This window comes from Muscardinus avellanarius, assembly GCF_963383645.1.
Source record: "Muscardinus avellanarius genome assembly, chromosome: 16".
NCBI lineage: Eukaryota > Metazoa > Chordata > Mammalia > Rodentia > Gliridae > Muscardinus > Muscardinus avellanarius.
In genome coordinates this window covers 4,651,906-4,792,405 of record NC_137802.1, presented here as the reverse complement: position 1 = coordinate 4,792,405, position 140,500 = coordinate 4,651,906, and the positions used below count along the sequence as shown (strand labels likewise).

At 50.9% G+C, this 140,500-nt stretch overlaps 5 protein-coding genes across 7 annotated transcripts in view; 1 reads left to right on the top strand and 4 right to left on the bottom strand.

Moving 5' to 3' along the window:
* LOC308275563 (aldehyde dehydrogenase, dimeric NADP-preferring-like) overlaps positions 1-12,810 on the top strand; it is a gene marked incomplete at both ends in the record, with an annotated part of 20,606 nt that extends 7,796 nt beyond the window's left edge. The window contains 12 exons of the mRNA XM_080713927.1: positions 711-877; positions 1,040-1,139; positions 1,574-1,754; positions 1,955-2,034; positions 2,212-2,331; positions 3,996-4,012; positions 5,879-5,996; positions 6,236-6,327; positions 7,685-7,838; positions 10,783-10,945; positions 12,383-12,576; positions 12,698-12,810. Coding sequence (XP_080570053.1) covers positions 711-877; positions 1,040-1,139; positions 1,574-1,754; positions 1,955-2,034; positions 2,212-2,331; positions 3,996-4,012; positions 5,879-5,996; positions 6,236-6,327; positions 7,685-7,838; positions 10,783-10,945; positions 12,383-12,576; positions 12,698-12,810 — 1,499 coding nt within the window. The remainder of the gene's footprint in view (positions 1-710; positions 878-1,039; positions 1,140-1,573; positions 1,755-1,954; positions 2,035-2,211; positions 2,332-3,995; positions 4,013-5,878; positions 5,997-6,235; positions 6,328-7,684; positions 7,839-10,782; positions 10,946-12,382; positions 12,577-12,697) is intronic.
* A 6,582-nt stretch (positions 12,811-19,392) lies between these two features.
* Positions 19,393-41,642, bottom strand: ALDH3A2 (aldehyde dehydrogenase 3 family member A2; the record flags this gene model as incomplete). 2 transcript variants are annotated; one of them, XM_080712183.1, is made up of 10 exons in its annotated part: positions 19,393-19,420; positions 23,185-23,420; positions 26,402-26,501; positions 28,778-28,944; positions 31,481-31,622; positions 32,954-33,071; positions 35,537-35,745; positions 38,303-38,388; positions 39,767-39,998; positions 41,490-41,642. In XM_080712183.1, the coding sequence occupies 10 exons, from the start codon at positions 41,640-41,642 to the stop codon at positions 19,406-19,408; spliced, it is 1,458 nt and encodes a 485-aa protein (XP_080568309.1). The 2 variants fall into 2 exon arrangements, with proteins under 2 accessions (XP_080568309.1, XP_080568308.1); XM_080712182.1 differs by lacking the exon at positions 19,393-19,420 and adding an exon at positions 22,414-22,494.
* A 7,410-nt stretch (positions 41,643-49,052) lies between these two features.
* On the bottom strand, positions 49,053-77,829 carry LOC308275562 (multidrug and toxin extrusion protein 2-like; the record flags this gene model as incomplete). The annotated part of the gene is made up of 17 exons (XM_080713926.1): positions 49,053-49,291; positions 49,954-50,008; positions 50,384-50,478; positions 51,823-51,955; positions 53,547-53,616; positions 55,720-55,795; positions 56,620-56,728; positions 58,026-58,093; positions 59,563-59,676; positions 60,659-60,756; positions 62,342-62,439; positions 65,212-65,256; positions 66,874-66,916; positions 68,227-68,375; positions 69,760-69,828; positions 77,234-77,335; positions 77,410-77,829. 17 exons carry the CDS (start codon positions 77,827-77,829, stop codon positions 49,053-49,055), a joined length of 1,983 nt encoding a protein of 660 aa, XP_080570052.1.
* A 3,853-nt stretch (positions 77,830-81,682) lies between these two features.
* On the bottom strand, positions 81,683-128,193 carry LOC308275561 (multidrug and toxin extrusion protein 1-like; the record flags this gene model as incomplete). The annotated part of the gene is made up of 21 exons (XM_080713925.1): positions 81,683-81,909; positions 83,393-83,471; positions 85,059-85,153; positions 89,300-89,432; positions 90,340-90,409; positions 92,267-92,342; positions 92,453-92,561; positions 94,621-94,688; positions 94,769-94,882; positions 94,984-95,081; positions 95,754-95,851; positions 97,561-97,605; positions 99,749-99,791; positions 100,804-100,952; positions 102,153-102,221; positions 103,014-103,115; positions 107,742-107,982; positions 116,639-116,957; positions 117,382-117,440; positions 127,843-127,929; positions 128,075-128,193. 21 exons carry the CDS (start codon positions 128,191-128,193, stop codon positions 81,683-81,685), a joined length of 2,400 nt encoding a protein of 799 aa, XP_080570051.1.
* Positions 128,194-130,826: 2,633 nt separating this feature from the next.
* On the bottom strand, positions 130,827-136,360 carry RNF112 (ring finger protein 112; the record flags this gene model as incomplete). Of its 2 annotated transcripts, XM_080714197.1 has the most annotated exons (15): positions 130,827-131,297; positions 131,383-131,457; positions 131,626-131,679; positions 131,752-131,921; positions 132,009-132,120; positions 132,223-132,297; positions 132,378-132,434; positions 132,546-132,596; positions 132,903-133,007; positions 133,981-134,097; positions 134,215-134,421; positions 134,595-134,880; positions 135,742-135,782; positions 135,964-136,074; positions 136,209-136,360. In XM_080714197.1, the coding sequence occupies 14 exons, from the start codon at positions 136,015-136,017 to the stop codon at positions 130,827-130,829; spliced, it is 1,875 nt and encodes a 624-aa protein (XP_080570323.1). The 2 variants fall into 2 exon arrangements, with proteins under 2 accessions (XP_080570323.1, XP_080570322.1); XM_080714196.1 differs by lacking the exon at positions 136,209-136,360 and having other exon boundaries at positions 132,012-132,120; positions 135,964-136,017.
* Between the last annotated feature and the right edge of the window lie 4,140 nt (positions 136,361-140,500).

Below are 140,500 nucleotides of genomic sequence, written 5' to 3'. Positions count from 1 at the left end.
AGACAGAAGAGCCCCGGGAGGTGGCGCAGGTGGCCTGCAGTTGCCAGGCCATTCTCTTCCATGTTTAAACCTTGCTTTTGCTGGGCGTGGGGGTGCACGCTTGTCATCCCAGCATTCGGGAGGCTGAGACCGGAGGATCACGGTTCGCGGCCAGCCTCAGCTACTCAGTGAGGCCCTCTGCAACTCAGTGAGACCCGGTTTCAGAATAAAAGCCGGGCGTGGTGGCGCAAGCTTGTCATCCCCGCACTTGGGAGGCAGAGACAGGAGGATCGCGCAGGTTCGAAGCCAGCCGTGCGCGCTGGCTTAAGAGACCCTGTCTCCAAATAAAATATAAAATAGGTCTGGGAGTATAGCCCAGAGGTAGAAGGGCCCCTGGGTTCTATCCCCAGTACCACCAAAAAAAAAAATAAAAAAAGAATAAAAATAGGGCAGGGGGTGTAGCTCGGAGGTCGAATGCCCCTGGGTTCCATCCCCAAACCTGCAAAAAAAAAAAAAAAAAAAAAAAAAAAAAAACCCTTGCTTCTTTCTGAGTACGTTAATCCAGAGTGGTCCCCGACTCCTGCCACCACGGAGCTGGGGTCGGGGATGGGCGCCCTGGGAAGAGGCCTTTCCCCCCACCTTTCCCCACTAGCCCTTCTCTGAGCATACGCAGCTTCCTCTGCAGAGGCGCAGGCCTCGGCGCCGGCTGACCCTGGCTCTTCCCGCCTCAGCCCCCACGGTCCTCACGGACGTGGACCCGCAGTCCCAGGTGATGCAGGAGGAGATCTTTGGGCCCGTGATGCCCATCATATGCGTGCGCAGCCTGGACGAGGCCATCCGCTTCATCAACCAGCGTGAGAAGCCCCTGGCTCTCTATGTATTCTCCAACAACGACAAGGTCAGCCCGGGAGCCCCCTTGCAAGGGTCCTGGGGCTCCTGGGCCTGGTGCTCACGAGATGGTGTCTGTGTCTCTTCCCAGGGCCTGGTGGCCCCGGGACATGCTCAGACAGGGCAGGGAGGGAGGCAGCGGTGTCAGACCAGCAGCTCCATCTCCCTGCAGGTGATCAAGAAAATGATAGCCGAGACTTCGAGCGGTGGGGTGACGGCCAACGACGTCATCGTCCATGTCACCGTGTACACTCTGCCCTTCGGCGGTGTGGGTGAGTCCAAGGCTGAGCTTGCTGCCTCCCCTGCCTCCTTCCAGGGGGTCTCCCCAGGGTCTGGCAAACCCACCTGGAATACCCAGGAGCTCCTGGAGCAGCCAGGGGCCTCAGACTCCCACTAACCTCTTCCATCTGGGCTTCCAGCCTCTGCCCAGGAGCCTGTGGGGGTCCCAAGGGTTGCCCAGCATCCTGGCTTGACCCAGGAAGGCCCGAGCCAGGCATCAGGCAGATGTTTGGTGGGCTCAGACTCTTCTAAGACACTCTCTCTGTCGTCCCCAGTGCGGACGATCTGGTGGACGGCCTAGGGATTAGAGACATCCGGCAGGAAATTAAAAAATGGGGGATTTTTTTGGTTCTCCTGGGGGGGCCAAGAGACTTGTAGGCATCACTTGGGGGGTGAGCAACCGGCCCTGAGCAGCCTCCCCCTGCAGGGAACAGCGGCATGGGGGCCTACCACGGCAGGAAGAGCTTCGACACCTTCTCCCACCGCCGCTCTTGCCTGGTGAGGTCTCTGCTTCATGATGACCTCCAGAAGGCCAGGTACCCGCCGAGCCCGGCCAAGGTGAGAGCCGGGGGCAGGGACGTGGGCAGGAGCAGCTGCGTGGGACAAGGGTGAGGCTGGAGCCTCACTGCCCTCCCCCCATCCGTCCTTCCACACAGATGCCCCGGCACTAGGAGGACCGCGCTGCCCGGCCCTGTGCGCCGCGCGTGGGACACCCTCGCTGGCTCTCTCCTCCCTTGGAGAATTGCTCCTGGAGCTCCGGCCCAAGCCTCTGGCTCTGCCGCTGCCCCGCACATGCTCCAATTCCCAGGCAGACTCCCCCGGCTTCACATCCCCACCCCTTGCTGAAGGCAGAGGGATCAATAAAGGTTTTGAATGAAGAGCCCCCGAGTGAGGAGTTTCTTTCTCACCCTGCACCCGCTGGCCCGTCCAGCTGACCCCACTGCCCCTCCAGGGCTGGTCACTGCACCGACCCCGACCTAGCAGCAGGAAGCCACTGTCCTGGCGCCATGTGTAGCTTCCCTTGAGACTTTGGGGTGTCGGGGCCATTCCTGGTGTATCCAGCAGGGGAGAAACCCAGGAGACTGGGCCCGGAGGCCTCGGGGGGCTCCAAAGCCAAGACCAACGTGTCCTTCGCCAGTCGGACTTGGCGCCTAGGGCGGGGTCCCTCTGCACTGCGGCTCCGTGGTCAGTAATATGCCCCTGCGGTGGTGCCCAAGTGTGGCATATGCAGACAGCCTCAGCTGCTTAGCGAGGCCCTTTGTAATTCAGTAAGACCCTGTTTCAAAATGAAGAATAAAAAAAAAAAAAAATAAGGACGGGCGTGGTGGCGCACGCTTGTAATCCCCGCACTTGGGAAGGCAGAGACAGGATGATCACGCAGGTTCAAAGCCAGCCTGGCTGGCTTAAGAGACCCTGTTTCCAAATAAAAGTAATATAGGTCTGGGAGTGTAACCTGGAGGTAGAAGGATTTCCAGGAACCCCACCCAGTACTACCAAAAAAATAAAAAATAAAAATAAAAATAAAAATAAAAAAAAATAATAATAATAAATAGGGCTGGGGTTGTATCTCGGAGGGAACCACTCCGGGACCCAGTTTTACCACTTCTGGGCATCTTTCCAAAGGAAATGAATCAATATTATGGTGATACATGTATATTCATGTTTATACCAGCACAGTTCACAAGAGCCAAACTGCGGGGGCCACCTAGGTGTCTGTCAACAGGTGACTGGATTATAAAGCCGTGGTGCATATACACCCAGTGCAATTGGACCCACAGCTTATATTTAAATCCAGCGCCCCAAAGCCCTCGAGCTCTGCCTGGGGGCTCTTCCCTCCAGAGCACAGCACAGACAACCAGTTTTGCAAGAGAGCGCTCCTTCTCAACGCAGGCCGGTGTGCGAGACCCGCACCCCAGATCCGCTTCCCCCTAGGATGGGGCTCGGGGTACTTATAGGATAAAGAAGCAGGGTGACCTCGGCACGGGGAAAGGTCATCGGAGGTGAAGAAGTCAGTCAACCGTGCACGCGTAATCAAATTTCATGGCTCTTTGTGGGATTTGTGTTCTGGAAAATGGCAGCGTCAGTTGATCTGAGGGTGGGGTTTTTCAAAAGGTCACCCATGGGACACTTGTGCAGGCTCAACTGGAGATTCAATGAACACATAAATCTGGTACCGGGGATTGAACCCAGGGCGTTCACCCAACCCTTCCCTTTCACCCAGGGGACTATGTTCTACTTCCATGCTGTACCCTCTACTCTTGGTACTTTTTTTATATTTTTATTTTTTATTTTTGTGGTACTGGAGATGAAACCCAGGGGATTTTCTACCTCCGGGCTACACTCCCAGACTTTTTAAAAAATATTTTATTTGGAAACAGGGTCTCACTAAGTTGCTGAGAGCCTCACTCAGTAGCTGAGGCTGGCTTCGAACCTGTGCCATCCTCCTGTCTCAGCCTCTCAAGCGTGGGGATTACGAGCGTGCACCACCACGTCTGGCTTTATTTTGAAACAGGGTCTCACTGAGTGGCTGAGGGCCTTGTCAAGTTGCTGAATCTGACCTCAAAGGTGCAATCCTCCGATCTCAGCCTCCCGGGTACAGGATGCCAGGTGTGCACCACCACGCCAGGCTAGAACTCAATTCTTACCTAGTACCCTGGCCCCAAAGGAGTCCGAGAAAAGTGGGGCTCAGCTCCTTCTGCGTCTGAAAGCTATGAACAGGAAGCCGGCACAGACACCGGGGCTGCTTTCTACCTGCGCTGTGAGCATGGGGCGGAGTTCTCAGAGGCTCAGAGCCTGTGTGTTGTTCTACAGATTGGCTTTCACGGTTATGCTTACCTCCTGGGGCGCAGTAAATGGGACCATGCGGGTAAGGCCCTTGGCACAGGAACGTTAGCAAGCGTAACAAATATTAGTTATTATTTCTGCTTTTTTTTTCTTTCCTTTTGGTACTAGAGATTGAACCCAGAGGCATTCTGAACTGCATTCCAAGGCCTACTTTTTTTTGTGTGTGTGTGGTAATGGAGATGGAACCCAGGAGCATTATACCTCTGAGCAACACCCTCAGCCCTATTTTTTATTCTGTGTGTGTGTGCGTGTGTGTGTGTGTGTGTGTGTGTGTGTGTGTGTGTATATGTGTGTGTGTGTTACTAAGAATGGAACACAGGGGCATTCTATCTCCGAACTACACCCTAGCCCGATTTTTTTATTCTTTTTTATTTTATTTTTTATTTTTTATTTTTAATTTTTGTGTGTGTGTGGTAATGGAGATGGAACCCAGGGATATTCTACCCCCGAGCGACACCTCACCCTATTTTTTATTGTTTTTTTCTTTTTTGTGGTACCGGGGATGGAACCCAGGGGTATTGTTCCTCCAAACTACACCCCCAACCCTATTTTTTATTTTTAATTTTGAAACAGGGTCTCACTGAGTTGCGAAGGGCCTCGCTAAGTAGCTGAGGCTGTCCATTAACTGTGATCCTCCAGTCTCTACCTCCAGAATGCTGGGATTACAAGCGTGCGCCACCATACCCAACCTTCTTTATTTTGAAGCAGGGTCTCAAAGGGCCTCACTAAGCAGCTGAGTCTGTTCATGAACCATGATCCTCCTGTCTCAGCCTCCCAAGTACTGGGATTACAGGCTTGTACCACCACACCCTGCAAGTTATTATTATTTCTGACACCTCCTCCTGAACTCCTCCTGAGTTCTTTACTCTGAGATAAATTCCAGAGGTCAGCTGGTAGAATGTTTCCATAAGGGCAAGCCATGGTAGAAAGTCTGTGTGGTGGCACACGCCTATAATCCCAGTACTTGGGAGGCTGAGACAGGAGGATGGCAGGTTCAAGGCCAGCCTTGGCAACTTCATGAACCCCTGTCCCCCAGCAACTAAGTGAGACCCTGTTTAAAAAAAAAAAAAAACACCCAGACCACAAATAAATAGAAAATAAAAAAACAAGCTGGGCATGGTGGCACACACTTGTCATCCCAGTATTTGGGAGGCTGAGACAGGAGGATCACGGTTCGGGGACAGCCTCAGCTACTTAGTGAGGCCCTCTGCAACTTAATGGGACCCTGTTTCAAAATAAAGAATAAGGCCGAGCATGGTGGCGCATGCTTGTAATCCCCACGCTTGGGAGGCAGAGACAGGAGGATCGCACAGGTTCGAAGCCAGCCTCTCTGGCTTAGAGACTCAGTTTCCAAATAAAATATAAAATAGGTCTGTGAGTGTAGCCCGGAGGTAGAAGGGTTCTATCCCCAGTACCACCAAAAAATAAAATAAAATAAAATAAAATAAGGAAAGAATAAAAAATCGGGCTGGGGGTGTAGCTTGGAAGTAGAATGCCCCAGGTTCAATCCCCAGCACTACACACACACACACACACACACACACACACACACACACACACACACACACACACGAAAGTTTGCTCTTAAGGTTTAGAAAGTTTGCATAGGGTTTAGAAAGTTTGCATAAGGTTTAGAAAGTTTGCATAAGGCTTAGAAAGACTATCCTAGAGGAGGGCGGGCGGCTCAGTCGTGGGTTCAGGGCGAGCCAGGCCCTCCCTTGGTCAGATTCTCGCTGGCCGGGCAGCTTTCTGGGCTTCTCCCTCTGCCCGGCCACGCCAGGCAAAACAAACGCCCCTGCCAAGGACGTTATATAAGCTGCATCTTTTTGTTTACAGGAAATTTGGAAAACACCAACTGGGCTTGGCCTAAGCCGCTTATTTCCTAAAGGCAACAGAAATTGTCTGGGCACGCAAGGCCTCCACACGCAAAGCTGCTGCTCGGGGCCCGGAGCCAGCCCTCTCGGGCAGGCAGCCACGTCCGTCTACTCTCATCGAGGACCTGAACCGTACCCTCGATGCTCGGCTTCCATGCACACCCACGGCAGGCCGGGGCCTCTGCCTCAGTCTCCCCGCCTGCAACTGAAGTTCTCTCCCCTGACTCTGGGAGGCTCAGAATGCTCTGGAAGTTCCTTCTAGGCTTTTCCCCAACATGGCAGACAGGCCTCAGCCTCTTAGCAAAGCAGAAGGAGCAGGAGGCACCTCGGCTTGGGGGGCGGGAGATATCCCCTCCTCTCTGTCCCCACAGGACAATGTTGGCAAGCAGGTGCCAAGCTTCCCGAGCCTGGGAGCGCCGCCCAGGCCGGGCCCCAGGGTGCTGCAGTCAAGAACATCCTCCCTGTGAGCCGGAGCCAGCAGTGATCTCACGAGTCCTCACACGGCCTTCTGAGAAATGAATGTTTGTGCTGATAACTGTTTGGCTTCAGAAAGACAATTCGGTTTCCCAGAGCTCGGGTGCCCGATGGGAGCTTAAAGGGTCAGAAACTGGAGTAAACGTGACCCAGGCCTAGCAGAGAGATGCCCTGGCAGGAGGACAGTCGGGCCGTCCTGAGCATCCCCACGCAAAGGTCTTTGCTAGACAGAAAGAACAAATGTTTTATCTCCATTTCTGCTCCTCAGCCTGTGCTCGATACAAGGTAGGTCATCCTACACCCTGGCAGACATCACCAGGTGATGGCAGACATCGCCAGGTGATGGCAGACATCGCCAGTTGATTGCTGCACACTTTTCTGCTCATTTCTCACAATGTAGCCAGCTGAGCAGAGCCAGGAGGATGAGAGTATCTATATGCCACCCACTGTGGTTTGAATGTTTGTGCCTGAAACAGAAGGGCATGTTTTCTCTCCAAGAGTTTGTTTTTTTGTTTGTTTCTGTACTGGGGACTGAATCCAGGTGTGTTGTGCCTCCAACCTACACCACCAAACTTTTTTTTTTTTTTTTTTGCAGGTTTGAGATGGAACCCAGGGGCATTTGACCTTCAAGCTACACCCCCTGCCCTATTTTTTATTCTTTATTTTGAAACCGGGTCTCACTAAGTTGCGGAGGGCTTCACTAAGTAGCTGAGGCTGTCCACGAACCACAATCCTCCGGTCTCAGCCTCCCAAATGCTGGGATTACAAGCGTGCGCCACCACGCCCGGCACTAAGTCTTATTTATTTATTTATTTATTTATCTATCTTTTTATTTATTTTGCGGTACTGGGGATGGGACCCAGGGGCATTCTACCTGTGAGCCACACCCCCATCCCAATTTTTTATTCTTTATTTCGAAACAGGGTCTCACTGAGTTGCAAAGAGCCTCACTAAGTGGCTGAGGCTGTCCAGGAACCCCGATCCTCCTGTCTCAGCCTCCCGAGCATTGGGATTACAGGTGTGGGCCACTGTGCCTGGCTCCTAAGCTTATTCCTAAGGTACTTTATTTTTCTTTGTTCCTTCTTTTGAGTGCTGGGAGGAGGATAGTAGAGATTGAGCCCAGGGGCATTCCCCCACTGAGCTCCATCCCCTGCCCTTTTTATTTTGAGATAAGGTCTCACTAAGTTACCATATACTGGCCTCAAATGTGAGATCCTCTTGCCTCGGCCTCCCAAGTAACTGGGATGACAGGTGTCGGCCTTTCTTCCCTGTGAGGAGAGTCCTAGGCAGGCCTGAGTCCCCTCACCCTGACTTTAGGAGTCCCTGTCGGCTCTGTCCTTGTTCAGGGCCACAGTGGGAGGAAGAGGAAGGAGAGGAGACAAGAAGAAAGAGGGAGAGTGAAGGGAATGTGCGGTGGACCGCAGAGTCGGCAGATTCTCAAGCGCTCCTCCCAGGGAGAAGCGGGGGCTGCCCTTGCTCTGTCAAACCCGGGGGAGCTAAGTGACTAGCACAGGGCGTGGGTGACTTCCAGCTCCCGTTGGTACCCTTCAATGTCCTATCTCTCTTTTTTTTTTTTTTTTTGTGGTACTGGGGTTCCTGGAAGCCCTTCTACCTCCGGGCTACACTCCCAGACCTATTTTATACTTTTTATTTGGAAACAGGGTCTCTTAAGCCAGCGCGGCTGGCTTCGAACCTGCGCGATCCTCCTGTCTCCGCCTCCCAAGCGCGGGGATGACAAGCGTGCGCCACCACGCCCGGCTTTTTAAACATTTTTTATGGTGCTGGGGATTGAACCCAGGGGCATTCTACCTCCAAGCTGCACCCCCAGCCCGATTTTTTATTCTTCATTTGGAAACAGGGTCTCACTGAGTTGCAGAGGGCCTAAGTAGCTGAGGCTGGCTGCGAACCACGATCCTCCTGGCTCAGCCTCCCAAGAACTGGGATGACAAGTGTGCGCCTCCACTCCTGGCTTATTTTTTTATTTTGAAACAGAGCCTCGCTCAGTTGTGAAGGGCCTAAGTTGCTAAGGCTGGCCTCGAACTTGTGATCTCCTGTCTCAGCCTCCCAAGTCCTGGGATCACAAGTGTGTGCCACCATGTCCAGCTTCACAAGCTAGTTTCTACCATTTCCATCAAAGAGCTGTAATGGACGCAGAAACTGCCAGCGGGGAGGGAATCAAAGGCCGCGAGTCCTGAGGGAAACGACGGGGCTGGGGAAGGGACAGGTTGCAGGAGTCACAGGAGCTAGCTTTCATATTCTAAGAGACATGAGCCCACGTTAGTAAGAGGTGAGTGATCAGACCCCAGCATGTGGAATCTGAGACCACAGCACGGGGCCTGTGGGATGGCGTGGTTGCCCCCGTATCACTGGGCAGCGTGGAGACAAGGCAGAGGCTGGAATGTCAATGCTCTTACCCAGTCACAGAAGAAGGGTCTGTCTTCAAACCTGCCCAAAGAACCCATTTCATGAGCCGGGCGTGGTGGCGCACGCTTGTAATCCCAGCATTTGGGAGGCGGAGACAGGAGAATTGTGGTTTGTGGACAGCCTCAGCTACTTAGCGAGGCCCTTTGCAACTCAGTGAGACCCTGTTTCAAAATAAAGAATTAAAAATAGAGCTGGGGGTGTAGCTCGGAGGTAGAATGTCTCTGGGTTCCATTCCCTATACAGCAAAATAAATAAATAAATAAATAAATAAATAAATAAATAAATAAATAAGGCTGGGGGTATAGCTTAGAGGTAGAATGCCCCTGGGTTCCATCCCCAGTAAAATACACACACACACACACACACACACACACACACACACACACACACACACACACACCAGACTCTGAGCCCAACATGGTGGGACATGCCTGTTAATCCCAGTACTTAGGAGTTTGAGACAGGGAATGGTGGGTTCCTGGCCAGACTCAGGGATTTAACAAGGCCCTCTGCAGCTTAATGAGAAACTGTTTTGAAATAAATAAAATAAACTGAGCGTGGTGGCGCACGCTTGTAATCCCCGCACTTGGGAAGCTGAGACAGGAGAATCGCACAGGTTCAAAACCAACCTCAACTACTTAGTGAGGCTCTCAGCAACTTAATGAGACCCTGTTTCTAAATAAAATATAAAATAGGTCTGGCTGGGCGTGGTGGCACACGCTTGTAATCCCAGAATTTGGGAGGCTGAGACCGGAGGATCGCGGTTCGCGGACAGCCTCAGCTACTTAGTGAGGCCCTCTGCAACTCAGTGAGACCCTGTTTCAAAAATAAAGCATAAGCCGGGCGTGGTGGCGCACACCTGTAATCCCAGCCCTTGGGAGGCTGAGATAGGAGGATCGCGCAGGTTCGAAGCCAGCCTCAGCTGGTTTAAGAGACCCTGTTTCCAAATAAAATATAAAAATAGGTCTGGGAGTATAGCCCGGAGGTAGAAGGCCCCTGGGTTCCATTCCCAGTACCACCAAAAAAAAAAAGCATAAAAAATTGGGCAGGGGGTGTAGCTCAGAGGTCAAATGCCTCTGGGTTCCATCCCCAAACCCGCAAAAAATATAAAAATAAAAAATAAATAATAATAATAAAAAGGTCTGGGAGTATAGCCCAGAGGTAGAAAAGCCCCTGGGTTCCATATATATATATATATATATATATATATATATATATATATATATATACATATATATATATATATATATATATGGATATGTAAGTAAAATGAAGTAAATAAAACAATAAAGTAAAATAAAATAGGACTGGGGGTGTAGCTCAGAGACAGAATGCCCTTGGGTTCAATCCCCTGTGCACAAAATAATAAGAATTAGTGCTGTGCTGATGATTCTACCTCCGAGCTACACCCCCAGCCCGATACGTTATCTTTCACTTTGAAACAGGGTCTAAGTTGCGGAAGGCCTCACCAAGTAACTGAGGCTGACCGTGAACCTGGATCCTCCTCTCTCCGCCTCCCACGTACCGGGATTACAAGCGTGTGCCACCATGTCCGGCTCCCAAAATTAATTAATTAACTAGAGGAAGGAAGGAAGGAAAGAAGGAAGGAAGAAAAGTGAAGATAATAGCCAATAGGGCTTGGCTGGCCCAGAACTAGTTGATCAGGAAGTAGCTTTCTAGGGAGGGTCCACTTTCCTGGGTGGAGGCGCTTACTGACCCCCATGGGGCCCAGCGTCCGGGGACAGCTTGAGCCCGACCGGGTGGTCCCAGTCAGAAGCGTGCAGGGAGCGGTCCTGCAGGGGCACGCTCCATTGCCCTGCTTTTCTGGCTGGGCCCTCTTCCTCCTACCCCGCACATCCTGTGGCTTTCCAGGGAAGACCCGGCCATGGCCACATGCGTGTGCTCCTGCTGGGGAGCCCTGGCTCAGCCAAGACCCAGAAGGTCCTGGGACTCCCAGGCAGGGAACGGAAACCCTGTAGAAGCCCACCCTTGACCCTGTGCCTCTGCCCTGACCACACAGCAGCAGCACCTGTTTGCGGTCGGGATGGTCCAGCAGAGCGTGCTGTTCCGGCTCTGACCAGCAGGGGGCAGACACAGCCCGCCTTCACTGAGGAGGAAAGGCAAGAAGTCCTGCAGGACTTGAAATCCATTTGCATCAGTGTCTGGGCAGAGTCGGGACTTTTGTAGGTGCTTTCGAAACCAAGTGTGCCTACCCCATTATTCCAAAAAAAGCAGAAAGGCGACTGAGACATTTTCTTTTCTTTTTTTGCGGGTTTAAAGATAGAACCCAGGGGCATTTGACCTCCGAGCCACACCCTCTACCCTATTTTTTATTCTTTTATTTTGAAACCGGCTCTCACTGAGTTGCAGAGGGCCTCACTAAGTAGCTGAGGCTGTCTGTGAACTGTGATCCTCCTGTCTCAGCTGCGCGAATGCTGGGATTGCAAATGTGCGCCACCACACTCAGCTCATCCATTCCTTATAATGTCTCTCTTTGATAATTTTTTTTTTTCTTTCGGATCTGGGGGTGGAACCCAGGGGCATTCAACCTGAGCTACAACCCCTGCCCTATATATTTTTTTCTTTATTTTGAAACCAGGTCTCACTGAGTTGCAGAGGGCCTCACTAAGTAGCCGAGGCTGTCCGCGAACTGCGATCCTCCAGTCTCAGCCTCCCGAATGCTGGGATGACGAGCGTGTGCCACCACGCTTGGCTGTCTTTGATAAATTTAAAAAGACTTAATCCAGCCGGGCGTGGTGGGGCACGCTTGTAATCCCCTCACTTGGGAGGCTGAGACAGGAGGATCGCAGGTTCGAAGCCAGCCTCAGCTACTGAGTGAGGCTCTCAGCAACTTAGTGAGACCCTGTTTCCAAATAAAGTATAAAATAGGTCTGGGAGTATAGCCCGGAGGTAGAAAGCCTCTGGGTTCCAACCCCAGTACCACAAATAAACAAACAAATAAAAAGACTTAATCCAGCCAGGCAGAGTGGTACATGCCTTTAATCCCAGTTCTTAGGAGGTTGAGATAGAAGGCGGCCTCCGCAACTTAGCAAGTCCCAGTTTCAAAATAAAAGGGGCTGTAGGTGTACATCAGAATTAGAATGCCCCTGGGTTCTCCTTAGTACTAAAAAAAACCCCAAACAAATGATATCATACTGTTTTGTAAGCATTTTTGCAATATTAACATTACAATATAAATGTAAAATACCAGGTATCAGGTATACACACTCACAATATTACTCCCGGTATATAAGGAATATATTATTTCCAGTATTATTATGATTCTCCCAGGATATAAGGAATATGTGATTGCCAGTATTATGACTGTCCTAGTATATAAAGAATATAATATTTCCAGTATTATATTATTATGATTTTCCCAGGATATAAGGAATATATTATTCCTAGTATTATTATGATTTTCCCAGGATATAAAGAATCTATGATTCCCAGTATATAAGGAAACCAAAGTTCAGAGACACTGAGTCATTTGCTCAGGGTCACACAGCTTCTGAGAGAGAATCCGGGTTTGAAGAGGAGACAACAGCCGTGGAAAGAAACAAAACAGGAAGGCGCTGACCTGGCCAGACTTCTATTGACAGCTATGCTCACCTGGCCAGACTTCTATTGACACCTACGCTCAGGCACAAAGACCCCTTCCAGAGGACCTGCCACCGCCACCGCGGGGTCCGGAACCCACTGGGCAGCGGCTGCGCGTGGCCAGCACTGCTCAGCACCCGCCTGTCCTCAGTACAGTCACTCCCTCCGGTCCTGGGCTCTGCAGCCAGTGCCGGGCCCGGGGATTTGGACTCTGGTGGGCCTTCTGAGAACCGGCCCCTGGTCACCTTCCCAATCTGACAAAGCAAAGGCCCAGGCTGGGAGCCTGGAGTCCTGCCGGCGCCTGCCCGCGTGCCAAAATGTGTGCTGTTTCTCAGAAGACGAGCACATCTCCCTTGTGACCAAGAGTGGGCCCAGGCAGGCCAGCACGTTCCCCGGGGGCCTGCATAGGCCTCAGCCCTACTGTGGGGTCCTGGACAGGCTTCAGTGAAGTAACAGCCCCAAACCCAGGTACCTAAGTCCAAGGAAGAAATATCTGTTAAAATGTGGTGGGAAACCGGGTATGGGGGCCCACACTTGTCATCCCAGCATTCGGGAGGCTGAGACAGGAGGATCGCTGTTTGCGGACATCCTCGGCTACTTAGTGAGGCCCTATTCAACTTAGTGAGACCCTGTTTCAAAATAAAGAATAAAAAAATAGGGCAGAGGGTGTAGCTCAGAGGTCGAATCCCCCTGGGTTCCATCCCCAGACCCGCAAAAATAAATAAATAAATAAATAAATAAAATAAAAATTAAGCAGGGGGTGTAGCTTGGAGATCGAATGCCTCTGGGTTCCATCCCCAGACCCCCCCCCCACAAAAAATATATAATATATATAATATATATAATATATATAAATATAATATATATAATATATATATATATATACCTATTACATATATATATAGGTCTGAGGCTGTAGACCAAAGGTAGAAGGTCCCTGGGTTCCATCCCCAGTACAAAAAAAAAAAAAAAGGGAAGGAAGGAAGGAAAAGAAAGGTCCCCTCAGGCCCCCCCTTTCCCTTTCACCTCCCATACCCCAAAGGCCTGGAGTCCCTCCTCCAGCCTGTCCCGCAGAGCCCTCCGGGGACCGGGAGCTACGGGACGCTCAGAGGCGCTCGAGACTGCGGTTTGCCCGACGCACAGGTAAATGCTGGGTGTCAGCAGTGGGTGGGGTGTCCTACATCCCTGACCTCAGAACGTGACAACCCTTTATTATCTTCATTTTGCAATGAGATTGAGATAGATCGCAGGTCATTTGCTCCAACACCCGGCCTGGCCCTGACCCCGGCGGGAGGGCTGCCCCTGCCTGGCATTTCAGGGACAGCTCTGCAGGCCCCTAGGGTCTCAGAGGGGCCCCTCTGAGGCCTGGGGGGTCGTGCCCCCGCTCCCAAGTGAGGCTGGACCTACCTGTTCTGGGGATCCTTTGGGCGTCCTTGATCTGGTCCAAAGGAAGAAATAACTCGGAAGAGGGCAGGGGGTTGCCCAAGGTCCCAGGGTTCATCCATTTTGTTTTTTTGTGGTACTGGGGTTTGAACCCAGGGATATTCTACCTCTGAGCTACACCCCCAGCTTTTCTGATTTATTTTGAAATAGGGTCTTGCTAAGTAGCTGGGGCTGGACTCCAACCTGCATATCTGTAATCCTAGTACTTGGGAGGCTGAGACAGGAGGACTGCAGGGTTGAAGCCAGCCTCAGCAACTCGAGAGTGAACCGCAGCAAAGAAGCTAGGCTCTGTTTCAGAATAAAGAAATAATAAGGGCTGGGGTGTTTCTCAAGTGGAATGCCCCTGGGTTCAATCTTCAGTACCACAAAATAATAGTAAAATAATAACAGTAACAATAACAACAATAATAAACATAGCTTAAAAATTGGGAGATTTCACATTACATTTTAATTTAGGGTTTTTTTTTTTTTCTTTTCTTGAAAAATGGGACATTCAATTTAGTGGCAGGTTCAAGGAACTGCACACCAGGTGGCCAGAGCTGGGTGGCAGCCTCCCTGCTGGGACATAAAGTTCTCTTGGGCCATAGAAAACCAGGCAGCATGCACGCGCCTGGGACTTCATGCTCTGTACCACAAAATAAACTAATTAATAAATAATTTATAAGGTGACTTAAAATTTTTTTTTTGCAGTACTAGGGATAGAACCCAGGGGCCTTCTACCTTCAAGCAACACCTCCAGCCCCAATTTTTTTTTTTTAATTCTTTATTTTGAAACAGGGTCTCACTGAGTTGCAAAGGCCCTCACCAAGTAGCTGAGGCTGGTCGCGAATCGTGATCCTCCTGTCTCAGCCTCCCGAATGCTGGGATCACAAGTGTGTGCCACCACGCCCGGCTAGGTGACTCCTTATTTTTTAACAAATAGTGCCATTGAAAAAAAAGTTTTCTTTCCCTACAGGGAGCTTTACTGGCAGAAGGCCATCTTTCCTTCATTAAGATCCGTTGACTCATCGGGTTCAGGCACCCTTTCGGTCTGTTTCCACAGCAGCCTGCTGTGGTGTCCCGGCTGGAGTGGGTGGTGGGCGGGATTGCCTGGCTCACTCGGGCGTCCTGGCCCCAGACATCACGGCCTCATTGTCAGGAACCAAGAATGCTCTTGCCAGGGTGAAGACAGCTGCCCAGCCCAGCCTGTCCCTGGCTCAGGACCGCAGCCCCTGCCAAAGGCTGGAGCCTGGCCCTACGCTGGTGTGTGTGTGTCTGTGGGGTGGGTACTGGGGATTCAACTCAAGGGTGTTCTACCTCTGATCTACCCCCTCACCCCCTCTTTATTTTGAAACAGGGTGTAAGCTGCAGAGGCCGGCCTTGAACTTTTCATGGATCCTCCTGTCTCGGCCTCCCAAGCACCAGGATCGCAGGAGTGTGCTCCCATACCCAGCCCTGGCAGCCCTCTTGCCAGGAATGTCAGTTTCCCAAAGGGCCCCGCCTTGCAGGTGTGCTCTGCTTCAGTGGGTGAGAGGTGGGGATGGCCTGGGAGCCGCTGGTTTAGCTCCCAGACTTGCTGTCCCTTCCAGCAGAGCAATCCTCTGGGCTCCACCCCCAGCCCACCTGGGTCTCTTCCCTAGGGCTGGGAGGACTCACCTGGAGACGGCTCCTGCCACTCCCCTTAGAGAAAAGCATGGCTCGCTCTTTGTGTGGTACCAGGGATTAAACCCAAGGGCATTGTCTACCTCTGGGCTATACTCCTGGCTCATTTTATTTTATTTCAAAACAGGTTCTCAACTAAGATGCGGAGGATCTCATTAAGTTCGAGGTTGGCTTCAAAGCAGTGGTCCTCCTTGGGCGTGGTGGTGCATGCTTGTAATCACAGTACTTGGGAGGCTGAGACAGGAGGATCGCGGGTTCCCGGCCAGCCCCAGCTACTTAGTGAGGCCCTCTGCAACTTAGTGAGACCCTGTTTCAGAATAAAGAATAAAAGAGTGTTGGGGGTAGAGCTCAGAGGTAGAATGCCTCTGGATTCAATCCCTAGTACTGCAAAAAAACAAAAACAAAAACAAAAAACAACCCTGTGATCCTCGGTCTTTGCCTCCCAAGTACTGAGATTACAGTACTCCCAAGCCAAGTACAGGCACCTCTGGCCTGTTTGTATGGTGCTAAGCTGCAGCTATTGCTACAAAAGGCCACAGCATCTGCTCCTGATATGTAACTGGCCAGCATAAGAGGCACACTCCAAGCCAGGGCTGTTGGACCACGCCTGTCATAAGAGACAGAGGGATCATGGGATGGAGGCCAGTTTCAGCAACTTAGCAAAACCTGTTTCGAGGGAAATTAAATAGATAAATAAAAACTTTAAAAAGGGCTGAGGTTGCCGAGTGTGGTGGAGCACACTTGTAATCCCCGCATTTGGGAGGCTGAGACAGGAGGATCCGGGTTTGCGGCCAGCCTCAGCTACTTAAGTGAGGCCGTTCGCAACTCACCAAGACCCTGTTTCGAAATAAAAAATAGGCTGGGGGCGGAGCTCGGAGATAGAATGCCCCTGGGTTCCATCCCCAGGACCGCAAAATAAATAAACAGAATAAAATGGATAAAAACTAGGGTTCTGGGTGTAGCTCTGAGGCATAATGCCCCCCGGGTTCCATCCCAGTACTGCAAAAAATAAAAATAAAATAAAAATTAAACCATAACACGGGCTGGTGTGCAGCTCAGTGCAGAACACCCTGGGTTTAATCCCTAGAACCACACGTGTACACACACCACGTGGAACCGCTGGGTACAGGGGGTGCCCGTCCACCCATAAGGCCTCCGTGAGCTCGCAGGCCACCTGTGGGGGCCCTGTGACGCCCCGGCCGGGCAGGGCCCTGTCCCCTTTCCCTCCCTGTCCACCAGCATTTTTAGATGCTCTGTTTGAGAAAAACAGAGCAGAAAAGCTGTTTTGCCACACGGCCCCAGGACCGAATCCAGTGCGGGTCCCAGCTCCTAGGTGTTCTTTGAGGCCTGGGACTGGGAAGCGTGTTTCCACGCTTGGTGACTCAGACTACCCATGGCCAGCACTCACTCACACGCACCCCATGAGGTCTGAGAACATCTTCCCAGCTTAAAAATTAATTTATCTATTAAAAAAAAATTTTTTTTTGCGGTACTGGAGATGGAACCCAGGGGCATCCTACTGCTGAGCGACACCCCCTGCCCTATTTTTTATTCTTTACTTTGAAACGGGGTTCCACTGAGTTGCAGAGGCCTCACTAAGTAGCTGAGGCTGTCCGCGAACCTGGATCCTCCTGTTTCAGGCTCCCAAATGCTGGGTGACAAGCGTGCGCCACCGCGCCCGGCCCAGTTTAAGAACTTAAAGCGTGACAAAGTTAACAAACACATCGGTTGTATTTGTTAATACAAATATAAATATAAAATATAAAAGAAAATAAATGGATTTATAGCTAGAGAAATTTTATGATCAGAAGACTGTCTCTGGCGGGGCGGAGCTGAGGTTCCACACTAAGAATGTCATTCAACTCATACCGATTTAGTGAAATATATTTATTTTGGAGCAGAATATAGAATATATTAGGAGTTAAGAAAATCATTTAGCTTAATTATAAATTATAACATACAGCTTAATATACTAAATGAAAATTCCGCGTCAAAATTTCACGTAAGCTCTCTTGAGAATGATTATTCTGTTAGAACCATGGTTTAAGGAACGCTTCCTAAATTAAACCAGTGATTCCTGACACCTGGTATTGCGATTGCAGACACACCACACTTCCGGCAGCCTTAATTATTTAACAAAGTTGATTATATATACATTCCTTTAATAATGCAAGTTACATCCTCCCGAGCGGAGGGGAGGCCGGCCGCACAGCCCTGGCGCCTCCCCACCCACCGAGGCACCTCGGCCCTGTAAGGTCTGTGAGAAGTTATTCTCAGGAGGTGTCTGGACGTCCTCCAGCCCCTTGAGTACACCCCCAAGTCCTAGTATCCAGGGCCTCGTTCTTGGTGACAGAAACTGGCTTCCTCGCTTTAAGTTCTATGGATGATTTATTCAAAAAGGAATATCACTGAAGGTTCAAAAAGCGAAACTTGCATTGTAGTACAGAAAGAGAGAAATGTAAAGATATGTCCTTGCGCGTCCGCTACCTAGCAGCACGAGGGTCCTGAGAGGGCTATTTTTGGTGGTGGTGGTCCTGCTATACTGTCCAGGCACGCCTGAACTCCTGAGCTCAAGCGATCCTCCTGCCTCTGCCTCCTGACTAGTTGGGATTACATCATATACCACCGCCCATGGCAGTTTTGGGGGTACTTTTTGGTACTGGGGATGGAACCAGGGGCATTCTACCTGAGCCACACCCCCAGCCCTATTACTTTTTTATTTTGAAACAGTCTAAGTGTCTGAGGGCCTCACTGTGTGCTGAGAGTGGCCTCAACCCTGCGGTCCTCCTGACTCAGTTTCCCAACTACTGGGATAAGAGGCACGCGCCACTCTGCCTGGCTCTGTGGCAATTTTTTTTTTTCCCCTTGCAGTACTGGGGATGAAACCCGGGGCCATTCTACCTCCAAGCTCCACCCTCAGCCCTATTTTTTATTCTATATTTTGAAACAGGGTCTCACTGAGTTGCAGAGGGCCTCACTAAGTAGCTGAGGCTGTCCGCGAACCGCGATCCTCCAGTCTCAGCCTCCCGAGTGCTGGGCTGACAGCGTGCGCCACCACGCCGGGCTCTGTGGCTGTATTTTTATACTTACTTTCATGAAAGCATTTTAGAGTTGCCGGCTAGGTTTTCTAAGCTACAGAATTTGGCAACTTCAACGTCGTTATGAATGACGGGTGATGACTTGCGTGAAATTGCCAGAGATCGTGTGATAAGCCCGCGGATTTGTAAGAGGCTTGAGTTTGTCCTGAAAGGCATTTGTGGACAGCCCGACAGGCTGCAGCAACTGCACTCGGGATAATGAACAGCAGACAGGAAAGAAACGCTGGCTGGCCGGACGCTCCTCAAGCCCCCATCCTGTTTTTTTTTTTTTTTTTTTTGGAGGTACTGGGGGTGGAACCCAGGGGCTTTTTACCTCTGGGCTATACTCCCAGACCTATTTTATATTTTATTTGGAAACAGGGTCTCACTAAGTTGCTGAGAGCCTCACTAAGTAGCTGAGGCTGGCTTTGAACCTGTGCGATCCTCCTGTCTCAGCCTCCCAAGCGCTGGGATTACAAGCGTGCGCCACCACGCCCGGCTTCCCAATCCTGTTTTACTGCCTCCGACCTCACAGGGCTGAGAGGAGCCAGCCTCTTTGGAGCACAGGGGCCGCGAGGGACACGTCCAGAGCTGCAGCGAAGTCGCTGAGACCCCCCGGGAGTCTGGATCCATCTGAACACGCCTTGCCCCTGGCACCATCGGGAGGAGACCCCGCCTAGCCCCGCCGTGGCCAGGCGCGCGATTTGGCCGGCGATTTGGCCGACGGGGCGCCTGTCGTTGAGAGCGAGTGCGCAGCGGCTTCCAGGCCTGATCACAGTGCATTTGCATGTTTTTCTGACTTTGGCAGGAATTAAGAGTTATTGATTTGTTGGGCATTTGATAGAGAATAACTCAGTAGAAGAGGGTGAACAGGATCATTCTTCAGTAGTAAACAACCTGGAGAGAAGAGAGCGGGACCCAGTTACTTGGAGAGGGGGTTATAGAAACCATCCACGGCTAGTCCGGGGACACGACTTCAGGACTGGGACCCTCCCGCTGAGTCCCTGCAAAGCTGCAGATGCGGTGGGCCCCCCCTCAACAAGACCCAGACGGGGCGGGGGGGGGGCTCTGTCCAAAATCAGCACCATCATATCAGAGACGGGGGTCGAAGGTACTCATTTATTGTCCTGGCACTGCCAGGAGGAAGCGCAAGTCTCTGCACGAAATTTGGAAGCTGACAGAGAAATCTGTTTCTGAAACTCAAGACTGGTGAAGAAGATAATTCGTTCTACGCCGGGGAAGTGCTCCCGCGACCCCAAAGTGCAAAGGTCGTGACCCCAAAGTGCAAAGGTCACGTTTAACTGTCACCGTTTTCCTGTGGTGCTCCACCTTTTAAAACCTGGACCACCTACTACGCTTTCTGTCGCTCAGGAGCTTTATTTAAACTTGACTTTGGAGACTTAATGTTCCAAGTCCATTCTAATGCTAATAAATTAGTAAAATGAGATCCAAACATCCAACAAAATAGATAAGCAAATAAGTGCAGGACAGCCACTTCAGAAAAACTAAGTTACGATAAATTATGATAAATAAAAGTCCTGGGACCGCGCACGACATCTACTGGCTGTCTGAAAAGAGCTCGCAGGGGGCTCTGTCCCAGGCGCAAGGCGGTGGTGTTTGAGGAGACAGACGGGCACCTCACCTCATCCTGACACAGTGCCACATAATGAAGGGCCACCACACCCCTCAGCGTGCTCAACTAGGTCAACTGTCCATTAAAAGTAAAAATATACTCCTTTTCACGATAGAACCCAGGGGCACTCTACCTTGAGCTACACCTTCAGCTCTTTTTTTTTTTTTTGTGGGTCTGGGGACAGAACCCAGGGGCATTTGACCTCTGATGACCTCTGAGCTCCTGCCCTATTTTTTACTCTTTATTTTGAAACCGGGTCCCATTGAGTTGCAGAGGGCCTCATTAAGTAGCTGAGGCTGTCCGTGAACCACGATCCTCTGGTCTCAGCCTCCCGAATGCTGGGATGACAAGCGTGCGCCACTATGCCTGGTTTTATTTTATTCTTTATTTTGAAACAGGGTCCCACTAAGTTGCGGAGGGCCTCACTAAAGTAGCTGAGGCTGGCCGCAAGCCGCGATCCTCCCGTCTCGGCCTCCCAAGTCCTGGGATGACAAGCGTGCGCCACCGCGCCCGGCATAAAAAATATGCTTTTTAAGAGTGAGTACACACATAGATTCGGAGTCATTTATTTAAGACCAGAGGCGATGTGATAAAAAGAGGATTAAGATCTCAGAGAAAAGGGTGGCGAGGTAACAAAGGAAAGCAAACCCCGGCTGGCCCCATTTGGAAAAAAATATGCGAACAAAGAGAGCCGGCTGGAAGGCAGCCTGGGAAAGTGCCGGGCTGGCTCCCACGCGCAGGAGCAGAGGCCAGGGAAGGCGCAGCAGAAGTCTTCACGAAGCCAATAACCCGGCCGAGAAGCCAGCCCACACGGCCTCGCAGCAGGGGCCTGTCAGTGTTGTTGATTCGCAAGACCCCGACAGAGAAAGTTCAGCCGGCTGGACCCCTCTGCATAATTCTGCACTGCGTCTGGGTGAGCCTCCCCGGACTCAGCCTCGGGCTCGTCCTCCAGGAGGCTGAGAACTTCACTCCCACCCAAGATGTGTGTCAGGCTGGAGGACCACCATCACAGGGTAAGAACAAGATAGGCAGGTAACAACCCCGAGCCTTGAGCCCGCCCGGACATCTCCAGGCTCAGGAAGACCGAGTGTGAGAACAGACAGCTCCTAAGCTGTTCACTACCTTTGCTACTATGACTCTAAAGTCAGACTTTTATTTTCAAATCGAAACAACTCAGCCATTTATAAGACTGTCAACGTAATAAAACAAAGAATTCAGTGTCTAAGTGGTGACTGTGGGTCTGAATTGGCTGGCACTTCCAGAGGAACAAGGCTCCCGTGTGGCTAGTTTTTTCTAGAGCTGATTTAGGCCTGGGAGTCACCCCTACACATTGTTTAGATTCCTACCGGCCCATCCCTTCCCTTTTAAGATTGTGGGCAAGCTGAATTTTTTTTTCCTTTTTGGAACCAGAGGCTGAACCCAGAGGCGTTCTACCTAAAAGCTATGCCCCAGCTTTATTTATTTTATTTATTTATTTAGCAGTACTGGAGATGGAACCAAGGAGTATTTACCTACCTCCAAGCTACATCCCCTGCCCTATTTTTTATTCTTTATTTTGGAACAGGGTCTCACTGAGCTGCAAAGGGCCTAAGTAGCTAAGGCTGTCTTCGAACCAGGATACTCCTGTCTCAGACACCCAAATGCTGGGATTACAAGCGTGCGCCACCACGCCCGGCTATTTTCGTTTTGAGACAGGGTCTCTCTCACATAAGTTGCTGAGGGCCTTGCTAAGTGGCTGGGGCTGGCCTCAAACCTGGGCTCCTCCGTCTCAGCCTTCCACTGACTAAGATTACAGGTGTGTGCTGGGTAAGGTGAACTTTAACACTCCAACACTGTGGGCCAAGGACTAAGTTAAACATTCTTCTTTCAACAACCCTTAAAAGCCTCCAGGTGTAGAAAAACAAACAATTAAAACAAACACACATGGCCGGGCGCACACTTATAATCCCCGCACGCTTATAATCCCCGAGCTTGGGAGGCGGAGACAGGAGGATCGCGCAGGTTCGAGCAGGTTCGAAGCCAGCCGTGCTGGCTTAAGAGACCCTGTTTCCAAATAAAAAATGTATACAGTAGGTCTGGGAGTGTAACCCGGAGGAAGAAGGGCTCCATCCCCAGGACCACCAAAAATAAAAAATAAAAAATAAATAAAACACACACACAACACGCCCGACTTGGCCTACCTTACATGCAGAAAGCAAACAAGGAGCGCCTACCTCGCTCTTAACAGACAGAGCTGGCATATGCCATGTCCTGCTCATCACTGTTTACTGGACCAACGCAGCCTGGCGACTACCAAACAAATCAACAGGGCCTGTCTCCTCAGCACAGCTCGGTGTTTCTGAGAAAACCCAAACGATTTCAAATGCGCCTGGCATCTCCGATTCCACCGAAGCCGCCGCGCTGTCAGCGAGCCGAGCCCCCCTTAGATATTAAAGCCAACTGGGCTCCTCCCATAAAGGCGGGACGCTGCCTCTCCGCGCCCCTTTGCCCCGAGGGCATCGCGGCTGTCTGGTGAGGACTCCGAGGACTTGACACCTGCGCCCCACCTTGGCTTCGGCCTCAGATTTCCCCCTCCACTCACAGAAGGCGGCTGTTGCCAAGGCCTGGCGGGAGCACGTCACTGTGCCCACCCATCACCAAAGACAATTTATCCCTCCCTCGCCATGGCAGTGCCTTCCCCCAGGGGCTGCGGACTGCACGCACACAGACCTTACAGGGAGGGTGACCCACAGGCAAGTTCAGGGGTTTCAAACTCTTGGGCCAGGGGTTTGCGGGCTTCCTGGCTAGTAAGCCTGGCTACGGGGCCACTCGGGCTGTGCCACGGCTACAGACTCTGCCTCGTAGTAACAAAACAGTCGAAGCTGGTGAGCGGGTACGGCCATGGCCCTGTGTTTGCAGAAACAGGTAGCTGGCCCGCAGGCGGGCAGGTGTTCCCCGACCCCCATCTAGGGCCCTAAAAGTTAACTGGAGGCTGGACAGAATGAATTTTTAAGTCTGGAGGGGCTGGGGCGGGACCGGAGGGCCTTACCTTGATCACCAGGGCGGTCACCAGCCCCAGGAGCGCCAGCGCCAGGAGCCCCAGCTTCCCTCTGCTGAATTGCCGCAGGAGGAAGAACTTGGCCCAGTCCACCTTGGACTGGCTGTTGGGAGGGTAGCGCAGTTTGTTGGCGCCTTCTGCCCTCAAGCTTTTCAGGAGACAGGGGCGGTGGTGAGAGAAGGTGTCGAAGCTGTGTTTCCCGTGGTAAGCGCCCATCCCGCTGGAGCCTGGATCAGAGGGGAGACAGGGCGGGCTGGGCGGGCTTCGCGGGCTGCTGCGCGGCTCAGCACGGATGGAGAAGCCGCAGCACACCTGGCGCCTCTCCCAGCCAGGTGTCTCTCTTCAGGAAATCCTTCCTTCCCAACTTTACCCCCGCATGGTCAGCCTCTTTTTTCCCTCCCACTTTTCTTTTGGTACTGAGGATTGAACCCAGGGGCATTCTACCTCTAGGCTCTACCCCCAGCCCTTTTTATCTGAAAACAGGGTCTTGCTGAGTTGCTGAGAGTCTAATTATTTATTTATTTTTGGTGGTACTGGGGTTCCTGGAAACCCTTCTACTTCCGGGCTACACTCCCAGACCTATTTTTATACTTTTTTAAAATTTGGAAACAGGGTTTCTTAAGCCAGCGCAGCGGGCTTTAAACCTGCGCAATCCTCCTGTCTCCGCCTCCCAAGCGCGGGGATTACAAGTGTGCGCCACTACGCCCAGCTCCATTTTTTATTCTTTATTTTGAAACTCACTGAGTTGGGGATGGCCTCACTAAGTAGCTGAGGCTGTCGGCAAACAGTGATCCTCCTATCTCAGCCTCCAGAATGCTGCTGGGATTACAAGCGTGCGCCACACACCCGGCTTCAACCTAGCCTTTTAACTGGGGCTGTACACTGTAATTACTCCAGCCCAAGCCCCAGGAGCCGCCCTCGCTTTCCCGAACCTCCATTTCCACTCCACCAGGAAATTCTGCTGAGCCCCAAAACACCCCGCCCTTCCGCCCTGTCCCTGCCTACTCTCCCCAGTCTGGGTCCAGCAGAACCCGCCAGCCAGGCTCCCCACCTCTGCCTCCACCGAGCGGCAGGTGCCAGGTGCTGGCGATACGCCTGCACTTCAGAAAGCACCCTGTGGCACTACTGGGCAGCAGACCAGGGCTCCTCGACCAGAGGACAAGATCTCCTTACCCAGGTACAGATGGTCCTGCCAAACTGGCCATCGCTCCCTCAGAGTCATCAATTATTTCATTTATTTATTTTTTGTACGTGTGGTACTGGGGATTGCACCCAGGGACATCCTACCTCCGAGCTACACTCCCAGCTCTATTTTATTTTTTATTTATTTATTAAAAATTTTTTTCTTGCCGGGCGAGGTGGCGCACACTTGTAATCCCCGCGCTTGGGAGGCAGAGACAGGTGGATCGCGCAGGTTCGAAGCCAGCCGCGCGTGCTGGCTTAGGAGACCCTGTTTCCAAATAAAAATGTAAAAATAGGTCTGGGAGTGTAGCCCGGAGGTAGAAGGGCTTCCAGGAACCCCAGTACCACAAAAAAAAAAATAAATAAATAAAATAAAATAAATTTTTTTTTTTATTTTGGTGGTACTGGGAGTGGAACCCAGAGGCTTTCTACCTCCGGGCTATACTCCCAGACCTATTTTCTATTTTATTTGGAAACAGGGTCTAAGTTGCTAAGAACCTCACTAAGTAGCTGAGGCTGGCTTCGAACCTGTGGGATCCTCCTGTCTCAGCCTCCCAAGCGCTGGGATTACAAGTGTGCGGCACCACGCCTGGCTTTTATTTTTTATTTTGAAACAGGGTTTCATTGAAGTTGCAGAGGGCCATTGCTAAGTTGCTGAGGCTGGCCTTCAAACTTGTGGTCCTCCGGTCTCAGTTCGCCCAACTCCTGGGACTACAGGTGTGTACCACTGCTCCCAGCTCCGAGTAATTTATTTTTGCTAATACAAATGCAGAAAATAAGGCAGGGGCTTTTTTTTTTTTTTTTTCCTTTGGTGGTATTGGGGTTCCTGGAAACCCTTCTACCTCTGGGCTACACTCCCAGACCTATTTTTTATATTTTTATTTGGAAACAGGGTCCCAAGCCAGCAAGGCTGGCTTCGAACCTGCGCGATCCTCCTGCCTCTGCCTCCCAAGCACGGGGATTACAAGCGTGCGCCACCACGCCCGGCCAGGCAGGGGCTTTTAAGAACACTGCTTCTAGACTCTGCTCGGGTGTTCTAAGAATTCTCTGTACTGGCGAGCCTGTAATATCTCCATGAGCAGAGAAGCGGACCACGTCGGCCCCAATGGAGCATTAAAAGTGCGAGTCAATCAGCTGATGGGGGGGGGTCCCATCCTGAGAGGCCGCCCCTCCCCACAGAGGGCTGAGAGCCAGTGCAGGGAGATGCTGAGGAGCACCAGACACTACTGACACTACCAGAAATCAAAGGGGCACCAGGCCCCCTAGCGGCTGTCTGTTCCCTGGCATTCTGAACCTACTTTCATTTCCTTGTTAGAGACAGACAGAGAGGAGGGCAAGCCTGCACCACGCCTTTAATCCCAGTACTTGGGAGGCTGAGACAGGAAGAGTGCAGGTTCAAAGCCAGCCTCAGCAATCAGCAAGCCCCTTAGCAACTCAATGAGACCCTGTTATGGTTAATGACTGGACCCTGCCCCCCAAAAGTTCGGGCCTTGAAAGTGTATCTGGGTGCAGCAAGGTTCAGAGGTGGGGTGTGCCTGAGGGGGTGGGCTGCTGGGGCGAGGTCCTGGGGGCTGTTTCTCCCATCCCCTCCTCCAGCTCTCTGCTTCCGGCCACCATGACTGGGAGTGGCTTTCCTCTGCCACACCCCCTATCACCACACTTTTTGTCTTGGAGCCGGCCAACTATGGACTGAACCTCCGAAACCGTGAGCCCAGAGAAGCCTTTTCTTCTTTACGTTATTCCTGTCGGATATTTGAGTCGCAGCGATGACAAGAACTGACTGAAACGCTGATGAGTTTGAGACTGGGTTCATAGCCGCCAGATCTCTTAAATCTGGGAGCACAATGAACAACTAAGACAGTGACGTGAACAAGGTCATCCGGGCTGTGTTCAGAGCCCCTGAGGACACAGTGACCCAGAGATGGCGGGTGGGCAGGGAATGAGGGGTGCCACTGGACAACTGGGTGGCTGGGAAGGGAAGAAAGGCCGGGCTCGCTGGTCTCCCAGGCTGCGGGGCTGCACTCACCCACTCCGCCGAAGGGCAGGGACGTAAGGGCGAAGTGCATGATGACGTCGTTGCCCGTGACGCCGCCGCTGGACGTCTCGGCGATCATCCGCTTGACCAGCTGAGGGACAGACCAGACGGGGGCGCCGGCTCAGTGACGCCCGCGGCTCTCCTGCCGTGGGGACACCAGGCAAGCTGGTAAACACCCTGAACCGTGTTACCTCAGTAAGCGATGGATGCCACCTTCTCAGACGCGCACGTTGTACAGGTCGCGCGTCCTCACCCGAAACGCTCCAACGCCCCAAACTTTCTAAGGGCCAACGTGGCGCAAGTAGAAAACTCCACCCGGGAGACCTTGCTTCACGCACAAAATCACTAAGAATACCGGATAAAACTGTCTTCGCCCTCTGTGTGTACGGTCTGTGTGTAATATAAGTAGATTTTATGTTCAGACTTGGGTCCCATCCCCAACGTGGCTCACTGTGTATATGCAAATATGCTAAAACCTGAAAAAAATCCCAAACACTTCTGGTTCCCAGCATGTCAACCTGTTCGAGGGAGGCGGCCCTGAACTTTCTTTGTTCACTCGACTACCGCCTAGAATTGTATGTGTTCTCCAAGACGGCAGCAGGAGTCTTTTGACAAGGGATGGTTCAGACTATATGCCAATCTTGAAAAATTATAATTCCTCAATCTCTGCTGTCAATTAAAACATGGGACTAATAGGTATTGGTCTTTGTGTAATGCAAAAAGTATTCAAGATTTTAGATTTACCATCTTTTTTTTTTTTTTTTTTTCTTTTGGTGTTGGGGACTGAACCCAGGGGCATTCTATCTCCAAGCGACACCCCCAGCCCTATATTTTTTATTTTTATTATTTTTTGGGGTGGTACTGGAGGTGGAACCCAGGGGCTTTTCTACCTCTGGGCTATATTCCCAGACCTATTTTTTATACTTTGGAAACAGGGTCTAAGTTGCTGAGAGCCTCACTAAGTAGCTGAGGCTGGCTTTGAACCTGCGCAATCCTCCTGTCTCAGCCTCCTAAGTGCGGGGATGACAAGCATGCGCCACCATGCCCGGCTATTTTTTATTCTTTATTTTGAAACAGGGTCTCGCTGAGCCGGGCGTGGTGGCGCACGCTTGTGATCCCCGCGCTTGGGAGGCAGAGACAGGAGGATCGCGCAGGTTCGAAGCCAGCCGCGCGCGCTGGCTTAGGAGACCCTGTTTCCAAATAAAAATGTAAAAATAGGTCTGGGAGTGTAGCCCAGAAGTAGAAGGGCTTCCAGGAACCCCAGTACCACCAAAAAAAAAAAAAAAAAAAAAAAAAACAGGGTCTCGCTGAGCTACAAAGGGCCTAAGTAGCTGAGGCTGCCTGCGAATCGCGATCCTCCTGTCTCCATTTCCCAAATGCTGGGATTACCAGCGTGCGCCACCACACCCGGCTTCACATTCCATTTTTGATGACGTAGATGGCTGGCTGACCTATGATACCAGAATGCACAGGACGTTAGACCTGTGAATGCCACTTCACCTGAGTGCCACCAAGCCCTTTCTCCATGGCGGACTTCGCGTGTGGACAGTAGAGGCTGCAGGCGACTCAGCGCCGGGAAGCGCCCCCAACCTGGCTGTACCTCTGCCAGTGGAGTTGGGACTCCGGAGCTCCCCCTGGAGACATCATCTGTGGCCGTTCTAACCGGCCATCCGTTGCTTAGTAACTAAGGCCATTACTGTGCACCTGTCTCACTCGCTGGCACGTGACCGCCCCTGCTTCACCATCAGAAACTCTCCCGGTACACCTGGCTTGCGAACCCCTCACACTGACTGGTCCTGTCTTTGCCCCTTTCTTCTTTTCCTGTTTCTTCAGAGGGCTCCTGAGCCTACTCGAGCACACGGAGGCCCCGTCTGGCAGCAGCTGCCCGTTACCTAGCAACGCAAACGCCGCACAGGTGCTGGACCGGGTGGCAGGCCCCAGCACCTAACAATCAGGAAGGTAATCTGAGCAACTGGGACCCAAGGCATCGCGGCCATTCAGGGGGCAGCGCCGGCCCAGCTCCTCCGAGTGGCCGTGAACGCCGTCTCATTTACAGGGCCAGGTTCGTAGGCGGCCGAGCCCCGTGGAATCATGTCTCGGCAGCGCTGGACTCTGGCACACGTCAGTCTTCCAGGTGTCTGTGAGCCGAGAGCCCGTGACACTCACCCCTGCAGATCTAACCCCGGGAAGGAGAAGAGAGGCTGCAGACAGAACCCCGGGGCCTCATGGGCCAAGCAGCAAGCTGCGGGCACAAACGCATGCAGTGGATTTTGGTGCGCAAACAAAGCATTATTTGTTTTAGGGCAAAGAAGAAATGTCACACGAGAGTTGTTCTCGCTGAGAGTGAGCTGTTCTCCACAAGCTTACCTCCTTGTTATGAGAAAATATGTAGAGCGCCAGGGGCTTTTCCCGCTCATTGATGAAGTGAATGGCTTCGTCTGCGTCCTTCACGGGCACTATGGGAAGGACGGGCCCAAAGATTTCTTCCTGCATCACCCTGGTCTTTGGGTCAACATCGGTGAGTATTGTTGGGGCTGAAAATTTTCAAATAAAATGAAAATGAGAATGAGAATGCTGAAGCTGAAGACAGAAAACGCAAAACTCTCAGATCACATTTGCTTTGGGTTCGCTGGGGGCCGCCTGCCCGCGCCTTGCCTGCGCCCGCCCAGGTCGTAGCCGCTGAAAAGATCTCCTTTTAGCATATGTTAGCCTTGGGTTCGATGCCCAGCGACACACACACACACACACACACACACACACACACACACGCACACATACACCCTGAGTGTGTGACCAGATTACACAAATATTAAGACTCTCCCCAAGGACGTAGAGCTTGCTTTGGAACAGCTCAGGGGCAAGTTCTAATTAGAAAAAGCTAATTATGACAGCCCCTTCCTCTTGCCATCCATTAGCTAGAAGTGGGCCAAGATGGAAGAAGGGGTGTGTGTGTGTGTGTGTGTGTGTGTGTGTGTGTGTTACTAGGGATAGAACCCAGAGGCATTCAACTTTGAGCTACACACCACAGTCCTATTATTTTTTACTTTTATTTATTTTTATTTATTTATTTATTTTGTGGGTCTGGGGATGGAACCCAGGGGCATTTGACCTCCAAGCCACATCCCCTGCCCTATTTTTTATTCTTTATTTCGAAACCGGGTTTCACTGAGTTGCAGAGGGCCTCACTAAGTAGCTGAGGCTGCCCGCAAACCGTGATCCTCGGGTCTCAGCCTCCCGAATGCTGGGATGACAAGCGTGCGCCACCACGCCAGGCTCCATTTTTTTATTTTGAAGCAGGGTCTCACTAAGTCGTGGAGAGCCTAAGTGGCTGAGGCTGGCCTCAAAGCTGTGATGCCCCTGCCTCGGCCTCCCAATACTACTCTTCCGGGAATGTGTCCCCAGGCCCCGCTCAGAAGGCTTTTGATGGTGGTACTGAGTCGGAGCTATTGAGCCCAGGAGCCTGGAGCTACGCATTAGAAGAGAACAAATTTCTCCTGGTATTAAAGTCTTCTAAGTTTTGCTGACTTCCCCATCTGATTAGAGGGAATAAGTAAAGCAAGCTGGTAAAGCAGTTCTTCACCTACCAAACGTGTCTGTATCTCTGCTCTCAACTTACATGTTATTTTAGAATAGTGTGTCTAAAACTCAACGGAATAAATATTCATGGCAAAACTCAAAAGACACAAAGAAGGTAAGCAAACAATCAGGTTAAGCACAATAGATGGAAATGCTATTTCTGGAAGGACCCTGCTGCTGGCAGGCCGTGGGATCCCGCTGAGGCTACAGCCTCCTCTCCGCGGCGCTCCTGTTCAAGAGCGGGAGATAATCACACCAAGTGCTATTATTCTGCCTTTCCGGGTTGGTAGGAGGAAAAACAACCCCACAGATTCTTACACAGATTTGTACATAGATCTGTGTAAAATTAAAAATGAGGGCAACAGGGCAACATAAGCGGTATTACAAAGCACATTTACAGCCGGGCGTGGTGGCGCACGCTTGTAATCCCCGCGCTTGGGAGGCTGAGACAAGAGGATCGCGCAGGTTCGAAGCCAGCCTCAGCTACTTAGTGAGGCTCTCAGCAACTTAGTGAGACCCTGTTTCCAAATAAAGTATGAAATAGGTCTGGGAGTAGCCCAGAAGTAGAAAGCCTCTGGGTTCCACCCCAGTACCACCAACAAAACAAAACAGCAAAAAAACCACTACAAAGCACATATACATACACCCATTCAAACAGTTTCTTTCTTTCTTTCTTCCTTCCTTCCTTCCTTCCTTCCTTCCTTCCTTCCTTCCTTCCTTCCTTTCTTTCTTTTTCTGTGGTACTGGGGATGGAAGCCAGGAAAATTCTACCTCCGAACTACACCCCAGCCCTATTTTTTCTTTATTTTTAAACAGGGCCTCACTGAGTTGCAAACATAGCTGAGGCTGGCCATGAACCACGATCCTCCTGTCTCACCTCCCAAGTGCTGGGATTACAAGTGTGCGCCACCACCCCAGCCCTATTTTATTTATTTATTTTGGTGGTACTGGGGTTCTTGGAAACACTTCTACTACCTCCAGGCTACACTCCCAGACCTATTTTATACTTTTTTATTTTTATTTAGAAAAGGGTCTCTTAAGCCAGCGAGGCTGGCTTCTGCGTCCCAAGTGTGGGGATTACAAGCGTGCACCACCACGCCCGGCCTTTATTTATTTATTTATTTATTTATTTATTTATTTATTTAAACGGTACTGGGGATTGAACCCAGGGGCATTCATTCTATCTCCAAGCTATACCACAAGCCCTATTTTGAAACAGGGTCTCACGGAGTTGTGGAGAGCCTAAGTAGCGGAGGCTGGCCTAGAACCTGCGATCCTCCTGTCTCAGCCTCCCAAGTACTGGGATGACAAGTGTGCGCCACCATGCCCAGCTAAACAGTTTTTAAAGAAAGCCAGTATACTAGACATGGTATTTAACGGTTTAATAACAGAACGCTATACAATTAGCAGCTTATGGAAGAGTCAATATGCAGTATCAGTAAAAACAAAATGCCAGACTGCCATCTTCCCCCGGAAAAGGGGACTTTCCGTTACCTATGTAGCGTGTGGTCTCATCGGTCTCCCCACCAAAGGCTATCTTCTGTCCTTCAAGCAGACTGCATATCCTCTTAAAATGACGAAGACTGATGATCCGTTCGTAATCAGGAGACTCCTTGATATTTTCTCCATAAAATTCCTATTGAAATCAATCGGAGTGTTTAATTACCACAAAGACCAAATCTCAACTTCTTTAGTAAGTCCAAAGCTCTACCAGTGCCCCCCAAGCCAGTGCAGTCATAGCCTCGCTGAATTCAACACCCTACCCGCAAAACGTTTAATAGCAGTGTAATGGTGGTGAGCTTGAACTTTTAGGCAGGGCAAGGGCAGAAAAATAAAGCCGGCCCCCAGACCTACCAGCTTTCACAGTTCCAGAAGGTTCTCGCGGGCCCCGTACAGTCTGTCCTGGGCTTTGCCTGGGGTGAATGTGGGAATGGGTGCCGGGGAAGTCCTGCTCTGTACTAGGGCGACCCATTCGTTCACACAAGGGTTGTAGCCCCTCTCTGTAAAAGCTGGGGAGCTGTCACGGGCATCCCCTGGTCTGCAAATCCTAAGATATTTACCATGTAGCTCTTTACAGAAAACATTTGCTGACCTTTCCTCTATTTTGCTGGCATTTTGCCTTCTCTGGACTGGTTTTTCTACTGGTCAGAGGTGACAGGGAAGCCGCTCAAGAGATCCTGACCCAGCGGGACATGACCAAGGTACAAGAATCGGGTCAGCAGGCAATCGATATGTATTAGATAAAACAGGCCCCAAGCCGCTGCAACAAAGCCTAGTGAGAGCCGGGTTTAATCTCAAAGCAAATGAGTTCTATCTGCCCATCCTCCACCAAGAGCCACCCAAGGGAGTCAGTGGATCAAGAATCACCCAAGGGAGCCGGGCGTGGTGGCGCACACTTGTCATCCCCGTACTTGGGAGGCCGAGACAGGAGGATCGCAGGTTCGTGGCCAGCCTCTGCTACTTAGGCTTTCCATAACTGAGTGAGACCCTGTTTCAAAATAAAGAATAGAAAATTGGGCCGGGGGTGCGGCTCGGAGGTAGAAATGCCCCTGGGTTCCATCCCCAGTACCACAAAAATAAATAAAATAAAAGATACACAGAGCGTGTGTATGTGTGCGCGCGCGCGCGTACATGAATGGTATTGGGGATTAAACCCACTCTGAGCTACTCCCGCAGCCTGCATATTTTGGGGTCTTGAAACAGGGTCTCGCTAGGTTGCTGAAAGCCTAAATTGCTGATGTGGTCCTCAAAGCTGCCTTCCTCCTGTCTCAGCTTCCCAAGTACTGGGATTACAGGTGTGCGCCACCGCGCCCAGCTCCCAGAGGGTTATTAACTAGACAAGAGGTTACTTCAGGCACAGATGGCTCCTGGGGTTTTTGGGGGCCGGGAGGATGGGGATACTACCTGCAAGTAATCTGACTCCTAATGTGACTGAAATGAGCAGAAACAGACGTGTGGGACACAGACCTTGACGGTCTCCTTGACCTTCCGGACGATCTGATCCTGGAGGGAGGCTTCGCAGAGCACGTAGTCGGGAGCGATGCAGGTCTGACCGCAGTTCATATACTTTCCCCAGGCTATGCGTCTGGAGGCAGAAGACGACACCCAGATTAGCGTGTAATTCATGTTTTCATCTGTTACAGACTTTTGTGTTAATCTGAATGTTTTCCAGCCAAAATGAATATATTTACTTGGTAATCTTTTTTTTTTTTTTTTTTGTGGTACTGGGGTTCCTGGAAACCCTTCTACCTTTGGGCTACACTCCCACACCTATTTTTTATATTTTTATTTGGAAACAGGGTCTCTTAAGCCAGCGCGGCTGGCTTCGAACCTGCGCGATCCTCCTGTCTCCGGCTCCCAAGTGCCGGGATGACAAGTGTGCGCCACTGCGCCCGGCATCTTTGCTTTTTTTAACCTCTGAGCTACACCCCCAGCCCTATTTTTTATTCTTTACTTTGAAACCAGGTCTCACTAAGTTGTGAGGGCCTCACTGTTTCAGCCTCCCCAGTACTGGGCTCACTCAGTAATCTTTAAGGAAATAAACTCATCTCCAAATCGGTGGGTTGGAACCCGTGAGACCACTTTCTTGGACCGAGGTAGAATATTCTAAGCCGCATGGAGGTGCTCAAGCCCGCTCATGGGAAATAGTGATAAGCTGGGAAGCCATTGCCTGTGTCAGGAAAAAAGGACAAAGAGCCTTCCGACACCCCTCCCCAGCCAGGAAGCCATCCTGGACGAAGAGCCCGGCCCGGCCTCCGCGCTGCGGCTGCAGGTAGTGCTGGCGTGATCTGCAAGGATAAAGCAGGGCACAGCCGGCATCCAAGACCACTCCCCTCGATGAGAAACCTTCCCCACACTTTGCAAACGCCTCCCTGGCCGGGCGTGGTGGCGCACACTTGTCATCCCCGCGCTTGGGAGGCGGAGACAGGAGGATCGCGCAGGTTCAAAGCCAGCCGCTCTGGCGTAAGAGACCCTGTTTCAAAAATATAAAATAGGTCTGGGAGCGTAGCCCGGAGGTAGAAGGGCTTCCAGGAACCCCAGAACCACCAAAAAAAAAAAAAGAAAGAAAGAAAGAAAAGAAAACACCTCCCTGCATGGACAAAGGCTACAACCTGCCTCAGCACTCAGGGCCGAGGGTCTCTGTTCCAGCAACTTACTTCATTATTTTTGGTTTCCACACTGTGGGTTGAACTCAGGGGCATTCTACCTTCCCAGCTACACCCGCTGCCCTTTTTATTTTTTACTTTTTGAAGCAGGGTCTTGCTAAGTTACTGAGTCTCGCTTAGTTGATGAGGCTGGCCTCGAACCTGTCGCAGCCTCCCAAGTACCGGGATGACAGGCATGCACCATCATACTTGGCTCATACTTACTTCTTTCTTCTTTCTTTCTTTCTTTCTTTTTTCTTTTTTTTTTTTTTTTTGCAGTACTAGGGATGGAACCCAGGGAGCATTCTACTTCCCAGCCCTACTTTTTAGTCTATTTATTTATTTATTTTTGGCTGGTCTGGAGATGGAACCCAGAGGCATTAGACCTCCGAGCTCCATCCCCTGCCCTATTTTTTATTCTTTACTTTGAAACCGGGTCTCGTTTTGAGTTGCAGAGGGCCTCACTAAGTAGCTGAGGTTGTCAGCGAACCTGGATCCTCTGCTCCTCAGGTCTCAGCCTCCCGGATGCTGGGATTACAAGGGTGCAGCCACCACGCCCAGTTTAGTCTTTTTATTTTTTGAAACAAAGTCTCACTGAGTTGCAAAGGGCCTCGCTAAACAGCTGAAGCTGCCTGCAAACTGCAATCCTCCTGTCTCAGCTTCCCAAATGCTGGGATTCCAAGCGTGCATCCCCCGCTCCGCTCTGTCTCTGGAGGGGAGAGGAAGCCACCTCGCCCAGGCACGCAGGCAGTTCTGTGCCTGGCACTTCCCGATCGCGAAGGCTGTGTTAGCAGAGGAGAACCCGAACCCTTTTGTTTTCTAGTTCCCAGCTGCAAGATGCTATTCAAAGTTAAAAAACACGAATAACACTGGCGGCTATCCAAAAAAGGAGCTCAGTCGAGAGATCAACGTAACACACTTTCAGCTGAGACTCTCAGCATTTCCCTAGGTACACACAATACTTTGGATTACCTACTTCCTGGCTGCTGGCCAGCAGAACATTAACATCTCTTGCCAGATTAATCTGTATCTTTTTTTTTTTTTTTTTTTTTTTTTGCGGGTCTGGGGTTGGAACCCAGAGGCATTTGACCTCCGAGCTACACCCCCTGCCCTATTTTTTATTCTTTATTTTGAAACCGGGTCTCACTGAGTTGCAGAGGGTCTCACTAAGTAGCTGAGGCTGTCCGCGAACCGCGATCCTCCGGTCTCAGCCTCCCAAATGCTGGGATTACAGTGTGTGCCACCACGCCCGGCTATTGATCTATAATCTTGAGAACAGAAAGGACAACCCTGAGATTACCAGGACCCGCCGCTCACGTGCAGAGGGTGCAGAGGGTAACGTCAACCTCCTAGGAAGAGCCTGCACTGTGCAGGGAAGGTCTCAGAACCGCAGGGCCGGCCTCACCTGCAGGCGACGTCCAGATCGCAATCTCTATCAACAAAGCACGGACTTTTCCCTCCCAGTTCAAGGGTCACGGGGGTCAGATACTTGGCAGCAGCTTCCATGACGATTTTCCCAACCGCGGTGCTTCCCGTGTAGAGAATGTGGTCAAATCGGTGCTTCAGAAGCTCCGTGGTTTCCTCGACGCCACCGTTAATCACAGCGTAGAGATCCTGGGAGAAAAAGCGACCAAAAAAAAAAAAACCAAAAAAAAAACAAACAACACTCGCGTTGCCAAATGAATCCCATTAAAAGCAGGAGGTGGAGACCAGGCCTGCGAGGACGGGAGACGGAGCTGGAGGAGCAGGTGCGTGTTACCCTTCCCCTCGGGGCAGAGTCAGCCAGGGAGAAATTTACCCCCATCCAGGGCCAGGGCCTCTCTCTATCTTCCCTTTCACCCTCCTGGACTGGACAGCCACAGCGCTGAGAACGAAACTGCTCTGTGGGCTGCCACACAGCGACCAGACGACAATGGGGAACGGGACTCTTCCAAAGTCGGGGCTGGCCCGACGCCATCAGAAACCAACGTGTCCCGGGTGGGTAGGATATCTTAGTGCCGCCTTTTGTTGAAGCAAAATAAAGGCTCCTCCTTGTAGCAACTGCGTGGGGAACCCCAAGGGCCCAAATTCATCATAGCCGTCCTCCCTTGCAAGCCACGAGAACCTCTAATTCAGTCAGAGGAGGAGGTTTCTCTCTTCCTTCCTTCCTTTCTTTCTTTCTTTCTTTCCTTCTCTTTCTTTTTCTGGTGGTACTGGGGATGGAACCCAGGGGCCTTCTACCTCCGGGCTACACTCCCAGACCTATTTTATATTTTATTTGGAAACAGGGTCTCACCAAGTTGCTGAGAGCCTCACTGCGTAGTTGAGGCTGGCTTCGAACCTGAGCGATCCTCCTGTCTCAGCCTCCCAAGCGCGGGGATTATAAGCGTGCGCCACCACGCCCGGCTTCTTTTCTTTTTTTCTTTTTTTTTTGGTGCTGGTACTAGGTATTGAGCCAACGGGCATCCCACCACTGACCTATACTTCCAGCCCTGTTCTGTTACTTATTTTGAAACAGGGTCTCAGTAACTTACCGCATACTGGCCTTGAACCTAGGATCCTCCTGTCTCAGCCTCCAAGTATAGAGATTACAGACATCACAATGCCAGGCAATAATTGTCTTTATTAATACTTTGAAAAAAAATTTTTTTTTCGGTACCAGGGACTAAACCCAGGGGCATTCTACCTCCAAGCTACACCCCCAGCCCTACTTTTATTCTTTACGTAGAAACAAGGTCTCACTGAGTTGCAGAGGACCTCATTATGTAGCTGAGGCTGTCCGTGAACCGCGATCCTTCCTGTCTCAGCTTTCCGAGTACTGAGATTATAAGTGTGCGCCACTGCACCCGGCTTAAACACTTTAACACTTTACTTTAAACACTTTAGCCCAGAGTCAGGACTACTGTCTGATTCAGGAGGCCACTTTCTTTCTGTAGTTTTCATGCAAAAAATATGTCATTTTAAAAAGAAGTACTCCTAGGCCGGGCGTGGTGGCGCACGCTTGTAATCCCCGCGCTTGGGAGGCAGAGACAGGAGGATCGCGCAGGTTCGAAGCCAGCCGCGCGCGCTGGCTTAGGAGACCCTGTTTCCAAATAAAAATGTAAAAATAGGTCTGGGAGTGTAGCCCGGAGGTAGAAGGGCTTCCAGAAACCCCAGTACCACCAAATAAATAAATAAATAAATAAAATAAAAAGAAGTACTCCTACATAATAAAACAATATTGTGCCTGGCATGGTGGGTGCATGCTTGTAATCCCAGTACTTGGGAGGCTGAGACAGGAGGATCATGGGTTTCAGACAGCCTCAGCTACTTAGTGAGGCCCTCTGCAACTCAGTGAGACCGTTTCAAAACAAAGAATGAAAAATAGGACTAAGAGTGTAGTTCAGAGGTAGAATGCCTCTAAGGTTCAATCCCCAGTACTTCAATAAATTAATAAACAAATAAATAAAACAGTATTATATCCTGTTAGAATGCAACAGATTTTCGGTGACAAAAAATACGCTAGCACCCAGCACAGTACCCTTCATTCACTAGCTCATAAAAGAAATACATCTCAAATGCTATGTGAGGAGCGGGGCGTGGCGGTGTATCTCTGTAATCCTAGTACTTGGGAGGCTGAGATGGGAGGATCGCAGGTTTAAGGACAGTCTCAGCGAATAGTGAGGCTCTCATCAACCCAGTAAGACCCTGTTTCCAAATAAAAATAAAACCAGGCTAGGGGTGAAGCTTGGAGATTGTAGAATGCCTCTAGGTTCGAACCCTAGTACCAAAAATAAAAGAAAGAAAGAAAGAAAGAAAGAAAGAAAGAAAGAAAGAAAGAAAGGTATATGTCAGTGCAAAGAAGAATTAATCCAAAATGGAAATTGGTAGAAGAATGTAGCCCGGAAGAAGGTTTCCAGGAACCCCAGTACCACCAAAATTAGAAAGAAAAAAGTATATGTCAGAGCAAAGAAGAATTAATCCCAAATGAAAATGGTTAGAAGACCTGGAAATGGCAGAGCTATTAAGAAAGCCATGGGTCCAAATGCACTGTGTAACCACCACAGCCGGGTCATTCCACTGTGGATTTTGAGGACGTGACTTTGATTAGGCCAACTGGAAGCCGAAGGAAACTTGGGACAGATCCCCAGCCCACCACGCCAGGCGCTGGCAGGAACTGAGGGGCTGAGGACACAGACGGAGGCCATCTTACCTGGTCTAGGTACTGAGGGAGCAGCTCGGCCAAGGTCTTGGCCGTGTTTTCACTCAGTTCAGAAGGCTTGACAATCACCGCGTTTCCTACAGGGAGGAAGAGCACGACAGCGTCGCCTCACACTGGGGTGACTTAATGGCGGACGGCGCGACGTTCCCGTAGGGAGCACGGACGAGGTGCTCCCGTTCTTTCTGCTCTCTCCAGCGCGTTCTCCCTGGCAGGGAACACGCGGGCCCGTCTCTCCATCCCAGCCTTTTCCGCTTCTCCTTCTTCGGCGCTGACCCCTTGGTTCCCTTTGTCCCCAGGTCTCGGACGCCAGGCCCCAACAGCCTTTCCCATCCCTCCATCTTTCTATCGCTTTCCCCCCGTCTTCTGTCTTAGGATTTTCCTCCCTGCCCCAGATTTATTAAGCAAACTGACTATGTCAACATAAAGCTGTCGATCTGGATCCTCCGAAGAAGGCAGCCAATGCCTCGGCATCTGCTATCCACCCGAGAAGAAACTGGTCAGACAGAACCCAAGGGCTTATTCAAAGCCAGAGCCAGCAACCGAAACCATAATAAGAGTATGGACGCCTGAGCCCAAGCTCTTGGGCCTACTGACACAGATGGCGTTCGCCCACAGGTTCGTTCCCCCAGGAACTTCAAAACTAGCCAGGCAAGAGCCGGGCGTGGTGGCGCACGCTTTTAATCCCAGTGCTTGTGAGGCTGAGACAGGAGGATCGCACAGGTTCGAAGCCAGCCTCAGCTATTTAGTGAGGGAGGCTGAGACCGGAGGATCACGGTTTGCGGACAGCCTCAGTTACTTAGTGAGGCCCTCTGCAAGTTAGTGAGACCTGGTTTCAAAACATAGAATAAAAAAATAGGCGGGCGGGGTGGTGCATGTTTGTCATCCCAGCATTGGGGAGGCTGAGACCAGAGGATCGCGGTTCGCGGACAGCCTCAGCTACTTAGGCCCTCCGCAACTCAGTGAGACCCGGTTTCAAAATAAAGAATTAAAAACTAGGGCAGGGGGTGTAGCTCGGAGGTCGAGTGCCCCTGGGTTCCATCCCCAGACCCGCAAAAAAAAAAAAAAACAACTAGCCAGGCAAATCAGCTCATTTAAAACTATGTAGAGCCCGGCGTGGTGGCGCGCGCTTGTAATCCCTGCGCTTCGGAGGCTGAGACAGGAGGATCACACAGGTTCGAAGCCAGCCTCAGCTACTTAGCGAGACCCTGTTTCCAAATAAAATATAAAAAAAGGTCTGGGAGTATAGCCCGGAGGTAGAAAGCCCCTGGGTTCCAACCCCAGTACCACCAAAAAACCCATAAAAATAAAACTATATATATTTTAGGAATTCTCAATACACTGCTGGTGGTGAGCCAAAGCAAAGCACCAAAAGAATTGGATCTAGTAGGATGCTAGCCTTAATTTTGAGAGACGGGTCCCCTCTAAAAAGGCTATCGAGACAAGAGGGCACCAAACCTGCGGCGATGGCGCCCACCAGCGGCTGCATGGTGAGAACGAAGGGGTAGTTCCAAGCGCCGATGATGAGAACGACCCCCAGGGGCTCCGGCTGAACGTAGGCCTCATCCAGCAGGGTGAGCAGGTTCTTTTTTACTGGCTTGGCAGAGACCCACTCCGGAAGGTTCCCCAGCGCAAGATCAAGTTCCCCGAGGACAGTGATGACTTCATGACTGTATGCATTGAATTCACTCTGGGGTAAGAGAATCACAGTTAGTCTTGTACAACAAGAATGACATGACACCCCTGGCCCAGAAGGCCAACAACCTCAGGCCACGTCCATCTGCGGGGACAACAACCGACACCATCAGGCTGATTTGCCATCCAGATTTCTTTTATACGCTAAACACCTTCAACAAGGACTTATATATTCTTATGTATTCTGAGCCTCCAAGTCCTTCCCTACTAATCCACGCCTTTTAAAATTTAGGCTTATAGCCGGGCGTGGTGGCGCGCACTTGTCATCCCCGCGCTTGGGAGGCTGAGACAGGAGGATCGCGCGGGTTCGAAGCCAGCCTCGGCTACTTAGTGAGGCTCTCGGCAACTTAGTGAGACCCTGCTTCCAAATAAATATAAAATAGGTCTGGGAGTATAGCCTGGAGCGTAGAAAAGCCCCTGGGTTCCACCCCCAGTACCACAAAAAAATAAAAACAACAAAAAAAATTCTTCCAAAAGAAGTATACTTTCAAAAGAAGTGATACTGGGGACCTCATTAGAAGAGGAATCTCAGGCCTCACCCCAGAGCAATGGAGCCATAATTTGCTATTTAACAAGATCCCCAGTGCTTGTCAGTGCGGCGTTTCAGGAGCAATTATCTAATAGTACACAAAGTCAGAAAGAAAAATTTGGGTGCAAAAAAAAAAAAAAGATAATCCCCCAAAATCCACTCAAAAAAAAAAAAACTATATATAAAGTTAGAAGTCAAGAAAAAGACCTAGAAAATTATATATGCCATATGCCAGGGTGACAAATTACTGACACCCCAAATATGGACTTCCTACCAGCTGGGTGTGGTGGCACACGCCTGTAGTCCCAGTACTTGAGAGGCTGAGACAGGAGGATCAAAGGTTCGAGATCAGCCTCAACTACTTAGTGAGGTTCTCAGCACCTTACAGAGACTCTTTCAAATTGGCTAAAAAGAATAAGATAAAAAGGAGTGGGAAGGAGAAGAGGAAGAGGAGGAGGAGGAGGACGAGGAGGTGGAGGAGGAGGACGAGGAGGACGAGGAGGAAGAGGAGGAAGAGGAGGACGATGAGGTGGAGGAGGAGGAGGTGGAGGAGGAGGACGAGGAGGAGGAGGTGGAGGAGGAGGACGAGGAGGTGGAGGAGGAGGAGGAGGAGGAGGAGGAGGAGGAGGAGGAGGAGGAAGGAGTTCCTACCAATTATAAGCAAAAGGACCATAAACGCAACCGGAAAACGGGCAAGAATATAAGAAGCGACTAGCAGCAGAGGAACTCCAGAAGCCAGGAAAGCAGGGACTTCCAAGTATCTTCAGACACCACAGGGGCTGCTGCCTAAAGGAGGCATCAGAATCAGGAAAGCCGGCCGGAATCCCGCTCCGTCTGTCCGCTGAAGGGCGTGCTCCCCGAGCGCTGGCGTAGTCGGAGAGCCGGGGGAGGAAAAAGTTAAAGCTCCGGGGCGGACCGCGGGGGCCGAGTGGGGCGGCGGGCGCCCCCCGCGCGTACCTTGCTCAGGTCGGCGGCGATGGCGGCCAGGATGTCCTTCTCGCGCTCCTGCACCATCCTCCGGAGGGCCTCCAGCTGCTGCAGCCGGAACCGCAGGGGCCGCGACCGGCCGGACCGAAAGGCTTGGCGGAGCCGCTGGACCTGCCGCTCCATGGCCTGGGCCGCGGGACAGAGGCGCGGGCGGGACGGAGGGGCTGCGGCGGGGAGCCGTGCCTCCTCTCCGATCCTCTCTCCGGGATCCGCGCACACGGGGCGGCTCCGGGCGGCCGCGACCCTACCTGCGCGGCGTCCGGGTCCAACTGCGAGACCGCCGGGCGGCGGGGCCAGGCTCACCCCCGAGCCGCGCGCCTATTGGTCCCGGGGGCGCACGTGACGCAGAGGCCACGCCCACAGAGCACGTGGGCCCGGGGTCAGGCGGCGGAGGGGCGCTGGGAGCTGGTCTGCAGCATGGCGAGCGCCCTGGGTGGCTCAGAAGAGGACCAGAGCCGTCCCCGCGCAGCGAGCCGCCGGGGAGAGCCCGGCGTCGGGCAGGAAGCGGCTTTTCCTTCCTCCTCCATCTTGCGGCCCTTGTGATGTGGCCGCGTTGGCGGATTCCGGGGTCTGCTGCCGCCGATCGCGTAGGGCATAGCCGGGCAGGGTCGGGGCCAGGGGAAGGGGCGCCCCCCGGGGCCCAGCGACTCCTCTGCCGCGGGCCACCGAGACCACGGGGGACCCTCACTCAGCGCCAGCCCTGGCTCCTCCATCCTTCGCGGATGACCTGTCTGGACTCGATGAGCCTGGGCATTACTGGAGAGATTATTCGCCTCTGAAGGCAAGATGCCAAGCCTGCGACTTCTGTAGTGCCGGCAGCGGTCATTCCCAGCAGAAGATGCAGGAGCTTTAGTGCCCATCCTTGTTTACTTGGTACTGGAGGATGGAACCCAGGGGCATTCTACCTCCGAGCTACGCCCCCAGCCTTATTTTTTATTCTTTATCTGGAAACAGGGCCTGGGTTGCAGAGCACCTCACTAAGTAAATGAGGCTGGCCGCGAACCTGCGATCCTCCTGTCTCAGTTTCCAAAGTTTTGGGATTACAAGCATGTGCCACCACGCCCGGCCTATTCTTTATTTTGAGACCGGGTCTCACTGAGTTGCAGAGGGCCTCACTAAGTAGCCAAGGCTGGCTGCGAAACTGCCATCCTCCCGTCTCAGCCTCTCAAGTACTGGGATTACAAGCGTGCACCACCACACTTGGCTTGTTTTTCCTTCTGATACTGGGGACTGAACCCAGGGGGCATTCTACCTCCAAGCTACACCCCCAGCCCTTTTTTATTTTGAAACAAGATCTCGCTGCTGAGTCTCACTACGGGCTGAGGCCGTCCTTGAACTTGTGATCCTCTTGTCTCAGCCTACCCAGTACAGGGATGACAGGTGTGCGCCACCACGCCCATGTTAACGGTTTAAAAGGTAGGGGCTCTTTTTCTTATTCAACTAAATTTTGTTGAACAGAAAAATTAAAAGTAACAGGCAGCTCGGTGCAGCTTTAATAAACCTTTATTACCAAATCAGGAGGAGATAGAGCCGTAGGAAAGAGAAGGAAAAAGCAGCGTGCTGACCCCCATGCTGGAGAGCCTGAAAATGGAACTCTGGCCCCTTTTGGGGACCCCAACCTTTAAATAGATTTTGTATTGGTATCAGCGTTACCAAGGCAATGGGCTAGTTCCTTATTCCTTAGCCAGGTGGTGCCTCTTTGTCTCCGGACAGCGCACTTACGAAGTGCAAGGGTCAAGAATCTACCTGGCCCTCGGCTCTACTGTATTGGGCAGTATTAGTTGCTCATCAACTAGGGTGCTTTGAAGCCACACACAGTTTACCTTTCCAATGTCCAGGCTGGATCCCAGAGGAGAGGAGGTAAACAGGGGCACCGGTTGCCTCTATTGTAGTTTTAGGGCTAATGGCTTCAGTTGACTCTGTGGCTTTTACTATAGGTTAATGATTAGAATGAAGGGCAAAGACAGAGAGGAACTCTGCGTTGTAATCGCGGCAGCCCTCTCCCTGCCTGAGCGCCTGCGCAGCACCTAGGCTCTGACTAGATTTTACACTTTGGAAATTAACAAAGCAATTTCCCAATACCAGAACATTAATACGTTTTGATGCCTCTTCCCAATACTGGTACAGCCCAGCTCAGCCAAGGGTATTTTTAGCAGCTTTTCATCTCTGATGTTCTTTTATTCATTCTTTTGAAATCTATTACTCTTAAAGGTCCTTCTGCATGGAATAATCATATCGATTTATGTCTCTCTCGCGCTCTCTCTCTCCCCTCTCTCTCTCTCTCTCTCTCTCTCTCTCTCTCTCTCTTGATACTGGGCATGGAGCCCAGGGGCTTTCTACCGCCAGGGTACATTCCCAGACCTAGTTTATATTTTTTAAATTTATTTATTTATTTTATTTATTTATTTATTTTTGGTGGTACTGGGGTTCCTGGAAGCCCTTCTACCTCCGGGCTACACTCTCAGACCTATTTTTACATTTTTTGGAAACAGGGTCTCCTAAGCCAGCGTGCGCGGCTGGCTTCGAACTTGTGCGATCCTCCTGTCACTGCCTCCCAAGCGCGGGGATTACAAGCGTGCGCCACCACGCCCGGCTATATTTTTTAAATTTAGAAACAGAGTCTCATTAAGTTGCTGAGAGCCTCACTAAGTAGCTGAGGCTGGCTTTGAACCTGTTTAATCCTCCTGTCTCAGCCTCCCAAGTACTGGGCTTACAAGCGTGCGCCACCACGCCTCTGTTTTGGTTTCTCTTTTATGGTGTGTTCTCCATCTTGGTGTCGCTGAAGCTTTCAGAAGGTGTCCTGGCCTTGAGAGTCCCCTGCTTGAAACTGGTGAACAGCCTCCTCTCATCAAATCCAAAGCCCGCACCATATTCCACAAAGCCCTATAAGTCCTGGTCTCTGGATACACGTATTTTTGTAGGATTTTCCTGCTCAGTGAGTTCTAGCCCAAGTTCACCGACCATTCTGAGCACATTCCCACCCGCTTGGCTTTGGCCTCCGGTTTCCTCTGCACAGAGGGTGCCCAATGTGCCGGTATTGGTATTGGGAAATACTTTCAAAATGTATTTGAAAATAGCTTTGGTATTAATGTGCCGGTATTGGGAAATGGCTTCAAAGTGTTTTTGTGTCTGTGTGTGTGTCTGTGTGTGTCTCTGTGTTTTATTGTTTTAGACTCTGATAATCAACACATTTTGGGGTTGAACAAAAGGCTTGGTGTCTGTACCAGGGACAGGGCAGGCCTACAGGAAGGAATCCCACATCAAAAGACCTGCCCCCAGAAGGGGCGGGTCTAGTTGGATCAGAAGATTATTGGTAGAGCAAGATGAAGGACGATGTATCTATAAAACTGTTCTGTATCCAACAACCTCAGTGACTTATTTTCAAGTCACTAACCCACTCCTCCCCTTTTGGAGGTTTTAATATTTGTTTCTATCTTTCCATCTTTGTAATAATAAAATCCCTTATGCTTACAGAGTTCTGGCTAATGTTTTCTACACATAGCCAAGAACAGGAATCCAGGGCTACCTCTCACTGTAACAAAGAGTATCTGTAAACATCCTCACTTGGGGCTTTCTCAACAGCCTGTAATTTGATACTTACGGAGATGCTTGGTGAAGCAAAAAAAAAAATTATTGGCAAGACCATCAAACTCTTTATCACCTCTGCTTCTCCTTTGGCCTGCTAAAACAAAACCAACCAGTCCATGTAGAGATACCATGGTTCCATGGTTAAAGTTGGGAGACTGCCCTGGGAGCAGGTAAGCAGGCTTCTTATGTTACAGAGAAAAACAGTAGCACCCGACCCGCATCCCAAGTCTTTAAATCAATTCCATAAACAAGTGAGGATGGGCCGGGCGTGGGGGCGCACGCTTGTGATCCCCGCATTCGGGAGGCTGAGACTGGAGGATTGTGATTGGCAGGCAGCCTCAGCTCCTTAGTGAGGCCCTCTGCAACTCAGTGAGACCCCGTTTCAAAATATAGAATAAAAAATAGGGCAGGGGGTGTAGCTTGGAGGTCAAATGCCTCTGGGTTCCACCCCCAGACCCGCAAAAACAAACAAACAAAAAAACAAGTGGGGATGGCCTGTGGAAAGCAAGCCAGTTAAGGCCAAACCCAGTCCTGTGGGCCAGTGTTACAGTAGCTCAAAGGTCACCATAGAGTAACTGTTGCTATCATTTTTATCTAATCTGAAAGGGAAGCCAACTGTAAATCTGAGCAAACATTGTGTAAGCATAAATTATGTACGGTAAACTGAACTATGAGCCGTGCTAGCCATTTTTTAAAACCGTAAAGAATAATTCAGTGCAAAATTAGAAGAGGAATCAGTATCACCTAAGGTAAATTCATCTCTGAGGACCAAAGAGCTGCCTCTCCTACTAAGGATAAGACACAAGGATTTCTTTCAAGAACTTGGTGGTGCTCCGCAACTTAGACCCTGTTTCAAACTGTTTCAAAATAAGGAGTGTAGCTCGGAGGTCAAATGCCCCTGGGTTCTATCCCCAGACCCAGAAAAAAAAAAAAAAATGGTGATGCATGCCTGTAATCCCAGTGCCTGAGAGGTTGAGACAGGAGGATGGAAGGTTCAAGGCCAGCCTCAGCAACTTAGAGGGACTCTCAGCAACTTAGTGAGATCCTGTCTCAAAACAAAAAAATATAAAAAGGGCTGGGGGTGTAGGCTGGAGTTAGAATATCCGAGAGTTTAATCTCCAGTACCACACACAAAAGACGTGTGGGTTTCACATAAAGAATCTATTGTGATTCTGACCCGCAATCACTGAGCATCTGGCGCTACCAGCTCTTGTGTATTTCCTATATTAGCAAAACCCAATTGATGTTGTTTATTGGGCATATTTGAAAACCTCAACCTCAGGGCCGGGTTGTAGCTCGGTGGCGAAGCGCCTGCTTTACAGGTGCGGTGCTCTGAGTTGGATCCCCGGTTCCAAAGAGACAAAAAGAAAAAGGAAAAAAAAAACCTTAAAAAAGCAACAACTCTCAACCAAATGCTTTAACAGAACAAGGTGATATACTTCTGAAACCAAAGAGAGGGCTACGAATTCTTTTACTAGACTCTCAGACCGAAACATTCTGTTTTCTAGCTTCTGAAGATGATACAGTCACTTAAGTACCTAAAAAGCCAATGAAACTACCACTTCAGGATGCCTGGGATGAGGACCACAAGCTACTTTCAGGAAAACAGTAGACTCTAGTCTTTTTTTTTTTTTTTTTTTTTTTTTTGTGGCACTGGGGGTGGAACCCAGAGGCTTTTTACCTCCGGGCTATACTCCCAGACCTATTTTATATTTTATTGGAAACAGGGTCTCACTAACTTGCTGAGAGCCTCACTAAGTAGCTGAGGCTGGCTTTGAACCTGCGCAATCCTCCTGTCTCAGCCTCCCAAGCGCACGGGGATTACAAGCGTGAGCCACCACGCCCAGCCAGACACTAGTAATTATATGCCTGTTTATGATCTCCAACCTTTTCACTTAAAAAAAAAAAAAAAAGGTTTCTTCCCTCCACCCACGGTACTGGGGATGGAACCCAGGGGCATTCGATCTCCGATCTACACCCCAGCCCTATTTTTTATTCTGTATTTTGAAACAGGGTCTCACTGAGTTGCAAAGGGCCTCACTAAGTAACCTAGGCTGTTCGAGAACCATGATCTTCCTGTCTTGGCCTCTCAAGTGCTGGGATTACAAGCATGGGCCACCATGCTCGACTTTCTCTATAGCTATGTGCCAGGCAAGGCTTCTTGTGATCCTAGGGCTTTTAAGTGTGTGTGTGTGTGTGTGTGTGTGTGTGTGTGTGTGTGTATTCTTACTATGGGTTAAAAATAAGGCAAGGAGAGCCAGGCGTGGTGGTGCACACTTGTAATCCCACCATTTGGGAGGCTAAGACAGGAGGATCACTGTTCATGGACGGCCTCAGCTACTTAGTGAGGCCCTCAGCAACTTGGTAAGATCCTGTTTCCGAATAAAATATAAAATAGGTCTGGGAGTGTAGCCCAGAGGTAGAGAGCCCCTGGGTTCCACCTCTAGTACCACAAAAAAAGAAAAAGAAAAAGAAAAACAGTTATTCAGGGACGCCTGAGCTACAGTTACAAGATGACAGCCAGCCGGTTTCTAGGTGCCCTCGTCATTTCAGTAGGAAAGACTGCTCTCCCTTCTGACACCTATAATCCCCGTCCTTGGGAGGCTGAGGTAGGGAGATGGCCAGTAATGAGACCCTGTTTCAAAATAAAAACTAAAAAGCGCTGGGGGTGCAGTTTGGAGGGAGAATAGCCCGGGGTTCCATCCCCAGTACCAAAAATAAAAGTGTTCATACCTAAACAGTTATCCTCTAGTACAGATGGGGCCTTTCCTGGTATTACGCAACCCAGGTGGTTGTTGGCGTTAGTCGGGAAGCCAGAGGCCACTGTGGGGAGGCTCTCGCTTCTCTAAGTTTTTACATAACAAACTGCACTGTTGCCTCGGTAAGTAAAGGACCCAACACCTATTGCAGAAGTACCGAATATTTTTTCATAACAAATAACCAGAATTCAAACAATTACAAACAACCAAACTTCAGCCAATCACAGGCAGCCAACTCTTCAGACCATGCTCAAATAAGGAAGATTTATTTTCTAATTAGCCTGAGAGTTGCCATGGCTATTTTGAAAAAGAATCTAAAAGTTATTGTTTTACACTGAGATTATAGCCCCAAATACTGCCAGCATACATTTCAAATTTTAAGGTATTTAACTTACAAAACTTTACATGACAATACCTGAGATAGATACTTAAAATCACTCACTGCCAGGACAGAGTGTATTAACAGAGAAATAAAAAAAAAAAGAAAGAAAGAAAGAAAAGAAGAGAACAGATCCACAGTAATATTTTAAAAGACAATGAACCACTTTTCTGAAAGGATATTCCATACCAGAAAAAGTAAAAAACATTTATAGTAGGGAAATTAAATTTACATACTTGGAAGCCATGATGAAATTAACAGGGAAAAGCAGACTTAAAACGACAGTTGCATAGCAGAGTGTGAGGGATCACAGGACTTGGGAGGCTGAGACAGGAGGATGACAGGTTTGAGGCCAGCCTCAGCAACTTAGTGAGACCCCGTTCCAAAATAAAAAAATAAAAATAAATAAAACAGGACTGGGGGTATAGCTCAGAGGCAGAATGCCCCTGAGTTTAATCCTCAGAACCATAAAAAAAATAAACAAAACAAAAACAAACAAAAACTTTATCTCATTGGGATCCAGGGTGTAGTTCAGTGGTACGCTGCCTCCCTATCTTGCACAGGCCCTAGATTCAATTCTCAGAACCAATAATAATAATAATAATAATAATAATAATAATAGTTGCTTTGGCCCCTTTCTTGGTCTCCAATGTGACTGTGCAGTTTCTTGGAATAACCAAGGAGCCTCCTTGGTATCCCTTCTACCCACGGTTGCAAATGAAACCACCCGATGACAGGGTTACCTTCCACATTTAATACGCAGCAGAGAATCATCACTTCCGTTTGTAGAATGATGCCACTTCTCTCTCATCCACGGTCACCAAAAACCCTTATTAAAACTCCGGCCAGAAGGACGGCCAGAGCCACGGCCAGAGCTGCGCCCCGGTAGATGAGCAGCTGGCGGCCAGTCAAGACGTGCCCGAGGGTGGTCACCGCGCGCGCGCTGTTCTCCTCCGGCGTCATGAGCTGGGCGGTCTGGCTCTCCGGTCTGATGATATCAGGCAGTATTACACCGTCGGCGACTTCTCTTTCCAGGTTTGGGAGATCTGTTTGCAGACAACAGTACGGCATGTGTTAATGTACCGAGCAGAGTTAAAAGATACATCGAGCCGGGGCATGGTGGCACAGGGCTGTGATCCCAGGACTCTGGAGGCTGAGACAGGAGGATCACGGGTTTGAGGCCAGCCTCAACAATTTAGGCCCTCAGCAGCTAGACCCTGTTTCAAAATAAAAGATAAAATAGGGCTGCAGGGGTAGCTTGGAGGTAGATTGCCCCTGGGTTCAATTCCCAGTACCAATTTTTTTCTTTTTAAAGGACGTTATGGCCGGGCGTGGTGGCGCACGCTTGTAATCCCTGCGCTTGAGAGGTGGGAGACAGGAAGATCGCACAGGTTTGAAGCTAGCCTCGCTGGCTTAAGAGACCCTGTTTCCAAATAAAATATAAAATAGGTCTGGGGAATAGGTCTGGGGGTGTAGCCAGGACGCAGAAGGGTTCTGTTCCCAGTACCACCAAAACAACAACAGAAAAAAAAACAACAAAAAAAACAAAGAAAAACAGACATGGGAGCACTCTGAATTGATCTGGCCAATTCCTGCCAGAACACATTTCACTGAACAGGAGATCAGAAAGTAGTAAACATCGCTGGCCACCTTTGGTTTCAGTCTTTGTAAGGCAGAAATAGATACAAGAGAGAATAGCTTCTAATACCTGCGGAGGTCAGTATGGACTCTCTACTGCTCTTTAGCCCAGCTCGAACCTGTGCCTAAAAACAAAATCGTGTGAGTAGACGAGGTATAGATCAAGTCAAACTGGTAGTCCTTTGTTAAAACTTAGAGCCGGGCGTGGTGGCGCACGCTGTCATCCCAGCATTCGGGAGGCTGAGGCAGGAGGATCGTGGTTCGCGGACAGCCTCAGCTACTTAGTGAGGCCCTCTGCAACTCAGTGAGACCCGGTTTCAAAATAAAGAATAAAAAATAGGGCTGGGGGGTGTAGCTCGGAGGTCGAATGCCCCTGGGTTCTATCCCCAGACCCTCCCCCCAAAAAAGCACAGTGAGTCTTGGGGCCAGAGGCATTTTATCTCTTGGACCCTGACAGATTCCACACTGCGTCACCAGGTCAGGGAGATCCGCAACAGTACCTGCTCAGCCACGCTATTCCAGTCGGTCCTCAGGATGTACACCAAATAGAAAAGTGCTTGGAAGAACACACAAACTATCAATCCAGACCAGAGCCCTGTGGGTGGCAAAGGAGTATCTGACTTTAGGTTTTCTTCAATTCTGTTCCTACAGCCCTTTCAATTCTCCCCAGTGAGCCACCATCCACCAAGCAAAGTTTTCAATTAAATTAACTTTTCTAAAGCCAGGTGGGGTGGTACGTGCTTGTCATCCCAGGATCAGAGGCTGAGACAGGAGGATCACAGTTCAAGGTCAGCCTCAGCTACTTAGTGAGGCCCTTTTCAACTCAGTGAGACCCTGTTTCAAAATAAAGAATAAAAAAGTAGGAAAAAGCTGGGCGTGGGGGCGCACACTTGTAATCCCAGCGGTTGGGAGGCAGAGACAGGAGGATCGCACAGGTTCGAAGCCAGCCTCAGCTACTTAGTGAGGCTCTCAGCAACTTAGTGAGATCCTGTTTCCAAATAAAATAGAAAATAGGTCTGGGAGTATATCCCAGAGGTAGAAAGCCTCCGGGTTCCATCCCCAGTATCACAAAAACAAACAAACAAACAAACAAACAAAAACAAAAAAACCTGCCATCATTAACTATAGAAAATTAAAGACCTAAATAAATGGGGAGGTAGCCCATGTTCATGGATTGGAAGACTTAATATTGTTAAAGTGGCAGTACTCTCCAAAGTGATCTACAGCTTCAGTACAATCCTGGTCAAAATCCCCATGGCCTTCCATACAGAAATGGGAAAAACTAATCCTTAAATCCATATAGAATCACAAGGGGCCTCTGAAGCCCAAAGAAAACTGAAAAAAGGACAAGGCTGGAGGATTCACACTTCCTGATTCCCAAATGTACTACAGTAATCAAGGCGGTGTGATGCGGCAAATGGATAGAAATACAAGTCAGCGCAACAGACAGGACAGTCTAGAAATGATTTCACACATCTACAGCCAGCGGACTCTCAGCAAGTTTGCCAAGACCACTGGACAGGGAAAGCACATTCAGCCAACACTGCCCAGCTCCTCTGGATAGCTAGCTCTGCCTGCGGCTCAGGCCTGAGCTAATGCACGTTGCTCAGGGAGCTGTTCTGAGGAGCCAGCAGGGCTCCAATGTTCCCTGCCCGGAGCCCCTCACTGCTGCAGTACCCCCGTTCTCTTGTGCAGTGCTTGACCCAACAGCAATAGACTAGCTGTATAATCGGCGAGGGCAGGGCTTGTGTATTTTGTGCAATACTGTGTTTCTGGTTTACCCTGTACAAAGAAGGCACTGCATATGTATTAGAGGAGAACACATCCTTTTCCCTACTCCATGGGGCAACTTTCCAGCCCACTGCTCTATAGCTTGAGCAACTTATCTTAATATGACAAGTGAGATTTGAGGCGGGTCCCTGAGGCCTCCAACACATACCTATTATCCCAAGTTTAGTAGCAAACATCAGAGACACTCCAATCGGGAAACCAAAAGCATAGTAACCAATGGCGTTCAAGATAGCGCCCATCTTTTGTTCTCCTGTACCCCTCAGGACTCCACCGCAGGTGCCCTAAAGAGAAGAAAACCAGCCTTGTACAGAGGGCGGCTTTGTACAGAGCGAGGCCTCAGCACCTCACAAGTCTGATGTGGCCCCGTAACTCTGGATACAAGCAGACAGTACATTAACCAAAAGAAGTTACGGAAAACACTTTGATTCTAAAGTTATGTTAACGGATGGGAATCTAGCTCAGTGGGAGAGCCTAGTGTGAGCCCCAGGTTCCATTCCCCTCTCTGAAGAAAGGAGGAAGGAGAGAAGGGAAGGGAAAGAGAAAAAAGAGGAAGAGAGAGAGGGAGACAGAGAGAAAGGGTGGGGAGAGTGTGTTAACAACAAAAAAATAAAACCTCAGAAGTTTTCATCAAAAACCATCAGGTAGCCGGGCGTGGTGGCGCACGCTTGTAATCCCCACGCTTGGGAGGCAGAGACAGGAGGATCGCGCAGGTTCGAAGCCAGCCACGCGCGCTGGCTTAGGAGACCCTGTTTCCAATTAAAAATGTAAAAATAGGCCTGGGAGTGTAGCCCGGAGGTAGAAGGGCTTCCAGGAACCCCAGTACCACCAAAAAAAAAAAAAAAAAAACCATCAGGTAGCCGGGCGTGGTGGCGCACACTTGTCATCCCAGCATTCAGGAGGCTGAGACGGGAGGATCGCGGTTCGCAGACAGCCTCAGCTACTTAGTGAGGTCCTTTGCAACTCTGACCCTGTTTTTTTTATTTTTGGTGGTTCTGGGGTTCCTGGAAGCCCTACTACCTCTGGGCTACACTTCCAGACCTATTTTTATTTATTTTTTTATTTGGGAACAGGGTCTCTTAAGCCAGTATGGCTGGCTTCGAACCTGTGTGATCCTCCTGTCTCCGCCTCCCAAGCCTGGGGATTACAAGAGTGCACCACCACGCCCGGCTCAGACCCTGTTTCAAAATAAAGAATAAGCCAGGCGTGGTGGTGCATGCTTGTAATCCCTGCACTTGGGAGGCTGAGACAGGAGGATCACACAGGTTCAAAGCCAGCCTCAGCTACTTAGTGAGGCTCTCAGCAACTTAGTGAGACCCTGTTTCCAAATAACAATATAAATGGGTCTGGGAGTATAGCCTGGAAGTAGAAAGCCTCTGGGTTCCACCCCCAGTACCACAAAAAAAAAAAAAGAATAAAAAATAGGGCTGGGGGTATAGCTTGGAGATAGAATGCTCCTGGGTTCCATCTCCAGTACCACAGGAAAGAAAGAAAGAAAGAAAGAAAGAAAGAAAGAAAGAAAGAAAGAAAGAAAGAAAGAAAGAAAGAAAGAAAGATGGATGGGAGGGAGGGAGGGAGGGACATTCAATTTTAAGTTAAAAAGCTAGAAACACAGCGAGGTGCACACCTATCATCCCATTCCTTGGGAGGCTGAGAAAGGAGGCTCACAGGCTTGAGGCCAGATTCTACTACTTAGTGAGACCCTCATCAACTTTTCAAGACCCTGTTTTGAAATTTAAAAAATTAAAAACAGTAGTGTAGCTCAGAGGTGTTAGAACATCCCTGGTGTCAACTCCCAGTCCAAAAAAAAAAAAAAGTGGAAACACGAAACCATTTGGCTATGCATATCAAAGTAAAAATCATCTGAATACTCACAGCGATTGCATCAAATAGATGGAAAGGAGCAAAGATGGGCATCACTTGACTCACGAGGGAAATGATGTCTCTGTTGGCGGGAAAGAACGGAGTCAGCAGCCTCCAAGTCACAGCCTAGTCATTCATCCCAAACGGCCCCTTTCTTTTTAACAAATAAATAAAGTGCATAACATAACAGCCCTTGCTAATGCTGTTTTTTTGTTTTTTTTTTTTTTTTGCGGTATTGGGGATGGAACTCAGGGGCATTGTACCTCCGAGCCACACCCTCAGCCCTACTTTTTTTTTTTTTTAAGTCTTTTCATTTTTGAAACAGGGTCTCACTGAGTTGCAAAGGGCCTTGCTGAGTAGCTGAGGTTGTCCTCAGAACGTGATCCTCTGGTCTCAACCTCTGGAATGCTAGAATTACAAGCATGCACCACCACGCCCAGCTACTAATCCAAATTATATATATATTTTGCGGGTCTGGGGATGGAACCCAGGGGCATTCTACCTCCGAGCTACACCCCCAGCCTTATTTTTTATTCTTTATTTTAAAACAGGGTCTCATTGAGTTGCGGAGGGCCTCACCAAGTAGCTGAGGCTGTCCGCGAACCGCCATCCTCCTGTCTCAGCCTCCCGAATGCTGGGATGACAAGTGTGTGCCACCACGCCCGGCTGCTATATAGAATTTAAGTTAAAAAGAACACAGACTAGGTTGCCACTCTTAGAGGGTAATGCATAAAAATCCATTTATGGGTGCGGAGCCAGGCGCCATGGCTCACACAGGTAATCCCAGGACTTGGAAGGCTGAGGCAGGAGGATCACAGGTATGAGGCCAGCCTCGGCAACTAGCAGCGCCATTTCAAAATAGAAAATAAAAGGGCTGGGGGTGTAATTCGGTGATAGAGGACCCCTAGGTTCGATCCCCAGCACCAAAACAAGAATATGTTTAGAAATTGGTTTAAAAACAGCAAGATCTAAGAAAACTGGGAGAGCACAACTTGAAAAGAATCAAACGGAATTTCTTCCTAACAAAAATTAAGAGCCAACTGGTGTAAACTATTGAAGCTTTTTCATGAGGAAGGTTGTTTGTTTGTTTGTTTGTTTGTTTATTCCAGAGCTTGGGCTGGAACCCAGGACCTTGTACAGCCTAGGCAAGTGTTCTCTACCTCTGAGCTATATCCCCCAACCGCTATATCCCCCAACCGTAAAGATTTTTTTTTTTTTATTCAAGAGACACTTTATGGCTGGGTGTGGTGGCGCATGCTTGTAATCCCAGTACCTAGGGGGTTGAGACAGGAGGAGCTCAGGTTCAGTGCCGGCCTTGTCAACCTAGCGAGGCTCTCAGCAACCTAGTGAGACTCTGTTTCCAAAAAAGAAATAAAAATTGGGCCGGGTGTGTAGCTTAGAGGTAGAATGACCCTGGGTTCAATTCCTAGTACTTAAAAAAAAAAAAAAAGACAAGCAAGCAAGAAGGAAAAAAAAAAAAAAGACCCTTTAGCATACCTAAAAATCAGACCAGCACATTGGCACATTGTTACAGAAAATACAGAAAGCTGGGCATGGTGGCGCACGCTTGTCAGCCCAGCATTCGGGCGGCTGAGACAGGAGGATCGCAGGTTCAGGGCCAGCCTCAGCGACTTAGGCCCTTTGCAACTCAATGACACCCTGTTTCAAAATAAAGAATAAAAAATAGGGCTGGAGGTGTAGCTTGAAGGAAGAATGGCCCTGGGTCCCATCCCCAGTACTGGAAAAAAAAAAAAAAGAAAGAAAGAAAGAAAGAAAGAAAGAAAGAAAGAAAGAAAGGAAAAGAAAAAGAAAAAGAAAAAAAATACAGGAAATTTTAACTTTTGACTGGGTGGGGAATATTTGCAAATACTCCTGCGCAATAGTCAGGCGTGGATGCCGTCCTGCCCTGGACTACACGGTGCCTCTCTGGGGACGAGGCCAGCCCGGGCGTGTCTTCTGTGTATATTTGAGCAAAAGTCCACTCAGGTCCGATAAATGGTGAACAGGGTGGTATGGGAGTGGGGATGATTTTCATGTTTTTTTTTTTTTCTCGCTCCAACTCAAATTCCAGACTGTTTCTCATCCCTGGCTACTGCTCGAGTTTTCCTGTGAGGTTGAGGCTGGCCCCTCCAGCTGGCCAGCAGAGCCGGGGCACCGAGGCTGTCTCCCCAGAGTGGGCACGTACTTGTCACCCGTGAAGACATAGGCCACCACGTCCTTCAGCGCCGCCAGGACGACTCCCACTGCCAGCGCGCTCACACCTGGAAGGTACAGAAGCAGCAACAAGAACCGATGGCTCTGGGGTGTGATGGGCACTGGGCTGAACTCTCATGAGGCCGCGTACCACAGGCTTAAGAAATGCGCTAATGTAGCCGGGCGTGGTGGCGCACTCTTGTGATCCCAGGACTCGGGAGGCTGAGATAGGAGGATCGCGGTTCGCGGCCAGCCTCAGCTACTTAGTGAGGCCCTCTGCAACTCAGTGAGACTCTGTTTCAAAATAAAGAATAAAGGCTGGGCATGGTGGCGCATGCTTGTAATCCCCGCGCTTGGGAGGCTGAGACAGGAGGATCGCGCAGGTTCGAAGCCAGCCTCAGCTACTGAGTGAGGCTTTCAGCAATTTAGTAAGACTCTGTTTCTAAATAAGTATAAAATAGGTTTGGGAGTATAGCCTGGAGGCAGAAAAGCCCCTGGGTTCCACCCCCAGTACTATAAACAAACAAACAAACAAACAAATAAATAAATAAATAAATAAATAAATATAAAAATAAAATAAAAAAATAGGGATTACAAGTGTGCACTGCCACACCTGGCTAGATCCATGGATTTGTTTTTTTTGTGGTACTGGGGATGGAACGCAGGGGCTTTTCTACTTCCTGGCTACACTCCTAGATCTATTTTATATTTTATTTGGAATCAGGGTCTCACTAAGTTGCTGAGAGCCTCACTCAGTAGCTGAGGCTGGCTTTGAACCTGCACGATCCTCCTGTCTCAGCCCCCCAAGCATGGGGATTACAAGCGTGCGCCACCACGCCCGGCTCTGGGTTTGGTTTTAATTTAGTGTGTAGGGAGGCAGGAGTGTACTCACCCGCACACAGCAGGACGGTGATGCAGGAGCGGCGGGCCTGCTCGGCGTTCCCGCCCCCTAGAGCGTTGCCCACTCGGACGCTGGCGGCCACACCAAAGCCAAAGGGCACCTGGAGCGTGAACAACCATGATCACACTGTCAAGAACCCTGAAAGTTTAAGCGTTGGTACAGCCACACGGACACTCCAGGCAGACCTGGCACTCTGGGTTCTGGAGTTCATTCTATGACATCCAGATGCGTAACCAGAAACAAATGGCTCAAGCCTCCCTGATACCTGGCTTCTCTACTGGTAAGGAGTTGGAGCCGGGTGTGGTGGCGCACCCTTGGAATCCCAGCACCCGGGAGGCTGAGACAGGAGGATCGCAGAGGTTGGAGGACAGCCTCAGCTACTTAGTGAGGCCTTCTACAACTCAGTGAGACCCTGTTATAAAATAAATAATAAAAATCGGGCTTGGAGGCTGTCGGGGCCCGCTCGGCTAGACCGGGATGGGGCAGTGGCTCAAGATGGCGCCTAGGCATGTTGCCAAGTCACGAGGCTCACGAGGCTGGCGGTGCCCTGAGCCTGCGCAGTGAGCCCTATCAGGCGCCCTACGGATGATCAGTGACGCAGCGCCTCGTGCTACCACCAGCCCGCCTATGAGAGGGTTAGGAATGCGCATGCCCTAGCTGTGGGAAGCTTGGGGTTAGTAGGGTGATGAGGGAGGGGTTATGAGGCTGATATATATTTGCTTGCTGTGCGCATTGAAGGGGAAGCATTAAAGAGGAAGCATCATCAATAGACTCGGTGTTTGTGTGTTCTTTCCCAGGGCTCTGCAGGACGGAGCCTTAGGGATGCGACAGGAGGCGGGGTGTAGAACAGAGATAGAATGCTGGGGTTCCATCCCCAGCACCACATGCACTAAATAAATAAATAAATAAATAAATAAATAGGGCTGGAGGTGCACCTCACAAGTAGAATGCCCTGGATCCAATCCTCAGTGATTCACAGACACACACACACTCACTCTATCCACCGATTTTCACAGACCTCAGCCCCGGCTTTGCCTCCTCACGGTGCGAATGTAAACGATCTCTGTGGCGTTCTCATCGACCTATTTCCTCTTCTGCTCTGTCTCCCGGGGCCAGAAGCCACACAGGAGCAGGGCCCCGGGCCGCCCCGCCACCGGCCCCTGGCACCGCGCTCTGTGGCGGGGCGCCTGTGCTGCGCGGGCTTCCCACTGAGCGTCTTCAATGCCCCATCTCATTCACTCTTTACTTGTGAAGTAGGTCTGTTCCCCCCTTTTATTTTATTTTGTGTGTTTGTGGTACTGGGGATGGAACCCGTCTACCTCCGAGCGACTGCAGGACGAGGCCCACAAGGATTCCGCAGAGGCGCCCCAGCCCCCCTGCAGGGTTCTGCTTCTTACCATGTAGGCCGCAGAGGCCAGTTCGTAAACGATGGCCTGGGCTCCGAGCTCTGTCACGTTGATCAGCCCTGCAATACAGACGCGCGTGGGCAACGGCAAATGTGGGAAAGGAGGCTATTTTAATTTAAATTAACGAGGCCAAGCCAGTTGTGGTGGCGCAGGCTTGTCATCCCAGCATTCGGGAGGCTGGGACAGGAGGATCGCAGGTTCATAGCCAGACTCGGCTACTACTTAGTGGGGCCCTTTGCAACTCAGTGAGACCCTGTTTCAAAATAAAGGATAAAAAATAGAGCTGGAGGTGTAGCTTGGGGGTAGAATGCCCCTGGGCTCCATCCCAGGTACCACACACACACAAAAAATGATGGCAAAGGTGACTACCTGGGACCGAAATACAGGTCACGGCTACGGCAGCCCAATCAACCCCGCTGTGTTTGTGAAAGCCTTCAAAGCTGGGCCGACGCCAGGCATGGCAGCATGCGCCTGCCATCCCTCAGTACTTGGGAGGCTGAGACAGGAGGTTCAAGGCCAGCCTCGGCAACTTAGTGAGTATCCTGGGAAACTTAGTGAGATCCTGTTTCAAAATGAAAAAGTAGGCCGGGCGTGGTGACGCGCGTTTGTCATCCCCGCGCTGGGGAGGCTGAGACAGAAGGATCTCATGGGTTCGAAGCCAGCCTCGGCTACTTGGTGAGGCTCTCAGCAACTCAGTGAGACCCTGTTTCCAAATAAAGTATAAAATAGATCTGGGAGTAGAGCCTGGAGGTAAAAAGCCCCTGGGTTCTACCCCCAGTACCACACACACACACACACACAAAAAAAAAAAAAAGTAAATAAAAAGGGGGGCTGTGGGAGTGGTTCAGAGGTAGAAGCTCAGAGGTAGAAGGTCCTTGGTGTTCAATCCCCAGTACCACTAAATAAATAAATAAATAAATAAATGTAATAGAAATAAATAAATAAAATAGGGCTGATGTGGCTTTGAGGTAAAATGCCCCTGGGTTCAGAAGAAAGGAAGAAAGAAAGAGAAAGAAGAGAAGGAAGGAAGGAAGGAAGGAAGGACGGAGGGAGGGAAGAAGGGAGAAAATAAAAGGAATTAAAAAAAGAAAAGCTTGGCTAGAAGCACCTGACGCACACGCCTGTGTCCCAGCTACTCAGGAGGCTGAGGCGGGAGGATCGGCTGAGCCCAGGAGTTCAAGGCCAGCCTGGGCAACATAGCGGGACCCCTCAAAAACACCAAACCTGTCTGGGAGCCCCACCAGCTGGTGTCAGCCGCAGCACAGCGGGGTGAGCGTGGGGCGCCCTGGCGTGGGGACATTCATCCTCCCATCGTGCGGCCCTTGGCTAACCCCTCACCAGCAGCCTGCCCGGGCTGTTTGGTGGCACTGAAGCCCCCTCTCAATGCGAATGTGCGCCTGGCTGGCGGTGGGTTTGTGCTCATGACGAGCCCCTCGCGAAGCCCGGGAAGGTGGCGCACAGGACCCGGAGGCCAAACTTGCAGGAAAGCTCTGGAGATGTGGGGTGAGCCGCTGGGGAGCTGACGGACCTGCAAGGAAGGTTCCGATCTCGAAGGTCCACCACTCAATGCACACCATGAACATGCTGGGCAGGGCCAGGCGGATGTAGGAGCCCCACTCCTGGAAGCACTCCCTGGTCCAGCCTGGAGAGCAGGGCAGAAAACTCCCGGTTACTGCCCCGCGGCCTTGGACACTAGCCAAGGTGTTTCACCTCCTCCTCGCGGCCAGAGACCAGGAGTAGCCTCAGTTCTCCAACAAAATACAAAGCGCGCGTGGTGGCGCACACCTGTGACCCCAGTACTTGGGAGGCTGAGACAGGAGGATCGCACAGGTTCAAAGCCAGCCTCGGCTGCTGAGTGAGGCTCTCAGCAACTTAGTGAGACCCTGTTTCCAAATAAAGTATAAAATAGGTCTGGGAGTATAGCCCGGAGGTAGAAAAGCCCCTGGGTTCCACACCTAGTACCACCAAAAAAAAAAAAAAAAATAGGGCTAGGGTGTAGCTCAGAGGTAGAATGCCCCTGGGTTCCATTCCCAGTACTGAAAAAAAAAAAAAAAAAGAATTCAATTTACTCACCTGAGTTAATAAGACATTAGTGAAACTTTACTTTCATAGAACAGGGTAAGTTACAAGGAGAAACTAGGATCTTCTACTAGTCATTTTTTTTTTTTTTTTGGTGGTACTGGGGTTCCTGGAAGCCCTTCTACCTTGGGGCTACACTCCCAGACCTATTTTATATTTTTGAAACAGGGTCTCTTACGCCAGCGAGGCTGGCTTCGAACCTGTGCGATCCTCCTGTCTCCGCCTCCCAAGCGCGGGGATTACAAGCGGGCGCCACCACACCCGGCTCTACTAGTCATTTTAATTCATTAAATATTAGTTGTTAAACTCAGTAACTGTAAACAGACTTCTCTGAACAAAAGCGATTTTGTGGACATCAAAGAAAAAAAAATCATGCCTTCACTCTGTAACTTTTCTATCTTTGGAGACTTAAAAACTTTTTGTACCTTTTAGATTTCCCCAAAGATGAAACAAAAAACTCCTTGCAGACAAATATGTTTCAGAAACTAGAATTACCCCTCCTTGAGCAGCGAGTCACCCAAGGTAAGAAAGCCGCGGCGCCGTACCTCCCCAGGTGGCCACGTGGATTCTCTTCCACCACACATAGAGGAAAAGCAGAGCGGACAGGACGAACTGGGAGGTGGTGTTGGCCCAGGCAGAGCCCCTGGAGGACAAAAGACACCATTACCGCCGGGCGCCTCCCAAACCCAGCCACAGACAACACCCGCTGGCTCTGGATCTGCACTGCGGATCGCCATTAGACAAGCCTGCAGGGCCTGTAGAATTTTTATTGTATTTTTATTTTATTATTATTTATTATTCTATATTATTTATTATTTTTATTTTAGTTTCTTTTATTATTTATATTTTATTATTTATTATATTGGAAATTTAATCCAGGGCATTCTATCACCTAGCTATGCACCCAGTCCTAATTTTTTTTCTTTCTTTCCTCCTTTCTTTCTTTCTTTCTTTCTTTCTTTCTTTCTTTCTTCCTTTTTAATTTTTTAATTTTTTTGTGGGTCTGGGAATGGAACCCAGGGACATTTGACCTCCGAGGTACACCCCCTGCCCTATGTTTTATTCTCTATTTTGAAACAGGGTCTCACTAAGTTGTGGAGGACTTCATTGAGTAGCTGAGGCTGTCCGTGAACCACCATCCTCCTGTCTCAGCCTCCCGAATGCTGGGATTACAAGCATGCGCCACCACGCCCGGCTTCTTTATTTTTTTTATTCATTAAAAAAAATTTATTTTTGCAGTACAGGGGATGGAAGCCAGGGGCACTCTACCTCCAAGCAACACGCTCAGCCCTATTTTTTATTCTTTATTTTGAAACAGGGTCTCACTGTGTTGCAGAGGGCCTCACTAAGTAGCCGAAGCTGGCCACGAACCGGGATCCTACAGTCTCAGCCTCCGGAGTGCTGAGATTACAAGTGTGCGCCACCAGGCCCGGCTGAATGTGAACTTAAAATGTGTGTGTAATTAATGGAAATATGCTTTGACCAAAGCCCGCCGGGGATGAACTGTGTGGTGATTACCCTCTTTTGCTTGATGGTCAATAAAGCTGACAATGAAGCCAGGCATGGTGGTGCACATTCCATCCCAGTCAGTCTCTCTCTCTCTCTCTCTCTCTCTCTCTCTCTCTCTCTCTCTCTCACACACACACACACACACACACACACACACACACACACAGATGTACATGCTTATAATCCCAGCATTTGGGAGGCTAAGGCAGGAGGATCGCGGTTCAAGGCCAGCCTCAGCTACTTAGTGAGGCCCTCTGCAACTCAGTGAGACCCTGTTTCAAAATAAATAATAAGGCCGGGCATGGTGGCGCACGCTTGTCATCCCCGCGCTTGGGAGGCTGAGACAGGAGGATCGCGCAGGTTCGAAGCCAGCCTCGGCTACTTAGTGAGGCTCTTGGCAACTTAGTGAGGCCCTGTTTCCAAATAAAATATTTTAAAAAAAAAGGTCTGGGGGTATAGCCCAGAGGTAGAAAAGCCCCTGGGTTCCACCCCCAGTACTGCAAATATAAATAAATAAATAAATAAATAAATAAATAAATAAAATAAAGCTGGCATTTTGCAAAGACACAAGTCGTGGGTGTTCCTCGTCTTAAGATGTGGAGCACTGGAGACATTTAGCCATTATGGATTCCTTCCACTGATGCCTCTCCTTGACGCCCAGCCCCTGGGAGAGGGGCGAGCACATGGTGGACACCACCTCGGTCAGCTGAGCAACTTACACGACCCCAAGGTCCAGGGCGTAGAGCAAGAGGGCATTCATGCCCACGTTGACCACATTCGCCGCGATCCCAGTGATGACTTGGGGCATGATGATTCCCTGAAACCCCGAACAGACAGGAGAACATGAGCATTGCCAGAGCCAGGTACCGCCTCTCCAGCGACACCGAGCGGGACAGTTTCAACAGCCGGCAAAGTCGCACAGGATGAGGGCCGACAGAGGTGGGAAGGCCCGGAGGTATCTCATCTGTGGGCGCCGCTTCCGGACAAGCCAATCGGAAGTCGCTAAATGCCCTGGAAAGCCGGGCACGGTGGCGCGCGCTCGGCATCCCAGCATTCGGGAGGCTGAGACCGGAGGATCGCGGTTCGCGGACAGCCTCAGCTACTTGGTGAGGCCCTCTGCGACTCAGTGAGACCCGGTTTCAAATTAAGGAATAAAAAAAATAGGGCTGGGCCGGGCGTGGTGGCGCACGCTTGTAATCCCTGCGCTTGGGAGGTGGAGACAGGAGGATCACGCAGGTTCGAAGCCAGTCATGCGCGCTGGCTTAGGAGACCCTGTTTCCAAATAAAAAAATATATATAAAAAATAGGTCTGGGAGTGTAGCCCGGAGGTAGAAGGGCTTCCAGGAACCCCAGTACCACACACACACACACAAAAAAAAAAAAAAAAAAAAAAAATAGGGCTGGGTGTGCATCTTGGAGGTAGAATGCCCCTGGGTTCCATCCCCAGTACAGCAAAAAATAAATAAATTAGCTGGACGTGGTGGCGCACGCTTGTAATCCCCACACTTGGGAGGCTGAGACAGGAGGATCCCACAGGTTTGAAGCCAGCCTCAGCTGGCTTAAGAGACCCTGTTTCCAAATTAAAAAAAAAAAAATATATATATATATATATATATATATATATATATATATATTAGGTCTGGGAGTGTAGCCCGGAGGTAGAATGCCCCTGGGTTCCATCCCCAGTACCACAAATAAATAAATAAATAAATAATTAAAATCAATCAATTAATTAATTAATTAATAAAAAGTGCTTCGGAAAGCTCCAGTAGGTCACAGTTACCCTAACAGCAGCAGCAGAGAGAGGAAGGGAATAATCCCCCAGAAAGCAAGCAGGCTCCGGGGTGACGTGGGAAAGAAGGGACGCCAGGAGTCCTGGGGCCCCTGGAGCTGCTTGCCAGCCCCGTAGCGCACGTCGCAGCCCTGAACGTGCCCGGCGTGGGAGGTGTGCAACAAGCGGGATGCTCAGGCTGTGTTTTCTGGTGCCAGGAGGGCACCTTTTTGGGGGAGGCTGCCCACTCTACCCTGAGTGTCCAGAGGGACGATCTTCTCTAGGTAGGACTCCCCGCCCCACCTCTGCGTTTCTGCGGCAGCCTGGAGCCCGGTGGCTTAGCGTTAACCTTTCTGTTCAGGGGCAGCTGCTGCTTGTCTACGGATGGACGGGGAGGAGACGATGAGCAGAGGCCAGCCTCTGGCCCCGTCCCGGTTTCCTGCCCTCGGCCTCCTCCTCCACTTCCCCTCCTGCCTCTGTGGACTGGGGCCTGGTGGACCCCGTGGTGAGTACAGCGGCTACAGAGAGAACTGAGAGGTGACCAGGTGACCAAGAGGAACTGGCCATGCTGCTACGGGCATCTCTCCTGGGCTGAGCAACACTCAACCACGCAGGCCCGAGTCTCCTAGACAGGGAATTCTGGGAGTCATAGAATTTTTTTTTTTTTTTTTTTTTTTTTTTTTTTTGCGGTACTGGGGATGGAACCCAGAGGCATTCTACCTCTGAGCTCCAACCCCCAGCCCTATGTTTTATTCTTTATTTTGAAACAGAGTCTTTTTTTTTTTTGTGTGTGTGGTACTGGGGTTCCTGGAAGCCCTTCTACCTCCGGGCTACGCTCCCAGACCTATTTTTACATTTTTTATTTGGAAACAGGGTCTCCTAAGCCAGCGCGCGGGGCTGGCTTCGAACCTGCGCCATCCTCCTGTCTCCGCCTCCCAAGCGCAGGGATTACAAGCGTGCGCCACCACGCCCGGTGAAACAGAGTCTTACTAAGTTGCAAAGGGCCTCACTAAGTAACTGAGGTCTCCCTGAACCGGGATCCTCCTGTCCCAGCCTCCCAAATGCTGGGATTACAAGCGTGCACCACCACAGTTGACTCACAGAAATTAATTATTTTGCTATACCACGCCTGGGTACCTTTCTGAAGAAACCAAAATCAGACAACTATAGTAATATATGCACGTCCGTGTTGAGAGCAGTGCGATTCACAACGAGCAAATTATGGAACCGACCCAGGTGTCCATCAACAGATGGAACGGATTACAAAACTGTGCGCTATCCACACAACGGAATTCTACTCAACAATAAAGAAGAGCAAAATGATGTCATTTGGAGGACAAGAGATGGACCCAGAGAACATTTTGTTAAGTGAGAGGAGCCAGCCACAGAAGGTGAAGAAGGGTCAGGTTTTCTGTCGTGTGCTGGGAGCTGGGAAGTAATCAGGAGTCCGGAGGGGCTGCAGATAAAGGGGGATAAACTTCAGTGGAGTGAGGGAGGTGGTCCAGGGGAAAGGGAGCGGGGAAGGACTCACTCCCCTCGGCTTGTGTACATACGCAAGAGTACCAATGTCAATCTCAGTGGCCCTTGTGGGGGGAGGCGGGGACGGGGGGTGTGGGGGAGCCTGCCATGTGTGTGGATGTCACCAGCATTGTGACCGACACTGTGCTGTGAGGCTCTAATGTACCCATACAAGTATGCTTAAAAGGGGAACCGAATTCTATGGAAAAACTAGGAATTACTTTGGTAGAGAATTCCTATAAAACATTTACCGTACATTTTACGTATTCTTGAGTATAAAAATATAACAAGAGTCAGTACCTGGCTTTGCAAATATCGCGTCTGCAGTTGGTACAGGAATGCTGCCTAGAAGGTTAAAATAAGAAAACAAACGCCACGTTGACTTCGGTCCTGGGTTTTTGTTTTTTATTTATTTTTATTTTTATTTTTTGGTGGTACTGGGGGTGGAACTCAGGGGCTTTTCTACCTCCCTGCCATACTCCCAGACCTATTTTATACTTTATTTGGAAACAGGGTCTCACTAAGTAGCTGAGAGCCTCGCTCAGTAGCTGAGGCTGGCCGCGAATCTTGATCCTCCTGTCTCAGCCTCCCAAGTACTGGGATGACAAGTGTGCGCCACCACACCTGGCTTTATTATTTTATTTTGAAATAGGGTCATGTCACGCTAATTTGCTGAGGCTGGCCTTGAATCTGCGTGCCTTCTGTCTCAGCCTTCCAAGGAATGAAACTGGTTTTTATTAAGATATTCCCTCCTGGTTATAGGACCTGAAATGCAAAAAACTAGACCTCCCCTAAACAAATGCTAGGACACAAACTATCTGGAAATTTCTGGAGTAGAGGAAAGATTGCTCCCTGAAGAGTGGACGGCTGGCAAATTCTAACTGGCTGAAGCAGAAACTGCAGCCTTGACTCTTTGAACGACTTCAAGGGCAGCCCAGGAAACATCCTGATTAATCTGCAATCAGAAGTGACCACAGAGCCATGGGCGTGGGGGCGCATGCTTGTAATCCCAGCATTTGGGAGGCTGAGAAAGGAGGACCTTGGTTCGCAGGCAGCCTCAGCTACTGAGTGAGACCCTTTGCAACTCAGTGAGACCCTGTTTCAATATAATAAAAAATAGGGCTGGAGGTGTAGCTTGAAGGTCAAATGCTCCTGGGTTCCATCCCCAGGACCGCAAAAAATAAAATAAAAAAATAGATGGATATATCTTAAAAAAAGTGACCACGGCTTGGAAGTTTGAGATAGGAGCTTTGGAGGTTCATGGCCAGCCTTAGGAACTTAGTGAGGCTCTCCACAACTTAGTGAGACCCTGTTTCAAAACAAAAGCATAAAATAGGGCTGAAGATGTAGCTTGGAAGTAGAATGCCCCTGGGTTCAGTCCTCAGCACCACAAATACATGCATGTGTGTGTGTGTGTGTGTGTGTGTGTGTGTGTGTATGTATGTGTGTGTATACATATATATATGTATATATATATATACATATATATATATATATATATTTTTTTTTTTTTTACATAAAAAGTAACCACGGAGCTGGGTGTGGTGGCACACACCTGTCATCCCAGTACTTGGGAGGCTGAGACTGGAGGATCACAGGTTCCAGGCCAGCCTCAGCAACTTATTGAGACTCTGTTTTTAAATTGAAAAATGAAAAAGGCTGGGGTACAGCTTGAAGGTAGAATGCTCCTGGGTTCAACCTCCTGAACCTCCACCTCCCCCCAAAAAAAATAAAGGTAACCGTGGAATAGGGACCAGAAGAGAAATGCTGAGACTTAATTTAAGCAGTTGGACCTCAGTGCTGTACGATCTGGGAGGATCGGGGAGGCAGGAGCGGCCGACCTGAGGACGCGCGTGGGACTTCTCCGTGCCTGGCTCTGTGACCCACAGACCAGGGGGACGGGGCGCGTGGCGGGGATGCCCCGGGGTTGCTTCCAGTCACTGGAGCAGCCTTAAGACTTACAGGAAGGGCGGGGACGAAGATCATAACGTAAACTTGGGCGATCCTGAAAGACACCACAAAACACAGCCTTCCGTTAGCTGAAAACGACTTCTGGACAGACTCTTCAAATTGAACCCCCAAACGGTTTTCTAAAAATTAAAAACAGCCGGGCGCGGTGGCGCACGCTTGTCATCCTAGCATTCGGGAGGCTGAGCCAGGAGGATCGTAGTTCGCAGACAGCCTCAGCTACTTAGTGAGGCTCTTTGCAACTCAGAGAGACCCTGTTTCAAAATAAAGAATAAAAAATAGTGCAGGGGATTTAGCTTGGAGGTCGAATGCTCCTGGGTTCCATTCCCAGACCTGCCCCCCCAAAAAAAAAAAAAAAATTAGGCCGGGCATGGTGGCGCACGCTTGTAATCCCCACACTTGGGAGGCAGAGACAGGAGGATCGCGCAGGTTCGAAGCCAGCCACGCGCACTGGCTTAGGAGTCCCTGTTTCCAAATAAAAAATGTAAAAATAGGTCTGGAGTGTAGCCCGGAGATAGAAGGGCCTCCAGGAACCCCAGTACCACCAAAATAAATAAATAAATAAATAAATAAATAAATAAATAAAATTAAAAGTCATTCCAGCTGGGCGTGGTGGCGCAGGCTTGTAATCCCTGCCCTTGGGAGGCTGACACAGGAGGATCGCACAGGTTTGAAGCCAGCCTCAGCTACTTAGTGAGGCTCTCAGCAACTTAGTGAGACCCTGTTTCCAAATAAAGTATAAAATAGGTCTGGGAGTATAGCCCGGAGGTAGAAAGCCTCTGGGTTCCACCTCCAGTACCACCAAAAAAAATTTTTTTTAAATAAAAAATTAAAAAAAGTCATTTCTTCCAGCGAATTTTTTTTTGTACTAAGGCTGGAACCCAGGGGCATTCTACCTCCGAGCTATATCCCTAGCCCAATTTTTTATTCTTTATTTTGAAACAGAGTCTCACTAAGTTGCAGAGGGCCTCACTAAGTAGCCGAGGCTGGCTGCGAACCTGTGATCCTCCAGTCTCAGTCTCCCAAGTACTGGGTTCAGAAGCGTGCGCCACCACGCCTGGCTTGGAAGCATTTTTATCCTTTTTTTTTTTTTTTTTTTGGTGGCACTGGGGTTCCTGGAAACCCTTCTACCTCTCCCAGACCTATTTTATATTTTTATTTGGAAGCGGGGTCTCTTAAGTCAGCGCGGCTGGCTTCGAACCTGTGTCTCCTGTCTCCGCCTCCCAATCGCGGGGATCGCCCGGCAGCATCTTTATCTTGGCTCCGCACTGGCTGGGCATCGCTCCACCCCGGAGCCCCGCCCCGCCCCGGGCGGCGGCCCCCTCTTCGCGCAGGGGTCCGGCTGACCTGGCCACCTCGGGGTCCTGCCGTAGGAGCAGGAGGAGGCGCTCGGTGTTGATGAAGACGGCCCAGCAGGGGAGACAGCACAGCAGCAGGATGAGGATTCCTCTCTGCAGTACGATGCCCACCCGCCTCAAGTTCTTGCCTCCGAAGGACTTGGGAAAGCGGAGAGAAGGAACAGCCGCGGTGCGCCCGGCCGCCACGCCCCGCAGGCCCTGCGCCTGCCCGCCCGCCCGGGAGCGCAGCTGGCAGAGCAGGGGGCGGGAGCTCCCCGGCTGCCGGGGACCCACCGAGGGCCGGGGCATGCTACGCCTCCTGGACAACCTGCCCTGCTCCCAGGAGCTGAGATTTGACGGGAGCTTATTCGAGGGTGAGACGTGGTTTAATGCCAAGGTGTGGGGCCCTGGAGGCCAGGGGCTCAGGAAGAAAGACACAGCTGATCAGGACCACAAAGTGGGTTGAGGGTAGCCCAGGGCTGACCTGACATTCCACGAGGCTGGGAAGAGACCCAGAAGAGGTCTAGGGATGGGTGGGTATGGAAAATTAATCAGTGGAGGCTGGGTGGAGAAGAGGGAGTCCCTGCCCAGCGTGGTGGCGCACGCTTGTCACCCCAGCATTTGGGAGGCTGAGACAGGAGGATCACACGGGTTCGAAGCCAGCCTCAGCTGCTGAGTGAGGCTCTCAGCAACTCAGTGAGACCCTGTTTCCAAATAAAGTATAAAATGGGTCTGGAAGTGTACCCCGGAGGTAGAAAAACCCCTGGGTTCCACCTCCAGTACCACAAAAAAAAAAAAAAAAAAAAAAAAAAAATAAATAAATAATAAAAATAGAGCTAGAGATGTAGCTTGGAGGTAGAATGCCCCTGGGCTCAATCCCCAGTGGCACAAAAAAAAATAAAAAATAAAAAAATAAAAAATAAATAAAAAGGGCCGGGGGCGTAGCTTTGAGGTAGAACATCCCTGGGTTCGTTCCCCAATACCACACGTAAAAAAGAAGCTTATCGCGCTGGGCACGGCGGTGTATGCCTCTAATTCCAGTACCTGGGAAGCTGAGACAGAAAGATCTCAGGTTCAAGGCCAGCCTCCACAATATGGTGAGACTCTCGGCAATCTAGCAAGATCCTCTTTCAAAACAAAACATTTTTTAAAAGCCGGGCGTGGTGGCGCACGCTTGTCATCCCAGCATTTGGGAGGCTGAGACCTGGGGATCGCGGTTCGCGGACAGCCTCAGCTACTTAGTGAGGCCCTCTGCAACTCAGTGAGACCCGGTTTCCAAATAAAGAATAAAAAAATAGGGCCGGGGGTGTAGCTTGGAGGTCGAATGCCTCTGGGTTCCATCCCGTGTTCCATCCCGTGGAGGCCAGCCTCAGCAACTTAATGAGACCTTATTTCAAAATAAAATATAATAGCCGGGCGTGATGGCGCACACTTGTCATCCCAGCACTCGGGAGGCTGACTGGAGGATCGCGGTTCAAAGCCAGCACACTCCATCATGGAAGGTGACTGCCCACAGGGCTGGCGGGCGCACGGTGAGCCTCACCTGAGACATCAGGGTGTCACAAGCGGAGGCCAGGCCAGTGCCAATCGATATCCCCGTGACGTTCACAACCTGCCAGAAAAAAAAAAAGCCGGGCGTGGTGGCACACGCTTGTAATCCCAGCATTCGGGAGGCTGAGACCTGAGGATCGCGGTTCGCGGACAGCCTCAGCTACAGCGGCGGCCGCCATGTCACCATCAAAGGGCTCCCCGCAACCAGGTGCCCTGCGAGCTCGCCTGTGCATGCATGCATGCATTCACTGCACTGGGGACTGAACCCAAAGGCGTTCTACCCCTGCGCTACACCCCTACCGCTTTTTATTGCTTTATTTTTTAATTAATTAACTTTTTTTCGCAGGTCTGGGGATGGAACCCAGGGGCAGTCGACCTCTGAGCTATATCCCCGGCTCTATTTTTTATTCTTTATTTAGAAACAGGGTCTCACTGAGTTGCAGAGGGCCTCACTAAGTAGCTGAGGCTGTCTGCGAACCGCGATCCTCCTGTCTCAGCCTCCCGGATGCTGGGATGACAAGCGCGTGCCACCGCGCCCGGCTATTGCTTTGAGACAAGGTCTTGCTAAATTCCCCAGGCTGCCTCGGCCTCCCAAGCACTGGGATGACAGGCTACTGTGCACAGCTCAACAAGGTCTTTTCTTTTTGTGTGTGTGGAACTGGAGACTGAACCCAGGGGCATTTTATCTCCAAGCAACACCTTATTCCTATTTTTATTCTTTGTTTTATTTATTTGTTTGTTTGTTTTTACTAGGATGGAACCCAGGGGCATTCTACCTCCTGGCTATACCCCCAGCCTGCCCTCTCTCTTTCTTTCTTTCTTCTTTCCTTCCTTCCTTTCATCTTCTTTCTTTCTTTCTTTCTTTCTTTTCTTTCTTTCTTGGTGGTACTGGAGATGGAACCCTTCTACCTCTGGCTACGACCTATTTTCATATTTTTTATTTGGAAACAGGGTCTGTTAAGCCAGCGCAGCTGGCTTCAAACCTGTGCGATTCTCCTGTCTCTGCCTCCCAAGCGCAGGGATTACAAGCGTGCGCCACCACGGCCGGCTGTTCTTTATTTTTGAAACAGGGTCTCACGGAGTTGCAGAGGGCCTAAGTAGCTGAGGCTATCCACAAACCCAGATCCTCCCTTCTCAGTCTCCCGAAAGCTGGGATTAAAAGCGTGCGCCACCACGCCCGGCTTCTTTCTTGGTGTGTGTGTGTGTGTGTGTGTGTGTGTGTGTGTGTGTGTAACTTGGAATGGAACCCAGGGTCATTCTACCTCTGAGCTACACCCCCAGCCCTATTTTTATTTTATTTATTTTATTATTTTGCAGTACTGGGGATGAAACCCAGGGGCATTCTACCTCCAAGCTACATCCCTATCCCTGTTTTTTATTCTTTATTTTGAAACAGGGTCTCACTGACTTGCAGAGGGCCTCACTAAGTAGCTGAGGCTGTCCGTGAACCGCGATCCTCCGGTCTCAGCCTCCTGAATGCTGGGATTACAAGCGTGCGCCACCACACCTGGCAAACATGTTATAATTTCTATATTTAAAAGTTAAATCATTTCAAGATTGATGGTGCACACCTCTAATTCCAGTACTTAGGGAGGCTAAGACAGGAGGATCACAGATTCACGACCAGCCTTTTTTTTTTTTTTTGGCGGGTCTGGGGATGGAACCCAGGGGCATTCAACCTCCGAGCTACACCCCCAGCCCATTTTTTATTCTTTATTTTGAAACTGGGTCTCACTGAGTTGCAGAGGGCAGAAATAGCTGAGGTTGTCCGCGAACTGTGATCCTCCCTCCAGTCTCAGCCTTCCGAAAGCGGGGATGACCAGCGTGCGCCACCACGCCCGGCTACCAGCCTCATTTCTGCAGCGGAACTCTCAACAACCTAGCAAGACTCTGTTTCAAAACAAAAAATAAGCCGGGCGTGGTGGCGCACACTTGTAATCCCTGCGCTTGGGAGGCTGAGACCGGAGGATCGCGCAGGTTCGAAGCCAGCCTCAGCTACTCAGTGAGGCTCTCGGCAACTTAGTGAGACCCTGTTTCCAAACAAAATAGAAAATAGGTCTGAGAGTGTAGCCCAGAGATAGAAGACCCCTGGGTTCCATTCCCAGTACCACCAAAAAAATAAATAAAATAAAATAAAATAAAAATCCCAGTACTTGGGAGACTGGGACAGGAGGATCAGAGGTTCGAGGATAGCCTCAGCAGATAGTAAGGCTCTCAGCCATCTAGCGAGACCCTGTTTCCAAATAAAAATAAAATTTGGCCAGGGGGTGTAGCTCGGAGGGAGAATGCCCCTGGGGTCAATCCCTAGTACCTTGACCCCTCTTGCCTCCTGTTTCTCTATGTGAACTGCTCTCTCTCCCTCCCACGGGCACTGTGGCCACGACGCCATCTGCTATTTCTGAGATCAGAGGGTCACCAGGCAGAAGCCAGTGCCACCTTCTTAAGATTCCAGAACAGTGAGCTTGAAAAGAAACCTTTCTTCTTTATAAAGTACGCCGCTTTAAGTGTCTTGTTACAGCAACACCGAGTGGACAGAGACACTTGGTAACTTGAAACTCCAGCCCCCCAGGAGGTCAGACAGGCTGGAGAGGGGGAAAGCCCGGTGGTTCATTCCCCCCACATAAAAAAGGCTTGGCTCTAAATGGTACCGAGAGCAGGGTGGGGGGAGACCAACACTGAATGCCCCCCAAATCCTCACTCTCCAGGAACGTAGGGGGGAGGGTGTCAATTTCTGTAACAACTGTAGGGGCGTGGGTGATTTATTTATCTATTTTGTGTCCCTCTTTTGGTAAACTGGCTGATCTTGGCTGGCTCAGGACCCTGCTTCCCATAGGCTCACAGCTACCCCTGGCCAAGCCAGGACCCCACTGCCACCTGCTGGCTCCAGCTTTTACCAAACAGAGCTTACCTCTCCCTTACCAGGGGTAACTTTTTATCAAAAGATGGGGCCAGAGCTGCTACTGTGTCTCTCATGGCAATTTGTCCAGGACACAATCCTAGTGTGGGCTGCAAAAGAATCTTCCCTATGACTCAGTATCCACAGAGATCTCCGCTTCCCTTGAATAAATGGTCGGGCAAAATCTGCGGGAGTCTCGCTGGACGGACTCCTTGCCCCTTCGACCAGCGATGGATCCTTCCGGAACGAATGACTTGTGGAAGGCAGCTCAAGTTCTTTGGGACCAGTGTCGACAATAAACAAATGTTCTTTCACTCAAAATAATAATAATAATAATAATAATAATAATAATAATAATAAATAACAAAAGCCGGGCGTGCTGACGCACGCTTGTCATCCCAGCATTTGGGAGGCTGAGACCGGAGGATCGCGGTTCGCAGACAGCCTCAGCTACCTAGCGAGGCCCTCCGCAACACAGTGAGAGCCTGTTTCAAAATAAAGAACAAAAAACAGGGCAGGGGGTGTAGCTCGGAGGTCGGATGCCCCTGGGTTTCATCCCCAGACCCGCTAAAAAAAATTAAAAATTAAAAACAACAACTACTACTACCGTTGTCAATCTTTTTACATTATATAGAATTTTTTTTTGCAGTACTTGAGATTAAACCCAGAAGCATTCAAACTGTGAGCTACACTCCACAAATAATGACTACTGCTGTAAGTCCTTTGACATTATTTATAATTTTTTGTAGTACTTGGGATTGAACCCAGAGACATTCTACCTCTGAATTACATCCCAGCCCTATTTTCTTCCTCTTTCTTTCTTTCTCTCTTTCTTTCTCTCTTTCTTTCTCTCTCTCTCTCTCTCTCTCTCTCTCTCTCTCTCTCTTTCTTTCTTGGTGCTGGAGATGGAACCCAGGGGCATTCTACCTCTGATCTACACACCCTGCCCTATTTTTTATTCTTTACTTTGAAACAGGGTCTCACTGAGTTACAAGGGGCCTCACTAAGTAGCTGAGGCTGTCCGCGAACCACGATCCTCCTGTCTCAGCCTCCCAAATGCTGGGATTACAAGCATGCCCATGCCTTGGCTGTATAGAATTTTTAATAAGGTCAAGATTTTTATTTTTCTTTCTTCCTTTTGTGTTGGGGATGGAACCCCAGGCCTTGCACGTGCTTGGCAAGCCCTTTACTAAGAGCTACACCGGCCTCCCCCAACCCAGCTGAAGATTTTTTAATGTATCAGACTTTCATACCTACTTACTGTATAAGTGAGTCTATTGTCTTTCCCAGAGGTTAGTTACAATTTAATAGCTGATTAGAAGCCAAGGGCGCACAGCAGAGCTCCGGATCTAGGGCTTATCTAGAAATTCCTGCTGCACAAACTCACACCAACTTTCCCATCAACATCTGCAGTCCTGTCTATACAGTGGCGGATCTGTGTTTACTCTACTCCCATTATTTTTACACCAAAAACAAGGCCATCACTGGGCATGGTGGCCCACAACTATGATCCCAGTACTGGGGAGACTGGGACAAGAGGTTCATGAGCTCCGTGCCAGCCTCGGCAACTTAGAAACCCTCGGCAACCCAGCAAGACCCCGTTTCAAAATGAAACATAAAAGCCGGGCGTGGTGGCGCACGCTCGTCATCCCAGCATTCGGGAGGCTGAGACCGGAGGATCGCGGTTCGCGGGCAGCCTCAGCTACTCAGTGAGGCCCTCTGCAACTCAGTGAGACCCGGTTTCAAAATAAAGAATAAAAAATAGGGCAGGGGGTGTAGCTTGGAGGTTGAATGCACCTGGGTTCCATCCCCAGACCCACAAAAAAAAAAAAAAAAAGAAAAAAAAGAAAAAAAAGAAACATAAAAAGGGCTGGGGGCAGAGCTGGGAGGAAGAGTGCCTCTGGTCCCATCCTCAGTACCAAACAACAACAACAACAACAGAAAATCGGGGTAATCTTTTCTACCCTGTTAGGGAAGGAAAATGCCCCAAACTAAAAATTAGGTTCTTCCCTGATATATATATATATGTGATGTGTATGTATATGGGGAATATGTGCTGGGAATGGAACTCAAGGACGCTCCTATCTCTGAGTTACACCCCAGCCCTATTTTCTTTCTTTATTCATTCATTCATTCATTCATTCATTTGCGGTTCTGGGGATTGAGCCCAGGGGCTTTCTACCTCTGAGCAATACCCCCCAGCCCTATTTTTATTCTTTCTTTATTTATTTACTTTTTTTTTTCTGTAGTACTGGGGATGAGACCCAGGGACATTCTACCTCTGAGCTACACCCCCAGATGGATTTTTTTTCTACTCTATTTTGAAACAGGGTCTCACTAAGTTGCACAGGGCCTCACTAAGTAGCGGAGGCTGTCCACCAACCTGTGATCCTCCTGTCTCAGCCTCCTAATTACTGAGATGACAGGCATGTACCCCCACACCCAGCTCCGTGTGTGTATGTGTGTGTGTGTGTGTGTGTGTGTGTGTGTGTGTGTGTGTTAGTTACTGGGGATTGAACCCAGGGCTACACCCTTCAGCCTTATTTTATTTTTATGTTGAAACAGGGTCTCACTATTCGCTGAGGTTGGGCTCCAACCTGTGATCCTCCAGTCTCAGCCTCCCAAGCACCACCATGCCTGTCTCCCAAGATGTATTTTATTTTATTTATTATTATTATTTTGTGTGTGTGTGTGTGTGTGTGTGTGTGTGTGTGTGTGGTACTGGGGTTCCCGGAAGCCCTTCTACCTCCAGGCTAAACTCCCAGACCTATTTTATATTTTATTTGGAAACAGGGTCTCTTAAGCCAGCGAGGCTGGCTCCAAACCAGCGCGATCCTCCTGTCTCCGCCTCCCAAGTGCGGGGATTACAAGCGTGCGCCACCACGCCCGGCTCAAGATGTATTTTAAAATAATTCAAATTTGCCAGGCATGGTGGCACACAGCTGCCAATGCAGTAATTGGGAGGCTGAGACAGGAGGATCCCAGTTTACGGCCAGCCTCAGCTACTCAGTGAGGCCCTGTGCAGGTTAGTGAATCCTTGTTTCAAAATGAAGAATAAAAGCCCAGCGTGGTGGCACATGCTTGTAATCCCAGCATTCAGAAGGCTGAGAAAGGAGGATCGCCAGCCTCAGCTACTTAGTGAGGTCCTTTACAACTCAGTGAGACCCTGTTTCAAAATAAAGAAGAAAAAATAGGGCTGAGGGTGTCACTCGGAGGTAGAACGGCCCTGGGTTTCATCTCCAGTACCACACACAAAAAAATAAAAGAGCATTAGTTAGGTCTGGCAGGGTAGCCCACACCTGTGATCCCGGTGCTTAGGAGGCTGAGACAGAAGGATCGCAGGTTTGAGGCCTGGCTCACCAACTGAAAGTCATGCTGTGTTTGTGTGTGTTCGGGGAGGCTGTCCCATGGTCCCCTCCAGGAAAGATGACTTTGCCCTGGCACGGTATCCGCCAGCTAAGGCCTAACCCACATTGTGCTCCTGGTCCCCGTGGGGGGCACTGCGCCTGGCTTAATGTTTTTGTTTAATTTCATAACATCGACAAAATGCACTATCTACGGGCTGCGATCTTCCTTAGGAGACCAGAGGCCTGTGTAACTAGAGATCCAGTACAATCGCTCTGTCTGAATGGTGGACAAAATTGCCTTCTGCCAGGATATATATATTATATATATATGTACTGAGACTAGAACTCAGGGGCCTTCAACCTCTAAGCTACACTTCTAGCCAGCCCTTTTTCTTTTTATTTGCTTACTAATTTTGTGGTATATGGGAACCTAGGGACATCCTACCTCCGAACTATACCCCCAGACCTATTTAATTTTTACTTTAAAAGAGGGTCTCACTAAGTTGTGGAGGGTCTCACAAATTGCTGAGACTGGCCACGAACCTGTGACCTTCCTGTCTCAGCCTCCCAAGTACTACGATTACAAGCTTGGGCTACCACTCCTGGCTATTATTATTATTATTATTATTATTAATTATTAGAAACATAATCTCACTAACTTGCTGAGGGCCTCGCTAAATTACTGAGGCTGGTCTTGAGTATGGAATCCTCCCATCTCGGCCTCTAGTGTACCCGCATTACAGGCGTGCACCACCGAGCCCACCCCAGCTGAGAAGGTAAACTGTAAAGGTACACGTAAACCGGGCGTGGTGACACACGCTTGTAACTCCAGTCCTTGGGAGGCTGAGACAGGAGAATTGTAGGTTCGAGGCCAGCCTCAGCTACTTAGTGAGGCCCTCTGCAACCTTAGTGAGATTCTGTTTCAAAATAAAGAATAAGCCGAGCGTGGTGGCGCACGCTTGTAATCCCCGCGCTTGGGAGGCCGAGACAGGAGGACCGCACGGGTTCGAAGCCAGCCTCAGCTACTCAGTGAGGCTCTCAGCAACTTAGTGAGACCCTGCTTTCAAATAGAGTATAAAATAGGTCTGGGGTATGGCCTGGAGGTAGAAAAGCCCCTGGGTTCCACCCCAGTACCACAAAATAAATAAAGAGTAAAAATCGGGCTGTAGCTCGGTGGTAGGATGCCCTCGGGTTCCATCCCCAAATAATAAAGCGACGCCTACCGAGACGGCCAGGGTGACGGCGTCGAGCTCCACCTTGCCCAGGTGTCCGCAGAAGATGGAGCTGACGATGCTGACGAGGAAGATCATCAGCTGGGCCAGGAACTGCGGGGACAGAGGGGCCGCTCTCAGCCGCCCGCCGCCCGCCGCCCGCCGGACGGCCCGCGGGGCGCACTCACCACGGGGCCCGCGAGCGCCGCCAGCGCCGCCGCCTCCCGCCGCACGTCGAGGGGCAGCGCGCCCCGCAGGGCCCGCAGGGCGCCGGGCCGCCGGGGGGCGCCGGGCGCGGGCGGCGGCGAGGCGGCGGGGGGCTCCGCGGGCGGCTCCAGGCGGCGGCCGCGCCGGCTCTGCGCCGCGGGCTCTGGCCACGCCCCCTGCCGCGCCGTCCAACCGCCGCCCGCGGAGTCCGAGCCGGGGGCGTGGCGAGGCGGCAGGGGCGTGGCGAGACCAGGGCGTGTGTGGAGGCTGGGGGCGTGGCGAGGCGGCAGGGGCGTGGCGAGGAGGCCGAGGCGTGGCGAGGAGGCCGGGGGCGTGGCGAGGATGGGGGCGTGGCGAGGAATTCGGGGCACGGCTAGGCGGCAGGGGCGTGGCGAGGCCATGGCGTGTGTGGAGGCTGGGGGCGTGGCTAGGCGGCAGGGGCGTGGCGATGAGCCAGGTGCGTGGCCGTGTGGGCGTGGCTACGGGCGGGGCGTGGCGAGAGTCTGGGGGCGTGGTGATGAATTCGGGGCGTGGTTAGGCGGCAGGGGCGTGGCGAGCCCAGGGCGTGTGTGGAAGCTGGGGGCGTGGCTAGGCGGCAGGTGCGTGGCGAGGAGGATGGGGGCGTGACGAGGAATTCGGGGCATGGCTAGGCGGCAGGGGCGTGGCTAGGACAAGGCGTGCAAGGAGGCGGGGGCGTGACGAGGAACCAGGGGCGTGGCTGTATGGGCGTGGCTATGGTGGGGCGTGACGAGATGTTGGGGCGTGGCCATGAATTTGGGGCGTGGTTAGGCGGCAGGGGCGTGGCGAGGCCAAGGCTTGTGTGGAGGCTGGGGGCGTGGCTAGGAGGCAGGGGCGTGGCGAGGAGGCCGGGGGCGTGGTGAGGAATTCGGGGCGTGGCTAGGCGGCAGCGGCGTGGCTAGGCCAAGGCGTGCGAGGCCCGGGGCGTGGCGATAAATCAGGGGGCGTGGCTAGGGGCCGGGCGTGGCGATGAGTTAGGGACGTGGCTAGGAGGGAGGGGCGTTGCTAGAAGGCCGGGAACGAGGAGGCTGGGGGCGTGGTGATAAATCCGGGGGCGTGGCGAGGGGGCTGGGGCGTGGTTAGACGGCCGGGGCGTGGCGAGGCGGCCAGGGGCGGGGCCTAAGCGGTACAAGGTAGATTGCTAAGGAAGATGTGCGCAGGGAGGGCCCGGAAGGTGGACATGGGCGTCCCTCGCTCCTCCCCACCCGGGGCGCACTTTCAGGATGTCTTCCTCCAGGCCGCAGCTGCAGGTGTGCTCAGGTGTCCTGACCCCCCACACTGTCCCACCCCATGCCTCCTTCAGCCTCCGCACCTGCAAGCCTCTGCACCTGAGGCTGGCCCCAGAGTGACAGGAGGGATAGGGGTCGGGGGAAACCTCAGGAAAGCTAGAGGTGTCCGGTGAGGAGGAGAATGGAGAGGTGCCAGGGCTGGAGGCCACTCACGGTACAAACCTTGAGGTGTGTGTGTATATATAAATATATATAATGGGCAGGGCGTAGTGGTGGTGCACGCTTGTAATACCAGCAATCGGGAGGCGGAGACTGGAGAATCACAGTTCACGGTCAGCCTCAGCTACTTAGCGAGGCCCTTGGCAACACAGTCAGACACTGTTTCAAAAAATAAAAAGACTAAAAAATAGGGCTTGGGGGCATAGCTCGGAGGTACAATGCCCCATGGGTTCCATCTTCGGTACTACAAAAAAATATCAAAGTAAAGAATAAAAAATAGGGCTGGGGGTGTAGCTTGGAGGTAGAATGTCCCTGGGTTCCATCCCCACTACCGCAAAATAAATAAACAAACAAACTAAAAAATAGGGCTGGGGACGTAGCTGGGAGGTGATATCCAGTACTGCTATCTATCTATCTATCTATATATATATATATATATAGAGAGAGAGAGAGTGTGTGTAAAAATGTGATTTAATGTGTATATAAAACATGTATATATTGTATATAAAATTTATATATATAAAATATATATATATATTCAGTAGTTGGGTTTTTTTTAATTAACAGTATCTAACTTTTTTTTGTGTGTGTAATACTGAGAATTGAAACCAGAGGCATTCTACCTCTGAGCTAACCCCCAGACGGATTTTATTTCTTATTTGGAAACAGGATCTTGCCAGGGTGATGAGGGTCTCACTACTTGCCTAGGGTATCCTCGAACCTGCGATCCTGTCCCAGCTGTAATCTAAGGTCTCTGTTGATCTCTGAAACCACCACCACTGGGAATTAGGGTTCCTTCTGGATCTTCGCAGCTCCCAAGACCCCCCACCACCACCACCACCATGACCCCACCTGAAGATTAAACAAGTGCCATCTGCAGTTAAAAAAAAAAATCTAGAACACGACGGCGGGGCGGATTTGTTGTAAAATATATTTTAAATAATTCACACGCTAAGACTCCTTGAGCACTTCGCCTGTGGGTTTGTGTCTCAGGAAACAATAAGCAGAAGAAATATAAAAAAGCTACAAAATATAAAAAGCTACAAGGAACGCAGTTCCCCCACAGTCCACCTCGGCTGAGACGGTGTGGATCACCGTGCCGGGTGTATCTTTCAGCGTCTGGACCGGAATATAGGGTGTACCTCTCCCCTTCATTAGAAAAATCTATCTTTGAGTTCTTAAACTTTCAAGTCCATGGGCACAACTGAGCCGCCTTAACTGAGGAGGAACTGCCACGGCTGGGGCGCTGGGTGAACTGGCTGTAAGCTGGACAGAGCAGGTGCTACCTGATTTGCGACGGTTCGGCCTACGATGGCTCCACGTGGGTCTTCTATGGGGCGACTGGGCTGCTGCAGTTCCCAGTCAACCCCACATTTCCCAGGGCAAACAACGGACATTCTGCACTGCGCTCCGTGGCTGCTAACGCTCAGGGTTTGCAGGAGAGGGATATTTTGTGTGTACATGGCTGCAGATGGGGGTAGGAGGTCTGGGAATAGAACTCAGAGGCATTCTACCTCCAAGCTACACCCCAGCCCAATTTTACTTTTTATTATAGTGTGTGTGTGTGTGTGTGTGTGTGTGTGTTTTACTGGGGTTTCTGGAAGCCCTTCTAACTCGGGGCTACACTCCCAGACCTATTTTACACTTTTTTTTTTTTTTTAATTTGGAAACAGGGTCTCTTAAGCCAGCGCGGCTGGCTTCGAACCTGGGCGATCCTCCTGTCTCCGCCTCCCAAGCGCGGGGATGGCAAGCGTGCGCCACCACGCCCGGCTATAGTTTCATTTATTATTATTATTATTTTTTTTTTGCAGGTCTGGGGATGGAACCCAGAGACATTTGACCTCTGAGCTACACCCCCTGCCCAATTTTTTATTCTTTATTTTGAAACAGGGTCTCACTAAGTTGCGGAGGAACTCACTGAGTAGCTGAGGCTGTCCGCGAACCGCAATCCTTCTGTCTCAGCCTCCCAAATGCTGGGATTATAGGCGTGCGCCACCACACCCGGCTTATTATTATTATTTTGAAACAAGGACTCGCGAGGTTGCTGGGAGTCTCACTACTTGCTGAGGCTGTCCTCGAACCTACAATCCTCCTGTCTCTCAGCCTCCCAAGTACTGGAATTACAGGCGTGAGCCCACCACACCCAGCTAGGATAGGGGTATTTTTTATTTTTTATTTTTGCAGTACCAGGGATGGAACCCAGGAGCATTCTACCTCTGAGCCACACACCCAGCCCTGTTTTTTATTCTTTATTTTGGAACAGGGTTTCACTGAGTTGCACATGGCCTCACTAAGTAGTAGCTGAAGCTGTCCGCAAACCACGAGCCTCCTGTCTCAGCCTACTGAATGCTGGGATGACAAGCGTGCGCCGCCACGCCGGGCTTGGATAGGGGTATTAAATTAAATGCATTGCCCAGCCTGTGATCCCAGTACTTGGGAGGCTGAGACAGGAGGATTGTGGTTCGCAGCCAGCCTCAGCTACTTAGTGAGGCACTTTGCAACTCAGTGAGACCCTGTTTCAAAGATAAAGAATAAAAATATAGGGCTGGGGGTGTCTCTCGGAGGTAGAACGCCCCTGGGTTTCATCCCCAGTACCTAAAAAAAAAAAAAAGCACCGAAATTTTTCTTTTTCTTTTTCTTTTTTAAGGAGTGAACCCAGGACCTCAATGTGCTAAGTGTGAGCTCTGTGACTGACCCAGGCCTGACTGTGTCCTTCTCAATGAGCTGGTTGGGGAAGTGGTCCCATGGTTACAGGAGAGTGTCTGTATTGACCGGTCTCTCCGGCATATCACTGAACTCGGACAAAGACTCTCACGAAAATCCCCACCAGCAACACTAAAACCATCCCCAGGACCAGGAGCCCTCGCGACAGCACCAGCTGTTTGATTGACAGTGTGTCGCTGTCCTTTGGACGGTCGGGCAAAGGTGGTTCCTGCGGCGTCTGCTGGTCCGCCTGAGTCTCGTCCTTTTTTCTAACGTCGCTCATTAAGATTTCTCCATGGTTTTCAGGACCCACTGTGGGAAGGAAAGAGAGTTCTTAGCAGCATGCAAGGAAATTCTTTCATTTGTATAAAAGGTGACATGAACTGGGCACAACAATGCCTGTAATCCCAGTACTTGGGAGGCTAAGACAGGAGGATCTCAAGACAGGAGGACCTCAGCAACTTAATGAGACCCCTATTTAAAATATAAAATAAAGCCAGGCATGGTGGCGCACGCTTACAATCTCAGTCATTGGGAAACCGAGACAGGAAGATCGCAGGTTCAAAGCCAACCTTAGCAAGTAGTGAGGCTCTTAGCAACCTGGCGAAACCCTGTCAAGATAAAAATAAAATAGGAGCCAGGCGTGGTAGCGCACACTTGTAATCCCAGCATGTGGGAGGCTGAGACAGGAGGATCGCGGTTTGGTGACAGCCTCCGCTACTTAGTGAGGCCCTCTGCAACTCAGTGAGACCCTGATTCAAAATAAAGAATAAAAAAACAGGGCTAAGGGTGTAGCTCAGAGGTAGAATGCCCTGGGTTTTATCCCCAGTAACACACACACACACACACACACACACACACACACACACACACACACACTTTTCAATAAATAGCCAGGCGTGGTGGTGCACGCTTGTGATCCCAGTGCTTAGGAGGCTGAGACAGGAGGATTGCGCAGGTTCAAAACCAGCCTCAGCTACAGAGTTAAGTCTCTCAGCAACTTAGTGAGACCCTGTTTCCAAATAAAGTGTAAAATCGGTCTGGGAGTATAGCCCAGAGTTAGAAAAGGCCCTGAGTTCCACCTCCAGTACTGCAAAAAAAAAAAATTTATAATAAAAAAAATTAAATAGGGCTGAGGGTGTAGTACAGAGGTAGAATGCCCCTTGGTTCAATCCCTAGTACCACCAAAAAAAAAAAGAAAGAAAGAAAGAAAAAGGAAGGAAGGAAGGAAGGAAGGGAGAGAGAGAAAGGAAGGAAGGAAGGAAGGAAGGAAGGAAGGAAGGAAGGAAGGAAAGAAGGATGGATAAGCCGGGCGTGGTGGCGCACGCTTGTAATCCCTGCGCTTGGGAGGCTGAGACAGGAGGATCGTGCAGGTTCGAAGCCAGCCTCAGCTACTTAGCGAGGCTCTCGGCAACTTAGTGAGACCCTGTTTCCAAATAAAATATAAAATAGGGTTGGTGGTGTAGCCTAGAGGTAGAAAGCCCCTGGGTTACATCTCCAGTATCATACACACACATAGAATGAAATGCCTTTGGAATGATTGCAGAAGTGCCACAAATTTGCAAAATAAATAAATAATAAACAAAACAAAAACTGAAGGCTCCTTATTCATGTATAGCATTTGTTAAATATATGTAGATGAAATAAACCCACCTCGAAGCGGTGTCACCTGACTCTCCCAGCTGTTTCGGGGAGCCCGGTGCCCGACTGCAAGGGGAGCTCACAGCTGCGGATGGAGCAGGCAGCCCTCGAGACCCACCGAGGCAGGCCTAGGAGCTGGGGAGTCACAGCCTACCTGGGCATCCAGGCTCCTGAGCGACCGCGGGATTCCCGTTCAGAGCCAGAGTCCCCTTCAAATTGGCATGCACCTGAGCCTGGAAAGGGGAACTCCAAGTAAGTCCACAGTCGCTACGTAGCACCGCTAAGAAACTCTACTTCTAGCCGGGCGCGGTGGTGCACGCTCGTCATCCCAGCACTCGGGAGGCTGAGACCGGAAGATCGCGGTTCGAGGCCAGCCTCAGCTACTTAGTGAGGCCCTCTGCAACTCAGTGAGACCCTGTTTCAAAATAATGAATAAAATATAGGGCTCGGGGTGTCGCTCGGAGGTAGAATGCCCCTGGGTTCCATCCCCAGTACCTAGAAAAGGTTTTTAAAAAATTAAAAATTATAAAGATATTGTATTTGCCGCCCAGCTTAGGAAAAGCCGAGCCATGTTCCCTGACAGGCAAAGCCGGAGCTTCTCTGGGTCACAGCTATGGAATCCTCTCTCAGAGATGGAAGTGGGGTCCGTGGTGGGGAAGGTTGGCTGGAAACAGCAGACAGGGAGAGAAAATGAACCAGGATCATATAGGATGCGCATTCCTCCTTCATATCCTCTGTCTGTCTGTCTGTCTCTCTCTCTCTCTCTTTTACAGGTCTGGGGATGGAACCCAGCCCTATTTTTTATTTTTTTTAATTTTGAAACAGGGTCTCACTGAGTTGCAAATAAGGCCGGGGGCATGGTGGCGCACGCTTGTAATCCCCGCGCTTGGGAGGCCGAGACAGGAGGATCACGCAGGTTTGAAGCCAGCTGTGCTGGCTTAAGAGACCCTGTTTCCCAATAAAAATATAAAAATATAGGTCTGGGAGTGTAGCCCGGAGGTAGAAGGGTTCCATCCCCAGTACCACCAAAATAAATAAATACATACATGCATACATACATACATACATACATACATATAAACTAGGCACAGTGGCACACACGTGTGATCCCCACGCTTGGGAGGCTGAGACAGGAGGATCGCACAGGTTCCAAGCCAGTCTTAGCTACTTAGTGAGGCTCTCAGCAACTCAGTGAGACCCTGTTTCCAAATAAAGTATAACATAGGTCTGGGAGTATAGCCCGGAGGTAGAAAGCCCCTGGGTTCCACCCCCAGTGCCACAAAAAATAAAATAGTAATAGGACCAGAGAGAGAGAGAGAGAGAGAGAGAGAGAGAGAGAGAGAGAGAGAGAGAGAAGAAGGAGGAGGAGGAGGAGGATGAAGAGAAGGAGGAGGAAGAAGAGGAGATTGAAGAGGAGGAGGAGAAAGAGGAGGAGGAAGAGGAGGAGAAGGAGGAAGTGGAGGAGGAGGAGTAAGATGAGGAGAAGGAGGAAGTAGAGGAGGAGAAGGAGGAGGATGAAGAGGAGGAGGAGGAGGAAGAAAAGGAGACTGAAGAGGAGGAGGAGGAGGAGAAAGAGGATGAGGAAGAGGAGGAGGAGGAGGAAGAAGAGGAGACTGAAGAGGAGGAGAAAGAGGATGAGGAAGAGGAGGAGGAGGAGGAGTAAAATGAGGAGAAGGAGGAAGAAGAGGAGGAGGAGGAGGAGGAGGAGGAAAAGGCGGAGGAGGAGGAAGAGGAAAAGTCCCTAGAAGAAGGGAGCTTGTGGCCCGTGCGCTCCTGTTTGTTTTCCAGATCCTGCTGCTGGGCGGGCAGTGAGCAGCTACCTGTTGACAGGCCTTCTTCCAGTTGAGCTGAGCGATATACACGAGAAAGCAGATGGCTTGGGAGACGGTGCAGACGATGATCCCGGCCCACAGACCTGAATGGGCGACACAGGCCACAGAGATTAGCGCCCAGGGAGACCTGCCCGCCATGGGAGGCTGAAACAGGAGGCTCAAAACCAGCCTCAGCTACTAAGTGAGGCCCTCTACAACTTAGTCCCTGTTTCAAAATAAAGAATAAATAATAGGGCTGGGAGTGTAGACTGGAGGTCGAATGCCCCTGGGTTCCATCCCCAGTAACACACACACATACACACACAGCAATCTGCTATGTGTGATGGGGCACACCTGTAATTCCATTACTCCAGAGGCTGAGACAGAAAAATTGCAGGTTCAAGGCCAGCTTCAGCAATTTAGGGAGACCCTGTTTCAAATTTTAAAAAAATTTAAAATAAAAGGGTTGGACACAAGCCAGACATGGTGGCGCATATCTGTAATCCCAGTACTTTGGAGGTTAAGACAGGAGGCTCTTAGGTTCACAGCCAGCCTCTGCAATTTAGTGAAGTCCTCCACAACTTAATGAGACCTTGTTTCAAAATAAAACAGTGCTGGGGGTGTATCTAAGAGGTAGAATGCCCCTGGGTTCTATCCCCAGAACCCTCCCCCCCAACACACACACACACACACACACACACACACACACACACACACACACACACATCTGAGGCCATTATTGTTTATTGGGGTTGTCTGTGAGAGCCTACAATATTCTAATAACTTTCTGGGCATGCTGAGTAGGTACACTGCGCCCCCTACTGGAAGCAGCATACTATTCAAAGTTATTTGACTATACTTTTCTCTAAACAGGGTCTCACTAGTTAGTTGAGTCCTGCTAAGTTACTGAGGCTTGTTCAAAACTGTTATCTTCTGAGCCGGGCGTGGTGGCGCACGCTTGCAATCTCCGCGCTTGGGAGGCAGAGACAGGAGGATCGCGCAGGTTCGAAGCCATCCTGGCTGGTTTAAGAGACCCTGTTTCCAAAAAAAAATACAAAAATAGGTCTGGGAGTGTAGCCTGGAGGTAGAAGGGTTTCTGGGAACCCCAGGACCACCAAAATAAAATAAAATAAAGAATAAAAAATAAGCCGGGCGTGGTGGGCACGCTTGTAATCCCTGCACTTGGGAGGCTGAGACAGGAGGATCGCGCAGGTTCGAAGCCAGCCTCGGCTACTTAGTGAGGCTCTCGGCAACTTAATGAGACCCTGTTTGCAAATAAAGTATAAAATAGGTCGGGGAGTATAGCCCAGAGGTAGAAAGCCTTTGGGTTCCATTCCCAGTACCACAAAAAATGAAATAAAATAAAAAATAGGGGAGGGGGTGTAGCTCGGAGGTCGAATGCCCCTGGGTAAAATGCCCCGGGGTTCAATCCTCAGTACCACAAATAAAATAAAATAAAATAAAGGCTGGGCGTGTAGCTTGGAGGTACAAAGACCCTGGGTTCCATCCCAGGATCACAAAGAGAAGGAATATAAAATATCTCCATAGCATTCTGTACCGATTGCCTGTTACAATGATAATATTTTAGATATATTGTGTTAAGTGAAATATATCACTAAAAAAATAGATTCCTCTGCTATCTCCATTAGTGACATCGTCAGCTAATTCAAAATATCGACCGTGCCAGAGGCTCGGCTCAGTGATTTTTTTTTTAGGATGATGGAAGCCCAGCGACCTCTGGCAAATCCATCCTCGAATTTTTCCTGTATTTTTAATTAAAATATTATGGAACTTGAGTAGAATGTGCAACACCATGAAACATGTTGGCCTGGAAGTTCTCCACGGTATCAGATGATCCTGGCCGCGCCTGCCAAGTGTGGAGGGTCTACACCGACCCACTAAGCTGTCACCGCCTCGCCCAGAGGACCACGTTCAGGTTAAAAGCCATTTATTCACCGTCCTTGTGACCCCAATTATTGTTTTAGAAACCAAAGCAGGGCGGTCATTTGTTTCTCTGACTTTTGAGAACAATTAGCAAGTTAAGATCATACATATTGGTGCATATAAGCCATTATCCAGGTTTCTTTTTTGTTTTGGGTTTTTTTTTTTTTTTTTTTTTTTGCAGGTCTGAGGGCATTCAATCTCCGAGCTACACCCCCAGCCCTATTTTTCATTCTTTAATTTGAAACCGGGTCTCACTGAGTTGCAGAGGGCCTCACTAAGTAGCCGAGGCTGTCCACGAACCGTGATCCTCCGGTCTCAGCCTCCCGAATGCGGGGATGACAAGGGTGCGCCACCACGCCCAGCCATTATCCAATCTTACTGAAATGATTAATGCTGTTGATTGTTGAAATGTGAAATGTAGCCATCATTAAGCTTGTAAATATCATCCAGGGATGAAAAGATATTTTAAGTGATTGCAAATAAAGATGTATAAAATTCAGTATCCGTCTGCAACGCACAAGCATAATCTAAGATGTCAAATACTGTGTTTTTTGAGAGATGTGCCATTTTCCCCTAGGTGTATCTAGTTACATTAAGAATGTAAATTTTCTTTTATACAGTACAAAAATACAGTTTTATTTGGCTTTAAAAATAAAAAGAGAATGATTAGCCCTGGTAATGGTGGATCATGTGGATTCGGTTCCAGCTTCCAAATGTAGCAAAGGATAAAGAGGCGCCCCGCCCCGCCCTTGTCTGGTCTGTACACACTGATCTCACCCCTGTCCTTCTGAGGACACCCACAAGGCACTGGGGTAGGATTACAGGCCCTAGGGATGAGGGAGACCAGGAGGATGCTGGGTAGCTGTCATTCCCTTCGAAACCCCAGAGGGCGCTGTTCAAAATCGTGCTGAGTCCAGCTGCCTGGCTCAACCTCACCAGTGTAGCCAGAGGAGGGCGACCTGGGCCCTGCAATCGCCCTGTTACAGTCTGACCATTGCAGGGGCTGTCACTAAAAGAACCGAAATGAAGCCGGGCGTGGTGGCGCACGCTTGTAATCCCCGCGCTTGGGAGGCTGAGACAGGAGGATCGCACAGGTTCGAAGCCAGCCTCAGCTACTTAGTGAGGCTCTCGGCAACTTAGTGAGACCCTGTTTCCAAATAAAATATAAAATAGGTCTGGAAGTATAGCCCGGAGGTAGAAAAGACCCTGGGTTCTACCCCCAGTACCACAAAAAAAAAAAAAAAAAAAAAAATGAACGGAATAAGCCGGGCACGGTGGCGCATGCTTGTAATCCTAGTACTTGGGAGGCTGAGACAGGAGGATCACAGGTTCAAGACCAGCCTCGGCAACTTAGCAAGGACTCCCAGCAACTTAGCAAGACCCTGTTTCAAAGGATAAAAAGGAGCCGGGCGTGGTGGCACACCACACTCTGTGATCCCAACTCTTCGGAGGCTGAGACAGGAGGGTCGCAGGTAGTGCTGACTGTCGTCAGTGTTGATGAAGTCTGTTTCAAAACGTAAGGGCTGCGGGCGTGGCGGCGCACGCTTGTCATCCCAGCATTCCGGAGGCTGAGACGGGAGGATCGCGGTTCGCGGACAGCCTCAGCTACTTAGTGAGGCCCTATGCAACTCAGTGAGACCCTGTTTCAAAATAAAGAATAAAATATAGGGCTGGGGGTGTAGCTCAGAGGTGTAATTCCCCTGGGTTCTAACTTCAGCACCACAATAAATAAATAAATAAATAAATAAATAAATAAATAAATAAGCCAGGCATGGTGGTGTACACTTGTTAACCCCAGCATTCGGGAGGCTGAGACAGGAGGATCCGGGTTCACTAACAGCCTCAGCTACTTAGTGAGGCCCTTTGCAACTCAGTGAGACCCTGTTTCAAAATAAAGAATAAAAAAATAGGGACGGGTGGGGGGTGTAGCCGGGAGGTAGAATGCCCCTGGGTTCCATCCCCAGTACCACACACACACACATACACACACAAATAATAAATAAATAAGTAAATAAATAAATAAATAAAGCGAAAAGGGCTGAGGGTGTAGCTTGGAGGTAGAATATCCCTGGGCTCCATCCTCAGTACCTCAAAAATAATAAATAAATAAATAAATAAATAAATAAATAAATAATACATACATACATAAATACATAAATAAATGGAAAGAAAATAAAATAGGGCTGGGGGTGTAGCGCCCACTCCTTCCCCTCCCCGCCCTTCTCGAAGAGGCAGAACAAGCCCGTAGGAAAAGCGGGGAATTCCAGAGTCGAGGGTCCCTGTGCCCCGAGGGTCCTCACGCTTACCAATCACGCCCAGCTTGGCCGCAAACATGAGCGCTATCCCGATGGGGAGCCCAACCACGTAATACCCGATGGCGTTGACGATGGCGCCGGCTTTCTGGTTTCCAGTTCCCCGCAGAATGCCCCCGCACGTACACTGCGGGCGGGGGACCTCCATCAGCTTGCTGGTGCCTCGGGAAGACCCCCACCACCCTGGCAGGGACCCACCATTGCGTGGCATTCGAACTTAAAAGACCATGATCACGGTGGCCTGTGCCTGTCATCCCAGTACTTGGGAGACTGAGAACGGAGACTTGAAGGATGGAGGCCAGCCTCAGCAGATTATCGAGACCCTCACAACTCAGTAAAAAAAAAAATTTTAAAGGGTCAGGATGATAACCAGGCATGGTGGCACACAGGCTTGTAGTCCCAGTACTTGGGAGGTAGAGACAGGAGGATCATAGGCTCAAGGGCCTCAGATGCTTAGTGAGGCCCTCTGCAACTTAGTGAGATCCTATTTCAAAATAAAGAATAAAAAACTCAGGCTGGTGGTGTAGCTTAGAGGTAGAATGGCCCTGGGTTCAAACCCCAGTTTTGGGAAAAACAAACAAACAACAACAAAAAAAAAGGGCTGGAGATATAGCTCAGAAGTAGAATACCCCTGGGTTCTTTCTCTAGTACAAAAATAAAAATAAATCCATGACCATGTGACAAAGCTCTGCAGAAGTTACCATGAAGCCAGGCGTGGTGGCGCACACTTGTCATCCCAGCATTTGGGAGGCTGAGACAGGAGGATGGCGGTTCGCGGACAGCCTCAGAGACTTAGTGAGGCCCTTTGCAACTCAGTGAGACCCTGTTTCAAAATAAAGAACAAAAAATAGGGATGGGGGTGTAGCTCAGAGGTAGAACGCCTCTGGGTTAAAGCCCCAGTACCGCAAATAAAAGAAAAAATAAGAAATAAAGCCGTAGTGCATCCTGCCCAATTCTGGGTTGAAATTTACCATCATCAGACAGAAGAAACGCAGGTTGCGGACCACAAAGGTCCTTAGGGGTTTCATACTCACAGCAAGACCTTCAAAGAGGTGGGACACGGCATAGATCGGGAGCACCTGAGCAACCAGCGCTATGATGTCTCTGTCCGGGAAACAAAGCACACGGCCATCGGTAGATGAGTAGGTTACGGACGCGGGCAGAGGAGAGCCACGACACTGCCAGGGCCCGGGCCCTTCTGCCCTGTCCCGTGCACACCGCCAGCCACAGTTCTGAGGTTGGCCCAAAAAGGAAACCAAGCTAGGTTGGTTTTTGAAGTGCTGGGGATGGAACCCAGGCATTTAAAAGCGCTCTGTCAGCCGGGCGTGGTGGCGCACGCTTGGAATCCCCGCGCTTGGGAGGCGGAGACAGGAGGATCACGCAGGTTCGAAGCCAGCCGCGCTGGCGTAAGAGACCCTGTTTCAAAAAATATATAAAATAGGTCTGGGAGCATAGCCCGGAGGTAGAAGGGCTTCCAGGAACCCCAGTACCACCAAAATAAATAAATAAATAAATAAATAAATAAATAAATAAATAAATAATAAAAGCGCTCTGTCAGTGAGCCACAGCCCCCCGCCCTATCTCCTAGCTTTTAGAAAAAATTTTAGCAGTACTGGGGATGGAACCCAAGGGCATTCTACCTCCAAGCTATACCCTCAGCCCTATTTTTTTATTCTTTATTTTGAAACAGAGTCTCACTGAGTTGCAAAGGGCCTCACTAAGTAGCTGAGGCTGGCTTCGAACCTCTGCAATCCTCCTGTCTCAGCCTCCCGAGTGCTGGGATGACAAGTGTGTGCCACAATGCCCAGCTACCATCTTTCTTTCTTTCTTCCTTCCTTCCTTCCTTCCTTCCTTCCTTCCTTCCTTCCTTCCTTTCTTTCTTGTGGTACTGGGGGTGGAACCCAGGGGCTTTTCTACCTCCAGGCTATACTCCCAGACCTATTTTTTTTTTAATATACTTTATTTGGAAACAGGGTCTCACTAAGTTGCTGAGAGCCTCACTCAGTAGCTGAGGCTGGCTTCGAACCTGTGCGATGCTCCTGTCTCTGTCTCCCAAGCGCGGGGATGACGAGTGTGCGTCGCCACGCCCGGCTCTACCAAGTTTCCTTTAACATGATTCCTTCAGCCAGGTGTGGTGGCGCACACCTCAAATCCCAGCTACCTGGGAAGCTGAGGCCGGAGGGTCAGGAGTTCGAGGCCAGCCTGGGCAACTTAGTAAGACCTTGTCTCAGAGGGCTGGGACTATAGCTCAGAGGGAGGGTACTCCTGAGTGCAATTCCCAGTTTTGCAAAAAACAAAAGTAGGCAGAAAAAAAAAAAAAAGCCAGGTGTGGCGGTGTACACTTGTAATCCCAGTACTTGGGAGGCTGAGACAGGAGGATCGCACAGGTTCGAAGCCAGCCTCAGCTACTGAGTGAGGCTCTCAGCAACTTAGTGAGACTCTGTTTCCAAATAAAATATAAAATAGGTCTGGGAGTGTAGCCCAGAGGTAGAAGGGTTCTATCCCCAGTACCACCAAAATAAATAAATAAATAAACAAATAAAAATAAAGAAAGAATAAAAAATAGGGCTAAGGTAGAATGCCTCTGGGTTCCATCCCCAGTACCACAAAAATAAAAATAAATAAATAAATAAATAAATAAATAAATAAATAAAACATCCAGCTGGTTGTGGTGATACACGCTTGTAATCCCAGGACTTGGGAGGCTGAGACAGAAAAATCAGGGCTGGGGGGCATAGCTCAGAGGTAAAGTGCCCTTAGATTCCATCATCAACACCGCAAAAAAAATTAATGAATCGGTTTCTATCAATCACTTCTCTGCTAACATCAGTGGACTTTCTGATTTTGCAAATGCCCTTGCTGGGCAGCGGCTCCCCCAGGCCCCCCACCACCATGAAATCATCTTTGGACTTAACCATTTCTTCACCACAGATTCCACGGTGAGAAAATTCGGGCACTCACCTATCGGTTGTAAAAATGTAGCCCATGAGATCCTTACAGCTCAACAGCAAGACGCAGAAGGTCACTGCGAATACCTCTGCGGGACAGAGCCGAAGAGACCACGCGGTCAGCGGGGAGGTGCGCAGGACACGGCCCTGGGGTCAGGCACACGGCCGCACAGGTGCCGGGCCCTGGGCACGCACGCACCCGTGACCAGCAGGGCCACCACGGTGGACTTCTTCGCCTGCTCGATGTTGCCAGCACCCAGCGCGTTTCCTACCCGGACGTTGGCAGCCACGCTGACGCCCATGGGGATCTGAAATGGAGAGGAGACCCCCGAGGTGGGAGCCCCACGTGAGAGCCCAGCCCTGAGAAGCCCCACATCTCCCTGGCCAGGCCCAGTCCTGCATGCACCTGCAGAGGCCAGGCGTGGTGGCGCACGCTTGTCATCCCCACGCTTGGGAGGCTGAGACAGGAGGATCGCACAGGTTCGAAGCCAGCCTCAGCTACTGAGTGAGGCTCTCAGCAACTTAGTGAGACCCTGTTTCCAAATAAAATATAAAAAAAAGAAGGTCTGGGAGTATAGCCCGGAGGTAGAAAGCCTCTGGGTTCCACCCCTAGTACCTCCAAAAAAAAAAAAAAAAAAAAGAGATGCACCTGCAGTATCCCTGCTCTAGCCGGGAACCCCCCAGGCTGATGAGAAACTGGGGTCCCAGCCAGTGATTCTCATCACAGACTAGATTTTTTAATTTTATTTATTTATTTATTTATTTATTATATATTTGGTGGTACTGAGATTGGAACGCAGGCTTTCTACCTCCGGGCTATACTCCCAGACATATATTTTATTTGGAAACAGGGTCTCACTAAGTAGCTGAGGCTGGCTTCGAACCTGTGCGATCCTCCTGTCTCTGCCTCCCAAGCGCGGGGATTACAAGCGTGCACCACCACGCCCGGCTTATAATCTTTATTTTGGTGGTACCGGGGTTCCTGGAAGCCCTTCTACTTCCAGGCTATACTCCCAGACCTATTTTTTTTTATATATATTTTTACTTGGAAACAGGGTCTCCTAAGCCAGCGCGCACGGCTGGCTTCGAACCTGCGCGATCCTCCTGTCTCTGCCTCCCAAGCGCGGGGATGACAAGCGTGCGCCACCACGCCCGGCTTATATATTCTTTATTTTGAAAAAGGGTCTCAGTAAGTTGCTGAGGGCCTAAGCAGCTGAGGCTGGACTTTGCTGCTGAGTGTATAACCTTTGCCACGGGAGGCCCCCACACAAGCACAGTCCTCACAAACCACCCAAGCTAGTGTCTGCTCTGAAAGACCACGGGTTTAAGCTTAAAAGAGATACACGGGAGCCGCGTTGCATCCTGGTTAGGAACTGGGATCCTGAAGGCAGAGGTCAAATTCTGGAGCAGCTACGTATCAGCTGTGTGACCCTGAGCAAGTTACTTTATGGCTCTGGACATCCACTGTTTTATCTGCAAAAAGACTTTAGACATGCCAGGAGTGGTGGCACACATCTATAATCCCAGGAATTGGGAGGCTGAGACAAGAATCCTTAGTTTGAGGACAGTCTCAGAAAGTAGTGAGACTCGCATCAACCTAGCAAGACCCTGTTTCCAAATAAAAATAAAAATAGAAGCAGAGCTGGGGCTGTAGCTCAGAGGTAAAATGTTCCTGAGTGTTTAACCCCTAGTACATATATAGTATATACCCCTAGTGTGTGTGTGTGTGTGTGTGTGTGTATGTATATATATATATATACATACACACACATATATATACATACATATATATGTACATACATAATATGTGTACATACATATATGTGCATACATACATATAAATATATGATATACATACAAACATATATCAAGAGAGCTAGCCACAGCTGGGCGTGGTGGCGCACGCTTGTAATCCAGCATTTGGGAGGCTGAGACCAGAGGATAGCTGTTCACTGCCAGCCTCAGCTACTTAGTGAGGCTCTTTGCAACTCAGTGAGACCCTGTTTCAAAATAAAGAATAAAAGCCGGGCGTGGTGGCTCACACTTGCAATCCCCACGCTTGGGAGGCTGAGACAGGAGGATCGTACAGGTTCGAAACCAGCCTCAGCTACTTAGTGAGGCTCTCGGCAACTTAGTGAGACCCTGTTTCCAAATAAAATAGAAAATAGGCCTGGGAGTATAGCCCGGAGGTAGAAAGCCTCTGGGTTCCACCCCCAATACCACTGAGAAAAAAACAAAAAATAGGGCTAGGAGTGTAGCTGGAAGGTAGAATGCCCCTGGCTTCCATCCCCAGTACCACACACATACACACACACACACAAAAGAAAGATAGCCACCTGTCCATGGGGCGGGCCACCCGACACTTACCATGTACACGATGATGGCCAGTTCATAGACAATGGACTGGGCCCCCAGCTCCACCATGCCCAGCAGACCTGGCGGAGAGAGACGGCTGAGCCCTGGCTTCCCGCAGGGCCCCAGGCCCCCCAGCCTCCGCCGCCCGCCCCGTACGGACCGCTCAGGAAGCTGCCGACCTCGTAGGCCCACCACTCAATGCAGACCATTAGCATGCTGGGCACGGCCAGGCGCAGGAAGGACGCCCAGTCCTGCAGGCACGCCACCGACCACCCTGCGGGCAGGAAACACGCGTTGCCAGCACCGAGCGCCAGAGCCAGCCGCGCGCCGTCCATCCATCCATCCGTCCAAGTTCCAAGACAAAGGCGACTTTACCTCCCCAGGTGGCTTTGTGCAGCTTTCTCCAGAGGATGTAGAGGAAGAGGAGGAGGGCCAGGGCGGCGTGGGCCAGCGTGTTGGCTAGCGCAGAGCCCCTGAAATGATGGTCCCCGTGAGGCCGTGCGCCCGGCCCGCCCGCGCTCCACCTTTCCAGTGAGGAGGGCAGCGTCCGGTCCCCGGGGCCCCTCTTCCAAGGTCCTCTTCTTGCGGATCGTTTTGGTGCTAGGGATTGAACCCAGGGGCGTAGGTTCTATCTCAAAGTCACACCCCCCAGCTTTTTTGAATTTTTTTTCTTTCATTATTGGGGATAGAACCCAGGAGCACTCTACCTCGGAGCTACACCCCCAGCCCCATTTTTATTATTATTATTTTTGGTGTGTGTGTGGGGGTCTAGGGATGGAACCCAGGGGCATTTGATCTCCAAGCTGCACCCCCTGCCCTAGTTTTTATTCTTTATTTTGAAACAGGGTCTCACTGAGTTGCAGAGGGCCTCACTAAGTAGCTGAAGCTGGCTGTGAACTGCGACCCTCCGGTCTCAGCCTCCCGAATGCTGGGATGACGAGCGTGGGCCACCGCGCCTGGCTTGGCTTATTTTGAACCAGGGTCTCACTAAGGTTATGATGGTCTTGCCAAGTTGCTCTTTCTGCCCAGGGTGGCGTAAAGAGGCCACGCTTGACCGGCTAAAGAGCCACTCTTCTTCATCCCCCCCCCCCAAAGCCACACACGAGCCATCCCGTCTCCCTGACCCAAAAGGAGGCCGGACTCACATCACCCCCAAGTGTAGTTGGTAGAGAAGCAGGAAGTTGGCGAGGGCATTGATGAGGTTGGCTACGACTCCGGTCACAATCTGAGGAAGGACGATTCCCTGGGACAAGAGATTCCACTGAGCAGGACACGGGTCAGGTGGCCTCGGGCCAGCAGGAGGGGACAGTTGGGGGCGCCCCTGCTGCTGCCCCAGCCTCCTATTCTTCCAGCCTCTCTCCCTCCTTCTTTATTTTTATTTTTGTACTGCGGGTGCAACCCAGGGGCTTTCTACCTTCAAGCTACACCCCCGGCCCTTTTCTTTCTTTTATTTTTTAAAATTTATTTATTTTGAACAGGACCTTGCTAAGTTGCTGAGACTGGCCTCGAACCTGTGATCCTCCAGTCTTAGCCTCTCAAGTACTGGGGTCACAGGCATGAGCCACTCCCTGTACCCACGTCGACATCTCAAACCGTTACAGAAAGAAACAGCCCAGCGACAACCTGGAAATGCCGATTGATGGGCTGGTGGTGTAGCCCAGTAGTTAGTACCTACCTAGCATACACAAGGCCCCTGGATTCCATCCCCAGTACTGCAAAGAAAACAAAACCCAGCCGGGCGTGGTGGAATATGCTTATAATCCCAATACTTGGGAGGCTGAGACAGGAGGATTACACGGTTTCAAAGTCAGCCTTAGCTACTTAGTGAGGCTCTCAGCACCTCAGTGAGACCCTGTTTCCAAATAAAAATATAAAATAGGTCTGGGAGTGTAGCCTGGAAGTAGAAGACCCCTGGGTTCTATCCCCAGTCTGTCTTTCTGTCTGTATGTCTGTCTCTCTCTCTCTATCTCTCACACATACACACACACAAATTAATAAACAAAAAAGGAATATCGACCTCCCTTGCTCTAGCAAAGGTCGTTCAAGGAGGGCTGGGCGTGGTGGCACACTTCTGTAATCCCAGTACTTGGGAGGCTGAGACAGGAGGATCGCGGGCTCACAGACAGCCTCGACTACTTAGTGAGGCCCTCTACAACTTAGTGAGACCCCTGTTTCAAAATAAAGAATAAAAAATAGGGCTGTGGGTGAGGCTTGGAGGTAGAATGCCCCTGGGTTGTTAGCAAGGATATATAAAGCTGGGTATGGTGGCACACCTCTGTAATCCCAGTACTTGGAAGGCTAAAACAGGAGGACTGGAGGTCCCAGGACAGCGTTAGCAAGTAGTGAGACAGTCAGCAACCTAGTGAGACCCTGTTTCAAAATAAAAATAAAAGAGGACTACACCTGGGGGTGTAGTTCAGAGGTAGAGTGTCCCTGAATTCAATCCCCGGTAACACACACACACACACACACACACACACACACACACACACACACACGATAGATAGATAGATAGATAGATAGATAGATAGATAGATAGATTCATTCTACCCTGGCGAGCACACAGGCCCACACTCTTCCACCCAGAGAGTTGATTTAAAATCAGAGCCAAAGAACACGAAGGCTTTAATCCTGATTTTGCCAATCGCAATATTTCCAAGTGGGCCCTGGAGGAGCCAAAAAAATGTTATTTTTTTTAATTTGAAGGTTAAACCCAGTACCTTTTTATTTTTATAAAATAAAATACAAAGGGGGAGGCCGGCCATCTCCCCCAGACCTTTTTATTTTTTGTTTTCAAACAGGCTCCAAGTTGCGGAGGGTCTTCCTGCTAAATGGCTGTGGTTAACCTCGAACCTGTGACACTCCTGTCTCAGCCTCCCAAGTACTAGGATTAAAGCAGGACCCCGATCCCATGAGCCTCTCAAAGGAAAGACAGAGTAGAGTGTGCATTACCTGGTTGAGCAAGTATTTAACTTGTAACGTATAAAGAAAGGTCGCCTAGGAGAAAAGAGAGGAAAGTTAATGCTGACCCCGAGCCGCGAGCAGGGAGAAGGTGGCTTGTGCCATAACCCAGGCCTGGCCGCCCTGGGCTCCATCCAAGCTCCGGTCCATCCAAGCACAAGGGCGGGGTGGGGTGTTTGAGGCACAGGAGATTCACCTCTCTCTCTCTCTCTCTCTCTCTCTCTCTCTCTCTCTCTCTCTCTCTCTTCTCCCTCCCTCTCCCTCTCCCTTTCCCTCTCCCTCTTTCTCTCCTTCCAGGGGGGACTGAACCTAGGGGGATTCTACCTTATCCCAGCATTTGGGAGGCTGAGATAGGAGGATCGCGGTTTGCAAATAGACTCAGCTACTTAGTGGGGCCCTTTGCAACTCAGTGAGACCCTGTTTCAAAAGTAAAAAGATGAGCCGGGCGTGGTGGCGCATCTTTGTCATCCCCCGGCTTGGGAGGCGGAGACAAGAGGATCGGATCGCGCAGGTTCGAAGCCAGCCTCAGCTGGCTTAAGAGACCCTGTTTCCAAATAAAATATAAAATAGATCTGGGAGTGTAGCCTGGAGGTAGAAGACCCCTGGGTTCCATCCCCAGTACCACCAAAAAGTAAAAGTCAAAAGATGAAAAATTAGGGCTGGGGGTGTAGCTCAGAGATAGAATGCCCCCAGGTTCCATCCCCAGTACCAGAAAGAAAGAAAGAAAGAAAGAAAGAAAGAAAGAAAGAAAGAGGGAGGGAGGAAGGAAGCCTCGCTAAGTTGCGGAGGTTGGCTTTGAATCTGTGATCCTCCTGTCTCAGCCTCCCAAGACCTTGGATTACAGGTGTGTGCCTAGTTTATCTTTTTATTATTACTATTTTATTATTTACTTATTGTGGCACTAGAGGTTGAATCCAGGGGTGTTCTACCTCTGAACTATACTCCAGACCTTTTCATTTATTATTTTGAAAAAGGATGCTGGGTGTGGTGGCACACGCTTGTCATCCCAGCACTGGGGAGGTTGAGACAGGAGAATCGTGGTTTGCGGCCAGCCTCAGCTACTTAGTGAGGCCCTCTGCAACTCAGTGAGACCCTGTTCCAAAATAAAGAATGAAAATAGGGCTGGGGGTGTAGCTCGGAGGTAGAATGCCCCTGGGTTCCATCCCCAGAACCACACAAAAAAAAAGAAAGAAAGAAAGAAAAAAAAAGAAAAATGATTAAATTTGATTAAATTTAAATGAGCGTTCTAACCCTACAGGATCAGGGCCACCAGGGGCCGTTCCCTGGTGGACCAGGCGAGTGGTTTCCAAGGAGAGAAAACTCAGCAAGGAAGCCAACAGACCCGTCTCACCTTGGACTTGAATTCCCAGAATTATGAGAAAATCCATCTGGGTCATCTAAGCCCCCTCTGGCCTCCCGGGGTATGCAGTGGCAGGAGGCGGAAGCAGCCCCCACCCCCGGAGAACTAACTCAGTCACGCTCTCCCCTGCCAGGTCTTAGCTTTGATGGTTCACTGACCACACACACACAGCTGACCATTAACACTCACTTAGGTGAGTGTGTGGTCATGCAAACAGTCTAAAGGTCAAGAGGTGGCCTCTGTCTGAACCGTCTCTCTAGGTGGCCCTGGAGGGCCCTGTGCTGTAGGAATTCGAGAGAGTGACCTCTTGGGATGGGCCTCCGTACCCCAATCGATCGATCAATCTATCTATCTATCTATCTCTATCTGTCATCTATCTCTCTCTATCATCTATCTTCTTTCTTTCTTTCTTTCTTTCTTTCTTTCTTTCTTTCTTTTTTCTTTCTTTTACAGGACTGGGGATAAACCCAGGGGCAGTCTACCTCCAAGCTACACCTTCAGCCCTATTATTTAGTCTTTATTTGGAAACAGGGTCTCACTGAGTTGCGGAGGGCCTAAGTAGCTGAGGCTGGCCGCGAACCGCGACCTTCCTGTCTCAGCCTCCCGAGTACTGGGATGACAAGTGCGCGCCACCACGCACGGTTTCTTTGCAAAACACATTAGCAGCATCCTTACTGGACATCACTAAAGCCACGCTTCCACGGAGGAGCCAGAGTCACCTGTGAGTGTCCCGCAAGACACGGCCGACACCCCAGGGCGTCATGGGCACTTTTATCCAGGGACCCCGAGAACCGAACCCCTGGGCCCTCAAAAACTTACGGGAAGAGCTGGGATGAAGATCATGACGTAGGTCTGGGTGAGTCTACAGGATGGAAAATAAAAGCAAAATAAAACAAAACACGACAGAGGACTTCATTTCTTTTTTAAAAATTATTTTTATTTTATGGCGGTCCTGGGGATGGAACCCAGGAACATTCTATCTCCGAGCTACACCCTCAGCTCTATTTTTTATTCTTCATTTTGAAACAGGGTCTCACTGAGTTGCAGAGGGCCTCGCTAAGTAGCTGAGGCTGTCCGCGAACCGCGATCCTCCAGGTCTCAGCCTCCCGAATGCTGGGATGACGAGCGTGCGCCACCGCGCCTGGCTTGTGAACTTAAATCTTAATCATAAAAATTATGAAGCTGGGCGCGGTGGTGCACGCTTGACATCCCAGCATTCGGGAGGCTGAGACCGGAGGATTGTGGTTCGCGGACAAGCCTCAGCTACTTAGCGAGGCCCTCTGCAACTCAGTGAGACCCTGTCTCAAAATAAAGAATAAAAAACAGGGCACGGGGTGTAGCTCGGAGGTCGAATGCCCCTGGTTTCCATCCCCAGACCCGCAAAAAAATAAAAATAAAAATTCTGGTAAAAGAGTGCCATATTCATTCTTACATTTTTTTTTTTATCTCTAGCAATGAGCACATTGTCTGACTAAGGTATGGATTTTCTAAGTATGTGATCAAGAAATAATTGATTGAATTTAAAAACTGTTAGGTCGGAGCAGGGCCGTTGGCAGACCCCCATCCCTGAAAGTTCCAGTTAACTGCAGTTAAACAATGGCCTCGGTGTCCTGGCCGATGCGTACAACCGCAAACACATTGTCACCCAATTCCTGACACAGGTGTCACCGAGTTCCAAGAACTCTAATACAGACCACTGCGTAAGAAACAATAGCCTACCTGCCTGGAAAGCCCCAACTCCCTGCTCTCCCCCGCCCTCAAAAAAACAGCCCCATTAAAAAAAAAAAGTAAGTTTCAACCTGAGGACCCCAGGTGCTGAGCCCCGATGGCAAGTCCTTGTGCTGGGATGGCTGCCCGTCCACCACGACACGTACCTGGACACATCCGGGTCCTGTCTGAAGAGCAGCAGGATGTGCTCCGTGTTGAGGAAGAGCGCCCAGCAGGGCAAGCAGCAGAGGAGCAGAATGAGCATGCCCTTCTGTAGAACAACTCCGACATACTTCAGGTTCTGGCTCCCGTAGGTCTGGGTGCACAGGGCAGAAGCAAACCATTAGCCTGGGATCCGCAGGTCCTTGAAATCCCCCAGAAGCCATCAGAGAGAGACAGGTGCAGCCGGGCACCAGAGCGCACGCCTGCCTCCAATCCCAGTCCTTGGGAGGCTGACACAGGAGGATCGCAGGTTCTAGGACAGCCTCAGCACCCGAGCGAGACCCTGTTGCAAAGCAATTAAAAAAAAATGGCTGGGGGTGTAGCTCAGAGGTTGAGTGCCCCTGGGTTCAATCTTTAGTATGAGAAAGAAGAGACGGGAACCCCTAAGAATTTGTCCTATTCTTTAGGGAGGAGTGCCCGTGATAAGACAGATGAGTGGTTTCTGTCTGCCTATGAGAACCACCCAAGAAACACTTTAAAAAATATTGATAGCCAGGTATGGTGCCACACCCTTGTAATCCCCGCTCTTGGGAGGCTGAGACAGGAGGATCGCACAGGTTCGAAGCCAGCCTCAGCTACTTAGTGAGGCTCTCAGCAACTTAGTGAGATCCTGTTCTCAAATAAAGTATAAAATAGGTCTGGGAGTATAGCCCAGGGGTAGAAAAGCCCCTGGAGTACCACCAAAAAAAAAAAAAAAAATAGGGCTGGAGGTGTAGCTCAGAGGTAGAATGCACCTGGGTTCTATCCCCAGTACCATGCGCACACACACGTAAAAAATTAAATAGAACTGGAGGTGGGTGTAGCTCAGTGGTACCTAAATTTGATCCCAAGTACTACAAAAATAACTAAATAAATAATAAAAGAAAATAGAGATGGGGTTGTGGCTTGGAAGTAGGATGTCCCTGGGTTCAATCTCCCATAAAAAGAAAAAGAAAGACAGAAAGAAGGAAGGAAGGATGGATGGATGGAAGGATGGACTGGACTGACCAAATGTCAGAACTAACTTAAATATGTGGTAGGAGGGATTTTAACAAAACGTTCACCATTTGGTCAAAACATAGTACGAGGCCGTCACACAGACTGACACCAGCCCACAAGGCTGAAAGGAACAAGGAACTCAGCCACACTTCAAGAACGGCAGGACAGGAGACCGGAGCCCATGGCTGGTGACGCCGTCGCGGGACTCCCCTTCTGTGCGCACCCCCGGCTCCTCCTCCTGCTGGTGGGGGTCTTCCATCTGTGCCCAAGAGAAGATGTCAGGGGGCCCCGGGGAAAGGTGACCGTTTCCATTTACCTGGGAGATGAGGGTGTCACAGGCAGAAGCTAACCCGTGCCCCACCGAGATGCCAGTGACATTGATAACCTGCAGAAAAGCCAGAGATAAGGGGTTAAAGGAGAGAAAGAAAGCAAGTCTCTATCCACACACCAGAGCCCGCCAGACTCCTCTATTATTATTATTATTGTTATTATTATTATTATTATTATTATTATTATTAATTTTGCAGGTCTGGGGATGGAACCCAGAGGCATTCGATCTCTGAGCTACACCCCCTGCCCAATTTTTTATTCTTTATTTTGAAACAGGGTCTCAATGAGTTGCGGAGAGCCTCACTAAGTAGCTGAGGCCGTCCGCAACCTCCGGTCTCAGCCTCCCGAATGCTGGGATTATGCGTGCACCACCATGCCCAGCTTATTATTATTATTATTATTATTATTATTATTATTATTATTTTGTGGTACTGGGGATGGAATCCAGGGACATTCCACCTCTGAGCTACATCCCCAGCCTTACTTTTTATTCTTTATTTTGAAACAGGGTCTCGCTGAGTGGCAGAGGGCCTCACTAAGTAGCTGAGGCTGTCCGCGAACCGCGATCCTCCGGTCTCAGCCTCCCGAATGCTGGGATGACAAGCGTGCGCCACCACGCCCGGCTCATGCCTGGCTTGTTTTGTTTTGTTTTAATCTTAGACACTTTGCAAGCCACAGCAACAATTTTGGATAAGTCCACACACTCAAGGCGACGTGCCCACCTTGATCTACAAATCCACCACCCAAAATGCTCCGGAATCTGAACGGCGAGGCCCGCCATGACACTCAAAGAGCTGTCCTGGGTCACGGGAGGGAGGGAAGACAGACGGCGGAGGCTGACACTTACTGCGATCGCCAGGGTGACAGCGTCCAGCTCCAACTTGCCCAAGTGGCCGCAGAACACGGAGCTTACGAAGCTGATTAGGAACATCATGAGCTGTGCCAGGAACTGGGGAGGAGGAGTAGGGAGGAGGGGGAGTGAGCGCAGGCCCGGGCGTCCTGGGCCCCAACTCCGAAGACACCCGGGCCTTTTTTTTTTTTTTGTGGTACTGGGAACGGAAGCCAGGGGCATTCTACCTCCTCGCTACACCCCCAGCCCTATTTTTTATTCTTTATTTTGAAACAGGGTCTCACTGACTTGCAGAGGGCCTCGATAAGGAGCTGAGGCTGGACGTGAACCTGCGATCTTCCCGTCTCAGCCTCCCGAGTGCTGGGATGACGAGCGTGCGCCATCACGCCCGGCTTTTATATTGTCTCTTTAAAGACCACGGGAATCTCCCCCCAACCTTTCCAGATCAGTGCCCGTGAAGCCTTTGTGGGTATCAGACATCACGAGCGCTGGTGTTCACAGAATCTGATGTTACTTCTTCCTCGTGGAACTCAACGTTTCATGATTTCCCAAGAAATCATCCTCGGTCTTCCCTTTTGTCAGGCCTTTGGAGCACAGCCCAGATTTTGCTATTATAAATCATATTATAAATATTATGCTCTGAACATCTTACTCACAGGGGTGGGGATGGGGCATTTTCTTAGGGTGAGCGCCCAGTTCCCGGGGTGGGGAGAGTTAGATGTCTCTTCTACAAAAGTCCAAGGAAGTTGAGCTGGTTCCCCTAACCCATAGACGACGAACCTTCAACAGCAATTAGCAGCTGGGACAGCTGTTTCGTGAGGGAGGGCCGCCGCAGCTTTGCCAAGCTCGTGGCGCTAACTCTGCGCTTGTGTCTGAGAAGGCAGCCAGTCCGTTCTGAGCCTCGGCCCAACAGACACAGAGTGCTGGGATCCAGAGCTACTGACTCCTCCGGTACTCGGGAGGCTACAACCGGAGGGTTGCAGGATCAAGGCCAGCCTGCGGAAACTTCACAGGTCGAAAATTAAAAAATAAAATAGGGTCGGAGTATAGCTCAGTGGTAAAGCCCCCCTGGGGTTTAGTCCCTGATACCACAAATAATAATAATAATAACAATAATAATAAAAGATGTAGCTGGGTGTGGTGGTGTAATCCCAGCATTCGGGAGGCTGAGACAGGAGGATCGCGGTTCGCGGCCAGCCTCAGCTGCTTAGTGAGGCCCTCTGCAACTCAGTGAGACCCGGTTTCAAAATAAAGAATAAAAAATAGGGCTGGGGGTGGAGCTTGGAGGTAGAATGCCCCTGGGTTCCATCCCCGGACCCGCAATCAATCAATCAATCAATCAATAAAATAATAATAAAAGATATATACTAACTTCTTGGACCCTGGTTTCAAGCCCGTTGGGTGATCCTAGCCACAGATTATGGTCTGTATTTAGAGGTATCTAAGGGACACCTGGGAAGAGAGCATTTAAAATGCCTGTGCCCTGGCCACGTCAAGAGACTGATTTCAGAGGTCCCTGGAGTTGCGGATTCTCATTTCTTTTTTTATTATGTATTTATTTATTGGTACTGGGCAATGAACCCAGAGTGTTCTACCACTGAGCTACACTCCAGCCATTTTTAAAATTTTGAAACTGGCCCTCACTAAATTGCTGAGGCTCAAACCTGTGATCCTCCTGTCTTATCCTCCCAAGAACAGGGGTTATAGGCAGTACTGTGATCTCTCTCTCCCTCTCCTACTGGGCATTGAACACAGGGTGTTCTACCTCTGAACTACACCATCAACCCTGTTTATATTTTGTTTTGAAACAGGGTCTTGGTAGGTTGCTGGGAATCTTACCACCTTGCCGAAGCCATTCCTGGAAACTGCGATCCTCCTGTCTCAGCCTCCCAAATACTGGGATGACAGGCGTGTGCCACCACACACCCAGTATTTCTGCCCCCTCTTCCTGTCCAGAGACCCTGCTTACATTTTTGGCCAGGCAGCAATACACAAGTTTGGCAGCAAGATAAAGACCTGTACCCCTGGCATCTTGAGAGGATGCTCTCCAGGGATGTCACTGGGAAGGAGAACAGACACAAATCTGCTTGGTGGGCTGCAAGTTTGCCCCCTGCCTGGGGGCCTGAAAGTCCACTCCTAAGTCTACAGGGCAGCAAAAGGCTGGTACGGGAAGGAGCCCGCGCCCGCACACGCGCAGTCAACTGGAACAGCATCCTTGTACACACGGGGAAGCTCCAGCCCAGAGTCGCATGACCGAGCCTAGGCCACTCGGGACAGTGTCTCCAGGGCACAAAGTTCATTCCGATCACTGTGGGTCTGGTTGCACATTAACCAAACCCCATCGCTCCATTCCTGTGCCAGAGAACCCAGGGTCCAGAAGGTGAGATGTGGTAACGCGGCTAAGCACTTGGCATGGCAAGTTTTGAGGGCACACTACGGAGTCAGAGAACGGCCCCGCAGGCGGTGAAGTCCAGCCAAAGGCCGCATGGTGAGCTTTCCAGGCAGGGGGCAGGGGGCAGGGAGGAGGCTGGAAGGGCGGAGGCTGGCCGGATGGAGGTTAAGAGGTTCTCACAGTTCACAAAGCTGTCTTCGACACCCCTCGGGAGATCAGAGCAGGTGATCCTAATGAGACCCTTCCTCTGCAGCTCTCCTTGGCAGCCCCTTCCCATTCTGGAAGGATGCTGGTGAAAGGGCCCACCCAAGCCAGGCATGGTGGCACATGCCCATAATCCCAGCACTGGGGAGGCTGAGACGAGAGGATCACGGTTCGCGAACAGCCTCAGCTTCTTATTTATTTTTGTGGGTGTGGGGATGGAACCCAGGGGCATTCAACCTCGGAACTACACCCCTTCCCTATTTTTTTTTTTTTATTCTTTATTTTGAAACAGGGTCTCACTAAGTTGCCGAGGGCCTCACTAAAGTAGCTGAGGCTGTCCAGGAACTGTGATCCTCTGGTCTCAGCCTCCCGAATGCTGGGATTACAAGCATGTACCACCACGCCCAGCTTTTTTATTCTTTACTTTGAAACGGGGTCTCACTGAGTTGCACAGGGCCTCACTAAGTAGCTGAGGCTGTCCTCAAACGGCGATCCTCCTGTCTTAGCCTCCCAAATGATGGGATTACAAGCAGGCGCCACCACGCCCGGCTGATTTTTTATTCTGAAACAGGGCCTTGCTAAGTTGCTGAGGTTGAGCTCAATTTTTTTTTTTTTTCGGTACTGGGATGGAACCCAAAGGCATTCTACTTCTAAGCTACACCCCCAGCCCTATTTTTTATTATTGATTTTGAAGCAGGGTCTCACTGATTTGCAAAGGGCCCCACTAAGTAGCTGAGGCTGTCCGCGAACTGTGGTCCTCCTGTCTCAGCCCCCGAAATGCTGGGATTATAAGTGTGCGCCACCACGCCCGGCTGGGCTCAATTTTTAAAATCCACATTACAGCCAGGTGTTGTAGCTGTAATCCCAGCACTTGGGAGGCTGAGACAGGAGAATTCATGTTTGCAGCCAGCCTCAGCAATTTAGGCCTTCTGCAATGTAATGAGAACCTGTTTCAAAATAAATAAAATAGGGTTGGGAGGTATAGCTCAGAGGTAGAATGCCCCTGGTTTCAATCCCCAGCTGCCCCCCACAAAACTCTTATGTAAGAATATTACAACCCCAAAGAGAACCACATTAAAAACTTTGATTTTGTCCAGGTGCTGTGGTGCACACCTGTAATCACAATACTTGGGAGGCTGAGATAGGAGGATCCCAGGTCCAAGATGAGCCTCAGCAAATAGTGAGACTCTCACCAACCCACCGAGACCCTATTTCAAAATAAAATTAAATAAAAGCTGGGCGTGGTGGCACACACTTGTCATCCCAGTACTTGGGAAACTGAGACAGGAGGATCCCAAGTTCATAGCCAGCCTCAGCTGCTGAGTGAGGCCCTCTGCAACTCAGTGAGACCCTGTTTCAAAATAAAGAATAAAAAATAGGGCAGGGGGTGTGGCTCGGAGGTCAAACGCTCCTGGGTTCCATCCCCAAACCCACAAAGAAAAAAGAAAGAAAGAAAGAAAGAAAGAAAGAAAGAAAGAAAGAAAGAAAGAAAGAAAGAAAGAAAGAAAGAATGAAAGGAGCCGGGTATGGTGGCGCACGCTTGTAATCCCAGCATTCGGGAGGCTGAGACCTGGAGGATCGCGGTTCGCGGACAGCCTCAGCTACTTAGTGAGGCCCTCTGCAACTCAGTGAGACCCTGTTTCAAAAAATAAAGAATAAAAATAGGGCAGGGGGTGTAGCTCGGAGGTCGAATGCCCCTGGGTTCCATCCCTAGACCCATAAATAAATAAATAAATAAATAAATAAATAAGGCTGGGTATGTAGCTCAGAGGTAGAATGTCCCTAGGTTCCATCCCCAGTACCGCAAAAAGAAAAGAAAAAAAAAAATAGGGTTGGGGTGTAGCTTGGAGGTAGAATGCCCCTGGGTTCCATCCCCAGGACCGCGGGGGGAAAAAAAGAAAAGAAAAGAAAAGAAAAGAAAAGAAAAGAAAAGAAAAGAGAAAGAAAATGGCAAAGAAACCAAGGGTTTTGAAGTCCAGGTAACTTTGTTTCCCTGGAAAGCAGCCCCCGGGAAGGCGCAGGGTCGGGGGCCTTAAGCCGAGGGGCGGCTCCAGGCTGCCGTGCACCGGGCGCACCCTGGGGACCCCGGCCGGCTCGCTCCCCGGCCCGCCCGCCGGGCACCGACTCACCGCGGGGCCGGCCAGCACCAGGAGCGCACGCAGCTCCCCTCGCAGCTCGGACAGCAGCGGGCAGCGCAGCCCCGCGGCCGCCTCGGGCACCCCCGGCCCGGGCGCGGGCTCCCAGGGACCGTCCATGTGCCTGGCGCGGGCTGCCCGGCCCGGGGACCAGGCTGCGGGCGCAGGGACCCGCCCCGGCCCGCCCAGCCCAGTGTCCAGAAAGTCCTGGACACTGACAGTCCGGGGGCAGGTCCTGCAGTGTGGACGCCAGGGCGCCTCTAGCCTCTATCCTCCTCCTCCCCTTCCTCCTCCCCTTCCTCCTCGTCCTCCTCCCCCTCCTCCTCCTCCTCCTCCTCCTCCACCTTCTCCTCCTCCTCCTCCTCCTCCTCCACCTTCTCCCCCTCCTCCACCTTCTCCACCTTCTCCCCCTCCTCCTCCTCCTCCTCCTCCTCCTCCTCCTCCTCCACCTTCTCCTCCTCCTCCTCCTCCTCCTCCTCCACCTTCTCCTCCTCCACCTTCTCCTCCTCCACCTTCTCCTCCTCCTCCTCCACCTTCTCCTCCTCCACCTTCTCCTCCTCCTCCTCCTCCTCCTCCACCTTCTCCTCCTCCTCCTCCTCCTCCTCCTCCACCTTCTCCTCCTCCTCCACCTCCTCCTCCCCCTCCTCCTCCCCCTCCTCCACCTTCTCCTCCTCCTCCTCGTCCTCCTCTTCCTCCACCTCCTCCTCCCCCTCCTCCACCTTCTCCTCCTCCTCCCCCTCCTCCTCCCCCTCCTCCTCCCCCTCCTCCACCTTCTCCTCCTCCTCCTCCTCGTCCTCCTCTTCCTCCACCTCCTCCTCCTCCTCCACCTCCTCGTCCTCGTCCTCCTCCTCCTCCTCCACCTTCTCCTTCTCCTCCTCCTCCTCCTCCTCCTCCACCTCCTCGTCCTCGTCCTCCTCCTCCTCCACCTTCTCCTCCTTCTCCTCCTCCTTTCCCCTCCTCCTCCTCCTGTTCCTCCTCCTCCTCCTTTCCCCTCCCCCTCCCCTTCTTCCTCCTTCACCTCCTCCTCCCCTTCCTCCTCCTCCTCCTTTCCCCTCCCTCTCCCCTTCCTCCTCCCCTTCCTCCTCCTCCTCCTCCTCCTCCTCCTCCTCCTTCTCCTCCTCCTCTTTTTGCGGGTCTGGTGATGGAACCCAGGGGCATTCAACCTCTGAACTACACCCCCTGCCCTATTTTTTATTCTTTATTTTGAAACCGGGTCTCACTGAGTTGCAGAGGGCCTCACTAAGTAGCTGAGGCTGTCCGCAAACCACGATCCTCCTGTCTCAGTCTCCCCAGTGCAGGGATGACAGGTGCGCGCCACCACACCAGGCTCTGGGTTTTTCTTAATATAAGGTTTTCTGTGTAATCATGGCTGGAGTCTCTTTCTTCTGATTGGTTAGAGAATTGCGTAGGTGGCTTGCTTCCTTCCGATTGGCTGCTTATGCGTGTCTACAATCATCCCATAATGTTCTACTCCATAATATTTGTTTACAGCCATGCTATGATATTTGCTTGCAACCCGGCTATAATATTTCACAGCACACTGCTAATCAAACGGTCACTCACAGTCCTGGTAGCAATTCCCTTTGGGAGGGTTCGTTCACCTTTCCTCCCACCGGGCAATCAACCCACTGAAGAACCTGGAATCCACCAGGAGAGCGCGACAAGCTCGTGTTCCCCAAGTGCAGTCAGTGTATACGAGGTATCTGGGAGGAAGGAGAAACGGCGAGCCCCAGGTCAGTCTGTGCCCAAGAGACACCTGCCACCTTGGAGAACCCCGGCAGCTCGCTTGCCTTGCGGAGCCTCAGCACCCTCACCTGTGAACTCAAGATCGCGTCAACCGGGCAGGGCACAGTGGCGCTCACCTGTAATCCTAGTACTTGGGAGGCTGAGACAGGAGGAGCCCAGGTTCAAGGGCAGCCTCAGCAAACAGTGAGACCCTGTTTCAAAATAAAAATGAAAAATAGGGCTGGGGGTGTAGCTCCTGGGATTGATTCCCAGTACTATAAAAATAAATTTAAGCCGGGCGTGGTGGCACACGCTTGTCATCCCAGCATTCGGGAGGCTGAGATTGGAGGATCGTGGTTCGCAGCCAGCCTCAGCTACTTAGTGAGGCCTTCTGCAACTCAGTGAGACCCTGTTTCAAAATAATAAAAATAGGGCAGGGGATGTAGCTTGGAGGTTAAATGCCTCTGGGTTCCATCCTTAGACCCGCAAAATAATTAATTAATTAATTAATTAAATTTTAAAATGTCCAAAAATTAAAAAAATTGGCAAGCCGGGCATGGTGGCGCATGCTTGTAATCCCCGCTCTTGGGAGGAGGAGACAGAAGAATCGCGCAGGTTCTAAGCTAGCCGCGCTGGCTTAAGAGACCCTGTTTCTAAATAAAAATATAAAATAGGTCTGGGAGTGTAGCCCGGAGGTAGAAGGGTTTCCAGGAACCCCAGTACCACCAAAAAAAAAAATAAATGGCAAGAGTTGGGTGTATAGTTCAATAGTCAAGCATTCCTGGGTCTAATCCCCAGTACCACAGATGGAGAGGAGGAGGAGAAGGAGGAGGAGGAAGAGGAGGAGGAAGAGGAGGGGGAGGAGGAAGAGGAGGATAGTGTCTACCTAGCCATTTGTGGGACATCACTGGGGTCACGCAAGCTAAGAACCTCAGCCTTTATCACCGTGCCTTCAGCCGGGCACACTCATTGCCCAACAAGTGTGAGCTACCAAAGCAATAATGTCTTCGGTAACAGGCACAATCCTGTCTGTTTTATGATCCGACTTAAGCAGAGAAACCGGGAAAACAGAAATATCTTGGCACATGTCACCAGGAATTTTGGATTCTGGGATTTAAAAGCAAGATCAAGCCGGGCATGGTGGTACTTGCCTATAATCCCAGTACTTGGGAGGCTAAGACAAGAGGATCACAGGTTCGTGGCCAGCCTCAGCAACTTAGGGAGATAGTGCTTCAAAATAAAAAGGGCTGGGCCGGGCGTGGTGGCGCACGCTCGTAATCCCAGCACCTGGGGGGCTGAGACGGGAGGATCACAGGTTCGAAGCCAGCCTCAGCTACTTAGTGAAGCTCTCAGCAACTTAGTGAGACCCTGTTTCCAAATAAAAATATAAAATAGGTCTGGGAGTATAGCCCGGAGGTAGAAAGCCCCTGGGTTCCGCCCCCAGTACCACCAAAAAATAAAAATAAAAATAAAAATAAAAAAATGAGAAGGGTTGGGGGGAGAGAGGGAGGGATGGAGATTGGGTCTCCACAGACATAATTCTAAAATATATAGCAGATCCCTGATCACTACAATTCTTTTTCTTGTCTTCCTTCCTTCCTATTTCTTTCCTTTCTTCCTTCCTTTCTTTTCTTTCTGGTTTTCTTACTGATGCTGCAGTGCTCAGTTTGTGACTGGGTACTTCCGCAGATGCTTCTTGGTTTCAAGGCCCCTTGCTTATTGGCTCTGTGTGGCAAGGAGCATGTCTTCTTCTGGGGGACAGATCCAGGAATGTGTACTTCTTGCCCTTGTGAAATTTCCGGATGTTTCCTCTTTCTTTTTTCTTTCCTTCATGTTTTTTGTTTTTGTTTTTTGATGCTTGGGTTGAACTCAGGTGCATTCTATCTCTGAGCTACACCCCCAGATCTTTTTATTTTTTTTCTCGAGAGTCTCACTAAGTTGCTAAGGTTGGCCTCGAACCTGTGATCCCTCTGTCTCGACTTCCCAAGTACTGGGATTACAGGCCTGAGCTTCTCTTCCTAAATCTGGTTAATGGCAATGAGAATATGGCTGATGCATGTGCGGACGGCTCTGGTCTTGGAGGAGAGCCTGGACTCTGAGCCGCCCGTCATGTGATGTGCTGCTGGGACATCTTCACTGCATCCAGCTGTTTCAGCAGCCCTTCATCCCCCGCCCCCACAAAACAAGAGTGCACCAGCCTCTGCTGCTGCCACCTGCCACAAAGAAGCAGCCGCTACTGTTGTTTAATGGGGTTACGGTTTCAGATCTGGAATGGCCCCCAAGGCTCATGTGTTGGAGGCTTGGTTCCCCAGAGCAGCAATGTTCAGAAGTTGGGATTCAGGGATGTGATTGGCTCATGAATCTCTGACGTCATCAAGAGATTAACCGGTTGATGGGTTCAGAGTTGAATGGCCTATTGGGGGAGGGGGTGGAAATTGTAGGTGGAACCCAGTTAGAAGGAGGGAGTCCCTGGGAGTGGGCCCTTGGGGCCTGTATCTTATCCCTGCTCCTCTCTCTCTGCTTCCTGGCTGCCGTAAGGTGAGCAGCAGTTTTGCCCTTCCTCTATGACGTCCCACCTTGCCTCAGGCCCGAAGCAATATTCAATTAAATAATGACTGAGATTTTCCCTTAAATTAATGTGAGACACCAAACCACAGGTCTAAGCCGGGCGTGGTGGTGCACGCTTGTAATCCCTGCGCTTGGGAGGCTGAGACAGGAGGATCACAGAAGTTCAAAGCCAGCCTCAGCTACTTAGTGAGGCTCTCAGCAACTTAGTGAGACCCTGTTTCCAAATAAAGTATAAAATAGGTCTGGGAGTATAGCCCGGAGGTAGAAAGCCCCTGGGTTCCACCCCCAGTACCACACACACACACACACACACACAAACACACACACACTAGGTCTGGGAATGTATCCCAGAGGTAGAAAGCCCCTGAATTCCATCTCCAGTACCACCAAAAACAACTGCACAGACCATAGACGCACTGTTGGATGACTTGTTCACAGAGCAGGCTCACCTATAAAACTAATAACCAGTAGCCGGGCGCAATGGCGCACATCTGTAATCCCAGCACTTGGGAGGCTGAGGTAGGAGGATCGCAGGTTCGAGGCTAGACCCTCAGCTATTTAGGAAGAGCCTGTTTCAAAATGAAAAGGGCTGGGGTGTAGCAGGGCGGCAGACTCCCCTGGGTTCAATCCTCGGTACCCAAAAATCAATAAATAAAAGTACCCAGATTAAGAAACAGAACACGACCATCACCCCAGCGGCTCCTGGTGGCCTTCCAGCCATCAGCCTCCCCAAATGCCATTGTGTTCCTAGATTTTAGCAGCATGGTAGAGAGTTGAAGGGTGGCCCCCAAAAGATACCTTCGAGCCCTCACTCCTGGACAAAAGCCACGGAGTTATTGTTGTTGTTGTTGTTGGTGGTGGTGTGTGTGTGTGTGTGTGTGTGTGTGTGTGTGTGTGTGGTATTGGGGCTGGAACCCAGGGGCATTCTACCTCTGAGCGACACCCCAAGCCCTATTTTTGATTATTTTATTTTTTTGGTGGTTGTACTGGGGATGGAACCCAGGGTATTTCTACCTCCAGGCTACACTCCCAGACCTATTTTATACTTTATTTAGAAACAGGGTCTCACTAGGTTGCTGAGAGCCTCGCTCAGTAGCTGAGGCTGGCTTCGAACCCGTGCGATCCTCCTGTCTCAGCCTCCCAAGCGCGGGGATGACAAGCGCGCGCCACCACGCCCGGCTTGATTTTTTATTTTAAATCAGGGTCTCACTGAGTTGCAAAGGGCCTCACTAAGTAGTAGCGGAGGCTGGCTACAAACCTGGGTTCCTCCTGTCTCAGCCTCCCAAGTACTGGAATTACAAGTGTGTACCACCTCACCCCACGTGAGTGTGTGTGTGTGTGTGTGTGTGTGTGTGTGTGTGTAACCCAGGGGCATTGTTCTTTCCAGATATATTCCCAGCCCTATTTTATTCTTTTATTTTGAAACGGGGCCTTACTAAGTTGCTGAGACTGACCAGGAACCTGCAATCCCCCTGTCTCAGCCTCTCAAGTGCTGGATTACAAATGTGTGCACCACACCTGGCTAGGTGTCATCGTTTCACACACACACACACACACACACACACACACACACACACATACACACAGAGAGACACACACACACGTGAAAGACCACACACACATATATACACACACATGAGTTCTCATATATATATTTCCATATATATGTGTATCACACATCTATATAAATATATATATTGGGAGCCGGGCGTGGTGACGCGCGCTTGTAATCCCAGCATTGGGGAGGCTGAGACTGGAGGATCGCGGTTCGCGGACAGCCTCAGCTACTTGGTGAGGCCTTCCACAACTCAGTGAGACCCTGTTTCAAAATAAAGAATAAAAAATAGGGCAAGGGGTGTAGCTCGGAGGTAGAATGCCCCTGGGTTCTACTCCCAGACCCGAAAAAAAATATATATTTTTATTGAGTAATATATGTTTATATATTTATACACTGAATATTTATATTCAATGTGGAAATATTTGACATTGATTGGCTTTTTGACTTTTATAGTTAGATACAGATGTCTCCTAAAGAGCTCATTTACTAATATTCAGGGACAGGTGTAGATAGGTGTAGATAGGTGATCCCAGCCGTGGATAAATCCATCCGTCATTTATCTGGGTGGTGGCCAGAGCCAGCAGGTTGTGTCTGGAGAAAGTGGGTCTGCCGGGCATGGTGGTGCAGGCTTGTAATCCCAGCATTTGGGAGACTGAGACATGAGAATAAAAAATAGGGCAAGGGGTGTAGTTCAGAGGTAGAATGCCCCTGGGTTCCATCTCCAGACCTGCAAAAATAAATAAATAAATAAATAAATAAATAAATAAATAAAATAAACCAGGTGTGGTGGTGCACGCTTGTAATCTCAGCATTCGGGAGGCTGAGACAGGCGGATCGCGGTTCGCAGCCAGCCTCTGCTACTTAGTGAGCCCCTTTGCAACTCAATGAGACCCTGTTTCAAAATAAAGAATAAAAAATAGGGCTGGGGTATAGCTTGGAGGTAGAATGCCCCTCGGTTCCATCCCCAGTACTGCAAAACTTTTTTTAAAAATTTAATTAAAAGAATTATAGGGCTTCCAGCTGGATAGGCCTTAAGGAACATCAGGTATAATCTTAGGCAGAGACTTTTGTAAGTCCTAAAGAGGTAAGAAGGGACCGGCCCCAGCAGCCTGAGCAATTTAGCCAGATCATGTTTCCAAATTAAAAAAAAAAAAAAAGGGATAAGAAGCTGGGTGTGGTGGTGCACAATGTGGGGAGGATCACAGTTCAAGGACAGTCTCAGCTACTTAGTGAGGCCCTTCCCAACTCTGTAAGACCCTGTTTCAAAAAAAAAAAAAAAAAAAAAGACTAAAAACTAGGGCTGGGGGTGTAACTTGGAGATAGAATGCTCTTGGGTTCCATCTTCAGTACCCCCCCCCAAAAAAAAATCAACCCTCTTATTTTCTTTTAGAATTTATGGTGAGCACACTTTGAGATTTTATATTTTGGAAAACTATAAGGCCTGATGTGAGGAATATTTCTGCCAGGGAGGATTTAATCTCCACCTCTGGCAGTATGCTGCAGGTACCATTACCCTAGAAAATGACAATTTCGTACCTGAGGGTTTGGGACCATGTAGGTGGGTGAATTCAGACCTGAAAGTCCTGTTTCATAATGTCAGACCCTGCAAACATCTAACCAGATTTACCAAATGGTAGCATTTTTTGGTATATAGAGAGAGGTATAGATACAGTTGGGGGGTTTTGTGGGGTTTTTGTTTGGTTGATTTTTGGTGCTGGAAATCGAATCCAGAGACTATAAGCTATACATACCCCATCCCTATTTTATTTTTTATTTTGTTTTTTTATTTTTGCGGTACTGGGGATTAAACCCAGAGGCAGTCTACTTTCCAGCTATGGCCCCAGCCTGGGGTACATATAGCTCAGTGGCAAAACATACTGGGTTCAATCCCCAGTAACACACACACACACACACACACACACACACACACACGTACCTCTCTCTCTCTCTCTCTCTGAATATATATATATTCAGAATATATATATCTGAATATATATATGAATTCATATATATATGAATATATATATTCTGAATATATATATATATTCCACAACCCAACTTCATAGAAATATACATATATATATATATATATATATTAATTTCATATGCTACATATAAATACCTTCAGGCAATGTGTATAAGGCATATATGAAACATAAACAAAATTTGTATTTAGACTTAGCTCCAAGATATCTCCTTACGAATATGCAAATAATTCCAAAAAAGAAAAAAGAAAAAGAAAATCGAAAACACTTCTGGTCCCAAGCGTTTTTTGGGGGGTAAAGAATACTCAATCTGTTTTAACATATGTAGTAGATTTTGTGTCTAAAATTTCCAACAAGAAATTCTGAAAACTAAAGCAACGCCGATAAAAGTATACTTTAAAAAGATTCTAGGAAGAAAAATATTAAAAATAAGTTCTGAAAAAAACAAACTAAAGCAACACACACACACACACACACACACACACACACACACACACACAGCCTATTCGCAAGCAACATGGAATTGAAATACCCAGGCTTTGGGGGCGGCGTCTGGATTCACAAACCTTCTGAGAATGGAGTAAAAATACAGAAATGACCACTCGCGAGTCCCTTAAAGGAGGACAGAGGAAAAATAAGGAGTGAGAGGAGAGGAGAGGAGGGGAGATTCAAGACAAACATAAGCTTGCACCCAAGCCCTAGCGCCCGGACTGACCGCCTTCCGGGGGCGTGGCTTGCATGTGGGCGTGGTTTGTGGGCGTGGTTTGTCGGGGCGGGGCCGCCGTGAGCGGTCCGGGGTCACTCTGCGGCTCGCTGCAGCGCCTCCTGCCGGTCACTAGAAGGAAACTCTCTCCGGTCGGCGGGCGTTTCTATTTTGGAAAGGAAAAGCAAGCCGGGTCTCGGAAGGACGGCCGACGGCGCGCAGGCCGCATTTGTCCTTCATGAAATCTACTCGCCCGGTTCCTTTCAGGTGTCAGTGGCGAGGAAAAAAAGCCAGCCTTGACCCCGACGTGACTTGAACACGCAACCTTCTGATCTGGAGTCAGACGCGCTACCATTGCGCCACGAGGTCACTGCGAGGCAGCCACTCTTTGTCATTAAAGGCCTCGCTCCGCCGGCTCGGGCTGGAACGTGCGGGGCTGCCCGGCCCCGGGGCGGGCTGCGCGGGGACAGATCCCCAGCCGGCCGGCCGGAAGCCCGCGCCGCAGCCCGCGGAACTGCACTGCGGCGCCGCGGCCCAGCACCGCCTCCTCCGCGCCGGGCCGGGATGATGCTCCAGGACCCGGGCCCGGCCGACGGGAGCCGGGGAGGAGCGGGGAGGATGCTCGGGCGGGGGTCTGGCCTCGGGGACCCGGGAAGGAGCAGGGGATGGTGCTTGGGGACCAGGATCCAGGCTCAGGGATCCAGGGAGGAGCCGGGGATGATGCTCGGGGACCAGGGTCCAGCAGCGGGGACTCGGCGAGGAGCGAGGATGATGCTTGGGGACCAGGGTCTAACCCGGAGGACTTTGGGAGGACGGGGGATGATGCTTGGTGACCAGGGTCCACCCGGAGGACTTTGGGAGGGCGGGGGATGATGCTTGGGGACCAGGGTCCACCCGGAGGACTTTGGGAGGACGGGGGATGATGCTTGGGGACCAGGGTCCACCCGGAGGACTTTGGGAGGACGGGGGATGATGTTTGGGGACCAGGGTCCACCCGGAGGACTTTGGGAGGGCGGGGGATGATGCTTGGGGACCAGGGTCCACCCGGAGGACTTTGGGAGGACGGGGGATGATGCTTGGGGACCAGGGTCTAACCTGGAGGACTTTGGGAGGACGAGGGATGATGCTCGGGGACCAGGGTCCAGCCGCCGGGACTGTGGGAGGAGAGGGGAGGATGCTCGGAGGCCGGGGTCCGGCCTCAGGGAGTCCGGGAGGAGCGGGGATGATGCTTGGGGACCGGGGTCCAGCCGCGGGAAATCAGGGAGGAGCCAGGGATGATGCTCCGTACCAGGGTCTGGTCACGGGGACCTGGGGAGGAGGAGGGATGATGCTTGGGGACCAGGGTCCGGCCTCAGGAACTCTGGTCCAACCTCAACTTAGTGAGGCGTTCTACCTCGCAGTTATATACCCAGCCCTTTAAGTGTGTGTGTGTGTGTGTGTGTGTGTGTGTGTGTGTGTGTGTGTGTGTGACTAAGGATTGAACCCAGGGGCATTCTACCTCCGAGCCACACCCCCAGCCCTAATTTTTATTCTTTATTTTGAAATAGGGCCTCACTAAGTAGCTGAGGCTGTCCGCGAACCGTGATCCTCCTGTCTCAGCCTCCCAAGCACTGGGATGACAAGTGTGCGCCACCACGCCCGGCTCTGTATTTTTATTTTGTTTTCTTTGTTTTTGTTTTGTTTTTTATTGCGGGTCTGTGGATGGAACCCGGGGACATTTGACCTCCGAGCTACACCCCCTGCCCTATTTTTTTAGTCTTTATTTTGAAACAGGGTCTCACTAAGTTGCGGAGGGCCTCACTAGCTGAGGCTGTCTGCAAACCGCAATCCTCCTATCTCAGCCTCCCGAATGCTGGGAATACAAGGGTGCGCCACCATGCCTGGCTCTGTATTTTTATTTTGAAACAGGATCTCACTAGATTGATGGAGTCTCTCTACTTGCTGAGGCTGTCCTCGAACCTGTAGTCATCCTATCTCAGCCTCCCAAGTACTGGGATTACAGGCGTGCACCACCACACCCGGATATAAATACATATATAACCGCCGGGCGTGGTGGGCACGCTTGTCATCCCCGGGCTTGGGAGTCGGAGACAGGAGGATCGCGCAGGTTCGAAGCCCAACGCGCTGGCTTAAGAGACCCTGTTTCCAAATAAAAAATATAAAAATAGGTCTGGGAGTGTAGCCCGGAGGTAGAAGGGCTTCCAGGAACCCCAGTACCACAAAAACAAAAGCCAGCCTCAGCTACTTAGTGAGGCTCTCAGCAACTTAGTGAGACCCTGTTTCCAAATAAAATATAAAATAGGTCTGGGAGCGTAGCCCGGAGGTAGAAAAGCCCCTGGGTTCCATCCACAGTACCGAAAAAAAAAAGTGTTAAAGGTGGTTGTTATTGAATTGGCCACCAGGGGGCACTCCAGGAAAAGGCAGACTTAGACTTTACTGCTGGAGTTTGGGGGCCTCTCAAACTGGACACGCAGATTTTTAGATTTTTTTCTTTTCTTCTTCTTCTTCTTCTTTTCTTTTTTTTTTTTTTTTTTTTTTTTTTTGGTACTGAGACTTGAACCCAGGGGCATCCTACCCTCAAGCTATATTCACAGCCTATTTTATTTTTTTAGTTTGAAACAGGGCCTCACTAAATTGCTGAGGCTGTCCTTGAACCTGCGATCCTCCTTGTCTCAGCCTCCCAAGTACAAGGATTAGGAGCGTGGACCACCATGCCCAGCTGGAGGTGCAGGATCTGAGGCCAGCAGTCTAGAGCTTGAGAGAGCGCCTTCTGGAGAAAATCGTTTGTGCCGGATCTTTCTCACTGACTCCATCTGCGGGTGCCCGAAGACCTCAGGATCATTTGAAACTTCTCTATGTGGGATCTGAAAGATCCTTACGCCCCAATACACCCCAGTGTCACCTAGACTCGCGATGTCTATTACGGTGGCTTTTAGGGTTTGAAGATACGGCATCAGCTTACCATAATGACTGCTTGTCTAATATATTGATTTCCATAGATAATCTGAAAGTAACTACTAAAAATAAATTAGGTAGACAGGTGTGGTGGTACACATCTGTCATCCCAGAACCTGGGAGGCTGAGACAGAAGGGATCACAGGTTCGAGGACAGCCTCGGCAACTAAGTGAGACCGTCAGCGACTCAGTGAGACCCTGTTTCAAAATTTAAAAATAAAGCCAGGCGTGGTGGTGCACATTTGTAATCCCAGTACTTGGGAGGCTGAGACAGGAGGATTGCACGGGTTTGTGGCCAGCCTCAGCTACTTAGTGAGGCTCTCTGCAACTTAGTGAGACCCCGTTTCTAATAAAATATAAAAATAGGTCTGGGAGTGTAGCCCAGGGGTAGAAAGCCCCTGGGTTCCATCCCCAGTACTACCCAAACCAAAAAACAAACAAAAAATTAAAAATATAATAGGGCTGGGTATGTAGCTCAGAGGTAGAATGCACCTGGATTCAATCCCCAGTATCAAAAATAAACACATAAATAAAGTAGTTAAATATAAATGAAATAAATGTTTATAAGAATGCTCTTTAAGCTAGGCATGGTGGCACAGGCTTGTAATCCCAACATTCCAGAGGCTGAGACAGGAGGATCTGGTTCAAGGCCAGCCTCAGCTACTTGGTGAGGCCCTCTGCAACTCAGTGAGACCCTGTTTCCAAATAAAGAATCAAAAATAGGGTTGGGGATATAGCTCTGAGGAGAACGCCCCTGGGTTCCATCCCCAGTAAAGAAAAAATAATAATAAAAAGAATGCTCTTCACGTAAAGTCTAAAAGTTATATGACAAAGATGAAACATTACCGCTGGGCGTGGTGGCACACGCTTGTAATCCCCGTGCTTGAGAGGCGGAGACAGGAGGATCGCGCAGGTTCAAAGCCGGCTGCGCCGGTTTAAGAGACCCTGTTTCAAAAAAAAAAAAAAGATATATAAAAAATAGGTCTAGGAGTGTAGCCCAGAGATAAAAGGGCTTCTAGGAACCCCAGTACCACCAAAAAAAAAAAAAAAAATGAAACATTACTATCATTTGCAAATTAAAATACCAAAAGATCAAGACGGGTGTGGTGACACACACCTATAATCCCAATATTTAGGAGTCTGAGACAGGAGGATTGCAGGTTTGAGGACAGCTTCAGCAATAAGTAAGACTCAAAAACCTAGTGAGACCTTGTTTCAAAATAAATATATACATTATATATGATAATATATATAAAAAATATAACATATACATGTGTGTGTGTCTGTGTGTGTGTGTCTCTGTGTGTGTCTGTGTGTCTGTGTAGTTCAGAGGTAGAATGCACCTGGGTTCAATTCTTAGTACCCAAAAAAAGTCAAATACTAAATTCAAGTACTCTCAGTTTCCTAAATTCTCTATAGAGCGGGCGTGGTGGCGCGCGCTTATAATCCCAGCATTCGGGAGGCTGAGACCTGGAGGATCGCGGTTCGCGGACAGCCTCAGCTACTTAGCGAGGCCCTCGGCAACTCAGTGAGACCCGGTTTCAAAATAAAGACTAAAAACTAGGGCTGGGGGTGTAGCTCGGAGGTCGAATGCCCCTGGGCTCCATCCCCAGTACCACACACAGAAAAAAAGACAACATACTTGGGTCTATTGACTGTCCATGTCATAGATTATGGATATATAAAAAGACTGCAATATTGCTTTTCTGGTTCTTCACTAAAAAATAAGTTATTGAGGGTTAAATTCTAGTTAACATGTACAATTCTGTATACAAAGAATGAAAGGAAAGTTAGCTGCGTTTTGATGGAAAATAATGTTTTGAAAACGTAAAGTATGATTTAATTGAAAAAATTAATTAGGTCTAAATTCAGAAACTTTATAAGGATTGTTTCAAAATATGAATTTAAGGACGGAAATAGCAGAACGGAACCGGTAAGTAGGAGGGAGACATGAAGAGAGTTCTGAGTTTAAGGGTGTATTTTTGGTAAAGATTATAAAGAAAAGAGAATATTTTGGGTTGAGAAAGGATATTGGATGGTAAAATAAGATTTTGTCCTGAAGTGAAATGACTGGATTTTTCCAGAAGGAAGAAGAAAGAAAAGGACAAAACCAGAAAGTTCAAGCAAGACCCAGCAGGGCACTCTGAGCATGCCTGCCATGCCCAGACTAAGAGGGCTGAGACAGGAGGATCGCAAGTTCAAGGCCAGCCTCGGAAGCTGAGACCCTCAGCCACCAAGCAAGACCTTGTGTTTATTTATTTATTTATTTATTTGTGTGTGTGTGTGTGTGTGTGTGTGTGTGTCTGAGGATGGAACCCAGAGGCATTTGACCTCTGAGCTACACCCCCTGCCCTATTTTTTATTCTTTATTTTGAAACCGGGTCTCACTGAGTTGCCGAGGGCCTCACTAAGTAGCTGAGGCTGTCCGCGAACCGCGATCCTCCAGGTCTCAGCCTCCCGAATGCTGGGATGACAAGCGTGCGCCACCGCGCCCCGCTTATTTTTGTTTTGAAACAGGGTTTCGCTAAGTTCCTGTGACTGGTCTCAAACCTTCAATCCTCCTGTCTCAGCCTCCCAAGTACTGGGATCACAGGTATGGGCCACCACTCCAGGCTGAACTCTATTATTATTATTATTATTATTATTATTATTATTAATTATTTTGGTGGTACTGGGGTTCCTGGAAACCCTTTTACCTCCCAGACCTATTTTGTATTAGTTTTATTTGGAAATAGGGTCTCTTAAGCCAGCGAGGCTGACTTCAACCTGCGCAATCCTCCTGTCTCTGCCTCCCGAGTGCTGGGATGACGAGCGTGCCCACCACGCCCAGCTCATTGTTTCTTTTCACACTGGAAATTTGAACCCAGGGGCTTCTACCTCTGAGCTACACCCCAGCCCTGTATTATTTTGAAAAAGTCTTATTAAATTGCTGAGGCTGGCCGGCAATCCTCCTGTCTCAGTCTCCCAAATACTGGGATTATAGGTCACACCACAGTCGGGTGAGTCTGCAGTTTTGTTTTGTTTTTGTTTTTTTTGGAATGACCAGCTCAGAATATGCCAGGGGAGACTATTTCAGGGTGGCATATTCTGGACCCATCCATTGGCGTTTCGGGATGTGTTCTCAGCCCCGTGCTGCACAGGCTTCCTGTGATACCCAGGTAAGCGTTCTTCAGTTCCCCGGTATTTACCCACGTGTACCCCATCCTCAGTTCTGTTTTGATTTACAAAGTCATAATTTAAAAAGACAAGCCAGGCCGGGCGTGGTGGCGCACGCTTGTAATCCCCACGCTTGGGAGGCGGAGACAGGAGGATCACGGTTCGGAGCCAGCTTCGCTGGCTTAAGAGACCTTGTTTCCAAATAAAAATATAAAAGGTCTGGGAGTGTAGCCTGGAGAAGGGCTTCCAAAAAAAAAAAAAAAAAAAAAAAAAAAAAACAAGTATTCGGGAGGCTGAGACCGGAGGATCGCGGTTCGCCGACAGCCTCAGCTACTGAGGCCCTTTGCAACTCAGTGAGACCCTGTTTCAAAATAAAGAATAAAAAATAGGGCAGGGGGGTGGAGCTCGGAGGTAGAATGCCCCTGGGTTCTATCCCCAAGTAGCACACACCAAAAAAAAAAAAAAAAAAAAATGGGGCTGGGGGTGTATCTCCAAGGTAGGATGCCCCTGGGTTTCATCCCCAGCAAAAGAAAAGAAAAAAAAAGAAAAGAAAAAAGAAGAGAAGGGAAGGAAGGAAGGACGGACAGGCTGACTCAGGGAGTAGCTCTAAAAAGCTATTCTTTTGGAAAAGGAATTGGCCTCTGGGAGGGCATCTCCTTAATAAAGGCACCTGCCTCAGGAAGACAGCTGGTTGACAACACTACCTAGAAAACAGATTCCTTTGAACTGCGGGCACCTGGGGGGCTTTCTCTGCACCCCAATTACAGAAGTTCCCGAGGGAGCCCAGCTGCCCTGAGGACTCTTAGCGAGGGAGGGAGACTGGCACGGCGCCCGGGGTGGGACGCCGGCCTCTGGGTTACCCCGAGGCGGCACAGGAATCAGCTGAGCCAGCCAAATCCCTGGCTGTAAGATCTCTGCGTCAGGTGAACCCAGCAGGCAGACCCAGCAAAGCCCAGAAGGAGCTTTAATGAAGGCTCTGGGTTCTTGTGCACAGGAGGGCCCCAGAACAGCCCGGGGAGCCCAGGGATGGCTGGACTTGACCTCACGCCCCTTCCCTCCAGAACAGAAGCGTGCGTACGATGCTGAGAAATCTTCTCACGCCCGTAAATCCCAGTACCTGGGAAGCTGACGCAGGAGGATGGCAGATTCCAGGACAGCTTCCCCGAGTGGCCAGACGCCCACCAGCCTAGCGCGAGACTGGCTTCAAAATAAAACACAAGCCGGGCGTGGTGGGCACGCTTGTCATCCCCGCGCTTGGGAGGCGGAGACAGGAGGATCGCACGGGTTCAAGGCCAGCCTCAGCTACTTAGTGAGGCTCTCAGCGACTTAGTGAGACCCTGTTTCCAAATAAAATATAAAAAAGGTCTGGGAGTATAGCCCGGAGGTAGAAAGCCCCTGGGTTCCACCCCCAGTACCACCAAAAAATTTTTTAAAAAATTAAAAAGATAAAGGCTCATAATGGGGTGTATTCATTCGAGTCACCCCTCCATGCCAGTCTGGTATGGAGCTGTACCTATCTTCTGTATTACTATCTTTTAATAAACTTCTTTAAATCTTCAGCAAAAATAAATAAATAAATAAAGACTCATAATATTCCCTTAAATATCTATACCACATTTTCGTTTTCCTCCTTCTCCTCTTCCTCCCCCTCCTCCTTCTTTTTTTGCAGTACTGGGGGTGGAACCCAGGGGCATTCGACCTCTGAGCTACACCCCAGCCCTATTCTTTATTCTTTATTTTGAAACAGGGTCTCACTGGGTTGCAGAGGGCCTCGCTAAGTAGCTGAGGCTGGCTGCGAACCTGTGATCCTCCTGTCTCAGCCTCCCGAATGCTGGGATTACAAGCGTGCGCCACCGCGCCCCGCTGCAAAACTTTGTATTCCTTCCTCCATTAAGGGACCCTTTGGCAGCGGTAAACGCGAAAATATGCAAATGTCCCTTTGAGATCCTGACTTGGGTGCTTTTGGACATATACCCAGACGTGGACTGCTGGATCATACGGCTCGACTATTTTTAATGTTTTAAGGAACCTCCTACTGCTTTTCACGGTGGCTACGTCATTTGACATCCCCACCATCGGGAAGCAAACTCCTTATGTAGAAATTTTTCCATTAAAATGTAAAGTTCCAGCATCTGTTACCTACAAAGGGAAAGAAAAATTTAACGGTCACGGCGTAGTTCACCTTGCTGATGAGCTATGATTAATGTAGACGCCTTTATTTTTTATTTTATTTTAATTTTTTGGTGGTACTGGGGATGGAACCCCAGCCCTATTTTTTATTCTATTAATGTAGAAATTTCTTTCCTTCCTTTTTTTTTTTTTTTTTGCGGCGTCTACTTCCAAGCTACACCCCCAGCCCTATTTTTATTCTTTATTTTGATATTTTGAAACAGGGTCTCACTGTGTTGCAAAGGGCCTCACTAGGTAACTGAGGCTGTCCAGGAACCGTGATCCTCCTGTCTCAGCCTCCAAAAGCTGGGATTATAAGTGTGCACCCCACGCCCGGCTTCTTTCCTTCCTTCCTTCTTTCATTATTGGGATTGAACTCAGGGGCATTCTACCTCTGAGCTACGCCCTCAGCCCTATTTTATTTTGAATTTGAAACAGGGTCTCACCAGGTTGATGAGAGTCTCACTACTTGCTGAGGCTGGCCTCGAACCTGCGACCTTCCTATACAGCCTCCCAAGTACTGGGATGACAGGCACGTCCACCACGCCTGGCTAGTTTATTTGTTCTAACTTTTGCGGGCTGAGAATCAATCCCAAGGTCTTGTGCATGCTAAGCATGTGATGTATCATTAAGCTACACTCCGATCGCACCTTTAAAATTCTGAGTTTTAAATATTTCTTTCCTGAAAATATCTTTAAGACTTAATGTACTGTTGCCTTTGCAACTCAGTGAGACCGTGTTTCAAAATAAAAGGAGAGAAAATAGGACCGGGGGGGGGGTGTAGCTCAGAGGTAGAATGTCCCTGGGTTCCATCCCCGGTACTGCAAAAAAAGAAAAGAAAAAAGAAAGAAAATAAGATCCGGGCATGATGGCACAGGCTTGTAATCCCAGTCCTCGGGAGGCTGAGATAGGAGAATGGCAGGATTGAGGACAGCCTCGGCAAATAGTGAGGCTCATTAACCTAGCAAGACCTTGTTTCGAAATACAAATAAAGGCCGGGCGTGGCAGCGCACGCTTGTCATCCCCGCGCTTGGGAGGCCGAGACAGGAGGATCGCGCGGGTTCGAAGCCAGCCTCAGCTACTTAGTGAGGCTCTCAGCAACTTAGTGAGATCCTGTTTCCAAATAAAGTATAAAAAAAAAGTCTGGGAGTATAGCCCGGAGGTAGAAAGCCTCTGGGTTCCACCCCCAGTACCACTAATAATAATAATAATAATAATAATAATAATAATAATAATAATAAATACAAATAAAATAGGGCTGGGGTAGCCGGGCGTGGTGACGCGCACTTGTAATCCCCGCGCTTGGGAGGCAGAGACAAGAGGATTGCGCTGGTTGGAAGCCAGCCGCGCTGTCTTAAGAGAACCTGTTTCCCAAATAAAAATATAAAATAGGTGTCTGGGAGTGTAGCGGGAGGTGGGGGTTGCAGCTTGGAGGTTGAATGCCTCTGGGTTCAAAATAAAGAATAAAGCCGGGCGTGGTGGCGCACGCTTGTAATCCCCGCGCTTGGGAGGCAGAGACAGGAGGATCGCGCAGGTTCGAAGCCAGCCGCGCGCGCTGGCTTAGGAGACCCTGTTTCCAAATTTAAAAAAAAAAAAAAAATTAAAAATAGGTCTGGGAGTGTAGCCCGAAGGTAGAAGGGCTTCCAGGAACCCCAGTACCACCAAAAAAAAAAAAAAAAAAGAATAAAAAATAGGGCTGGGGGGGGTGTGGCTCCGAGGTAAAATGCCCTGGGTCCTGTCCCCCACTCACCCCATACTAGATGGATTTCGGGTGATTTATGAAAACATGTAATGTATAGCCAAAGACACTATGAAAACCCCCCAGCCAGGTGCAGTGCACCTGGTGGGGGGGGGGCGGAGACAGGAGGATCGCAGGTTCGAAGTCAGCCTCGGCCATTTAGCGAGCCCTTCAGCCACTTAGCGAGACCCCCGTTTCAAAATGAAAAATAAAAATAGGGCTGGGAACATAGACAGGAGGTAGAGCGCCCTGGATCCAAGTCCCAGTACCCCACATTTACACACACACAAATCCCCACGGAGCCCAGATGCGCACTCCCGGGAACGCACCTGCCCCGGGCTCGTAACCAGGGTGGGATTCCTGGCGTCTTGGCAATCACGCTCCAGTATCACACGCGCCGCGGCTCCATCTGGTTGACTCGTCTGTGCCACAACACATGGGTGGAGAGGAGGTTCTGGGTTGGCAGACTTGACAATTTTCTTTTCTTTCTCAGCCGCACAGATCTGCTTTCCAAGTTCTGGCCGGCGGCGCTGCACAAATTTTTTTGTCACGACGCGCGGTGTTTTTTCTCGCACTCCGCACCCAACCAGCAACATCTGAGGTGTTCTTTGTAGCGTCCTCCATCTCAAGGAACACATTTCTGTGTCAGCTGGGGTCGGGGAGGAGAGGGTGTAGTCATAAAACAGCCCCCCAGTGCAATCCCCGCTGGATGCGGTGATACACACCTCATATTCCAGTATCTGGGAGGCTGAGATAGGAGGATCGCAGGTTCAAGGCCAGCCTCAGCAACTTAGTGAGACCCTTTCTTTCTTTCTTTCTTTCTTTCTTTCTTTCTTTCTTTCTTTTTTCTCCTTCCTTTCTTTCTTCCTTTCTTATTTATTTTTGCCATACTGGGGATGGAACCCAGGGGCATTCTACCTCCAAGCTACACCCCGGGCCCTATTTTTTATTCTTTATTTGGAAACAGGGTCTCGCTGAGTTGCAGAGGGCCTCACTAAGTAGCTGAGGCTGGCCACGAACCGCGATCCTCCTGTCTCAGCCTCCCAAGAACTGGGATACAGGCGTGCGCCACCCCGCCGGGCTGCGTCTCCTGTTTTCTGCACGAGATGGTTGGTTCCATGGCTTAAGGGAGATGCTGTTTGGAGAAATGTGTTGAAAGGTATCAGACACAAGACAAAGGCGGCTTAATATCACCCGTTCTGTCTCTGCAGAAGCTTCCCTAGCTGGGCCGACCAATCCCCGTCCGTTCAGAGGGCAAGAAGTCGACCAGGTGAGCCAGGTGGCCCACACTTGTAATCCCTACACTTGGGAGGCTGAGACGGGAGGATCGCAGGTTCGTGGCCAGCCTCGGCTACTTAGGGAGGCCCTCTGCAACTCAGCGAGACCCTGTTTCAAAATAAAAATAAAAAATCAGGCTGGGTGTACAGCTCAGAGGTAGAATGTCCCTGGCTTCCATCCCCGGTACCTAAAAAAAACAAAAATCGACTCGCAGCTTTCTTCCAGTGCCGCCGGGCGAGGGGGTTGCAGCCACACGGCACCCTCCCCCTCCATCTGAGTCCTCAGAGGCCCCCGAGTTCCCGGAGCCTGCCAGCCCCGAAGTCTGGGAGATGTCACAGCTCACATGTCTACCAGATGATAGCGGAAGGGCTCAGAGAGAGGCTTCCAGAAAGCCTTTCTCCACAAACGCCAAGGCCTAGACCCCGTCCCCACCCCTGGCCCGGTTTCCCAAAGAGAGCTGCCCTCAGCCGTCCCCGGCGCCCACACCCACACCCGGCCCCGGGATGTTCTGTCCCCAGCCTGTTAACCGCGGCTTCAGCTGTGCCACCATCTGTCTTCGCCATGGCCCCGGTCTCTGCCTCCCCCACACTCTCCCGGAGCTGGGGCCCCATCGGCCACAGGCAGTGAGAACGGGCATATCTCGGCTTCGGCACAGAAACATTTTGGGGGTTTTGCGAATAGTGAAGCCGGACTCCCAGGCTCCCTGCCTCTCCATCAGCTAATGGGCATCCTTGTCTGGGGACCCCCCTCCCCAGTCTGTGTCTGTGCCCCTGTCTGAGATGCAGAGCCGGGGCCAGCAGAGCAGGCAGGTGGATGTCCAGGGGCACGACCCCTGCTCCTTCCTCCATGGGCGTCTCCAAAGCTGCCCTGCAGCCGGGCGTGGCGGCGCACGCTTGTCATCCCAGCACTCGGGAGGCTGAGACAGGAGGATCGCGGTTCGCGGCCAGCCTCAGCTACTTAGCGAGGCCCTCGGCAATTCAGTGAGCCCCTGTTTCAAAATCAAGAATAAAAAATAGGGCTGGGGTGGAGCTCGGAGGTAGCATGTCCGGGGTTCCATCCCTCAGTACTGCAAAAATAAATAAATAATAAACAAACAAACAAATAATTAATTAATTAAAGCTGCCCCGCAAGCCGGGCGTGGTGGCGCACGCTTGTAATCCCAGTACTTGGGAGGCTGAGACAAGAGGATCACAGGTTCGTGGACAGCCTCGGCTACTTAGTGAGGCTCTCTGAAACTTGGTGAGACCCTGTTTCCAAATAAAGAATAAAAGCTGGGCGTGAGGGCACACACTTGTAATCTCAGCATTTAGGAGAATCCTGATTCGTGAACGGTCTCAGCTACTTAGTGCGGCCCTGTTTCCAAATAAAGAATAAAAAATAGGACTGGGTGTGTAACTTAGAGGTAGAATGCCCCTGAGTTCCAGCCCCAGTACCATACACACAAAAATAAAAAAATAAAATATAAAATAAGCTGGGCGTGGTGGGCACGCTTGTAGTCTCAGCGCTTGGGAGGCTGAGACCGGAGGATCGCGCAGGTTCGAAGCCAGCCTCAGCTACTTAGTGAGGCTCTCAGCAACTTAGTGAGACCCTGTTTCCAAATAAAATATAAAATAGGTCTGGGAGTATAGCCCGGAGGTAGAAGGCCCCTGGGTTCTACTCCCAGTGTAGCTCGAAGGTAGAATGCCCCTGGGTTCCATCCCCAGTAATGCAAATAAACAAATAAATAAATATATATGTATATATACATATATATATATTTATGTGTATACATATATATACATATATATATATTTAAAAAATGGGGCTGAGGGTATAGCCCAGAGGTAGAAAGCCCCTGGGTTCCACTCCCAGTTCCATGAAAAGAAAGAGAGAGAGAGAGAGAGAGAAAGGGAGGGAGGGAGGGAGGGAGGTAGATTAAAAAAAAAAAAGAAATGTACCAGGAAGCTGTCATTTAGGTACACATATTTTATTTTTCATAAAATCAAGGGTCATGTGCCCAGCATCCTTACATTGTACCGGCTCTAAAGCCTCCAGTCCTCCAGGGAGGGGCTCCTGCTCTTCAGCCCCAGGAGCCTGGCGCAGTCGGGGGCTGCATCCAGGAGGCCAGGACGGAGCAGGGCCGCCGTCTCCCCCAGGACGGAGCAGGGCCGCCGTCTCCCCCAGGACGGAGCAGGGCCGTCTCCCCCAGGACGGAGCAGGGCCGCCGTCTCCCCAGGACGGAGCAGGGCCGTCTGCCCAGGACGGAGCAGGGCCGTCTGCCCAGGACGGAGCAGGGCCGTCTCCCCCAGGCTCGGGGAGAAAGGCCACCTGAGGGCAACATCTGCACACCTTTCTCCTCTGCAACTGTAACAGTCGGGTAGAGGCTGTGGCTCTGCACAGACGGGGATGGTCGTGGGATTCTTTGGCATGAAGTCTGTCGTGGGGGCAAGAACAGGGCAGTTGTCCAGCGAGGGGCTGGGCCAAGGGTGTGAGCCCGGGGCGCCGTGCCGAACACACAGGCCTCGGCAGCTTTGGGAAGAGTCCGGGGAGCGCGACTCTCAACACAGGGGTCTGGACCCCTGTCTGTCACAGCCTGGCTCCGCCCTGTGCCCCTCCTCCTCTCTTCCCAGCCCCAGGCCTCCATGGGCATGGCGCCCACCCTACCCACCCACAATCCAGTCTTTTTTTTTTTTTTTTTTTTTTTGCAGAACTGGGAATGGAATCCAGGAGCATTCTACCTCCAAGTGACACCCCCAGCCCTATTTTTTTATTTTTTATTTTGAAACAGGGCCTCACTGAGTTGCAAAGGGCCTCACCAAGTAGCTGAGGCTGTCCTCGAACCGCAATCCTCCTTTCTCAGCCTCCTGAATGCTGGGATTACAAACGTGCACCAGAAAGGGGACCGCGAATGTGTGTGTGTGTGTGTGTGTGTGTGTGTGTGTGTGTTTCTAGGGCTTGAAACCCGGGGAACATTCTACCTCCGAGCTATACTCCCAGCCCTTTTTATTTTGCAACAGGGTCTCGCTGAGTTGCTGAGGGCCTCACTAAGTTGCTGAGGCTGGCTTTGAATTTGCGATCCTCCTGTCTCAGCCTCCCGAAGACTGGGATGGCAGGTGTGTACCACCGAGCTCGGCCTAGGAGCCATCCTGACTCTCGGCCAGGCCAGCCAATCAATCGGCATCCAACAGGGGTGGTGTGGTCGGTACACCGCGTGGGCTGCTCCCAGACCTTCCCCCCAGGTCTCCCGAGTCCATCTCCTGGGGGGTTATTCCTCCTGGAGAAGGGGCTCCCGGTCCCCGCCCAGCACCCTCTCGTCCTCCTCCTTCTCCATACAGCCCACGGTGGCTGCTAACCCGGCGCCCACGCCACCCCCAACCACGGCGGCCCCCGTGGCCCCCACGGCTGCCCCTGCAGCCACCATCCCGGCTTCGGCGGCCAGCGCCGCGGCAGCCATGCCCGCACCCACCACGCCCCCGGCCAGGCCCATGAGCCCGGCGCCCACGGCGCCCCCCACGGCGGCCAGGTGCCCGCAGAAGCGCATCGTGTAGGAGTCCATGAAGGCCTTGGCCTCCGCCTGCAGCTCGGCCTCCAGGGCCTCCAGCATCTGCTCCCTCTCTTTGCAGAGCAGGGCTGCCCCGTGGCGGGCCAAGATGGCATCCTTCTGTGTGGACAGCAGGTTCCGCATAGTATCCGGCAGGACCCGGAGCGCGGAGAAGATGCGCTTGGTGGCTGCGTCCTGGGGCGACAGGGGAGGAGACGCGAAGATGCCCCGGGGTCCCCTGCCCACCCCGGCCTCCCTCGAGGGAGGCCCCGGGCCTCACCTGCTGTCTTACATAGTCCTCAAACTCCCTCCTGGCGGCGTCAACTTTCCTTAGGTCGTGCAGCTGCGCGGCCATCTGCCCACGGGAGAACCCAGGCTGCCTGGCTCGCTCCTTCCTCCGCCTCCGCCGGGGTGCCGCCTGCCTCTTCCTCCTTCCTCCCAGGACCCCCTCCCCAGGCCTCCCTCCCTGGCGGACCCATGCTCCCGGGGACCCTCCCCGGGGTTGGGGGGGGGAACGCCATACCTCTTCCGGAGAGCTGAAACCAGGCCCCATCCGCCCCATCCAGCCAGAGAGGTTCTGCAGAGACACCAGCGCGGGTCAGGGGGTGCAGGGGCCCCCCAGCACGGGGTCTCCAGGGAGTTTCCACACCTTGATCTCCTGAGCCAGCTGCTGCCCGGTGAGCAGGCGCCTGTCCCCCCTGGCCGCGGCGCGGCCCTCGCTCCAGTAGCCCTGGCAGCGGCTCTTGGCGTGCTGGGGGGCTGCGCTCAGCACATCGGAGACGTAAGGCAGGAGGCGGCGGCGGACGTCCTCCTCGGGGTCTGAGGAGAGAGAATCCCGGTGCTGCGGGGCCGGGGGCTTGGCTGGGAGAAAGATGGGGCCGGGGGCTTCATTCCGGGTTCACTTACCACCGCCTGGGCCTCTGTTCACACAGCGCCTCCCCGGCGCGGGCAGCAGGTAGCAGCGGGCCCGCTTCCCCAGGAGCAGCTCCTGGGCCTTGGGGTACTTGCTGGGCAGCTTCTGGTGGGCAAAGCTGTGTCTGAGCCGGGGAGCCGGCCGCCACCCTGTGCGCCCTGCCGGGACCCAGCAGCCGGCTCCCTGTCCTCCCTCTGCACCGCTCACCTGGAGGACGTCACCCAGGAGTGCCTGGCCGGCCTTGCTGGGGTGCACCGAGTCATGAACCAAGAGGTCCAGGTGCTGAAAGGGAAGGGATGCTGACGCCGGCAGCCAGCGGGGTGTCCGCGACGGTCTCGCGCGTCCAGCTCCGGGAGTCTTACCTGGATCGGCACCATCCCATAATGCTGGCCCACCACCTCGGCCACGTGGACAAATGTCTAGGGCGGGCACAGAGAACAGGGAGCTGGGCCCAACTCACACTGCTCAGGGATGCCCCCCCATCAGGCACCGCGGGCCACGCCCCATCCCCTGACCCAGGGACCCCGAACCTCTAGATAATCCAGGTCTGTGTCCTGCAGTTCCTGGCAAGTGTTCAGTATCTGGAAGCAAAGAAAATAAGATGCGGGGTGGGGGGGGTCTGCGGGGGCAAAGCAATGCTGGGGGGGACCCTGGGGGCACAGGTTTGGCGCCTGCATGGGGCCGTCCGCCCCCATAGGTTTGTGATCCTATGGCCTCCCGGCCCACCTTCATGACTGCGAGCAATTTTCCTTCATTCAGGGGCTCCCCCGCCCCAAGCCTGCAGACCCCGAAGCCTGTGAGCCGCCAGGGGCTGGAGGAGTTGGGGCAGGAGTTGGGCACGGGCCCCGACCGGGGTCGCCCACCCACCAGCCGCGGTGCCCTCTCACCTGGTAGGAGCTCAGCATCGCCGTGAGAGCGCAGAGTTTGAGCTTGGTTTCTCTGCTCAGCTCCCGGCTCATGGTGTCCCCGGTGTCCACAAGGAACACAGCCACCTGCAAGGCCAGGGGATCAGCCTTCGCCTGACCTCCGCCTTCCTATCCCCACCCCCAAAGATTGTGTGTGTGTGTGTGTGTGTGTGTGTGTGTGTGTGTACTAAACCCCAGGGGTGTTCCACCTCTGAGCTGCACCCCCCAGCCCTTTTATTTATTTATTTATTTATTATTTATTTTTTTGTGGTACTGGGGATGGAACCCAAGGACATTTTACCTCTGAGCTACACCCCCAGCCCTATTTTTTTTTTTTTTTTGGTGGTACTGGGGGTGGAACCCAGAGGCTTTCTACCTCCAGGCTATACTCCCAGACCTTCTTTTTTTTTTTTTATGGAAACAGGGTCTCACTAAGTTGCTGAAAACCTCACTAAGTAGCTGAGGCTGGCTTAAACCTGTTTTTTTAATCTTTTATTTTGAAACCGGGTCTCACTGAGTTGCGAAGGGCCTCGCTAAGTAGCTGAGGCGGTCCATGGTTTGCGATCCTCCGGTCTCCACCTCCCAAATGCTGGGATGACAAGCGTGCGCCACCACGTCTGGCCTTATTTATTATTTTGTGTGTGTGTGAGATGCCAGAGATTGAGCCCGGGGACAGTCTACCTCTGAACTCCACCTCCAGCCCTATTTTTTATGGAACCCTTCTAACTCCGGGCTACACTCCCAGACCTATTTTTATGCTTTTTTTATTTGCAAACAGGGTCTCTTAAGCCAGTGCGGCTGCTGGCTTCGAACCCGCGCAATCCTCCTGTCTCGGCCTCCCAAGCGCGGCGATTACAAGTGTGCGCCACCACGCCCGGCTTCATTTTTTATTTTGAAGCAATGTCTCGCTAAGTTGCTGAGGCTGGCCTGGAATTCATGATTCTCCTGTCTCAGCCTTCCAAGTCCTGGGATGCTGGGCGTGTGCCACCACATCCGCTGGGCGAGACTTCTGCCCCGATTCCCCTTCTCTTTGCCATGTCTGCAGCCCTCCTCCACTAACCTTCTTCCCCTCTTTACCCAGCAGAAACGGGTGACTCCACATCCATATTCCTCTGGTGAGGCCATTGGCCCCCCATCTGGACCCCTCTCCTCTGGGCCAGCTGGCCTCGCTGGACTCCTACAGGGAGAGCGGGGGGCATCAGCTGGTCCATCCCAGAGAAGACCAGGCCCAGGACTCAGCCAGCGTCCAGAGCCAGCCTGGCCTCCCTCAACCCCCGGCCAGCCCTGCCCTCACCAGGCCCGGCAAGCCCCGCAGCAAGTGGTCCAGGAGGGAGGACTTCCCTGAGCGCGGCTCCCCCAGGACAGCAAGCAGGCAGACAGGAGCGTCCCTGGCCAGGGGGTGTTTCAGGCAGCGGTTGATGGCTCCCATCCTGAGGATGAGCCCCCCGGAGGCGCTGACTCGCACTAGCAGCAAAGGCTCGGCCCTCACGGCGCAGGTCTCCTGGGCCAGAGACAGAAGGATCCTCTGAGCAGCTTCCACGGGCCTCCGGGTCTGCAGTGCACCTGGCCTGGAACTCCACGCCCCCTCTGCCATTCTAAGATACAGCCCAAGCCCCGCGTCCCCGTGGACCTGACCCAGGGGTCCCAGCCCTCCGCGAGGCCTGGTCCGTGCACCTGCAGCGCTGGGGGCAGCGGCCGCTGCGGCAGGAGCCTCATCTTCTCCCCCAGGCTGCGCAGACCCTTTTTCTGTTTGCAGATCTTCCGGCATTCGGGGCAGCAGGGCGGCTCGCAGCCGGGGATGCGGTGCGTGCTGAAGCACCGGGCGCAGAAGTCGTGACCGCAGTCCAGCGAGACGGGCTCCCAGAGCCGCTCCAGGCAGATGGAGCAGGCGGGCAGCTCCCGAGGTGCGGGCGGACGGGGCCCCAGGCCCAGCTCCAGCTTGGGGAAGGATGCATGGGACCTGGGGAACAGGACCGGCCATTCAGAAGCAGCATGTCTGGCGGTGCAGGGTTAGGGGGTGGAGGGCCCTCTGTGCCTCTCCAAATTCTCTCAGGGCCGCCTGGGCTGCGGGAGCTGCTCCCAGAGGGGCTGTGTCCCTTCCTCCTGCACCCCAGGACTTGGGAGTCCCAAAGTGGGGGGCGGCAGAAAGCCTACATGGAACCCCGACTGTCCACATCCCAGCCCTGCAACCCTGAGCCGGGTCCTTCCCCATCCTGGGCCTCGGTTTCCTAATTGTTGCAATGGTAAGGTTAGTGCTGACTTTAGCCAGACCCCAAGAAGCAAGAAACTACACCCCCTGCCGCTCAGACAGTTGCCTAAGGGTGAGTCTCCCAGCACCCAGCGGCATCCGGTTTTTTTTTGGGGGGGAGGGAGGGGTACCAGGGTTGGAACCCAGGGGCATTCTACCTCCGAACTACACCCCCAGCCTTATTTATTTTCTTTCTTTTTTTTTTTTTTTTGAAACAGGGTCTCACTGAGTTGCAAAGGGCCTCACTAAGTAGCTGAGGCTGTCGGGGAACCGGGATCGTCCCATCTCAGCCTCCCAAATGCTGGGATGACAGGCGTGCGCCACCACGCCCAGCTCGCATCCTCTTAAAAAGATCCCGTCCCCTCTCTCTGTGGCTGAGCTGTGAGCATCTGTCTCCCTGAAGCACCCACAGGCTCGTCCTCGTCTCTCCCTCCACAGCCCCGCCATCCAGCCTGCTGCCGCCTCCCCTCCCCCAGGACGGCCCTGAAGAAGCCTCAGCCTCCTGGACCGCAGCCTCCTGGACGTTTGGGACTGACTGAGGACCGGCCCTCTGCACCATCCCTGCGCACTCACCAACTGTTGCTTTGGCTTCCCATAAAGCTCCGTTTTCTCTCCTTGGAAAGAGAGAGGTGGGGGGGAGGGAAAAATTAGGGCAGAATCCAGGCTCCTGTCTCCGTTCCGGATTCCCCGGGCCCCTCCCCCCTCACGCCCCAGCGCCATCCCCCACCCAGGTGACTCCTTCCTACCCCGCCCCCCCACCCCCAACTTCAGGACCCCCCTCCTCTCCGGACTTGCCCGTTTGCCGAGCCGATGACAGAAAGAAGTAACTGACAAGTTGGGCCTCGGCATGGGAGGCTGGTTTGGGAGCGGATTGTGGAGAGAGGCTTCCTCCAGGGGCCAGGCGAGCTGGGGCAGGTGGAGGGTGCGGCAGGGGGATGGCCTCGCCAGGTGGAGGGTGCGGCAGGGGGATGGCCTCCCCGTCGTCAGAGCCAGCCCAGCCGGAGGACAAACGTGATGGCCCCCGGGAAGAGGAGGCTCACCCCAGGGGGAGGAGACAGGGCTGCGGGTACCAGAGCTCTGGAGGAGGGAGGGACAGCGCTGCTCTGCTCTGCTCAGAATCCCTGGCAGAGGCTGGGATGCAGGAGGTGGTGAGTCGCCATGGCGACGGAGGGACCGATGAGGACAGGGAGGGGGAGGGCGACGGAGAGAGAGAAATGCCATGAGGATGCCGTGGAGAACGGAAACTCGGTGGGACACGGGGCGGCGCCGGCCTGGCTGGCCAGTTGGGTCCCCCGGGGCCACAGGGCAGGGTGGGCGAAGAGGGGAGAAGGCAGCTGGGGGGACCTAGAGAAAGGAAGGCTGTTGGTTCCTTTATCCTACTGCCTTTGAGGCTGCGCGCACCCCGTGCGCCCCTCCGCCCTCTTCCAGGGGGACATCGCTGCCCCTTCCCAGGGCTGCAGCCTTCCCTAGCACTGTTGGGCATTGTATGTACCCTGTGCCCCCCAAACCAGCCAGCCGTTGGCTCTCTCTGTTCCTCCTCTACCCCCCACACTGAGTCCAGGGGTCATCACCTTCCTGGACCCTCCTGGCCTCAACCCTCCCAGCCTGGACATGACTGGCCCTCTCGTGGCTAAAGCTTGGAAGCGTAACTTGGGTCAGGTTTGGTGAAGGCCGAGTTCGGTGCAGCCCAGGCTTTGGGGCAAGGCTGGTCTGAGCTCAGCCGCCAGCTGGAGGGCCCCACGTGTTTCCTGTCAGTTCTCTGAGCTCTGTCTGTAAGAGCTGAGGTGTAGTCCCAGTAATTGGGAAACTGAGGCAGGAGGATTGCAGGTTCAAGGCCAGTCTCAGCAACTTAAGGAGGCCCTGTTTCAGATTTAAAAAAAAAAATCAAACAGAGCCGGGCGTGGCGACGCACACTCGTAATCCCCGCGCTTGGGAGGCTGAGACAGGAGGATCGCGCAGGTTCGAAGCCAGCCTCAGCTACTGAGTGAGGCTCTCAGCAACTTAGTGAGACCCTGTTTCCAAATAAAGTATAAAAATAGGTCTGGGAGTGTAGCCCGGAGGTAGAAAAGCCCCTGGGTTCCACCCCCAGTACCACCAAAAAGAAGAAGAAGAAGAAGAAGAAGGAGAAGGAGAAGGAGAAGGAGAAGAAGAAGAAGAAGAAGAAGAAGAAGAAGAAGAAGAAGAAGAAGAAGAAGAAGAAGAAGGAAAAATCAAACAGAGCCAGGCATGGTGGCGCATGTTTGTAATCCCAGCACTCGGGAGGCTGAGACCAGAGGATCGCGGTTCGCGGCCAGCCTCAGCTACTACTTGGTGAGGCCCTCTGCAACTCAGTGAGACCCTGTTTCAAAATCAAGAATAAAAAATAGGGCTGGGGGTGGAGCTCGGAGGTAGAATGCCCCTGGGTTCCATCCCTAGACACACACAAAAATAAATAAACAAACAAACAAATAAATGAGGGACTTCTGTGGACGGCCCTATGGGGAGAAGTCTCATCAGCCACAGGCTCCCTGGCTGGAGCGCGCGCAGCCCAGGCCTCGGGGCTTGTTATGGAAACCCTGCCCCACAGGCCTAACAGCGGGACCAGGCCCCGGCGTGGACACCACACAGGGGAGCCCCACCAGGAGCAGACACCGTCACACTGGCTCCCCAAAGACGACCGTCAGAGGGGGCCACAGGGGCTCCAGGCGGGAGGGAGGCCGTGGACATTTCTAGTTTAAGAAGCTCCCAGAAGCCGGGTGTGGTGGCGCACCATTTGTAATCCCTGCGCTTGGGAGGCGGAGACAGGAGGATCGCGCATCCCCGAGGTAGAAGGGCTTCCAGGAACCCCAGTACCACAAAAAAAAAAAAAAAAAAAGAAGAAGCTTCCAGAATATTAATAAATAACATAATACCAAGACGGAATTATAAAAGCTAAAAAGCTAAGACTTTTTTTTAGGGTTTGTTTTTTGTTTTTATTTTTGTTTTAATCTCAGCTGCATCCCCAGCCCTTTATTTATTTTTATTTTAAAACTTTTTTGTGGTACTGGGGATGGAACCCGGGGGCATTCTACCTCTGAGCGGTACCCCCGGCCCTATTTTTTATTCTTTATTTTGAAACTGGGTCTCACTGAGTTGCAGAGGGCCTCACTAAGTAGCTGAGGCCGCCCGCGAACCGCGATCCTCCTGTCTCAGCCTCCCGAATGCTGGGATTACAAGCATGCGCCACCACGCCCGGCTTTATTTTATATTTTTAAATTTGGAAACAGGGTCTCTTAAGCCAGCGAGGCTGGCTCCAAACCGGCGCGATCCTCCTGTCTCCACCTCCCAAGCGTGGGGATGACAAGCGTGCGCCACCATGCCCGGCTATTTTACTTTTATTTAATTTAAGGTCTTGCTAGGTTGCTGAGAGTGTCGCTACTTTGCTGATGCTGATTTCAAACCTGCGATCCTCCTGTCTCAGCTTCTAAGTGTTGACATCACAGCTGTGCACCAGGGCACCGTGCTCACGACGCTCCTTACATAGAACTTTCGACAGCTCAGGGTCAGGCTTGAGGCGGCTCAACAACGGTTTTGCAGATATATGAAAAGAATAAAGAAGAGCCGGGCATGGCGGCGTGCTCTTGTCATCCCGAGCGCTGGGGAGGCTGAGACCGGAGGATCGCGGCTCTCTGACAGCCTCAGCTACTTAACGAGGCCCTCTGCAACTTAGTGAGACCCTGTTTCAAATTAAAGAATAAAAGCCGGGCACGGTGGGTCACACTTGTAAAATCCCAGAATTTGGGGGGCTGAGACAGGAGGATCGCGGTTCTCGGACAGCCTCAGCTACTATTTAGTGGGGTCCTTTGCAACTCAGTGAGACCCTGTTTCAAAATAAAGACTAAAGACGGGCTTGGTGGCGCACGCTTGTAATCCCCGCACTTGGGAGGCGGAGACAGGAGGATAGCGCAGGTTCTGAGCCAGCCGCGCTGGCTTAAGAGACCCTGTTTCCAAAAATAAAAAATAGGTCTGGGAGTGTAGCCCGGAGGTAGAAGGGCTTCCAGGATCCCCAGTACCACAAATAGTAGTAGTAATAATAATAATAATAATAATAATAATAATAATAATAAGTCTGGGACTGTAGCTCAGAGGTAGAACGCCTCCAGGGGCCATGCCCAGTACGCAAATATAAAATAAAGAATAAAAAATTAGGGCTGGGGGTGTGTAGCTCAGAGGTACCATGCCTCTGGGTTCCACCCCCAGTACCGCAAAAAAATAAAAATAAAAAAAAAATAAGGAAGCACAAAGTCAGATGTGGGCTGCGGTCTCCAGAGCTAGGCACCCCTGGGGTAGAGAGGATGGTGGAGTCGGGGGTGACGGGCGGACACAGGCTGGTGAGCCTCAGAGGTGGGCTGGAGCAGGACTCACTGGGTGGGGGCATAAACTGATGCTCGAAGCCACTGCCAGCACCGCTTTCTCGTGGCTGGTGGTGGGACCTGGGGGTCCCAGGCTGCTGGCAGCCAACCCTCCCCCACACGTCATCTCCCGCCCTCCGAATCGGAATTGACACTTGGCTCCAGACCCGTCGCCTCCTCGGCGAGGCCCACATTCCAGCTCGCACACGGCCCACCAGGACCCGGGGTCTGGAGCGAGCGGGCAGACAGCCAGGAAATTAAGAAACGTGGCTGGCTGGCCCCCGTGGCGCCAATGTCTCCACCGCACACGGATTCTGCCCAGCTGGACCCAGGCCCCCGAGACCCCTCTAAAGTGAGAGGCGGCCCCGTGCAGCTGGCCTGATGGCAGCCAGCCAGAATGAGTAGAAATGGAGCCGGCCGCCGCCGTCCAGGCCTCTGTGTCCAGCCCCGCGAGGCCCGATGGCTTACGCCCTCCTGCAACCCAAACCGGCCCAGCAGGACTGTGCAGCTCCCCACGCTGTATTAATCAACTTTGCATCCATTGCCAGGACCAAAATACCTGATAGAACAATGTAGAGGAGACCTTTATGTGGTTCACGGTTTCCAAGGCTCAGTCCATGGCTGGCCGGCTCCAAGGCAGACATGGCGGCATAAAGTGAGAGGGGGAAGCTGAGCTCAACTTCATACGGCTGGAAGCAAGGAAAGCCACAGGAAGGAAGGGACCAGGAACAGATACGGTCCCCAAACTGTCGGAGTAAGTCCCTCGGTGACCTGGCTCCTTCAGCCGCAGCCCACCTGCCTCAGCGACCACTCAGTAAATCCACTGAAATTATTAAGTCTTTGCTGGATTTTTTTTTCTTTTGCAGTACTGGGGAATCAAACGCAGGGGCATTCGACCTCCGAGCTACACCTCCCAGCCCTATATATATTTTTTCTTTATGTTGAAACAGGGTTTCACTGAG